The 144,179-nt window shown below is 34.1% G+C and overlaps 8 protein-coding genes, 1 long non-coding RNA gene and 1 other non-coding gene across 13 annotated transcripts; 5 read left to right on the forward strand and 5 right to left on the reverse strand.

Annotated features, from left to right (window-relative positions):
- The first annotated feature begins 18,323 nt into the window (after positions 1 to 18,323).
- Positions 18,324 to 22,543, forward strand: LOC126716828 (uncharacterized). 2 transcript variants are annotated; one of them, XM_050417824.1, is made up of 4 exons: positions 18,324 to 18,466; positions 19,110 to 20,492; positions 20,597 to 21,572; positions 22,113 to 22,543. In XM_050417824.1, the coding sequence occupies exons 2-4, from the start codon at positions 19,116 to 19,118 to the stop codon at positions 22,367 to 22,369; spliced, it is 2,610 nt and encodes an 869-aa protein (XP_050273781.1). In that variant the 5' UTR covers positions 18,324 to 18,466; positions 19,110 to 19,115; the 3' UTR covers positions 22,370 to 22,543. The 2 variants fall into 2 exon arrangements, with proteins under 2 accessions (XP_050273781.1, XP_050273782.1); XM_050417825.1 differs by lacking the exon at positions 22,113 to 22,543 and adding an exon at positions 21,958 to 22,106.
- Positions 22,544 to 24,758: 2,215 nt separating this feature from the next.
- Positions 24,759 to 33,022, reverse strand: LOC126716829 (protein DEHYDRATION-INDUCED 19 homolog 3-like). The gene is made up of 5 exons (XM_050417826.1): positions 32,654 to 33,022; positions 28,116 to 28,258; positions 27,155 to 27,234; positions 26,194 to 26,448; positions 24,759 to 25,107 (listed from the first exon to the last, which is right to left on the reverse strand). The coding sequence occupies exons 1-5, from the start codon at positions 32,727 to 32,729 to the stop codon at positions 24,999 to 25,001; spliced, it is 663 nt and encodes a 220-aa protein (XP_050273783.1). The 5' UTR covers positions 32,730 to 33,022; the 3' UTR covers positions 24,759 to 24,998.
- Positions 33,023 to 35,296: 2,274 nt separating this feature from the next.
- On the forward strand, positions 35,297 to 40,229 carry LOC126716830 (syntaxin-43-like). Its single transcript, XM_050417827.1, has 7 exons — positions 35,297 to 35,768; positions 38,073 to 38,349; positions 38,589 to 38,678; positions 38,958 to 39,035; positions 39,219 to 39,296; positions 39,414 to 39,560; positions 39,658 to 40,229. The coding sequence occupies exons 1-7, from the start codon at positions 35,563 to 35,565 to the stop codon at positions 39,763 to 39,765; spliced, it is 984 nt and encodes a 327-aa protein (XP_050273784.1). The 5' UTR covers positions 35,297 to 35,562; the 3' UTR covers positions 39,766 to 40,229.
- A 2,085-nt stretch (positions 40,230 to 42,314) lies between these two features.
- Positions 42,315 to 42,388, forward strand: TRNAT-AGU (transfer RNA threonine (anticodon AGU)). Its single transcript has one exon. It is a non-coding gene; the product is annotated as a tRNA-Thr (tRNA).
- A 618-nt stretch (positions 42,389 to 43,006) lies between these two features.
- On the reverse strand, positions 43,007 to 118,812 carry LOC126716832 (exonuclease DPD1, chloroplastic/mitochondrial). Of its 3 annotated transcripts, none has more exons than XM_050417830.1 (4): positions 118,772 to 118,812; positions 46,073 to 46,736; positions 43,595 to 43,800; positions 43,007 to 43,491 (listed from the first exon to the last, which is right to left on the reverse strand). In XM_050417830.1, exons 2-4 carry the CDS (start codon positions 46,657 to 46,659, stop codon positions 43,277 to 43,279), a joined length of 1,008 nt encoding a protein of 335 aa, XP_050273787.1. In that variant the 5' UTR covers positions 46,660 to 46,736; positions 118,772 to 118,812; the 3' UTR covers positions 43,007 to 43,276. The 3 variants fall into 3 exon arrangements, with proteins under 3 accessions (XP_050273787.1, XP_050273786.1, XP_050273785.1); XM_050417829.1 differs by lacking the exon at positions 118,772 to 118,812 and adding an exon at positions 97,895 to 97,977; XM_050417828.1 differs by lacking the exon at positions 118,772 to 118,812 and adding an exon at positions 48,150 to 48,316.
- LOC126716833 (uncharacterized) lies at positions 64,424 to 66,905 on the forward strand. Its single transcript, XR_007652299.1, has 2 exons — positions 64,424 to 64,711; positions 66,645 to 66,905. It is a non-coding gene; the product is annotated as an uncharacterized LOC126716833 (long non-coding RNA).
- Positions 76,684 to 77,268, reverse strand: LOC126719137 (uncharacterized). Its single transcript, XM_050421724.1, has 2 exons — positions 77,137 to 77,268; positions 76,684 to 77,082 (listed from the first exon to the last, which is right to left on the reverse strand). The coding sequence occupies exons 1-2, from the start codon at positions 77,266 to 77,268 to the stop codon at positions 76,684 to 76,686; spliced, it is 531 nt and encodes a 176-aa protein (XP_050277681.1).
- LOC126719138 (uncharacterized) lies at positions 77,356 to 78,096 on the reverse strand. The gene is made up of 2 exons (XM_050421725.1): positions 77,728 to 78,096; positions 77,356 to 77,589 (listed from the first exon to the last, which is right to left on the reverse strand). The coding sequence occupies exons 1-2, from the start codon at positions 78,094 to 78,096 to the stop codon at positions 77,356 to 77,358; spliced, it is 603 nt and encodes a 200-aa protein (XP_050277682.1).
- Positions 102,500 to 103,912, forward strand: LOC126719139 (uncharacterized). Its single transcript, XM_050421726.1, has one exon. It carries the CDS (start codon positions 102,500 to 102,502, stop codon positions 103,910 to 103,912), a length of 1,413 nt encoding a protein of 470 aa, XP_050277683.1.
- Positions 118,813 to 133,624: 14,812 nt separating the features above from the next.
- On the reverse strand, positions 133,625 to 134,887 carry LOC126719141 (uncharacterized). The gene is made up of 3 exons (XM_050421727.1): positions 134,359 to 134,887; positions 134,185 to 134,243; positions 133,625 to 133,873 (listed from the first exon to the last, which is right to left on the reverse strand). The coding sequence occupies exons 1-3, from the start codon at positions 134,885 to 134,887 to the stop codon at positions 133,625 to 133,627; spliced, it is 837 nt and encodes a 278-aa protein (XP_050277684.1).
- Between the last annotated feature and the right edge of the window lie 9,292 nt (positions 134,888 to 144,179).

Consider the following 144,179-nt stretch of genomic DNA (forward strand, 5'->3'; position numbering starts at 1 on the left):
GTTTATCTCATTTATACTTAACTCAAAAAAATAAAAAGTAGACGTAGCATTTGTTGTGAACATAGCATTTTTCTTAGGAGTATTTATAGTTACCAAGTGAAGTGATGAACATTACAAAAGGGTTGTTAAAGTCTATTAGAAATGATGTTCAAACTCAAGTTAAAGATTATAAGATGTCTCTTTTGTAATAATGGTTATATGATTCAATGGCATTTGACCCTTTACATGGGATTTAATTTGGGGAATGAAACCTCTCATGTTACACACTCACACACACAAAATGTCTTATTATTTGCAGCCTCATGGTTGCTTTCTTTTCTGGTGTTCTTACTTTTTATTCTGATTGAATATTTTTTTCATTTGCAATAAAAGTATCATATTTGTCCATAATAAAAAATTAAAAAAAAAGTCTAATATTTGCTGTCTTTTTTTTTTTTTTTTATCGAATAATCATTTCAACTTTAACAAAAAAAAATTTAAGAAAATTCTTGAAAGTGAGTGATAAAATTTTATGTTTTAGGATGGAGAAAATTTTTGCTTACTGAGAGTGGAGAAAGATTATTTGCACTATCAGTTAATGTCTTATTGGTTTTAAATATAATAATAGTATTGTGATTGTAGTTTATAAAAAATGAATGAAACAAGTTTGCGTGTCTCACATTTCAATACATATTTTGCTTGGAAGAAAAAAAATAAATAAAGAAGAAGATGAAAAGTCAATAAGATTTATAAAATTAAAAGGATAGAAACAAACAAGCCCTTAGGAATTAAGTTTCTTTATATTTTAAAGAAAACTAGGATAATGTCATTACTTGTTAGACTTCATGACAGTACACACATATTGATACTCAACACAAAAAGAAAAACATTATCTGATAAACAACTTTGAAGTTTTTGTTTTTTTTTTTAACTTATAAATATCTTTTAGAAATTATGTAAATTTAAATTTGAAAGTACTACAACTAATACAATCCACAAAGCTTTTAGATATAAAGTGACATTCCAAAATACACAATATCCTGTATAGGGTCAAACAACAAACAGCTCTCTCTCCTTGGACACTTGGACTGGACTCATCTCTACTGCATATAATTTGACACAGTATTATTTGAAAGATTTTTTCCCCTTTACTTTATGAAAAGAAAAAACAGATACTATATGCTAAGAAAGAGTATAGAGTATACCCTTTAGAATGTCCATCCTTAATCAAGTACTTTGTCTCTTATGAGTTAAGATTTCTCTTAAATTTGAGAAAAAATTAAATTTAATAGTTTGAGACAAAGTGCTTATTCCCACTGGTTAAGGAAGATACGCTTAGTTTTAATTTTTAAAGTTTGGGAGAACATTATAACTAATTATACCACAGTTAAGAGAAGGAAAGTGAAAATTAACCCTAAAAACAACTTACCAAACAATAAATCCCAAGTGCTAGCAGTTGTAAGACCGGACAAACTTAGCTTGCAAATATTGGATTTTCTGAGTGATTTTCCTATGCTGAGGTGAGTAATACCTCACAAAAATAATATAAACTTTTTCACGTAAGTACAAGTGATTTGATGCAAGGTTTCATTTTTTATTTAAAATGGATTGATGATGAAAATGGTCTTCTTTGGGATTTTTTAAGGTCTTAGGTAAATGTAACATACTTATTTACTGTAATGTGAGGTGAAACTCTCTGAAAAGGAATGTAAAATCATATACTGAATGATAAAATGCAGTTTGAAAAGTGGTAGCAAAAAATAAGAATTACCCAATCATGATACAATGTCGTACATTATATGACATCTAAATGTATGTTTTGCCCCATTGTAACATGCCCCATGCTTAGCAGGTTAAAAATTCTCTATGCTTTTTGCTTGAATGCAATACCATCCATCACTTTCCAAAATAAGAATGTTCAAGTGTAAAAGTTGCACGACCACCTTTCTGAATTAGAATGTATAAATGTCTATATCTTGAAGGACACAACTTTTCATTATTGCATCGACATGAAACCCTACAATGAACTATTCATCCAACAACAACAAAAACACCCTAGCCTACAATGAACTGATTTTTGATTGAGATGGGTCGTCTACAGCATGTGCGCATGACCTTGTTTATGATTATTTGTGTGCAAAAAGTAATTAAAGAAGCTCATCAATTTCTTGCTGTGACACACATGCAGTGTATATTGACACTCTTATGCCTTTTAATTTAGCCTCTAGAAATCGGGTTTTATTGTGATGGCAAATATCCTCCACCATAAACAACAGGTCATGGATTCAGGTATGAGAATCATCATTTCCACACACACCCAAAAAATAGAGGTAAGATTGCCTAGTAATCATCTATCTTAGACTCTCAAAAGAGTGTGAAATTTGCACACTAAGTATGACATTTTTTAGATAAGTTATAGTTAATTCAACTGGTAAAATAAATTGTTGTTAAATAAAGAACCTAAGTTCCAACCCTATTTACCTACACCAAAAAGAAATTTGTTAATATTTTGACATAATGATAAATAGTAATCGTCATGGAGCAAACAACGTATAATTTATATCTTATTGAGTCTATAATAATAATAAAGGCCTTTAGATATGTGCTTCAAATGTTATATAAACAAACTAATTATACAATCCACCTAGAACTCCTAAAAATTTGAGCAAATTAAGTTCAATGAATTAGAAAAAAAGAAGTAATTAATCATATATTATGAACTACATTGCTGTTTTCTATAATTTCAACGTAACATGTTTTAAGTTTGAATTTTTATTAACTATATCTTTATTTTGGTGCATGGAAAAAGTTCAAGTGTATAGTTTCAAGACAAGCACAGTTAGTTAAAGATTGAGACTTCCAGGTGAGGGGGTGTCCTTTTCCCACCAAATGACCAGTTACCAAGACCTAACCAAGTCAAATGAAGGTCTAACTGAACCAAATTTGGTTCTTTTCATTTACTTAACTCTTCTTAATTCTTTATCCAAAATTAAATAACTATCTTAATTCAGTTAAAACTCCCTACAAAGTCATGTCTAAGGGTTTGGTTTTGCACAAAAAGAAAGAGAAACATAGTCAATTCACTGGGTCCGTTCTAACACTTTCTGCAGACAATGATCTTAAATTAAATTCAATTGGTCCCCTTCCTAAGCCTAATTTAATTGGTCCCCTTCTAGGAATTTTATTGGTCCGCAAAAAGAGAAAGTAGTGTATGTTTATTTGATAGTGAGTGGAGAAGATCATTGATGACTCATTTCTTAAGAGCATATTGTAGCTGCCTAAGTCTTCTGGGCCAACGATATATGATGGATGATTAAAGGAAGGTACTTGTTTTCTCTCACATTTTGCTCTTTTGATGCAAAAGTTGTCCATCACTAGACACTGCATTACCCTGAATTCTCATGCATTTTACTTGGTCCAATGTTCTTTTGATAATCCCTACACTAACATGCCCTTGTGTTCTCATATTCTTGGTCCAGTAAGACCCTTTAATGATGCAAAAAATCTCCGTAAGTCAGTGGTCCAATTGAGTTTTGAAAGACCTACCAAAGAATAACACAATAAGCTTGACGTAATATTGTTGTTATGTCGGTCAAAACTCCTCCAATACTTAAGTTAGCATTCTTAATATTGGAATTTCAAATTGTAAAAAGTATTTTTGGTCGAACTATACCCATCACCCTTAATAATCTAAACGAAAGCACAAAAAATGCATTTGTTACAGAAAACTTTAATTTGTTCAAAATCTTTCCTTCTTTTTTTTTTTTCTTTCTAGGAGGGTATTTGGGGATTCTGAAAAATCAGAATGCTCAATAATTCCCCAAACAAAATCTGCATAACATTTCTGGCTTTATCATCTCAAATGATCTTCATAATGCACCCCTTGCATTCAAACGTTGCCATGAACTAGAAGTCCACACCTTCCTATTACTCAAAAAATAAAAATGTTCTTGACTACTATCTACCTTTAGTTTTGGACATGTTATCATCAAAAATTAAGATATTAAGGCCAACCATATTATAAGGTATACTTCTCAAAAAAGAAAAAATATAGTAAGGTATTGTAGTTCAGAAATAATACCAAAAATTATCATGGTTTAATAATGTTATTCCAATTAATTTAAATGCTAAAAATATATTACACAAATGATTACATTTCACTTATTTAGCCTATAGGTAGTGATTACAATTTTGGTTGGTGTCAATGCTATGGATTATTTATTCATTAATCTCTCAAATTTGACTCTAAAAATTGTTGGATTAGAGACGTTCAATTGAACCATGTGACTAAAGTCCATAGGTTGTCTTAATCTTCCAAGCCAAAAAGATAAAGCTATAAATTCTAACCCTTTATTGTACAAATGGCTTGTCAAATTATTATTCCCAATCCCCTTTAATGTCATATTAAATCAGACATGAAGTTTGGAGGAGAAAGAAAGAAAAGATCATGATATATAGTCCCATCATATATCAAGAGCTTAGTCCTAAAGCTTTGATGTTCTTTTAGGGGAAAAAGATTCTATTTTATGAAGTGAAAAACACTATCTTTATTCCAAACCTTCCTTATCAATATTCAATCCCCCTCCCTCCAATTATCATAACTAGGATGGTCCCCAAATATAATGCTACCAGCAGAAGAAGTTTGAGTGGCTATGCATATACATGGTGATATAACACTACTTCCAATTCATTGAATTGGACATCACGTGAAAGCTAAAGCCCTATCTTTGGGGGTGAAAAGGGAGTGGTTGAGTTGTTTCTAGAATAAAGGTGATTCCAGCCTTAAAAATATGCAGATTTAATACATGCAAGGTTTGGTGAACTCATAAGTATGAGAGAGAGAGAGAGAGAGAGTTATGATACAATTATGGGCTAGAAGCCTGCAATTAGTATATAGTTTTGGGAAATCTTGTGTTAGATTTGATGTGCTAAGACATAGCCTAGCAATGAGCATAAAGCAAACTATTCTTAAACCATTTTACTAAAGAATAGAATATGCTGTCTATATGAAGCAGCCTATGTTTGGAGGGGGCTTTTTCTTCTTTACACAATAAAATTCAAACCCACCCCATGAAGGTAAACTTGGTAATTTACCATCAGCATTGGAAGGGTTTATTGAATAAGACGAAACCCCGATGGGAAAACAATAATATTGAAACAAGCATACAACTAAGAAATGTAACTGTTAGAGCTCACAGTTCTTTTACAAAAGTTATGTGATCACATTCATCTACTCTACCAAGAGCTAAGCTAGCTTAGAGAAGTTATGCTTTAAGAAGAACACAAAAGTCAAAATAGCAAAGCATATTTAAGCTGCAGGACTTGTCTTTGAGATTGTATTGTTTTTCTGACAAATGGAGCATGGTTTATACAACATCATTTACATTATCACGTAGAGAATATGCTCACTCTTGAAACTAAAGGCAGTTCAAATCGAACCTTCATAAAAGATAAGATTTTCTTTTTTCTTTGGGTCTTGAAAGGTAGAGAGAATTAAGGTTGAAACAATTGTCTCTTGTCTGGTAACCATGGTCCTAATGGCAATGGACCTTCATCAGTGGACCAAAAAGAAAGAGAGACTATCCCTTTTGAAACACATTGTAATTCAAGCACGTTGAGTTTGTTTAGAAAGAGCTTCAATGAAAAATGACCTTACTTGCTTGGTTCTGATTTCTTCGGAGGAAAAACAGTGACTTTACAACAAGAACGTACTGTAAGGTTGATTGTCACTTTAGGGACATCCGACAAAGGTGGAACATTACTGTAGATTTCTGACTTTATATGTAAGGTTGTAAATTTCGTGGTCCAATCAACAACATCAATAATAACAACCAATACCTAATCCCAAAATTTTAGGATTGGTTATAAATCATCCATAAACTAATCATGGTGGGAAATATGTATGTATAATATTTATGGTACAACCAAGAGCATACAATATTCTTTGCTTGGAAAATCGAGTAGTTCCCAATAATATCTAAAATTCTAAGTGCTCCAAATAAGATACATATTCACTTTGATATAAATTTAACAATGCATTATTGTTTAAAGCTTAAAAGATTTTACTCAAACAAAAATATTTGTTGATATTATATATGGATTTGAAGTGGCATCTTACACCTAATTATTTCAAATCCATATTTTAATAAAACTCAAATTCTTCCATAACATTCATCAATAAAAGAAAGGGTGTAATTTCATTCCCTTTTTTTTATGGTATAATCGTTTAAACTAAAATTTAAAATCAGATCCTCCTCTTTGAATACCTATATTTCAACCAACCATTAGTTCATTTGCATTAATTTGTCACTTGAAATCTTTGGGTGCAAGATGGGATTTGCAACTCTCCAAATATCTTGACAGTAACTTTGAGGATTTCAAATGAACATATCAGCGGAGGAAAAGCAATACATGATAGAAGAAAATGAAAAGATATTTTTAACTAAATTTAACCAAAAACATTAGGAGTTGCTCACAATACTGAAAATAATTAACATTGGATATCTCAGTCTTAGTGTGATGACAAGTGTCTTCCATTAAAAGCAAAAGGATGCAGGTTTGAGTTTGAGACTCAGTTTCTCCAACAACAAAAAAAAATAAATAAATAAAATTGGGGGGTGGGGGGGGTAAGGTAGCCTATCAATCATCTTTCTTAAGCCTCATAAAAAATTTAGAATTTTGTGCACTTGATACAACTTCTTTTTCTTTTTTTTAAATCTCTTGCATATAGTTGTTTCTATCTTCATGCCAATATTACATAAGTGTAAAAAAACTGCAATAGAATTTACAATGATGATATGAACTTTCGGTGAGCTCTATGTCTCATTAGTCACCATGTGTTCATTGGTGCATATAAAATTAGGCAAATGTTAAGGTTGGACTAATGTGAATCCTACTTAATAAAAAAATTAAATAAATGAAAGAAAAAGACATAAAACTGGCTTTACAACTTATTTTAAATTTTTTTTTTCCTCCCTATAAAGTTGGCTCCACAGTCTATAAAGTTGCCAAAAAATAAAAAGACATAAAGTTACAAAAAGTGACAAAAAGCTGTTGTTAATGAGCACATTACGGTGTCTACTAATACAACCCATAAAATTATTCAATGACCTCAGTGTATTGTGCATTCAATTCCTCCAAAAGAATAGGCTTTCCTTGTGAATCTTGCATACAAGACCCACCCTTACCTAAGAGAGATGTATATTAAATTGTACGGAATAATTTTATTGGCGTACAAGAGTAGCAAATCATGAATGTCTCGCCATATTAGTGTATAAGAGTAGCATCAGCACAAGGCAAAGCCCAACCAGGTAGCAATGGGGCTCAGAGTTCAGAAATCAGATTTGTGCATAAGATTTACACATATTTGCATTGGTTACAAAATAGGCCCATTACCAAGTTACTCCAAGCCCACATATGAGAGAGTGAGCAGGATCTTTTTTTGTTTTTATAGTATTTTTCTTAAACTTAAAAGCTAGACTTAACAAAGTTTCAACCCAGCTAATAGGGGTTCATTGAGAAAGCCCAAAGCTTTTTCTTATTTATTATGGGCTTTGCTTCTAACTTCAATCATAATGGCAAAAATTGTCCATCACCAAAAATTAATTTCAAAGATCAGGAAAGTGATCTTATTATTACTTAGCTAGCTAATTCTTAGCAAGGCCTACCCCAATCCTATTATTATTTATTACCCTAATTGTTTGATGAAATTAATGTCCCCATCTTTAATTTATTCTTTTGGCTAAGCTAAAATAAAAGGAAGGCTAAGGTTTTAAATTTTAATATAGGAGAAATTATTGGGTGTGTTGGACCACGTCAGCCACATCCAATTGTGAGAATACCATTATTTTTTTTATTTTTTTATTTTTGAGAAAGAGAATACCATTAATTAGGCCGAGAATTTAGTGAAAAAAACATTGCTTTTAGCTTATGGAATTAGTTTATAATGACACCTAGTTATAATTGCAACAACATTGGAGCACTAGAAAAATCAATGCTTTTCACTTCCAATATTCATAAGATGAGATACAACAATAATTGGGCCTTAAAGTTGCTGGTTATTCTTTTATAAACCTTATTATGGAAGAATTTAATTGGTAGCTCATTTGAGAATTACAACTCATTGGATTTATTACCCTCCCTGACTCAAACTAATTTACTCTATGAAAAATGCTAAAGACACAAATTATTTTTCAAACTTTTGTACAATCTGCTAATAGGGTGAGTGATCAATAGTAAATAAAAATGTGATGTTAGAAGTGAGTCCATTTGCGAACACTATAATAGTATTGCTTGCAATAAGTGTCTCACAAAATGTGTTATCTTATCTCATACACACTATTTCTATTCTTTCTAACATGTAAGACTTACTAACGTGTGAGATCCACTAAAAATGTACACACTTGCATAGATTCCACTTGCATAAATTAAAATATCTATTACATGCAATGGGTACACTAAATTGGTTATTTGAGAGCATAAAACTCATGTATCAAGATATGACTCATAAAATATATATATCTCTCATAAAATATAAAATAATACTCTCTATATGAAAGAAGTGCTATGTTCACAACATTTTTACAATATTTTCACAATAAAACATGGGTGGTTAGTTGTTATTGGTTCAAATTTGAATTTAGCACTGAGATTACTTTTTTAACCCAACAATAATAACCAGTAACAACCTACCATTTAGGATTTATTATAAAAATGTTGTGGACATATCATTTCTTTAAAATTGAGCTCAAAATTTCTATCTACGCCAAAAAGAAACATATTAGAGTCTTAAAATAAAGAACAATAATTATTTAATAGATTCCATATATTTCAAATTCTATCCTATCTATAAAAAAAAAATAGTTTAATGTAATTTCCTTATTCCATTTTTTTAATATTTGAGAATCATTTTCTTATTCCAATTATGGAGATGATTTCCATTATAAACAAATGTCCCTATGGTATATTTCAGCAGAGAATTTTATTTTATTTATTAGTATTACCTTTGTTTGGGATGGAAATTTCGTAAATAGATATGGCTAACAAGATTTTAATTACTTTTTAACTCAATTATCAAATCCTTAAAATAAAAAAATAATTAAGAGGACAAAAGAAAAAAGCCTTTTTGTTAATTATTTATTTATTATGCAAATTTGTTAACTAAACAATACCTTAATGAGCGAGTCAATCACAAAGGAAAAGTGCAAAGCACATTGAAGTTTGAACTACCTCTGTGTCTTCATATAGCTAATAATGCATGGTGGTACTGGTAGCTGCCAATAAAATGTGAAGGAATCTGTAATAGCCTAAGAGCCAGGTCCCCCTTAATTAACCGTTTTCTTCTTCTTCTTCTTCTTCTAATTATTTGTGCCAACAACCTTACAACTCATCCTGAAATGTCATTTACTGGTATTTCAAACAAAAACATATTTACATGCGAAAGTATCACCAAACGCATGCATGTATTAATATTTTACTATAACTTAGTTCTAAATTAATATTAAAAGAATTGGATACTTATAACAAGTGTCTTAAGGGCATAGATTAAGATTAATAAATACTTAATTATGAATTGTAATGCATATTTTTTTCAAAAAATAAAATATACTTGTTAATGATTCATTCGCTTACAAGCATAAATTAAATGTGACTGTGTGAGTTTTTTTAAATTTATGTATACAATTTGACTTTATTTTTAAAAAATTGTATAAAAATATTATTTATTAAAATATTAAATAAATCTAACCACTACTCTTAATACATTCGTTGACTAAAAAAATCCTTCATATATATATATATATATATATGGTAATGCATAGGTACTATCAAATTCATAAAGATTTTACAACTCTGTAGTCATGTTCTCTAGATCTAATTCAACTTATTTAACTTAAAGTAAAAAATTTTAAGTTTTACTTTTTTCTAAATAAAACTGTACTTTTATTCAATTTATTTTTTATTTCCAATAAACCAATGAAAATAAACTCTCTCAAACTAACACTTTAAGCAAGTTATCAAAAAAATTAAGTCTAGCCAAAAGTTTATAATTATTTATAATAAAATAGATAATATTACATTCAAATCTAAGAAGGTTGTGTAAAATCCCCATACAACTTAGGTACCTTGGCATAAAAATAGGCTAAAATATTATTCTTCTTCCTAAATTTTGTATGAATTTTGTTTTTCATCCTAAGTTTCAAAAAGTTAATTTTTCATTTCTAAATTATTGAAAATATTTCACTTTTGCGCTTAATTTTTTTTTTAAATATCTTTTTTATCCACAAACTATTGAAGAAGAAAAAATGTGTTCATATATGCACCCATAACATATTGAAAATAACTCTTTACTAAGTTTAAGGATGAAAAATGAACTTTCAAAAGTTTAAAGACCAAAAATAAAATTTATGCAAAGAATAGAGATATATGAAAACAATATTCTAGCCCATAAAAATATGATAGGTAAGGGGGTACTAATTTCTTCTTCTAATTTTTAATGGACGACATTTGCACTAAAACTCTACCACAATTTCACCTCATCAATCATTATTGAGATTAAAGTGCGCACTAATATATACACTAAATAAAATCATATGTAGATTACAACCCCCCTCCCCCTCCTGGGCTCCCTCGTTCAATTTTTAAACTCTATAATGCAGTCCAATTCCCTTTTCTAATATTTGTGTGCCAAATCATCCACCATACTATCGGTTTATAAAATTTTCAAGGTATTTGATGATCAGTTAGTGGAATAGTTTGACCAAATTCTTTTTTTTTTAATTCCATATTCCCTTCTTAATACCACCAAAAAAAAAAAAATAGTTACATCCAAAGTCTCATGTGACCATTAATTAAGATTTTTTTTTTTTTTTCAAGTGACTGTATAGATTACACACTTTATCATATTTTATGCACAACCTCAAAGCCTGATTTTTTCTTTTTTTTTTATATAAATGTTTTTGGTACATGTATTACAACTTCTTTAAAAAAAATTAAAAATGAAGACACTTTATTGTAATTCCTAACACCCTCTCCATTCTTTACATTTCTTGAATTCCAAATGTTTTAATAATCAATGGTTAATACTTAATAGCCCTAAAATTAGGTGAAAATGTATATATGATAATTGATATATAATTAGAGTTGATAAAATTAAAAAAAAAAAAACAAAAGATAATTATCTTTAAAATCTAAAGTATATAAATAAATAAATAAGATGAGAATCGGAAGTTATGATTACTATGTAGCATTTAAAATCAAAATGTTGCATTTGAGTTTATATTAACCTTTCTTTTAAATTTCAATTTGTCTTTCAAGTTTCAACCATTTGTCAAGATACTTTTTTGCCATTAATTTGTTTCTTTTGTAAAATCAATTCGAAGTAAAATTGTAAAAAGGTGCTGAGTTCTTTGCTATTATGAATGAGAAAGCTCCCAAAGAACCAAGAACTTGTATAAAGGTCAAGTGGAAACAAACCTCCTTCTAGATGGTCAAAGCTAAATTATGATGGGAATGCTGCCTAGTTTGACAGGAGGAGGTGGGCTGATACAAAATGAGAATGGAGATTGGATTGCGGAGTATGCAACATCCTTAGGTGTAACCTCTAGAGTCATGTCTGAATTGTGGGTATTAAAGGATGGACTCATTCTAGCAACACAACTTAAAACTAACTCTCTATGTGCGGAACTAGATGCAGAGCTTATAGTTTGCTGCCGACGATCATTCTATGCTCAATGATTGAAGGATTTTGTTGAGAAACTTTCACATGTCAACAGTCCAATACATTTCCAAGGAAGAGAATTAGTGTGTTGATGCACTGGTTAAGTCCTATGTCAAACTTGTGGGTTTCAGTTAACTCAACTGATAAAATTTCTGATGGTTGAATAAGAGATCTGGGATTCAATCCCTACCTACATAAAAAAACTGATTGGTGTCTTGGTCTGATAATAAATGGCTATTATTAGAAGCGGACGCCATAGATTGAAATTCTCTCCAAAAAAAAAAAAAGTCCTATGCCAACCAATCTACTGACAATATTAATTTTGAGGACAAGACTTAGGTATAGTATTTAGGTGATTTTTTTTAGGTTCACCTTTTAAGATTTTGTCATGTGAATTTTTCTCATGGGATGGAAGTGTATTTTTTAGTTAAGTAACCACATGGCTGAATTTTAAAAAGGAAACCTAATGAACAACACTTAAGGTACTGTACCTAAATTTTGTCCTAATTTTAATATCTCACCGTTTGTGGTGGAGAATCTGCTAGCTTTTGACAAAAGTGAGTCTTTTTTTGTAATAGACTTATTTGCAATTAATATATTTACACTGTCGAATTACCCAAAAAATAATAATAATAATAAAGTACACAATAAGGGTATTCTTGAAAATAATGAAAAGTGGACATCAATCAATCAATCTCTCTCTCTCTCTCTCTCTCTCTCTCTCTCTCTCTCTCTCTCTCTCTCTCTCTCTCTCTCTCTCTCTCTCTCTCTCTCTCTCTCTCTCTTATATATATATATATATATATATTGTGGAAGGAGCGAATTAGCCTCCGCTTGCTGGCCTGCTTAGAATCACAATTAATTTTTATTATAGGCTTAATATGATCCGTGATGGGAGATTTGAATAAGAAACAGGCAATTCTATGTTAATCGAAAATATGCTTTTTATTTTATTTATGCATTCTTTTTGTTACATCTCTCACAAGTGTTTATCTCTACTTTTTTTTTTTTTTTTAGAATCCCCTTCTTTGTTTGTCTTCTTTTCTTTTTATACTCTTCCTTTTCTTTCTTCTTCATCCTTATCCTGTGCTTGGTTCTCCTTATTGGGTTTGGCTTACCTTCAGTACTTTTTTAACCGAACATATTCTTTTGTTTTAAATATACAATGGCAAGTGATAGTGGGTTTTAATCTCCATATTTTATTTAGTTAGTAAGTAATATGCAATCTCTCGTTAAAACAAAATGAGATTCATTTTTAAAAAGTACTGGAGGTAAGCCAAACTCCTCCTTATTTTCTTCTCCAACATGTAGTAGGTGCTGTCCTAGTATGGTTGGGTAGCCTTTTGTTCCATTAGACTCTTCTTTTCTTGAGGTTATGATGAACAAAAACTTTGAGGGGTTCTTGTTTTATTATGATGAGTTATCTGTTGCATTAAATGCAATTACGTCAGGTGAATTTCTATGGATTTATTAGGAAGATCCGAAGGACATCCTCGGATTCTATGCATACCTTGGTGGTATGCCTTCAGTAGCTCGGAACTTGAATTGGTGTGGATAGAGTAGTCAACAGGCTCACACCTCAAATGCTTCAAGTGGTCTACTCATGCTTGGACTAAGGTGATGGGTCTAGTTAGGTCAGATTCCGAGGTTCGAGGTCTTGGGGCACTTTTGATGACTTCTTGCTTCGCCTTTTACCTATTTTCCAGAGTATGTTTATCTGTAGTTGGGCCTCATATCTTGAAGAGGTACGTTCTGGGCCCATTCTGGTCGAAGGCCCAATGTTTGATTGGGTTTTAAGTGCTACTTCCCTACATACATACATACACACACACATATATATAAATATATATTTATTTATATATATATATATATATTTATAATTAAAGTATTTTAAAATGCTCATACTTTTAATTAATATTTTTAAGTTAGGCTCAATTTGAAATCATTCAAAATCATATAGAAATATTTAGTTTACTAAAATCTTTAATGAGTGTTTGTCTTGAGTAAAAAAATAGTGTAACCACTCAACGCAACTACAACTTCTATAAACCAACTTACATGATTTGGAAATTTTTTTATGCTTTTGACTTATTAGTAATTGCAAGTTTTGTTTTGTTTTTTCTTTTTCTTTTTTTAACGAAAATTAGTAATTGCAAGTTACCGATGCTTTATGATATGATGCAATGAACCTTAATAAATATTATCATACATGTAATTTATATGTAATTTTTCTATACTCAAAATAATTAATTTTAACATAAAGAAACTATGCACAGGAGTTCTCAATTAAAACATCAAAAACATATTGGAGACATATAACAAAAGGAATAGATCTAGCAAAATTACAACATAGAGCCCACTTTCAAGGGCTTGAGCTGCACTATTGGCTTCTCTTCTACTCCGGCAAAACAAACTTTGGACAATGTGGAAGAGATGTCTCTTATATCATGCACTAGGTTGTCAATAGCCTAGGGAGGTTGAGAAGTCCATATTTGTTGGCTTTCTTCAGTGAGAAATTTATATGTATTTATTTGCTTTTTAATGTATCTTTCCAAGACTTAATTATATTTGGGGTAGAAGTACTTAAGCCTCATCTGCTATTTGCAAAGTTACATTCAAAGTCATCTCGTAACCTTAAACAACCTCATGCGACCTGCTTTGCCTGCAAGTGACACATGGCAGAATGTCAAGATCAAAATGATTACTAGGCAAGTCGCGACCATCTTGCGACTAGCCAGGCCGCAACAAGGTCGTGAATTACATGATCATTGTACTCAACTCTCTGCGCATTTTCTAGCCATTGTGATTCTGCTAGCATGCACCCTCACAATTGTTATGCGTGGCTAAGCCTTCAGATAAGGCTCTTAACAAACCCTAGACCATAAGTTGAAAATCAAAAAGAGACCATTTTATGTATGAACAGAGAGAATTTTTGGTTTTGAGCAAAAATAACTATATCATCTCTTTTCCATCCCTTTCAATCCTTGATTGAGATATATATTGTATTCCTTCTTCTCACTCAACACACAACCCTTGTGAGTTGAATGAAGGTTCTTGGAAACTTAAGAAGCCATTTTCAAATTCCAATTTATTTTGGTGGTGTTTTCATTGGTGCTTTAATGGAGGTTCTCCAGTAAGCTAGAAGGAGAAAGGACTAGGTGAAGTCGGCTGCTAACTCGAGCTAGGAGGACTCAAGTACATATAGGCTTGTGGGCTTAGAGGATATATAGTGTTCTTATGTACTGCAACTATCTTGTCTAGTGGGAATTTTCGACAGGTGGTTAGGGAAGAGGTTTTTCTGCCGTAGATTTTGGGTTTTCCTCTTTCTAAATAATTCTTAGTGTTTAGCTTTAGATTGCATGCTCTTACCTTAATCATATTGCTTTATATTTGATATGCCTTATTTAGCCTAGCTCTTGGGTTATGGAAATTGGTTAATCACTTACACTTTGACTAATCTTATTAGTTTTGCTTAAAAGTGATTTAGCCTTTAAAAGCATGGTTTAAGGTTCTAAATATTTGCTAGGGTTCCTACAGCATTTTATATTTAGTATCATAGTCAAGTTCATGGGTTTGAGTCGGAAAGTGTCATTGTGAGGGAGTGATTATTATTGGGAGAGACCACAATTCGACTCCTTATAACTACTTTAAAAATTGGTCCCTAAGGCACAATATCGAATGCTATTAAAGATTTAAATATGTCTTATTTACCACCAATTGGTTTTGAGGTGGAGTGACACAGCTCACGGTCCAGTAAATATTTTGCATTTTTATCCGCTAAGCTAAGAACACACTCCAAGGAATCACTTTCCATAATAACATTTCTAAGTCCCTTCTTACATGCAACTTGAACACCCAATCTTATTGCTGAATCTTCAGCAACAACAGAGGAGCATCCATGTAATAACTCTGTCTCACCCCCACACAAAAAATCCATCACGAGCCACAATTGCAATGGCTACAATTTGAACAGTTACAGCAGTATCACAATTTACTTTGATAACATCTGGTTCGTGTTTACATCATTTTACGCTATACTTTGAGGTCTGAGACTGCACAATTTGACTTTTCCCACCGACTTTCCACAAAGCTTCTACAACCAAAGTAGTCATCAAATTAAAATCTCTAATTGGGATCTGTGGGGCATCATTTGTGTACGAGGCATATGCGTAATAAAAAAAAAAAAAAAAAAAAAAGGACTGAATTTCTATTTCAACGGTCCTGATTAACAGTTGAAAGTTGATGATGCTCTGCAGTGTGGTGTGCGGTAGTGTATACTATCATTCCTAAAGTCAAAAGTACGGTTCAACTGCCCTTCAACACTAAAACCCAAATAAACCTGCTCTTCAAGTTGGAAGGGTATTCCCGTAAAATCACCCAACAACAATAATTAGGACACATGCCTAACATGCATCATTCTATTCTCAGTTTGACAAATTGTTGCTTTGGTGATTTTGATTTTGTTATTTACCCAAAAAAAAATTTTAAAAATATTTTGTTGGGCCTCTTCAATTTTACTGTATTTCGTATCAGTGACAGTTTTGGAAATAATTGGTTTAGGTTTTTTGTTGTGAATTTTTTTGTTGAAAGTTTTATAAATAAAAGATAAAAGTTAAATAAAATAAATAGGTGATTTACGTAGAACTTGTAGATAGTAAAAAAAAAATGATAAAGTTTAGTTACAAAATTAGTTATAATGTAATACTACAACCTTATTCAATATCTTTTTATTAGAAATGAATTTTGACAAATCTATCATTTGATTATATATTCTTCTTATATACTTCATACTTGCAAAATTTCTAGAAAATTGAAGATTAATTGTTATATTATCAATAAATTGTTTAAATTTCAAGTTTTTGTAGTTGAAAATTATGCATAAAATATAATCTTATAAATCATATAGTAAATAATATTTGATTGACATAAAATCTGACATGTGTATTAATAGCGTAAAAAATATGCAATCCAACGTTAGATTTTCAAAATATGTAGTAATGTTAATGATATTGAGTAAAGTTATAGTCTTAAACTATAACTAATTTTGTAGCTAAATTTTATATAAAAAAAGTAAAAATTAAATTAAATAAATAAATAACTCACATAGAATCTACTAATAGTAAGAAAAATAAACAATAAAAATAAACAATAAGTGCAATCCAAACGATTACTTCATTAGGCGGATTGATTAAGGATTTTTTTAATTGAGTAACTTTATAACTATAGTGATATGCAATGACTCAAAAAGATTATGAAGGTAAATGGGGAACTAGAAGATCTCATACCACATGTTATCTTGTTTAGGATATTTTACGATTATTTTTTATTTCCTTTTATGGTCAAATCCTCAATTTAATAGTATTCTTTTGTTGAATTGTAATCAAAAGAAATTCTTCTCATTTTCTTTCTTTAATTTTTTATAGAATCAATTTTTAGGCTCTTACACTTTCTTGATTTTTTTAATCATTGTATAAGCACAATAACCGTAAAAGCCAAAAATAAGGATCCATTAACTTTCAATCTTTCATAGCAATAGTGGGCACCAATCATATCAGCAAATTACTATACTAGCTCAAATAATTAATCACGAAAATAAATGTCCTTTTCACTATTTGTTTTTGTTTTTCTACTAGGCCAAGTTGTGAGTTTCACATATTGCAAAAAACCATCATTACGACAATGGTCCAAACAACATAATTATGTACTCATTTTCTCGGTTTGAGTTTTCAACTTCTTTCTTTTACACACAATTTTTTCATAACCGTTCACATTGTGCACATAACAAAAAATAATATTAGTGATGGAATAAAACTTTTTTTTTATAGAGAGTTTCAACCCATGACATTTATTTCTAATGATAATTATTTATTATTAGACTAAAACACTAATCGATTTTTGATGTAGGTGGAAATTGAACTCTATATCTCTTATTTAACTATAAAAAATTTTACTAATTGAACTAACTAGAATAAAACTTAGTTACACATAAAAAGGAACACTCTCTTTACTTTTTTGACCAATTCTCACATGTAAAAAGAAAAAAATAATTGAAAACTTTTTTTACGATTTTTTATTTTTTCATAAAAATGGTATAAAAACTTTAAAAAAAATAAAAGTAATTAACTAATACTTAAAAGATATTTATTAACTGGAACCAAATTTTATTATTGTGATCTACTATTGCTTAAATCATAACATGTTACTTGTTACCTTAACATTATTTTTTTTTAATTTTTAAGTTTTAACTTACCAATACACAATAAAAATGACGTTAATGATAACTCTATATAAATTTGATGATTCCCTAATCACAATTTCCAACTTTAAACATCTCTCACTTGTTTTTTTTTTTTTATATATATAAAAATAGTAAAATGTTAAGAAATAGTACAAAGATAATATTGCCTTGGAAAAAGGAAAATAAAAGGACGAAAATATCCAAAAGGGTCAAATTCACCGTTCAACGGCCGTAAAGAATAAGGGCATTTTGGTAATCTAACCAGCCGAGCCTCCTCATCCAATGTTGTTGCCGAGTTGCGTAGGCCATAAGTGTCAACGTTATTACGACATAAAAAAATAAAACATATAGAATATTAATAATTACGAAAAAAAAAATTATTAATATTAATATTAATATTAATAATACTCTCTCTCTCTCTCTCTCTCTCTCTCTGTGTGTTTACATTTGAAAGCAAAAACATTTTCAGAATCCGTGTAAAAAAGAAAAACACTTTCATTGTTTCTGGTGCTTTTCTCTTCCTCCTCTCTCAGGTACCAAAACCCCTCTCTTTCTCTATCTGTGAAAATTTTACTTATGAATATTGTAAAAAAAATATGTATATATTTTTAGATGGGCACAATTTTTTTGTTTTTTGTTTTTTATGTTTTCTGAGTTTGTTTGAGATTTCATTGGAAGTTTTTTCAAAAAATAATGGTGGGTTTTTATTTTTAGATAAATTGGACTTGAAATAAAATGTTATCCAAAGGTAAATTTTTGGGTTTTTTTTTTTGGTTTTTGTTTTTTTTTGTTTTGGGTGTAAAATTTGAAGCAATTTGTAGAACAAATCTGGGATTTGAATTTTATTTTATGGCTGTTTTGGTTTTTGGGTTTTTGTTTTCTGTGCTGAAATAGATCGGTGATAAAGGAATTTTGGGTGAATGGTACTTTTTCCTGTATCAGATATAGCTATATATTAAATATATATTTTTTGGTTAGAGCATTTTGAGTTGTGGAGCTTAAGCTAGGAACACAAAAAAGGAGGTTAGAGAAAGAATCTTTAGGATTTTTGTTACTGTATATTTTATTGGATTGGATTGGATTCGATATCATTTGGTGAAACAAAGAATCTTACATATTTGTTTATGTGATTGAATTGGGGTTTTTGGAAATTTTGTTTTTCTGTTGGTTTTGTAGGAATAGATGGGCAGGGGAGGAAAGATGAGTAGCAAGAGGAATTTCAGGAGAAGGGTCAGGTCTGAAGATAAGGGTTCTGATGATTCAGATGAGGATTATGTGGTTTCCAATGAAGAAAACGTGGTCTCAGATGGTTCTGATGAGGATTATTGCTCTTCTTTAGATGGATGTGCTTCAGAAGAGAGTTTTGGTAAGTATATTGAAGAGGACGAGGAGGAGGAGGAAGAGGAGGGGGTGGTGAGGAAGGTTGTTAGATCAAAGGCTAGATCAAAAGTGCAAAAGGGTCGGTCGGGGCAGCAGAAAATTGTAGTGAAAACAAAGAGAAAGAGGAGAAGGGTTATGAGGGATGATGAAGAAGAGGATGAGGACGAGGATGAGGATGAGGATTATAAAGTTGATGATGATGATGATGGGGAGGAAGAGGAGGAGGAGGAGGTGGAGGTGGAGGTGGAGGACGAGGATGAGGTAGAGGAGCCAGATTACGAGGATGAGGAATTTACCCCTGATGAAGATGATTGTTCAGATGCGGAAGAGGAATTGATGCGTAGAAAGAAGAGAAATAATATGAAAGTGAGCAAGAGAGGCTTGCAGAAAAAGGGTCCTGTTAGAGGTAGGAAAAGGAGAAGGAACCCTAAGGTTCCAAAGAAGCCTTTGGGTAATAAAAGAAGAAAGAATGGTGGGTTTAGGAGGAAACTTCAATTTGATGATGATGATGATGATGACGACGACAATGACAACAATGATGATGATGATGATGATGAGTTTGTTAATAATAGACCGGTTGTGAGAGAGAGGAGCAAGAAAATATCAGGTCGAAGACGGAGGAGGTATGTTGTTTGTTTGGATTCAGATTTTGTGTCTTCTGGATCATCTGATTGTGAATATACCATTTCCGAGGAAGAGAAACATACTATCTCTGAAGAAGAGAAACATACTGTCTCTGAAGAAGAGAAACAGCCAGTGAGAGAAACCATGGAGTTTTCTAGAAGTTTGAGAACTAGTTTAAGGAGTTCATCTTTGCCAAGTGGAACTCAGGAGGTCGGGATTTTACATCAGCCAAGAAGACGTCTGGTAAGGAAGGGTAAGGAGAAGTTAGAGGAACCTTTGGTTAAGAAGGGTAAGGAGAAGGTGGAGGAAGTGAAAACTGAGGTGGTGAAGCAGGTTTGTGGAATTTGCCTGTCTGAAGAAGATAAAAGAAGATTTAGGGGAACGCTGGATTGCTGCTCTCATTATTTTTGTTTTGCTTGCATAATGGAGTGGTCAAAAGTGGAATCTCGTTGCCCTCTGTGCAAGCAGAGGTTCAAAACAATCATTAAGCCTGCAAGGTCAGCAGCAGGAATTGATTTGAGAGAAGTGGAGATTCCAGTGCCTGAGCGTGATCAGGTATCTTATTGCTTTCCTCTTACTGTTCTGTGCTTATTTATTTTGAATTTCTGGTTGCTTAATGCTTATTTTCTGGTTTGAATTGGGTTCATTGCTTTATACAGGTTTATCAACCCACTGAGGAAGAACTTAGGAGTTACCTTGATCCATATGAGAGTGTGATTTGTACAGAATGTCATGAAGGTGGGGATGATGGTCTCATGTTGCTGTGTGATATCTGTGATTCTCCCGCACACACCTATTGTGTTGGTCTTGGACAGGTGGTACCCGAAGGTAATTGGTATTGTAACGATTGTAGTAGACCCAGTGCTATGGTATCTTCAAGTTCCCAAGCACAAGATCATCTGCCTGATCAAAGGATTAGAAGCAACATGTCTAATAGACCCCCACCTCTTGTAAATAGTAGAGAAGGTTTAGACCTCAATTCAATGTCCTCACCAGGTACACCATTTCCCCAAGGATTTGGGAATCTTTCATCTCCTAGATTTCCTGTTGGAAGTTCTCCTGCAGCTTCTCCAGTAACTGGAGCAGGGGCACCAACTCTTTCAGGGAGACGCTGGATACATCGTCACATACAACAACTCATTTCCTCTAATAGAAATTCTATGGCTGGTAGAACTGATGGGATGTCAGCTGTCAATTCAAGTAGTGATTTTTTAAATTCTCTAAATAATCAAGGCAGGGATACAACAAGTCAACAAACAAGGACACACGACACAGAGATGCCATATCACATGTTCTTGGAGGATAGGTTACGCGACAATCCCTCTTCATCATCCCAAAGTAGGGATTTCTTTCCCTCAAGATTAAGCTTTGTGAGAAGGCAAGCAGCTCAGGACCAGACTATGACATCTACTGATAGGTCTTTAAATGGGACATTATGGCCTGAACAGTCAGGGATGAATACAATACCCGGTTATGAGCAACTCCATCCATACAACAGATCATCAAACTTTGGGTCTGATGGTAGTGCATCACCTTGTACAGTTAGAGAGGGGATTGAGTTTCACATGGCAAAGGAACAATTGCAATTAATGGTTAAAACCCATTTGAAGAGCTTGGCCCGAGATATCGATTTAGGTATGCAAAAATTTATTTTATTTTATCAACATCGCATGGCCCCTAGACATTGCAAGTGTTTAACACTATAGTTGTAGTGTCTAGGGAGAATCCTCAACTACGGCACTCAATTGGAACATAAAATCCTTGTTTAGGAAATACTAAAGCAACATATGCATTAGAAACATAAGAATAAGTTCTATAATTATTTTCTAATATATGATGCTGCCACTACTTTTGATGCATTCTATTTTGTTGAGTAATTTTTATAAATAATAAAATTTAAGTAAAAAGCACAAAAGGGGTGCAATCCTACTACATGGGAAGTATACAGAGGAAATGCCCAAACAAAGAAACAAAAATAAAGAAAAATACAAGAAAACTAATGAAAGCTCAATGTATTCAGGAACTCCAGACAGTCTGCAGTAGAAAAATTCTGGAAGTTCAGCTTAATCAAGTCTAGCTCTTTCTCCTTAGAGCAACAATTGTTTCTTGCTGAGTTGATTTCTTTTCTACCATGTCTGTGGAAAAGCTCAAACTGCACTTATTCTTTTGATTCAGGGAATACTTTCAAGGACATTGCAAGGAGTTCTACACACACCATATTAGCTGCATGTGGGCTTGAGCATACGAGGAGCGAGGTTTATTATTCCATTCCCCCACCATCAGTCTGTTCCCACATTGAATTAATGACAGGTGGACAGACAAGTCTGATGAAAGGTTGCTGCTCCTCTTGTTTCGATTCTTTTGTAGGGGACGTGGTGAAGAAGATCATGGACGCAAAAATGCCACCAACATGGTTGAGTCTAGGTCTTTAGGGATATTGATGCAGCAAGTATGTCTTGCTGCACATTTTTTGTTTAGGAGTTAGACAAGAAATTTGTGGTTAACTTGTTTATAGAGATTATTCACTGACATTGAACACACAACACTATTCTTACTCAATTATTTTTATAGCTAATATTCAAGAAGTCAAATTTTCTTCCTCTTAATGCATTGGTTGCTGCATTAAAAAATTTTCAGGGGAAAACCAAAATGGTTCTTAGTCACTGCTTGTACCTGTTTAGCACTGCTTAATGGTAATCTTGCAGATAATTTCACATGAAGGTGTCGTTGTTAATGGCTTAGTTTGGCATTTTTTTTGTTTGTTTGTTTATATATTGCTTTTTTAAAGATTACTTTTTTCAGTTACCTTGGTATTTTTGTTCAGCTTATTTTTTAAGCAAAATTTAAGAGTCAAACACTGAAATAAGCTATACCACACAAAACACTGTTTTCATATATGACAGTTGTTTCAGTTATTTTAATGTAAGACATAGTCGTTAACTGTTGCGGCCACCTTGTTTCATTACAGAATCTTTGGTCACTGAGTCAAAACCAAAAGTACCAGTATCTTGTTAGCTCTTTATTAAAATAATAATAATAATGATAATTACACATTTGGTCCTCAATTTTTACCCTTTGTTTCAAAATGGTCTTTTATCTTTTGAAATATTTTATTAGTCCTTGTACTTTTAAGTTTGTGTAAAAAAAAAAATCCAAATCATTAACTCTTGCTTTGAAACATATATAAAAGAAGTAAACAAAAATATTTAAATAACCAATCTGTCCTATCTTTTGCTTCTATCAAAATCCTTCAATTTTACTTAAAAATCTCAACTCAAAATCAAAATAAGAGTAACATAGTAGACCTTTTTGACACAAACCTAAAAGTATAATAAATTAAAATGAAACATCTTACTACTTTTCGGCCCTTCTTTTTCTTTTTCCCAAACTTTTGCCTCGGCTCAAGAGTTTTGACAAAGTCTAAAGACAATATATTTCAATAGTTGTTTTATATGAAAGTGACGTTGTGGAAATAGTTGTAAAAAAAAAGTTCTGAAATTTATTGTGTTTGTAAGTTGTAACATTGTTTTATTTGAAAAAATTATGTGTCCCAAATATTAATCATTATAATTTGGGTTAGGTTAATACCAGTTGTGGCACCAATGTCAACCAGTTGCAAAATAAAAGAAGTTAACTTACAAACACACTACCCCACCACAAGCCAAGTTGGATAACACAACAAGTTACAACTTTATTCTTTTTTCTTTCTTTTTGTTTTCTTTACTAACGTAGTTATCTAGAACAAGTTACAAGTTGCTAACACACTACAGCCACCACAAACACTGTAAAAATCATTTTTAACAACTTTATAGGTATCCACCAAGTCCTCCATTATGCAACCACTGACACGGTGACACCAACCCCACAGAAAAGTGCCTTCACTTTGCCGGGAGGATTCATCACTTGAATGGGATTGATCATGTGCGTCTCTCTCTCTCTATATATATATAATTATTGAAATGATAAGTTGTGATTGATGTACAATAAAAATAACGTCAGAGATAATCTTTTAAGAAAGTGATATTACACTAATCACAATCTTCTATCTTTGTATGTTGTAAAATTTGTTCTCTAGAATTAATGAAATATTTCATCCTAAGTAAAAACAACCAAATTCCAAACACTCAAATTTTTAGCTTCCCTCTTTTCTACTTTTTTAATGGGTACCTATTGGGATGGAATCAAAATTTCATCTATGAGGAGGCAAAGAATGAATTAAAAAGCTTTTAAAGTTTAAGAATAAATAACTTTCACATTAAAAATAATTTACAAATCAATAAGTCATATTAAAAATCACAATTCATAGACAATAAATTTAGTTAAAGAGGTGGCGGTTTTTTTTTTTTTTAAATGATAATTTGATAGTTGGAGTTAAGAGGTTTTTTTTTTTTTTTTTTTTGGGGGGGGGGGGGGGGGGAATATAAACCTGAATATCTGTGTTAGAAACACCAAGTTGAGCTTTTTAAGTTTATGGGAAACATTTGAGAAGATGTTGTACATAACAATTTTAACAAAACAAATTCCCATTCCAATCCCAATTTACTGGATGACTCAAAGATGAACTTCCAAGCAATATATACTTAATGCAAATGTCAGTTGCAACATTAATGCCATTCATGGGAACTAACTTTTTTTTTTCTTTTCAATTTATGACAATTAAAAGATGATATAAATAAAAGTATGTTGCCTAGAAACTGAGCCAAGAGTTTCCTTAAACTTAATTGGGAACAATGAGAATGCTGTTTATATCTACAAAATGATCAAGATGAACTTCCAAGAACATAATTAATGCAGATATCAGATGCAAATCAAGGCCAATCATAGGAAGAACTCAACTTTTTCTTTTTCAATTTATGACCAGAATTTGAAAGGTGATATAAAAGTATATTTCAGGCCTAGCAACTAAAGTTCACATGCAACATAAATTACACTCATTCCTACACCTTATTCCACACTCTGGGTTTTAATACATTGGCATATTCACTACAAACAAACCATATGTTGATGCAGAGCTGTTGGTTGTAACTTTGAATACCACTAAGCAGCCATTATGAACTTTCTTCATAAATTGTCATCAAGAATGGTGGACAACAACAGCCCATGAACAAACTCACATCTTTTTGCCTTCTCTTCCTGATCCTTGATAGAAAAGGGAGATGACTGAACATTTCTGTCACCAAAAAAATAAAATAAAATAATAAAAATCAGAAATGGCCAGAAAAATAATATGAAATTATATAAAACATGGTGAATTTGCCGAAGCAAGCGAAGAGTATGGTCACTTCGTAGTAACATGGCTTGTGTTTCTGCTAAACATTTTCACACTAGCATTTGGCTGTAAGCATTGAAATTAAGAGTATGGCATGGCACTTGAGATGATGTGTAAAATGGCATACAGTTTACAAATGCTTTTGGTGCATAAACCAATAGATCATATTTCTTCAGGGGTTAATTTGTCATGTTTGCTGCATATACTTATTGGTCATATCTTCCTGGATTAATTTGTCATGTGCTACAATCAAACATATATGGATGTGGCAAAATTCAGAATTTGCATTTTGCTACAGGCACATGCATGATTGCAAATCTGTGGGGATGTTGTGTTTCACTTTCTTTTTTTGATGAATGTTGGTTTTTTATTTTTATTTTTTGGGGGGGGTGGTGTTGTTTCACATTCAACAAGCTTTATTCTGGAGTGTCTAGCTTGGCCTAGAGTTATTAGGACAGGAGTTAAGCCAGCTGGGTAAGATAGGTGGTTTTAGGAATGCTTCAGTGTCTGGTGTTCTGGTGTTTTAAGAAAATGCATAGAACAGATGGGAAACCAGTTCAGCTTGACTAATTCGACTGCAAAGACTGCACAATCTTAATCAACCTCAAAACCGCACAAAGCAGTACACTACTTATCAGTTATGCAGTACAATACATATCAATTGCAAGTTTGAATGATATTTATAGATTAAAAAACACATAAATTACATGGAATATTCCCAAATCAGACATGAATATATAGAAATGATATTACGATTCCCTCAACCAAATATTCCATCACAATTTGTTATGAGACTTTAACATGCTTCAAAGGAAAATTGTGTGAAATACCCTTTCAACTAGAAGAAAAATCTCCACATGATATTGGCACACAATCAAAGACAATGGCTATATTGATAACACATCAACATTGACATGGATCCTAGCACACAATAAAAAATAACTTACTAAAATGGATTAAAAAAAGGTTGGAAATGCAATTACATACCGCTCTGACACTTTCTGCTCTGTTTTTTTCTTGACTGAGCTTGTTTCAGGTGAAAACTGAGGTTGAGCACTTACAAAATCATCAGCCATAGGCAAAATAAATGATGACAACAATGGATCTGGTGCTGCATTGGATGAAGAGACTATACAGGAAGACCCCCCAAAAAGGGACTGAAAGTTTCCTTCTCGCAGCTCTTTCCTCAATAAAGATAGTGTAGAATGTGCTCCACTTTTACGTGTTTTTCTCTTGCGTTGCATGTAAACAATTGTTAAGGAATCATTGTGTCAAACTCTTGTGATAATTATTTTATTAGTAATTACTCGTACTCACCAGTGAGTCTTGACTTCACAACCTCATCTTCAACCTTGTTCTTACAAGAAGAGGAGGTGCCACTTTATATAAAGAAAGCGGTTACCAAATAATTGGCAATGCACAAAGACTTAAATTTAAGTATATTGATGGACCCAAAGACCAAGAAAGTAGAAAAAATACATCTCAAGAAAAGTTAATTGACCTTCACACATGACTTACTAGTATGTGTTTCATTAGTCTCCTACTGGAAATTTTTTTTTTTTTTTTGGGCAGGGGTGGGGGGGGGGGGGGGGGGGTGAGTTAGTTAAAAGAAGAGTAACAAATGAGGGAATGCCGGGTAGACAAATGAATGAGTTAAACAAAAGGCAAGTAGTGGATGGATGAAAATCAATTCTTCTGATCTTTCCAGCACCTTCAGAGGAACCAACCCTTCAGAGAAAGTGCAGGAAAAGATAATTTGTCAATTTAAAACATTAGAGATCCATATAATTTTCATTCTCTCAGATGCCATAAAAGTTGTTACTTCAAAACACATGCAGAATGTTCGAGCAAGTTGACTTGGAATTCAACTCAAAAAAACTGAATTGAAAACGATACATGAAAAGATTGCAGACTACTTGTAATAGATAACAACTCAAAAGAAAAGGATATCTTAAATATGTTTCCATGTTGTAGGGTAATGTGCGCAACCATATCAACCCCCACCCTCATTGCACAAACTGGACATACCTGCAGAGAAACAATACCCATAATGAGCAATATTAAGGTCCAATAAGCACCCCCCCATTAGGGAAACTGGAAAATTACATTTTTTATCTATTATATGACAAACAAAAAGCCACTAAACCAAAGATTTAAACTTCCACAATCTTAAACTAGACAGGGTACTAATCAAACTTAAATTTTCAGCCCATCAGAGACACCCTAATCCACACTATCCTGATCATATCCAAAACCACTAGCGGGTTGAAAATCAAAGACCCACCATCATGTGCAAGTAAGTGGCTTTTCAAGAAGTCAAGCCCCACTTTCCTAAATAAACAAAGGTACGTACCATCATCAGCTGCAAAAGCCTATTGGTTGGTATGAATCAATATACCAAAAGTCAATGCAATTAAGGGTTACAATCTCTTACATCAACATTTTTTGTATGTATTAATAGATTAACATAGTTTAATAGGATACCAGCATTTCATCAACAATTTCATTTAATCGGTGAATAAATGAATTCTAATGCCACCCAGGGCAGTAAAAGTTGAAGCAGCAGCTACCTAATACCATAAGAGGAAATAAATAGGACCAGCTTAACTCTCTATTGGCTTAAATTCCAACTCCTTAATCAATAGCCATGCAGAAAAACTCCAATAGTTGGAAGTTAAGGCTTTGTAAATTAAGTTGAGCAAAACATTGCTTGATTAAAAACAAATTTATCATGCCATCCATTAGATGCCTAGTTTATAAGCATCAACTAGCTTTTTAATAAACATGTAAACACAATGAACGAGGCATTTTGGGGAAAAGAAAGAAAGAAGATATTTCAAGGTTTCAACATCTTCTTGCTTGTAAGTTGTAACATATGGAGATGGTTATTATTAGACAAGGAGCAATACCCCATTCTTTGCCTCTACAGGATGCTCTTCATCAATGTGGCAGCACAGTCCAACAATATCGAAATACTCTGAACAGAAAGGGCATGGAAACTCCTCCCTTATATCGTCATCACCATCAATTTCTTCAAATCCCATGAACATATCTGCATTGCAAAACTTTACTTCAGTAAGCGCCAAAAAATATCACATTGCATACACATCACAGAACAATTAAGACCTCCATTTTGAGAAAACCAAGTGAAACAATACTGAGGGAAAAAACCAAATAATTGGACTTTCAAAGTTCAATTCTCTTCTGCCTCATCATCATTCTTGCAACCAAATGGAGCTTATAATGAAAGGTTTTGTACATCTAGTCCAATGCAAGGAGTTTTCAATTTTTTTTTTTTTTTTTGATAAGAAAGATGCTTATTCAAAAAACTGCTGTATGCAAAGAAGCACAAAGCATATCAAACAATACAAAAAAAGAGAGAGAAGCAAAAACATAAAGGGAGAGAATCACTAGATGTGAGTCCCTAAGACCTAGACCAATCATAGAAGGAACCAACAAAGAGAGCAAGCGGCTGGTCATCAGATCCATCTAAATCCTCAAAAGTCCGCCGATTGCGTTCCTTCCAAATACACCACATCAAACAAAGCCAAACTAAGCAATATTTTCACTTTAGTTTCTTTCCCTTGTCTGCCTCTATAAGCAAAGAAACAAAACATATTTACACACACACAAAAAGGAAACTTCAAAGCCAAACAGTGGCATCAAGTTCAATGAAAACTTCATTCTATACTCTTAACTAATCTTAATTGATTGGTAAGCTACAATATGCATCCCATGTGTTTTTGAACCCACGGTATTACGCTCAACCCACACCTGTGAGAGGAGAATGAGCCATTTGAGCCAAGGCTCATTGGCCTAATTAACAAAAAGTTAAAACCAAAATTTTAAATCCTTATTTTTTTCCTTCATTTTCTTAGATATCAGTACACTTGACATTTTGTAAAAATGTTCAGGAAAATATTACAACAATTGCTTTAAAGAAATTACCAAATTTGAATTAAAAAAAAAATCCAAAAATCTTTCATAACTCTCTCAGCAGCAGCAAAGTACAATAAAAATCTTCAGGTCAAACATTACACCAACCTCTTAAAAGTAAATCTTCCATCCAAAATCGACACAACAAATAATTTAAGCTCCAACACTTAAGTCATCACCATTTACCTCATTTTTCAGCTACCAAACAAAGCCTTAAAAGGAAGAGTCATTCAAGCCATATAATCACATTAGTCTCTCTAAAAGTCCCGTTTATCAAATCAAAAAGAAGAAATATAAAAATTCTAAGTTCTAACATTATAGTGATTTCCCTAGTTTTCTCAGCTCCCAAACGACACACAAAAAGTGTTATGTAGGTGATAGAAAACATATTTTCTAATACTTGAGCTCTGACATTAAATTCACTAAAACTTTCCCTCATCTCTCAGCTACCAAACAAATCCACAAAAAAGGAAGTGTTATTCACACTATAAGCATATACCCACATTAAATTCATTACAAATTGACCTTTTCCCTTTCTCAAATCTAAATGACCAAAAACTTGAGCTCCAAAATTCCAATCACCAAAATCAGGCCATATAACCACATCAACATTACTAAAAGTAAAGCTTTTCCATTTCCCATATATAAATAACCAAGAACCCAGGCCCAAGCTCAAACATTACAATTTTCACTAGTTTTCAACAATCACCAAAAATTCCCCCATTTTCTCATCTAACAAACAAACTCACAAAAAGGAAGTGTAATTCAAGCTATACAACCACATCAACCTCACTAAAAGTAAACACTTTCCATTTCCCACATCAAAATAACCAAGAACCTAAGCTCTAACATTATAACCACCAAAAAGTTCCAATTTTCTAATTTACCAAACAAACCCACAAAAAGGAAGTATCATTCAGGCTATATAAACCCATCAACTTCAGTAAAGTAAACATTACCCATTTCCCACATCTAAACAAACAAAAACCTAAGTTCCAACATTCCAATCACCAAAAAATTTCCTCATTTTCCCAACTATCAAACAAATCCACAAAAAGGAAGTGTTATTCAGGCTATATAAGCACTTCAACCTCACTATAAGTAAGCCTTTTTCAATTTCACATATGTAAATAACCAAAAACCTAAGCTCCAACATCCAACCACCAAATTTTCACTTAATTTCACAGCTACCAAACAAACCCACAAAAAGGAAGTGTATTCAGTCTATATAAGGACATCAACCTAAATTAAAGTAAGCCTTCTCTATTTCCCACATGTAAATAACCAAAAACTATAGCTCTAAATTTACAATCACCAGAATTTTCCCTCATTATCTCAGCCTCCAAACAAATCAACAAAAATAAAGTGTTATTAAGGCTATAACACCACATCAACCTCACTAAAACTACGATTTCCCGTTTACTACATCTAAACAGTTCTAAAGTTTCCAATCACTGGCATTCTCCCTCGTTTTCTCATCTACCAAACAAACCCACAAAATGGAGTTTTTATTCTTGCTGCAAAACCACATCAACCTCACTAAAACTTTTAAAAAAAAGGTTCCCGTCTCCCACATCTAAAATACCAAAAACATAAGCTCCGACAGTCCAATAACCAGAAATTTCCCTAATTTTCTCATCTACCAAATAAAACCAAAAAAATGAGTGTTATTCTCATTCAGGCTATATAATCACATCAACCTTAATACAACTAAAATTTTCCCCTTTCCCACATCTAAATAACTAAAAACCTAAGCTCCAACAATCCAACCACCAAAAATTTACCTCATTTTCTTGGCTAACAAACAAACACATAAAAAGGAAGTGTGTCTTTTCAGGCCATATAACCACATCAACCTCACTAAAGTAAACTTTCCCATTTTCCTCATCTAAATAACCAAGAACCCTAGCTCCAACATTCCAATCCCCAAAATTCTCCGTAATCTTCTGAGTGGCCAAACAAACACACAAAAAGGAACTGTGATTCAGGCAATAGAACCACCTCAAAGGTAAACATTTTCCATTTTCCAAATCTAAATGCCAAGAACCCAAGCTCCAACACTCCAATCCCAAAAATTTCCCTGATTTTCTCAGCAGCCAAACAAACACACAAAAGGAAGTGCTATTCTAGATATATAACCACCGGAAACTCACTAAAAGTCAACTTTTTCTGTTTCCCACATCTAAATAATCAGAAACCAAGCTCCAAGTTTCCAATCACAGAATTCCTCCTATTTTTTTCTGCTACCAAACAAAAACACAATTAGAAAGTGCTATTCAGGCTATAGAACAACCTCAAACTCGCTAAAAGTAAATCTTTTCCATTTCCCACATCTAAAAAACCAAGAACCCATGCTCCAACATTCCAATCCCCGATATCTACCCTAATTTCCTCAGCTACCAAACAAACACACAAAAAGGAAGCTCTATTCAAGCTATATAACCACCTGAAACTCACTAAAAGTGAACCTTCTATTTCCCCCATCTAAATAAACAAGAACCCAGGCTCCAACACTCCAATCCTCAAAATTCTCCCTGATGTTTGCAGCTACCAAACAAACACACAAAAAGGAAATGTTATTCGGGCTCTAGGACAACCTCAAACTCGCTAAAAGTAAACCTTTACCATTTCCCAGATCTAAATAACCAACAACCCAAGCTCCAACATTTCAATCCTCAAAATTTTACCTAATTTCTCAGATACCAAACAAGCACACAAAAAGGAAGTGTCATTGAAGCTATATGACCACCTCAAACTCAATAAAAGTACACCTTCTCCATTTCCCACATCACAATAACGAAGAATGCAAGCTTAACATTTCAATTCCCAAAATTTCCCTAATTCTCTCAGCTATCAAAGAAACACACAAAAAGGAAGTGTTAGGCAATATAATTACATCAACCTCACCAAAACTAAAACTTTTCCATTTCCCACATCTAAATAACCAAGAACTCAACCTCCAACATACCAATCCCCACAATTTTCCCTAATTTTCTCAGCTACAAAACAAACACACAAAAAGGAAGTGTTATGCAAGCTATATAACCACCTCAAACTCACTAAAAATTAATTTTTTCCCATTTCCCATTTCACAATAACCAAGAACCCAAGCTCCAGCATTCCAATTCCCAAACTTTCTCAAATTTTCTCAGCTACCAAACAAGAACACAAAAGGCAAGTGTTATTTAAGCTATATAACCACGTCAAATTAACGAAATTTTAAACCTTTTCTGTTTCCCACATCACAATAACCAAAAGCCCGAGCTCTAACATTCCAATCCTCAAAATTGTACCTCATTTTCTCAGCTACCAAACAAAAACACATACAAAAAAAAGGTGTCATTTAAGCTATATAACCACATCAACCTCACAAAAACTTAACCTTTTCCATTACCCACATCACAAATAACCAAGAACCCAAGCTCCAAATCCCCATCACCGAAAATTTTTCCCCCATTTTCTCAGCTACCAAACAACCACACCCAAAAAAAAAGCTCAAAATCCAGCTCACCTGATCGCGATTGCAGAGCCGACTGGTACCTCTTCGAAGCCGAAGAAAGCCGAGCGCTCCACGAATCACCATCCATAGCTCAACCTCTTTCTCCTTTGTCTCTCTCAAAAAAGTCCCACCCCAAAAAACGCACCGCTTCACACACCACAGGTCCTCAACTATCTGAGCTCTGCAGCTATAATATCCTCTCTCTCTGTCTCTGCTTTTTGATTCACACCCAATTCGATTGAGATTAAGAGTTGTGCGAGAAAAGACACTGGGTAGGGTTCGAGCTCAGAGAGAGAGAGAGAGAGAGAGTGTGTGTGTGTATGTGTGTGTGTGAGAAAGAGAGAGATGAGTATGAAGGAAATTTCACCGAAAGAGAAATGGGAATTGAATTATCACTGTGGTTTTATATTTTTTTTTTCTTCCCAAAAAAATAAAATTTACTTTTTTTTTTTCTTTTTTCTTTTTGGGTTTTGTTGGATTATTGGGTGTGAGAAATGTGTGGTGAGCATGAGAAATGGACAACAAGGTATCTCATGAATTTCATAGTATTTACAACATCCCTTTTTATAGTATGTGAATTCCACGTAACTTGAGTTTTAATTATAAATGTCAGATTTATAAAATAATTATTGAACGATCGGACATGATCTTAGGGCGGAGACAATGACCATACACATGAGTTTTATTTCTTTTTTCTTCTCGTCGAAAAATGATTTGAGTGTGTTAGAAAGAGTGAATTTATCTAGATAGATTTGTAGTAGGTATCAAAGTACTAAGTCACATTTGGTATGGAATAATTTATTAGGATTCTTGAGAATATTGAAAGATTCCAATATTTAGTTGCAAATCACCCTTTTTGTGGGAATGTGGATTCCTTTCAAAAAAAAAAAAAAAAAAAGTGGGTATTCACATTCAAATGCAACAATAGAGTTACATTTTGTATAAACAAACAATTTTACCTATTCTCTCTTCCTTTAACCAATAAAAATAATATATATATATATATAATAAATTGACAATTTAAATAATCATTTTTGTATTATACATGTCATTTAAAAATGTTCTACTATGTTTTATTAAAAAAATTCATGATTTATAATTTATATTTTGTTTCTCGTAATTTATTTGGAAGAAGATTAAAAAAAAAACTTGAAGTTGTATTTACAAATCAAATGGTATTTTGGAAAAAAAAAATCTTATAAGATTCTTATAAATAAACAAAATCTAGACATCTCATATTTTTAGGATTTTTATTATATTTCAAATCAAATTAAATATAGAAATAATTACATTCTTAGACATTCAAATCTCCATGCATCATATTCCAAAGAATCTGGATGTTAAGAATAATGTGCATTCCCCTGTATCAAACACCACCTAAAAGTAATTATTGAAAATTTTGAGTAATATTTTATCCTCACATAATAATACTCTCCATTAGTGTGACATTATTTTCACATTAACTCATTACTATCATGGCTTTTATTATATATTAATAACATATCATTTTCTCATTAAAAAAAAAAAACATATCATTTTTTTAGATGTTATGTCCCCTTATTAATTGTGAACAAATTATAAATAAATAAAAACCAATGAAAATGAATGAAAATTAAGTAATATTTTTTGGGAATATCAATACAAGTAAATATAAATGAATCATTTATAATAACATTACTCTTTTACCCCTAATTTATACAAAATGTTGAGTTTGGTAGTGTTGTGTTTATTAAACTGTGTTAGTGTCAAATAGACCGACATCTAACATTGACGTGCTTTAAGTATAAGTTTATTGGATCTAAGCCCATCAAAAAAAAAAAGTTTATTGGATCTAAGTTGAACAAAAGTTAAAACATGTTTTAATTTGAAAACATGATTCATGAAACTAAGATTTTAAATTATTAATTTACAAATGTCACCATTTTAAATTATTAATTTACCATTTTATTCGTAACATAAGTCTCAAAAAAATCAAATGAATGATAGTATATAACACGATTATTTCAAAAAATCAATATACCATGACATTTCACCTATGTTTTAACTATTTTAAAACGTTTTATTCTAATTATAAAAAAAAAAAGGAAATTTAAAACATGACTCTAACTAAAATTGTATTTCGTTGTTTGCTCATTTATTATAATTTCATATTTAATTAATAATATAATATAAAAGTTTAACCATACTACCATATTTGTGCCATATGGATAAAATTATTATATTTTGTGTGGAATTATACAAATAATTAATTCATCAAATATGAAAATTTATTAGAAATTCAATTACTTAATTCTATAAAATATGTGGATTTCAATTAATTCAATTGGTAAAGTTTTTAATGTTTGAATAAGAAATCTGGAGTTCAATTTCCACCTACACCAAAAATCAAAGACCGATTAATATCATAGCCTGACAATAAAAAATTACCATTAAAAATAGATGTAGTAAATTGAAACTTCCTCATAAATTCCTATAAAATATAAATTGGAGCACTTATATGGGCACCTATAGGTGTAGCCTATAGTAGTAGACCCAACCAACCGTACCAAAAACTATTTAATATGGGACCCACCCAACAAATTAAATTAACTAAAACCACACCAAACCGTTATAACACTGGCTTTCTCTCCTTGGACCAATCAAAACCTCTTTCCTTGACACTATAATTGTCTCTCTCTCTCTTTAATAACACCACGGCTCTTTTTAACATTTCCAAGTCACCACCGCGCACGTGACCCCTCGATCACCGCTCACGTGACCCGTCTCTCGCTCTCTGTCTCTCTCTATTTTCTCTCTCGCTTTCTTTTGGCTTTTCTCGCTCGCTCGCTCGGCCATGAGCGAAGCTCAGATCTGAAGAGATTTCGGGTTTTTTTTTTTTTTTTTCCGGATCTGAATTTTGTGGTTTTTTATTTTCTTCTTCCATGGCGTCGAGGAACCGGACGGTGATTTTCAGGAAGTACAGGGATGCGTTGAAGACCGTTAGGGCTCCGACGAGTTCTTCGCCGGCGTCGATGAGCTACGGCGGCGGTCGCGGTAATGGTCCGGTGATTGAAATGGTCAACGCCTCGCTTCTTCATCCTAATCGGTCTTACACTCCTCTTAGCACTGAGGATCCCGGTAATTCAAGGTCTCTTTTTTCTTTTTTTTTTTCTCTCTGTGTTTGGTTGCTGAGAAAATGTTGGAAAAGTAAAGGAATTGAAGATTTTTTCAATCTTAATTAGTGTAATTGAGCTGAGTTAATTTCAATCTCAGTGTTTTCGTTGTTAGGAAATGATGATAAGAACGAAGATCTTGTACAGCTGAGACGAATAAGATTGCTAATTAGTGTGTAATTGAGCTGAGTTTATTAGTAGATTTGAAAGCTGGACAACATTGAATAATTTGATTTTGGTAGCTGATAAAATGTTGGAAAAGTAAAGGAATTGAAGATTTTCAATCTTAATTAGTGTAATTGGGCTGAGTTAATTTCAATCTCAGTGTTTTCGGTGTTAGGAGATGATAAGAACAAAGATCTTATGCAGCCGTGACGAATAAGATTGCTAATTAGTGTGTAATTGAGCTGAGTTTATTGGTAGATTTGAAAGGAAAGCTGGACAACATTGTATAATTTGGTTTTGGTTACTGATAGATTGTTGGGAAAGTAAAGGAATTGAAGATTTTCAATCTTAATTAGTGTAATGAGCTGAGTTGATTTCAATCTGCATGTTTTCATTGTTAGGAGATGATAAAAACGAAGATCTTATACAGCTGAGACGAATAAGATGGCTAATTAGTGTGTAATTGAGCTGAGTTTATTAGTAGATTTGAAAGCTGGACAATATTGTATATTTTGATTTTGGTTACTGATAGATTGTTAGGAAAGTAAAGGAATTGAAATTTTCAATCTTAATTAGTGTAATTGAGCTGATTTAATTCAAGCTCTCTGTCTATCTGTGTTTGGTTGCTGAGAAATGTCAGAAAAGTAAAGGAATTAAAGCTTTTAATATTAGTGTTTTCTTATTTTTGATATTTTAGGAAATGATAAAACAAAGATCTTATATAGCTGAGACGAATAACATTGCTAATTAGTGTAAATGAGAAATGATAAAACAAAGATCTTATATAGCTGAGACGAATAACATTGCTAATTAGTGTAAATGAGCTGAGTTTATTAGTAGATTTGAAAGCTTAAAAATTTACATGAAGATTTTTTTTTTCAAGATCTTGAATTTAAATTATATTATGATTTGGGTTTTTAGGGTGTATAAGCCTTGTTAGGAGTTCATAATTTTTGGATTGCTATAGGTGCTGTTATTCTATAAAATATGTGTGGGTAGTAGTCAAATTTTTTTTTTGGGGAATGATCAATTTCAACCATAGGAGAAAAGAAAAGAGGATAGGATTGCTAGCCTTGAAGCAAAAGAGTGATGCTAGGCATACTACAAATACTAATGTGTCAACTTTTAAATACAACATAAAAAAGTAACTAAATAATTCATTTAGTATGTTATTGATGTGGCACCAACCGAATTCATTGCTACGTTAGTTTGAAAGCTTTTTGTGTAAAATTGATACTAGATTTAGCATTTTTTTTATAAGTAATAGTCAATTTATTGAACGAGCCTACTTCAAGTATATGGAAAAATATACACAAAGTAGACTAAGAATTGCAAAATGTTATGTACAAGTGGACGATGATTCTCAAAACTTAGTAATGGAGTTACAATTAGTAAAACCCCACAACTAGGACCAATCAAACAACAATCTAGAAAAAAATTCTATCAAATATGTCCTGAAACTTTCCAAATTCTCATATGTACAACCTTACGCTCCCCCCATAGTGTCCACATCAAACATAAGGGAACTAGATTCCAAATATGAGAAGACTATGCTACAAGTGGGCCTGTCACCTGATTTTTAGTGTCGAAAGTCATGATGGTCTAACAATCTTAGTGTTGCTAGCATTTTTTAAGTTTACGAAGATGGGTTGATGGGGAGTAATATAATTTGGATTTTCCTTTGTTTGGCTTTTTCCCAATATAGCAGGGACATTACATTTTTATGTGGAGCTTGTGTGAGGTTTTTGGTAGATGAAGTAGGCACTTCCAGTGCATTAGGCTTGCCTCTCAATATTGTAGTGTTAGAGATATATCTGATTTATATTGCAATTGGAGTGTAAAAATGTGAAGTGAAATACCAGTGGCAGTTTAAGCCAGGAGAGATGGTTTATCTGGAGGTTGGTGTGAGACCAAAGGGCATTTGTGGGACATCTAAAGGCTAAATTAATGTGAATATATAATATAGTAGAAGGCAACTATAGATTTCTGTTGAGTTTTTCTTTTTCTGTTGGATTTTTTTCTTAACGTTTTTAGTACTACACATTTTCCTTAGTTTGGCACCCAATCATGTAACAAATATTAGTGGGGAAGTCATATGTTTTTTTTGGCTGCAGTAAGGGTGCACTTACTGTGGGTCTACCTCCAGCTTGGGTGGATGTATCTGAAGAAATATCAGCAAATGTACAGCGTGCACGGACTAGAATGGCTGAGTTAGCCAAGGCTCATGGAAAGGCTTTAATGCCTTCGTTTGGAGATGGTAAAGAAGATCAACATTTGATTGAGTCTCTTACGCAAGAGATAACTGCTCTGATAAAGAGATCAGAGAAGAAACTACAGAGACTTTCTGCTGCTGGACCTTCTGAGGATTCAAATGTTAGAAAGAATGTGCAGGTATGACTTGCAGCAAGATGTGTTACTTATCATTGCTAGCACAGCTATGTTGATTGTCTCTGATATTTTGATTTTTGCGCAAGAGGTTGTCAATTATTTTGTTTCTGGACTCTGTTATAAACCATCATCCTGCATATGGCATATGCAACCAATATAAACGTATACATATCAACTTCTATCCTCTCAAATGGGTGGCTATTCTGGTGAACTATGCTTATGTTTGCACTTTTCTGTTGCAGCGCTCTCTTGCCACTGACCTTCAGAACCTTTCAATGGAGCTTCGCAAGAAACAGTCAACTTATTTAAAGCGCCTCAGGCAGCAAAAAGAGGTGCAGACCAAACTTTCCTCTTAAAGGGAAAAATTACTAGACAATTGTGACTTTGCAATTACAAAGTCACACAATTCAGTGCCTCCTCCTTTGGCACTTGGAAGCATGCTTTGTCATGCATGGTTCCAATATATGGAATAAAACTACAGCCCTTGATGCTGCTACTTTTCTTTTAGAATATTTGGAACGGATCTCTTTTGTTCATAACCACAAGAATACTGAATAACTTATAAAGCATATATTCTCAAAAAGTTCATCGGTTATTATTTTGTGTTGCAGGGTCAAGATGGGGTTGATTTAGAGATGAATCTAAATGGAAGTAGATCTATAACGGAAGATGAGGATTTGGACAACATTGTATGTGTTTCTTTTTAATCTTCTCCTGTACATTTGGTTAAATTAATCACAAGAAGTATTAAATCAAGTGATCTTTTTACTCCAAATTCTTTGTACTCTATGTGATTTGCTCTGAAAATTTAGCTTACTGTTGTGCCTGAACCTTACCTTAGATGACACTAATATAGTATAATAATATGTTAGGTGTTTAGTGAACATCAAATGACCAAGCTCAAAAAAAGTGAGGCATTCACTGCCGAAAGAGAAAGAGAGATCCAACAGGCAAGTAGAATTTCTTTGTGCACCATTATCAAAATAGCTTTACACTAACCTTCTGCAATTTTATTATTTTTAATTAAAACTAATTTTTTTTCCTTTTTTCTATATATGCTTGTGTAGGTTGTGGAATCTGTAAATGAGCTTGCTCAGATTATGAAGGATTTATCAGTTCTAGTGATAGACCAGGGCACCATTGTTGATCGAATAGACCACAACATTCAGACTGTTGCAACCACTGTGGAGGAGGGGCTAAAGCAGCTGCAGAAGGTCCTTTCTTCCTTCCTCTTTTTTTTTTTTTTTTTTTTTTTTTTTCTTAGCCTCTGGGTTATATAGCAATGCTATGTTGGGTGCTTTGGGTTTGCAGGCAGACAGGACACAGAAACAAGGGGGAATGGTGATGTGCGCTACAGCTCTCATAATCATGTGCTTTGTCATGTTGGTTCTGCTAATCCTAAAGGAGATATTCTTGTAATCTTTGGGCACTTTTATCTCCAGATTTTGCTTACATTCTTATTGTTGTGACCCTCCCCTGAGACTTTTAACGCGCGAAGAAAGGGTGGTGTGCTGTGCGCACGAGAAGATCATGGGAGATTCAAACAACCCCAATATACTTGATAAAGAGACTGTATCTATTTGTTTCTTTTCATTTTCCTGATTTTTGGGGAGGGGAAAAGAAGGGAAAAGGGGTGGGAGGGTTCATAGGGGACATGCCCAGGAAATGTATAGAGCTGCTATTGTATTTTGTTCCATTGGCAAGGGTATTTTCAATGGGACATGTAATTGATTTTTCTGATCTCCTGGGGGGTTGTGGCTTAGTTCCTCCTTGGAGTTCGACTTAGAGGGTGATGAGGCTGTTTTATTTGTTTCTATTAATTTTTTCTCATGCAATAAAGATGAATACATCCAAAAATTAATGCATCAGGTTTTGGTATGAAACTATTTCTTTGTGGAGATGCATGGCAATTCCAAGCATGTGCCTATGTGTAAACATATAGTACAGTGAGCAGGGGTGGCTTGGTGTATTTGGGGCTTAAAGCGAAAATTTGGGGTGTGCAGAAAACCCACCGACCCGCCAAACCCGATCCGACCCAACTTGACGGGTTGGGTCAGTTTTTAAGGCTTGGTGAGTTGGGTTGGGTTACACAATTTTTTTTTTTTTTTTTTAGTGGGTCGGGTTGGGTTTGGGTCATAAAATTACAAACTCGCCAAATCTGACCAAACTCACTCATATTTAATATATATTTAAAATATATTATATATTTAATAATATTTTTTTAAAATCAGTTGTAGGGCACTTTTATATATATAAATATATTATATATTTAATAATTTAAAAAAAAATAGCTGTAGAGCAGCATTTCCTCGATTCCTTATACTAATACTAATTTAATATATATAAAAAATATATTATACAATTAATAATTTTTTTAAAATAACCAGTTCTTCCTATCCTATATAAAAGCCAATTAGTTCACATAAATCCTAATAAATTACTATTGTTGTTTAGTCATTAATGTTGTTTGCCTTTAAGGAGTTACATTGATATTAATCTTTAGATTTTTTTAATATATTAATATTTATATTTTTTTCTACTCAATTTAATAATAATAATAATAATAATAATAAAAATTTGTTAAACCTATGAGTTCAACCCGACCCAACCCAACCCATGTGGGTTGGGTTGGGTTGGGTTGAATTTTTTTTGACCTACCATGGTGGATTGAGTCAAAAAATCCCCTCAACCTGACTCATGCACACTCCTAGCGAAAACTGATTATCTTTTTTTAAATGTAAAATTACTACTAATTAACATAAACCACATTTTTTTTTTTTGAAAGTTTATAGACACAAAAAATTTGATAAAACTTTTCAAACCTGTTGATGTTGTAAATTGATAGCAGTAAGTAAAAGAGTGTTGTTAATGATGGACCTAGATAAGAACTAGTAAAAATTTGCCAACTCAAATATTGTGAATTTTTTTGTGTATTGCTTTTTTTTTTAGAAGTGTTACATTCACCATATTTTTCACAATAAATCCTAGGTGTTAGGTTGTTACTGGTTCTAATTTGAACTTAAAACTAAAATATTTTTTTGCCGTCAATAACATCTTGCTACTTAGAATTTGTTGTAAAAGTGTTGTGAAAAATGTTGTGGGCGTAACATTTCTCTCTCTTTTTTGTTTGTATTTCATTTGATAAAAAATATTATTTTATTTGTTGGCTAATATTTGGGCTTAATTATTACTATTACATTGATAGAAATAACCCTATTGGTTAAAATTTGGAGGCCTTTTTTTTACTTGGGGCCTTAGGCGACCACATCAATTGCTTTTACCATTGAGCCAACACTGACAGTGACACAATAAATTTCACAATTTAATGAGGTGATATATTGTGATCGGTGTACAATAAAAATGGTGTTAGTTGTGGATCCATGTGAAAGTGATGTTTCACTAATTAAAATTTGTCACATCAATAAATTGTAAACAAAGTTGTGAGATTTGAAATTACAATAAGGATTGAGATTTATAAGTTTTGTATCCCCATTTTGTTTTCATCGGTACAATCTTTCTTTCTTTCACTTCCCTTCTTTTGTCTCTCATTTTAATTAAAAATTAGCAAAAACTATGACACGCTTTCACTTTTTCTTTTTTTTTCCTTTTTTTTTTGGGACAAAAGTAAAAGTTTAGAAAATGAAAATATCCACCAATTCACAATTCCCTTTTGTCTGGATAATAGAGAAAGATTTATGTTTCGGAACTTTAGTTTAAATGACTTGAATAGAGTATGAAAATATAATTTTGTTTCCACTATATTGAAATTTCAAAAAAAGTACACTTGTATTGTACTAACAAATATTATATATATATATATATATATATATACACACACATACAGGCAGTTTTAAATGACTTCCATTTGTTATCAAAGAATGATATGGTGGAAAGTTTCAAATGAGATCTTCTCAAAAGCCGAAATATTCTATCTAATATATTGTTTTGGAAACTGTACAAAGCAGTCAGCTTTCGTAGCTCAGTTGGTTAGAGCACCCGTTTAGTAAGCGGGAGGTCTTGAGTTCGACTCTCAACGAAAGCAAACCTTCCACTCTTTTTCGTGCATATCCATTTCTTTGCTCGGTTCCTTTTTAAGTGGGTCAAATTCGAAGTTTTCTAGTTGAAGAATGACTTTGATTAGGCCTTGTACATTCCATCTTTTATGTGTCACAGATTCAAAGTTAAAGATGTTTCAAATTCAAAGTTTTTCTTGTTCAAGAATGACTTTTATTAAGCCTACATTCCATTTTGCTGCTTGGGCACCATTCAAAGTATTCCAGCAAGAATGACTTTTTGAGTAGGCCTACGTTGCATTTTGCTGTTTGGGGTACCATTTCTACTACAGAGATAATCATGTGGAAAATAAATATGTATCCAGATATCCCATCAATACAGGTTTACCAATCAACTGTAAAAAGCTCCAAGGTTAAACTCAGTCTGTCTAGCATTGGTTCAAACAACCTACATGAAAACTCCTAACAAAACCCATGCACCAAAATTACTTGGGACATCATTCCTACCATTTTGTGTTATCCATAAGTTATTCAAGCCATTCTCTTATTCAAGTAAAGCTGAATCACTTCGTTCTTTTAGCAAACATACTTAAAGTGAAAGAAGAAAGCAATAAAAGTTTGAACCCCAAAACCTTAACTTTTAAGACTGAATAAATAATGACATTTTTATTGTAATGAATGAGTTAAAATTACAACAATAAAGTTTCTTTCTTTGAATTACAAAAACTAATAACCCAATAATTGGTTGTATACTTGTATGCCACCCCAAGCATGGTCACCAACATCAATGAATTTCAAATTCTTCAACCTGCTTAAATGAATTCTATTCTCTTGCAGGCCTTACCCCATATCATTGGACCAATCAGTTATTGGTTATAGTAAAATGGTTAATACTGAAGCAAATTCATGGCTGGAAACTAGCGCAAACTCTTCTTCTTGGATTTGGGTGAATCTGAGGGAAGGAACGACTTCATTATAAGATCAGAGATTGACCATTTCAGCACAAAAGTCAGCCTTGGAAGAATGATAGACAGTAAGTCTACATCTGCCATGGCCCTATGAGCTTTACCGGTTAATGGAATTTCAAAGCTTTGACGAAGGGCTTGCAATGAAATTGAAGTACTTTTTTCACCTGTAAATAAAATCAATACAAATTCCTTTGTCAAGTGTCAACACACATAAAAAAAAAATGTTTGTGTTTGCACTGAGAGAGAGAGAGAGAGAGAGAGATTGACCTTTAGATTTCATCATCTCACGTGCCAGAGTAAGCGTATCCACAAACAACCAATTTGAAGGAAACTCAGCTTTACAACGAGTAAATTCACTACGCAAAAAAGGCACGTCGAAACTGCGAGCATTATGAGCGGCCAACACTACATATCCCCCAGGTTTCTGACGGCTTCTTACAAACTGCAGTAAGATTGGTATCAGGTCCTCCATCCTACATTTAATTCACAAAACCAAAGTTAACTTGATTGTAATCAAGTCTGAACTTTACTGAACAACAATAAGTAAAATATGGGCACTAATAAGTTTAATGATACTCAATAACCTATCTAAATAAACAAGCAGTTTTCCAACCCTCATTAGCAACACACTACAGCCAGCGAACAGAGCCTGTCCTCAGGGTATCTCACATCATACTTAGGCCCAAAGTCCAAGCACTTCGCTTAACTGAAGCAAAGCTTGTTTACCTTTCAGATCAGGTGCTTTTTGAAGAGGCATAAATCATGCCTATATTGCTAAATTTAATATATTAGTAGTTAAATTAAGAACTTGATCTTAAAGGAAATGACATGAACCATTAAAAAATAAAAAAACTTATCAAAAGACACGAACAAGGATAATTTACTATTCTTGTGTTTTTTGGTCTTAGCCTATAGGATACATTTTGATTAAACCTTATGCTTCATTCAAAGATATTAAATTTATGTATAAAAATGTTATATTTCAACTTTATATGACTAGATTATTATCACTTAGTCTATATATAAATTGCACAATTCATTTAAGGTAATAGGCAAAACATATTCCTGTTTTAATTTTATTAAACATTTTATGTTTTAGTTTACTATCAAGAGCACTTGTGCTTTGCGTCTGAGCATCAAAGGGCTATGCGGTGCTTGATGCTTTTATTATCAGTGCACAAGAGATTACAAACTTGAGAGACCTAAATGACAAGTTACCTACCCAATGAAATAGAAAACAAAAGCCAATGAGCTAATGGCATCTCCTTTCTTTATAGAAACAAGGTGAAGGATGAAATCATGGGTTCAAGACTGAGCGAATGTGTATGTAACTTACCAATGAAAAAATAGCAATAAAATGCAAAGATTCAATCAACCATTGAAATCAACTTCAGATTAAGTCATCCACAGTTACTTAACCATTTAAAACTATAAGCAAGATCATTTCCTAAAATTGTGGTAGGTTAAGTAAATCACACATGCACTCATGAGTATTGAACTTATAACCTCATCATTTGGGCCAGAGCTTTTATTGGCTAAATAATTGCAGAACCATTTCTATTGTTATGGGTGTTCCTCAGCTGTTTAATGTCAGTTGTGATCTTCTTTTCTAACAAATAACAGGATCCATAGTTCCAGGACTTAACAAGTTGAAACATTTATTGGCTAAACTAGAGAACAAAGCTTGACGGACATTTAAAGAAGTAAAATTCCTTGGAATTAGCCAAAAATTGGAGTAGAGCATAATACCCAATATACAAAAACCTTATTATAAATAGCATAAATCCTCTTTAAAGCTTTCACTTTATCTAGATAGACAATTTGAGTTAGACTATATTTTCAGAATCAAAACATTTCCTCACTACATGCATGACTTTTTGACCTTCTTCATCATAATTCCATATTATTAAGTTACTTCAACAATGAATGTGCTCAATTCAGATTCCAGGCATTTCCATCATCCTATAGCTCTTCATATCCTTAAGTGCACCATAACATGTCCATGTCCAACAGACCAATTTACGAATCATCCAATGTTATCATTGTGTCATAGATCTTCCTTTACAATAATCAGAATGTGCTGATCATACAAACTATAAATTATGTCTAGTGAAGTCACAGCTTTACTACTATCAGAAGCATTATGCAGGAACTTGTGATAAAAAACAATTTGTTTGTGGGTCTTGGTCCTAACCATGAGTTCTTACCCTAATCATTTTTGAAAACAGAAATTTTCAGATAGGCATAAGATTATTTTAGACTTTGGAGTTTGAAGTACTTTCTATGTTTCCACTTTTACTTACCACCTTAGAATTTGGTATCAATTGATTACTCCAGGCATATATATGCTACTTCTGTATGCTTTCTAGACATGCAAATACAAACGCACACATGATCCAAGGTTCCTTCAAAAACGTGAAAGCAAAGGTCCAGGCATATATATGCTACTTGTGTCATAAAATTATTTTTTATAACATATACTGAGAAAATGAAAAGAAAACAAGAAACTTTGGAGTCATTTTATGACTAAAGAATTGAATAGCACATAATAAATTATATTCCATAATCACATCAATAAATGGTCCCAGGCACAGACAAGTGTAGAAGAGTTATTACAAAATTTGAATTAATTGCCCATATATATGACACAAAATAGAAGCTGTAACTTTTTATTTATTTATTTATTATTATTATTTTTAACTTCTTTAATGGGACTGCATATCAAACAATTAAAATATAGAATACCTTGGAACATCAGGTTTGTTGACCATACGGGTTGTAATGCCATGAACATGTGAATTTGGAACAAAGCGTTGAGGGTTTACTAGCGTCTGGAAAGTACTGTTTTCACCACCCTCAAGATCTCTAAGTGCAATCTCAATGATACGTTCATTCTCTCTGCTAAAACCAGTTGTCTCGATGTCAAAAACAATAACTGTCACAAGGCTAGCCAGTTCCTTATTCTCAGCAATCTTTTGTCGAATATCACAGTATTCAATATTTTGGAATTGACTAATTTCTGTCTTATTTACACTAAATGTATCACTTTTTGAAACCACTCCATCTAAAATTTCATGCCCAATGTTGCCTGGTTTGCTTTGCTGGGTGATTTTATTTCTTCCCTCTGCGTTTGTAAATACAGGTCTTTGAGTCCATTTCCTATTGTAACTTCTCTCAAGCCCATAGGTATTAGAACCAAGTAGCCTAAAGCTAGAACTTTTTTTGTCAGTCCTACTCAAACTGTGGAAGCTTTCCCTCCAAAAAGTAGCTAAGGTGGGGATTCCGCATCTAGGAACATGCAAGATGGAAAAGCACATGGAACCTGTCCTCATCTTAACTCCAAAACTATAGAAGAGCAAGGTTCCTTTACAGTTGTAGATTCCACATAACACAATCAATCAGCTTTGACCTGGGGAAGAAAAAAAATTGATAAGAGAAATATTGGATGGAGAAAAAAAAGTTATCACAATGAATCAACTGCAAATTATCTACCACCTCAAGCATCAGTGCTGCATAATGAAATATTGCAGTTCACTAAACACGAACAATGTATATTAATGATAAACTATGAAATTCAAATTTAAGGGTCCAGCAGATCACTTGATTTTAGCATTCTTCCCAAAAAAAAAAATTCCAAATCTTCATTAAAGTAGAAGAGCCCAACAATGTGACATACATCATCCAATATACAAAGCCAATCAAGCTCTAAGATGCATACTATAAGCCAATTAACAATGTGTCTGTCACCAGACCAAACCACCTTTCAAACCCAAGAAAAACCAGAATAAAAGGCTTCCAATCAGACAAACCAAGGGTACCTCCAAAAAATGTACATAACTCTATAGTGGAGAAGTCACTAAGAAAGTCCTCACAAATTTCATTCACAATCATAAATTAATTCCACTTCTACCCTACCTTAATATAAAAACATAACTTAATGCTTATTCCAGTAGCAAAAGCCTAAAAAAGTGGACTCAATACCAGGGGTGGGGGAATACCATCAATGAAATTTTAAACTTTATCCCCAATAACATACCAACCCCTTATCAGCAACATTTTCAAACCAACCTTAGTCACATAATGTGATTCAGAATCATCCAAAAGTGGAGGTAATCCATGCCTTAATCTTCTTAAGAACAATGAAAAACTCAGAATTACAACAAAATAAAATGCCCCATTTGATCAAATAAATCAAACTCATTGACCTGCATACAAATGGTATATAAAGTGATCAACTTTTATAGAACTAACTAAAATATAGACCAAAAAAAAACCCAGGACCTGAACTAAAAAATCCCAAGCATCCAAATTGCAATCACAAAAAAGAAAACAAAATAATATTATTGTTGAAAAAATTTAAAACTTTATCCCAAAAAAATACCAACCCATTATCAGCAACATTTTCAAATCCATCCTAGTCACAAAATGTGACCCAGAATCATCCAAACTAAAAGCCGCCCATGCTTAATTTTCTTAGGCACAATGAAATCCTCAAAATTACAACAAAATGAAACACCCCATTTGATCAAATAACTCATACTCATTAACCCACATATAATTGGCACATAAAGTGATCAACTTTGATAGAACTAACTAAATTTTTTAAAGAAAACCCAGTACTCTTTTCTGACACAGACAAACAGAAAAAAAGAATTTCTGCTAAAACAGTATTAGAAGCTGAGTTCAGTTTGATTTGGTTTCATTTCATAGAGCATAAAAAGACACAAAAATCAGTTCCAAGTTCATATTTTCTTTTTCTTTTTCTCAGTTCATTTTCTAAGTAACCAATAAGAGAGAGAGAGAGAGAGAGAGAGAGACATGCCTGGTAACTGTTAAGATTGAAACCCAAAAAACAAGCGGATTTGTATGAGATTTGAAATGTGATATTTTAGAGTGAAAAAGAGAGTTTCTTTCGGATGGCGTATGGAGAAGCGAGTTTTTGTGAAAGAAGCAACTGTGACTGTAAGAAAGCAATGTTGAGGAAAACCGTAAAATAAAATAAAATAATTTTAGTATTTTTCGAGTTTCAACTTCCAACCTAAACTTTCGGATCCATGAATGATGCCCCATCCGGGTTCAACTCCTCTCAGGATTTTTTTTTTTTTTTTTTTTTTTTTTTTTTTTTTTGGTAAACAAAAAATGGGTAGAGGGGGGCGACCAGTGTGGCTTCCCTACTTGGGCGTAACCATAGTAGCACCCTACCCGCTCCCGGGCGAGACCCCATACTCCCGGTCTGTGAGAAACTCACTTATTATTCTTTTGGACCGTTTGGGATGGAGAGGGGATATAAGGAGCACCAACACACAGCTAATTGTTGAGGCTCAAACCCAAGTCCTGAGACTTGCCGGCTCGGTATCTTACCAACTAGGCTACTCGAATGTTGTACCTTACATTTTTTGATACTCTGTCCAATTCTCATGCCATATCCGCAAAGTCTATAAGAAGTGGGTCCCAGAAAAGTGTAGTTCTCACTTTTTATCCTATTTATTTGGTTAATAAATCACTAATCCATGTGATGCACATGCAAATTATGTCACAACAGTGATTTGATCATGTCATGAATTAATTAGGATAATTTTGATAGACTCCAAAGTTGGTGATTTTAACCTATTCTTAGTTTAGATTTTTAATGGTATCTCTAGTGTCTTTTGTGACTATAATTTTTTTTTTAAAATAAATAAATAAGAAATAATTTCAGTTCATGATAATTATTCTTTTTCATCAAGTTAATATATCAATTAATTTTTTGTATATCAAATCAATTTTTTATTAGTTGAGCTATTTGAAATCCCGTTCATGGCTATTATACTTGATATATAGTTATTTTTCAATATGATAGGAATTAAAGACAATTTTAACAAATTGTTGCTATATGTGATCACCAAGTTGCCTTGCTAAAATAACAAAAACAAAAGTTTCTTGTAATGGAGCTTTATCTCAAATTTTATTTTATAGTATTAGAGCACTCGCATCAGCTTATATAATAGAAAAAATACCACATTTTATCCGACTTAAGCCCAAAATTCACCCACATTAGATTATGCAAAGTTATGTAAAAATACATGGTTGTTACAGTACCCATGTAAATTTACACTAACACTACGCATTTTGCATTTAGTTTTTTTATTTTTTGTTTATGTATCTTGAAGACAATAGGAAAAAGAAAAAGAAAAAAAAGAATGGTGATTGTTATGTGAGAAGAAAGAGAAATGATTAAAAAATGATTTTTTTATTATTATTATAATGAAATGTAATATAAAATAGATAATTTGACTAGGGTGTTTTGAAAAGTGAGTACATAAAATAGAAAAAAAGTATGTTCTTATATTAAAATAAACCAAAATTTTTGCACAAACTGATATAATAATCTTACTCTTAATATCAGATAATACTCTTGCTCTTAGTATTAGATAATGGAGTTCATAAGTATAGAGCTTGAAAAACATATTATTTTTTCAAGGAATCAATAAAGCATAGTAGACCACATGAAAGATCACATGAAGATCAAGAGAAAGAAAATCTGATTGTCTAGTGGTTTCAATTTAATTCTTTGCATGCTGGGAATATTCTTGACCTTCCCAAATAAAAATTACATTAATTGACTAATTGCATGATATTTCAACTGTCACATGTCTGAGTACTATATATAATTTGAGCAAATCCTTGTAATTATGTTCATTGGGCACAATGTCAATTGTTTCTTGCTCAAAAGAATTACTATTACAATAAGAATGATTACAATGCAATCCAAATGATGATGGTTACTTGTTTGTTAGGCCACCATAATATATTATCTTGAAATTAACAACACCATTAATTACGTAGATCTCTTTGGCTTTGGCACCAATTTTGGTATTGCACTAGCTAGTTGATAAAGTCAATAGTATGCTAGAACGTGAAGTTTTGCATATGCTCTACAAAGGGAAGCATTAGCATCTTGTGACTTTGATTATGCCTTGCTTGAGATAGTTGGGCACATAGGATCATAAGACAAATGCACTACAAGTAATATTTACCAAACTGCCAAGAAAGGAAGAAAATTATGCATGGTGTTTTTTTTTTTTTTTTTTTTGTTGTTGAAGGAAACAGTTTTTCTTTCTTTCATTCCCTACTCCGTTGTTTCCCCCACAATCACATTCACAATACAAGAACAATATGGGTTACTATCGAAAAATTCTATAGTCACAATTTTTTTAGGGGAATAATTATAAAAGTTTTCACAACCTTTTCTCAAAACTTGTTAATGTGGTAAGTTATTATCAGAACATTATTTTTTTTTTTCTCATTAACTCACTATTAACATCATTTTTATGATACATCAATCACAAAAAACAACATCAATAATTATAAATTAAAAAAAATTATAAAATTTGTTTGGATTTTTTGATTTATCACATGTCAAACCCCTTCAATATAGAAGTTAGAAAGGGAGTTAAGTGCATATATAGAAATTAAGCCTTACATTGGCCATCATTGTTTAACCTTGAGAGCGAGAAACTATATGGGAGGAGTAGAGTGGGCTGAAAAACTATATGTGAGCCATCACTAATTTGAAACACCTTATTACAAATGTCCACGAACCCAAACTTTGACCACCCTTTCTATAGTTGGGTGCCATGAAAGTTCAATATCAAGGACACATCATTTTTGGCTAGGAATGGCCTACAACTCTTATAAGTTAAAAACTCTTTCAATCTCCCTAAGCAAGATAAGGAAAATTTAGCAGTAGGCCCACATGAAATTTCCAAAGTACAATTTTAAGAAAATTCCACCTCAAAATTCATCATACGCAAGAGATAGAATTTTATGTGTGTATAACCTAGTTTTTTTTTTTTTTTTTAAATTTATTTTTATGAACAAAAAAAAGGGCTCATATGGCATAGTATCATTGCCCTGGCCCACTTAAACCCAAATTCTATCGCATGGGACCACTGAAACTGCTTGGGGCTATCCATGTGGGCACAACATTTTAAACTGAAGCGCCATGACTCGAACCACAACCCTCAGACTTGCAAGGGTGATGGTTTTAGGGACTGTCCCTACCATCAAGCTACCACCCTTCGGTGGTATAACCTAGTTAGAGATACATAACAAAATCTCATAAATAAATGAAAAAATAACATTTTAGTATGGACATGTTTAGAAAAAAATAAAAATAGAAAAAGGAAATGGTAGTAAGAAGTCATGACATGGATAAGTAAGATTAAAAAATATAAAAGATTAGATAAAAGAAAAAGAAAATTATATTACTTTAAGTTGTTGGCAAGCAAGAATATATTTCTTGCTTACTTGTGTTTTTGTTCTTTATTGTTTCCTTTTCTCTTGAGTTGGAGAACGAATTTTTTTTTTTTGATACCATAGGATACACTATATATAGTAGAAGTCATTAATGAGTTCTTCATGACCTTGGTTCTAACAATATTGAAATTGAGGGTAACTTGGAGGCTTCTCTAGGTGTGTTCTGAAGCCAAGATTGAATTCTTCTTACTGTATGTATTAATAGTTGCTTTTGCAAATTTGTTCATATATATGTGTGTTTTTCTATTATTATTCATAAATGGTAAGTTGCTATGCTTGCTTAAAATTTGTCATATAGATATTAAATGTAGTAAATTTCTATTGTACTTGGATTAACACTACATTTTTGTATCCTCAAACTATAGGCACATAAATTGAAAGTTATCATTCTAAAAGGCTTTGCTCTTTCTTTTTTGTATCCTCAAACTATAGTCACTACTAAATTTTTTGTTGGAAGTTTTTTTTGAATGTCACTGTTATTTTGAGTTATAGTGACTGGTCTGACTTAATTGAAAAGTTGCATAATAGAGAACTAACCATATTAAACATGAAAGCAAATTTAGCTGCATGCCCAACTTGATACATAGAATAATAAAAAAACTTGGATTTGGGTTAAATAGTTTTTGATGAATGGTAAGAAATGACATAAATAGAACAAAGTAAAAAAAAAAAAAAAAAACCTTTTTAAGTCTGAAGAATTGGGGGAATTTAAAGAAATGGTTGGAACTTTTCTTGTTAAAGTATTCTTGTAAGGACACAATTTGTAGCGACCCCAAAATGATATTGGGTTCGTAGGTTTAAGGGGCCCAAACAATATCAGTAGAGCGTGGGCTTGAAAGGTTAGGCCTGGGTCACCGAACAACGGTTAGCCATGGTTTCTATGGAAATTTACATGAAGGTGAACCTGACGTGTCTAACAAGACCTTCTGATGCGACATGAGTGGTTCTGGTCTTTAGACCTCGTTCGAGGAGCTTAGTGTTATTATTCTCCTTTTTTAAGACTTCATGGTCTGGGAGACCCCCCCCCCCCTCTTCAATTGGTTCTTTTTCCCCTTTTATACTAACATTTACCCTCCTTCCAGTGTCCACGTGTAAGCTCCACTTTCTGGGGTCGAGACTTGTCCTATCAGCCCATACTTAGAGTGGTTAGGGGTGGTTGTAAAAGTTGAATAGCATGGTGAAGAGCATGGACCTATCAGACGCAGAGTTCTTTGTTGCAGTATTGGCAGCTTTTTCACTTGGCCTGTTCCTGCACTGAGCTCGTCCTTTCCTTTAGGAGCTCTATGGGGTGCCGAGCATAAGATCGTCCTCAGCCATATCCTTAGGCCTTTTTTGGACTTTCATTATGCGTCCTCGGCAATAGTTCTCCTCGGCTCAGGCCTTGAGCCCTAATGTAAAGTGGGCCGGGGCCACAAATTCTCTGGCCCCATAATTCTTATTATTTATTCTTAACTTTTTAGGTGCATTTCCTTTAAATAAAAAAACAAGATACAATTTTAAAAATTACTCTCTGACTCAATACTTCTTTTAAGTTTAACATTGCCTTCCACTTTTGAGATTGCAAAAAAAAAAAAAAAACAAAAACAAAAAAGCAATAATAAAATCTTTAACTAGAGGAAGTTACAGATTGTATTGTCTTTATCTTTACAAGAGATGAAGAAATCATCTATCATAGCAGTTTTTTGCCGCAACCATAAAAATATTTCGTCCCCACCAAAGCCTCTTAAACAGTCAAGCCCAAATCCAATTTTCATTCCAATCCAAACTTCTTTAGTTTCTTTTATTAGACACAAAAAATCAAACACCTCATGTGCAAATTAAATGCTGCTCTCACTCACGCCCAAATTCTGCACACACTCCTCCTTCATAAACGTTTGATCCCACCCAAAACAAGAAGCCTTCAATCTTTTCTTAAATTGAAAAAATCGGTGTTTCACACGCCTATTTCTCTTTCTTTGTTTCTTTTCATCTATATAAATTTGGATTCAGCTTATTAGCCCTGTTGTATTGACTCACGTTTTTATTTTTCTCTAAACAAATTGGATGTTATTTTGTTTGTGACTCTGTGCATGTCATACAAGAAGATGGAGCAACAACAGCAACTTCTACATTTTTGTGATTCAAAGCATCCCTTGGTCTACCATCCAGACTACAAAGGTGGAGCTACTTGTTGTGGGTGCCAAGAATCAGTTTATGGTCCTAGCTACTATTGTAGAGAATGTGAATGGTTGCCATACATACATCATAAATCATGTGCGGATGTACCGTTTGGGTTGGGCACCATCCTTTGCACCCATTACATCCTTTTATTCTTTTTGATGAAAAAACTGGTTATCTTTAGAAAGAAAACACCAGATGCCAAGTCTGTAATGAATCACGTAAGGAATACAATCATTGTTACCATTGCGACTTCAACCTTCACATGAAATGTGCTGTTTTGGAACTTGAAGCTGAATTCCATGATCACCCATTGACTCCCTTTTGGAGGTGGATCACGTTCACTTGCGACATTTGCGGCAAAGAAGGCAAGGGTGCTCCCAATATGTGTGTCCCATGTGGTTTTTGTATTCATAGAAGATGCGCTTCTTTCCCGCGCAGAGTCAAAGTTGTACGTCACAAACACCCCCTCCACCTCACCCATTCTTCTTTTGAACTCCGTGAATCCAACTCTCGATTTTGTCTACTCTGTGTTCAAAAGGTGGACACACGCTACGGGCTTTACTATTGCTCCAAATGCAATTTTGTTGCCTACCTCAATTGTGCTATAGATTGGAGAAACAGGGAGGACATAAATTTGCTGGAACTTAAAGATGAGGAGAACAAAGATGCAAAGCTCGATTAATCTGTTGAGTCAGCAGCAGCTTACAAAGTCAAAAATATCAAAGTGGGGGAGGACGAAACTGGAATAGCCACAGAAATTAAACACTTCAGTCATGAGCATGACTAAAATCTCATTGATGAGGAGGTTCACAATAATGAAAAATGCAACGGATGTGTAAGAGCCATTTTCCCTCCTTTTTATAGTTGTGCCAATTGTAATTTCTTTCTTCATAAATCTTGTGCTAATTTAACAATGAAAAAGCAACACCATCTTCATCAACACCTACTCACCGTCCAAAATTATTGGCATTGGTGTACTGCTTGTGACCAGTCAACAAGTGGCTTCGTCTATTTTTGTGGGGCATGCTTTTTTAAACTTGATGTTCAATGTAGTTTGGTCCTAGAAATCCTTAGCCATGAAGGTCATAAGCATCGCCTTATCCTCTCCTCTACAAGCTTTGAACAGAGTTGCAGTAGTTGTGGTGATAGAAGAAATCTAGTATTTTGTTGTACCACTTGTGAATTTGCACTCGACTTTAAATGTGCGACACTACTACAAACCACAATGTACAAACAACATGAGCACCCCTTCATTCTTAGTTATATAGCTGAAGATGACTCCAGTGAATATTACTGTGATATTTGTGAAAAAGAACGAAATCTAAACCATTAGTTCTACTACTATGCAGATTGCACATATCCTGCACATCCCAAATGTATTCTCGAGAAAAATCCATATTGGAAGTAAGGAGGTGCTTAAACATTTGATTGTTACCGACACCCCTTACTTTTATTGAGGAAACTAAAGATCACTCTCCATGTCACAAATGTAGTCTTCCTTGCAAAGAGTTGCTCTATCAATGAGCCCCATGTAAATTTCTATATCCACTTTTATTTTGTATAGAAATGACAAATGTGGTTTTAATTCTAATTTTTACATTTTTCTTTTGGATTGAGCATTAATTTTTTTATTGTTCCAAGTGATTCTTTGATTTGGAGCAATCTGTTGTAGCAGCATAGAAGAGATTACTTGGTTTTAGGAGCTGTACTTGTAAATTGAACCCTTCTGTTGCAAGGGCAACATATTAGGATCAACAATTATTTATTAGTGGCACTATTTCTCCTTAAGATATATGTGTTGTAACTTGTTGCCATGTTATATCTAGTATGTTATGTTTGGTATTCCTTAGCATGTATGGCTTGATATGATACTGATATTTGGGTCTTGTTAATGAGATGCTGGGCAATATTACACATTGCATATCTTAATTAACTTCCATTTCAGTCTTTATATTTTAGATCTCTCCTTTTAGAAAGCTTGTGATATTTGAGGTTTTTTTCATTATCTGAGTTGGGAAAGTTGTATCAGTTAGGTTTGATCCATGTCAAAACTGGTGTGGTTACCTTTAGTTTTATATTTTATATGCACTACTGATCCAATCAGTTCAGAAGCATATCTACTTATTAGGTACCATCCTTCATTTGTGACCACTTTGATGTATGTAGTGTATAGGTAGTTACCATGTACAGTTGCACAAATCCACATGCATTTTCACTTCTATAAACATTAACCATGAAAGCATGATCCCTATTCTATACAATTCATTGTAGACATACATTGCATTTGAATACCTTCTTAAGCAGATATCTGATTTTAAGTAGTATGACTAATGCTTCCCCATTAGCCTATTGTAGAAAGGAAAAATGTGGTTCTAATTTTAATATTTATATTTTCCTTTTGGGTTGAGCCTTAGTTTTTTTATTGTTTAATCTAGTGTGCTATTAGGGTTGTCCACTAGTTTAGTTCACCCATGGAAGCTGTGTCGCTAACCTCATTAGTGAAATTAATAAACAATCTTCAAATTCAACAACCTGATATGAGTTTCTCTCTCTTTCTCACTCGCCCTCTATTTTTGATTTATGATTTCCTTTGTTTTTGTTTTTTGGTGGAATTGAGATGGTTTGTGGCTAATTTGCTTTGGGTGGGTGCATTTGGGTGTTTTGAACAACATTTTAGCAGGTTGTGGGTGAATAAGTCATTGGGAGTTGAAACATTCCCTTGTTGCTGATGATGTGACCATTGTGGGTCTGTTGGTGGTGTTTCAATTTGAGGTGTATCCTACCAATTTGACAAAAAGTCTTATAGACCTCAAGTCTCAAGTTGCAGCAATAATATACAACTAAGTAAAACTGATAACTATAAAAATTCCTTCTTTTTTTCTTTTTGGTAAATTTACCTATTGTTTTGTTGCAATCATAATTATTAGTTATACCTAACTTACAAATTCTTTGAAGGTATATGAAATTTCCTAAAAGTATTTGTTAGTAAAAATGTGAGGCTGGACTTTTCTTCTAAAGACGTCTACTATTTTGCTTAAATAATGCCTAATATACCAAAAATAGCAACTTTCATGCATCCTAAGTTTGGAGAAATCCTCTTATATGGAGGTGCAGTTGTGGCCATCAAAAAAGCTCCTAGAATGAAGAAAATAAGTTTCAAAGACGTGAGATGGAAAGTTATGTTTAGTGATATGACATACTGTTTAATCTATCATTGTCTCTATATGGTATTTTTATAACTAGACATAACTAGTAGAATTCATTTGAGATTTTACATTGTGTTTACTCATGATGAAAACATGGAAGCCCACTAGTTGAAAAACATTTAGTAATTTATCATTGCTTTAATTTTTGCAATTGGTGATAGCATGCTATTGTGTAATCTTTTAGTTTTCCATTATATATCTGACTAGTGAGCTACCAAGGTGCCAACACTGAATGGATTCATTTTATAAACCCACTATGTTGCAACAATCCAAATTGAAATTAGAAATTGCTTCAATCAATGATTCCAGTTTTTCAAGTTTGATGTTTATGGATCACAATGATGGGTCATGGTCATACACTGTCCATTATTTGGTTATAAATGTTGGCACTTCTAAGAAGGTGGGTTTGTCTTTGATTGAAAAGTCAAAGATAAACGAGTTAGATGAACGATGGAAGTAGTAGGGGAAACAATATGATCATTATCACTTGAAGTGGAATGCTTTGAAGAGAGAATAGAAAAAGGACATATTGGATCTGAGTAATGGGGTTTATCAGAATAAGAATAATGGAGAACGAGAGCTATTCCTGTCTTAAGTGTTTCTGCTTGGTAGGTTCCTTTCAGTTTGGATGCTATAATAGCTTAGATACTTCAAGGTCAGTTTTGTGGGAAAGAGTGGTAAAGATGGGTCGTAGTTTGATGGAAACCTTAAAGATAGAGGAGTTGGATAACAATACAAGAAAAAACAATGTTAAAAAATTCTTACTTGTCAATGAGTTATAGCTAAATTTTAGTAGCAGCCTGGTAGGTAGATGTTCTTCTTGATGCTCCCATAATGAGGCATTCTTCGACAGCTCACTTATCATTTGGTTCCTCATGGACTTGCCTATGGATTTGATCACCAATTGCAGACCACAACATTTCCTAGCAATTGCTTTTGTAAAAATAGTAACATATTCTGGCTCAAACTATATCTTCTGCATTTTGCACAAACAAGTTCCATGCCTTTTCTTCATTCAAAAAATCTGCCATGACATCTTGATTTAGAGGTATGTTCCTTTTTGGTTTAAATGGTCTGTTGGCTATCAAAGATGATTTTCTTGAGCTTATTTGTTTTGTTTTGTTTTTGTTTTTGTTTTTTTTGGTACAAACGTGAACTTATTAGTATTGATTTGCTTAGTATGAGGTAAACATTTCAAATTGAATGAAGTGGATATATATTTTTTTCGTTATTATTAAGTGTTTTTGAAAGTGATACTATAGTTATTTGACATATATAGTCCTTGAAATTTGATGCTATTGGCTAATATTAGCACAAGAATGCTGTTACACACTTTGTTGTTCGCCTGATTTCACACTTGACCTTTAGACCTTCATTTCAATTTAATCCTTGAAATTCAGAACCACTATGATTTTTTCCTGTGTTACTCGAAGTTTGTAATTGAGGAGGGTTTAAGATCCTCTCATGTTAGTTTATTTTTAATTACTTAGTATTTAGACTATGTCACAATCAAAGCACACATGCTATAAGATGCTACACTTAATTTATTTTTGGACCCTATCTTCCTCCCTTTTGTTTGCTTCCCAATTACTGTATTTACTTGAACTTCTTCAGGTAATGGCTTGGCTTCCTATGCCATGTCATCTTGTAGGTCACTATTCTAGACATTAGTAGACACATACTTATCATTAGTCATGACAATTGACATTTTTGGATTGAGTGTTAGTTTGATCTGAATTTTACACTTCAGTGAAATATATACGTAATAAATGCCTTTTTTAGCCTGCTCAGGGTTGTCCTTTATTTAAATTTTGGGCCATTATTTATAGTCTTTGAGAGATGGGATAGAGTTTAAATTATTTTTTAGGAAATATTTTTTCTTTTATTTATTTATTTATAATTTTTGGGGGGTTTTCTCTTTTTGTAGTTAAATAACTTAAATCTCTATGTTGTGCTTTTATTTCTTCACTTTCTTGCTTATACACAATCAATACAAGCTCAAATTTTAATGCCATTGACTTATTAGGCATAGAGAAATTGTTACAAAAGACAACGAGAACATATTCTTATAATAGATATGGAGTATTTTCTTTTTCTTAGAAGATCAAATGCCAAATGGCTACAAAGGTCTATATCTTGGTTTAAATCAACTAGTTACTACAATGTGGGGAAGGGATCTTGCACACCTGGACCTGGTGTTTGATGAAATGATTGTCTGCTTTGGCTCAACTTTGAAAACACTTAATTTTACTCCATTTAAAAGTTATTTTGTTTATTGTTTAGAATGACAAAAAATATGACGGGTGAATGAGAATCCTTTTTATAGTTGTGCAAAGTGTAGCTTCTTCATACATCTTGCGTTAAATTTACCTTGAAAAAAGCAACCCCCACTTACTCACCTCCCAAAGACACACTATACATGACTGATTGTATAACTGCAATCTGCCTGCAAAGGATAAGTATTGAAATGTCCAAGCATTTGTTCTTCTTGTTATTTTCTTTAAGGGCCTGCAATCATAATAGCTTAGCTTACTAGGGACTAGAGGCATAGCCAGATATCTAACTAGGAGACTACCCTCCTTAAAGTGAAGAGCATCCAAAATCTAGTTCTTTTGACCAACGGACACACTTGCATAAAGTACTTTACTTTTAGAGCATTAATTTCCAAGCCAAAAATCACTTTGAAGTCTTCCAAACACTTTTCACTTAAGTGGATTGGGAGTAGCTCAGCTCTTGTGAAAATCATTCAGTCATCTGCAAAACAAAGAATAATAAGCTGCATATTTTCATATCTGGGATGGAATTCAAAGTTCTTGTGACCAAGCATCCTCTTTTTTAGCATCTAGGTTAGGAACTCCATTGCTAGCACAAGAAAATAAGGGGATAATAGATCTCCTTGTCTCAACCCCTTAGCTCCTCATAAGTAACCAGCTAGTCCTCCATTTATAGCCACAGAGTACTTAGGAGTGGTAATACACTCCCTCACCCAAATTACATATCTGAAGACACTAAAAAACACAAACCACCATTCCATTGAATCATAAGCTTTCCTAATGTCCACCTTGATGGTACACTTGACTTGGCCTTTTTCTCTATCGTAGTTCTTAATAATTTTATGAGCTAATAGTAGAGTTTCAGCTATATTCCTACCAGGTACAAAGGCAATTTGGTTGGGGGCTAGGGGCTAATAATATCATTCAAGCATGCTCTAAGTCTAGTAGCCAAGATCTTTGTGATTCACTTATAAATGATAATGTAACAAGAAATTGGCCTGCAAACCCCCCATGCTTAAAGGATTGATTACTTTAGGGACAAGAGTAACAATTGTTGCATTCACCTCATCAAGTAGCTTACTTGAATTGAAGAATGATTAGTTCGCATGGACATTTGACTGAATAACAGGCCAAACCTTTTTGAAAAAACAAGTTGTGAACCCATCAAGGCCAGGTGCAATCTCACCATACAAAGAAAGCATCTCCATACTTGAGACTACCCTATCAAATTTTCTGTCTGATCTGCTGCACTTTGGAAGTCTAAAACCTGTTGAAAGTTTCCCATATTTATTGAGACAGATACCACTTAGAGGTTTCTAACAGATTTTGATAATAGTATCCCCATAGCTAATTGTTTTATCTGTTGAGGATCTATTATCCTATTCCCAAAGCATCCTTCAGAAAAAGTTTTTAGTATTGTTATCCTCTAACAGCTTGATGAAAGAATGTAGTATTGTTATCCTCTAAATTGAGCCAACTATTTCTAGATTTTTGTTTCATAAGAGCCTCCTTTGCTGCTATTCTTAGACAATTATACTCATGCAAGCATTCCATTTATAATATTTAAAACCTTGCTGTGTGAAGAGACTGCTTCAAATCTTGTTTGAAGAATGTCTTTGTTACATTACACTTCTAAAATTTCAAGGTAAAAAACATTTTCGGTGACTTACCTGTGTACTTATGTTCAAAAAACCATGCTTTTGTTTATTTTTTGCTGGATTAATTTTTAAGCATTCCAGTACTGTCCAATTGTGTTATTAAATTTTTTTTTTTTAAATGATGCAATATGTTATGCCTATATCGATCATCTAACTTTGTCCTCTTTTTTCCCTACCCAATTCTTATGTTCACATTTGTTTCAGTCTCCTGATGACTAAAATTTCCATACCTAGCATTATTTGCCATCATGAGACAGAGTGCTTGGCCTCTCTTGAGGTTCTCTACTTGCCTCTCGTCGTTTTTAAATGGCTTATATTCATTTTTCATTATATTTACTAGGTTTTGTCATAGGTTGATGTCCTTTCCTTCTTTCTTTAGCCATCTATCTAGGTTCTCATTTCTAAGTCCTTTATTACATATAAATGCAATGCAAGATCTTTGGAGGAAGTTTCCAGTTCCTTGGGCCCTATTACCAAGGCATAATACCTTGCAGTTTAGCTTGACAAGAGACACTACAAAAGAACTTGGAATTGGAAAGTAAATAGTTGCTGAATAACTATAAGTGCGGTAGTAATGAGTTCCTACATGTCTATACTCTTTTGTATTTTGAGTATGTGAATCCTATTTAGAGTTGGTCTCTTACCCCATCTTTTTCCTATGTACTTGCAGTTTTGAAATTATGTATATCTTGTAGGCTTAGTATAGCAATCCCAAACACACCAAGCCTAAAAGCTTTTTAAAATGGATCATGGTTTAGTCAATGCCTATAAGTCATTTTCTTTTTCTTTATTAAATTAAGGAATAACAATAGAAACAAATGAAGAATTTTGAATCTGTAATGATTATGTAGGGAAGAAAGCCCATGGAGAGAAAGGGGGAGGGGGTGGGGGTGGGGGTGGTGTTTCCAAAATATACTTGATAGGGACACATGTCATCTTCCTTCATATTTGGAGTTGAAGCCTAAGGCTCCAAATATCTTTCAAACCAAACTTTTTTCTTTTAATACTGAATAACAGTAAGCATGATTGTTACAAGAAAGACTATTAATGAAATGATGGGATTTGCAAAATATTATTATGGAAAAAATTATGTAGTACTTTTGCAAAATTTACCTAAATTTAACTTGAACATAGTCTCCATCAAATATTCATCCATTTTTATATCAATGGCCTTACTTGAAAATGCGACAACAACAACGACAAAGCCTTAGTTTCAAAATTTTGAGGTCAGTTATTGATCTTCAATACATTAGCTACAGTTGGTTACATTTATTTTTTTCCTCCATTCTATTCTATCTAAAGTTATACTTTCTGTTACTTGTTTAATTGACATATCCCTTTTTTATTACTTCTACTAAACCAGACATATAACTGTCTATGGGTGCCTAAAACATATTTTTGGTGAATACTGCCAGTGTGATAATTCTTTGATGGATTTTTTTTATTTTTTTATGGCGGCTCTGCATTTGATAGAAAAAGAGGAATTGTAAGAACAAGTGTAAGGGCATCTTGGTAAAAAAAATTTGATTAATGCACTGGATGAACTGCTGAAGCTATGTTTAGAGATTAGATGTGAGCATGGATGGAAATACAGACATGAAATATATAGAGGATTCATCAAATGTAGAAACTCTAAGCATTTTCCATTTCTTAGATCCTTATTTGAGTGGATTTCAACTTCAGGACAGTTTTCTATGTCTAATTTACTTGAGATGCTTTATCTTTGTATTATCGTGAATAGTTGTTGGTGTATCTCGTGTACTTACCTTGTACATGGGTTGTGCCCTTGCTCTTTAATGAATCATTTACTTATAAGAAAAAGATTGGAATGGGAAAATCACTTGATGCCAGAACTTTTAAGTTGCTATGCTTGCTTAAAATTTGTCATATAGATATTAAATGTAGTAAATGTTATTGCACTTGGATTAATACCATATTTTTGTGAGCTATTACCAAAAAATAGTTTGGTTTATGTTACTATATTCTTGGACCCATGCTTTTATTTAATATCTATTTATAAGTTAATCACATGCAAAATTTCAAAATAATAAGTTACCATTTACCGTTAAAATCTATAAGGTTAGCCATTTAGCATATTTAAAATCTATAAGAGTTCTTTATAGATTTGTGAGTTTTTAATGCCTCACCTTGATATTCAAAAAGACTAATAGACCACCTTAATATTTGTTAAGTATGATAGTTGTAGCAAATAAAATTATTCCAACTATGTGTTTAGCATACTATTATCATGAAAAAAAGGTATTGTGCAATATAACTTTTGTAAAAGTTATTTATGATCTAATTTGAATCTAAACTTCAAAAGTTATAATGGGAGAAGGGGAATTTGAACCGTAAATGTCATGAACATATTAAAGGGGCCAACCAGTAACGCTACAAAACTCTTTGCTACCAAATAATCAAAAAAAGAAAAGAGAAAAAGTAATAACTATCGTTTGCAAACATTATTAAATCTTTTTATATTCCTATTTATTACACATGGGGAAGAGAGGATTTAAACCTAATTTCTCTTAATGAAGAACATCTAATAATACCCCTAAGTTACAAAACTTTGACAAAATATTAACAAATATAAAGATTAAAAGAGTGATAGATTGAGCATTCAAAAAAAAAAAAAAAAAAAGTAAAGAGAATGATTGAAAGACAAAAAGAGACACAAACATAGCCTTTATTCAATTAAGAATATACAAATACAATTATTACTAAATTTACTTGAAATGATAAAATTGAAAGTTATTATTCTTAAAGGCTTTGCTCTTTTCTTTTTATTTTTAGTATCTTCAAACTATAGTCACTACTAAATTTGTTGTTGGAAGTTTTGTTTGAATGCCATTGTTGTTTCAAGTTGAGTGACTGACTTGACTTAAGTAAAAAGTTGCATAATAGAGAACTAACCATATCAAATATGAAAGCAAACTTAGTTGCACTCCCAACTTGATATATAGAACAATAAAAAATTTAGATTTGGGTTAAATACTTTTTAATGAATGGTAAGAATTGGCATAAGCGGAACAAAGTAAAAAAATAAAAAATAAAAAACTTTTTTAGTCTCATGAATTGGGGGAAGAATTAAAGACATGGTTGAAACTTTTGTTGTTAAAATTTTCTTATTATTTATTCTTAACATTTTAGGTTCATTTCCTCAAAATAAAAAAATTCATATTTAAAAAAAAAATTAAAAAATTAGTCTCTATCTCCAGAGTTTTAAGTTTAGCATTGCCTTTCACTTTGGGATTGCCAAAAAAAAAAAAAAAAATAATAATAATACCTTTAACTAGAGGAAGTTACAGATTGTATTGTCTGTATCTTTACCTGAGATGATTTCAACATCTTTCATAACAGTAGTTTTTTGACAAAACCAAAAAATTATTCATCTCCACCTGGGCCACAGTCCTGCCTCTTAAACAATCAGGCCCAAATCCAATTTTCATTTAAAATCCACTGCTTGACTTGCTTCTTAGACACAAAATCAAACACCTCACTCACGCCCAAATTCTGTACACACACGTCCTTCTTAAACGTTTGTTCCCACCCAATGTGTGTCCCGAGCGGCGCGGTAGGGACACACACGTTGACTCACGTTTCCAAGTTTGCTTAATAGCTTGGGCTTGTTTTTGAGCCCATGAAAGAAATTGAGTCCATATTCCATTATATAAGCTAAGCAGCAATTTAGGTTAAAGTGTCTTTTAATTTTTGTTGAGAGAAAGGAAGCGGCGGCAGCCTATGATGTGGAGAAATGCGTATTTTCCAACTTGTTGTCTCCCCTTTTGTGTAAGGGTTTCATTTCATGTTCCTACTTGTTCTGTTAATACTACTTGTTCAACTTCTGCTATTGCTAGTAGTTATAAAGTCGAAAACCCGGATCAGTTCATGAATTATGTGAGAATTCGATACAAAGAGTTTGATCATGGGTTAGTTCCGTTTGATAAACTGCTTCATATGAACATTTTGTCTGCAATTATAGATTTCATTAGTTTATATTTTGCAATTGTACCAATGAAGTATTATTCGACCCTGATTACTTTGTATAAGGATTTGAATCTAAAATGTTCTCCTCAACTTGTCTTTTTCAAATGTGTAGATTAATTGCTTCTGTCATTTGAAATAGATTAGTCTTAAATTTTGGTTAGACTGTTGATGATATGCTTTGGTTTGCAATATTATCATTGACAGTTTATGTAAGGATAGATTCAAAAAAGTAAAAAGACTTGGATTTTGAATCCAAGAAAATGATTTGGAAGCCAAGAATAACAACTATTGGATTATGTCTTTTCTTGAAAAAAGATTTGGAAGCCAAGAAAAAAAAATTGGAATCAAGCTGACAAAAAGAAGAATGAGAATGGATGGATCTGCATAGAAGAAATTATGAAAAAAGATTTGGAAGCCAAGAAAAAAAAATTGGAATCAAGCTGACAAAAAGAAGAATGAGAATGGATGGATCTGCATAGAAGAAATTATGATGCTAGTTGATGATAATTGTTTGTAAAATTGTAATAAAAATATTTAGTTTGATCTATAAAAGTGTAATCTCTTATTTTTCAAGTTTCATGATGTGTTTAACAATGGATGTTCTCTTATTTTTCAAGTTTCATGATGTGTTTAACAATGGATGTGTTCTGTATGTGTTAAAAATACTTAGTATTAATTTATCAAAAAAAAATTACTTAGTATTAAAAAAAAAAAAAAAACGTTTCACTCACACAAATACATAGATGTAAGAGCATCTCTAAGATCCTCTTTATTTTTTCACCCAAATTTGAAAAATAAATCAACTTTTTTATTTTAACTATTTTCTTTTTTATACACATCCTCCAATGGCGTCTCTATTAATTCTTTACTTTATTAAGAAATTTTATTCTTATTATTATCATTTTTCTTTCAAAATCGTTTACTTATTATTATTCCTGCTAGTGGCTGAGAAACCTAGACCAAAATGGTTAAAATTCTCCCCCCACACCTTATATTCTTTAGGCGACTGGTTCAATCTACAACTGTATCCACATTCATATCCATTACAAAATTCTGTGTCTTACATGTAGCGTGTATCTTCAAATGGCACCTTAAACATAGCGTGTCTGCCTTGCATGTGTCTTCAACTATGCTCTCCACTGCTTTATATCATAGCGCTCAAAGGTAGTACAATAGTAGCTATCAGCCTATCATTATGATGGTATTCACATTAACAAGGACAAACGAAATGCAGCAAACTTGAGTGTCAAATGCTACTTTCATGAAAGCAATACTCCATGTAGTCTCAAATTTCTCTGGTTATTGGATATGGAACATACCCACTCTTCCAAAAATTCAGCTTTTTGTTTGGAAATGCTTGCGGTGGGGGTTTAGTCAGAGATGGTAAAGGGAATTGTGCTCAAGGGTTATTCTAGAGCCATAGTACACACCATGCATAGTTACTGAGCTATGGGGAATGGGGTTTAAGAGATGGGCTAATCCATTGCTCTCATATGCACTTAGACGTAGGAAGCACGTACACTTCATTTAGGGTGTTATACCAGTGTCGTATCTATCATTTTAGGTTATAATTTTTCAAAAATTGCTTATATCACCATATTGTACTCGTGTCCGTGTCTGTGGCTCCTAGCTTTGAGGCTATAGAAATTGAGCTGGACGCACATGCAATTGTTTGTCTATTAAACAGTACCTCTGAATCCCTTGGTGAATTTGCTTCCATTGTTGGTGATTGCAGAGACTTAATTAGGAGCATCCAATAAATGTGCCGATGGTCTGGACATGAGAGGAGTTAGAGAGGAAAAGGATTTTGTGACTTAACGATTCTCCTCTGTTATTGCTTTATTTGGACAAACTTGGCATGTATTATGATAGGCACTATGTGTCTAATGTTCAGACTGTTTACTTCTTAATGTTATATCGTTTATAACCACAAAAAAAGAAAAAAAGAAAAAGGAATATATCAACACCATTGATCATGTAGATCTCTTTTGGCACCGATCTTTGTACTGCACTAGCTAGTTAATAAAGTCAGTGGTGTAGCTGTAAGGACTAATGTGAAGTTTTGCATATCCCCTACAAAGGAAGCATCACATGTGATTATGCCTTGCTTGAGATAATAGGGCCCGTAGGATCATGGAACTAATGCCACTACAAGTAAAGTTTTACCAAACTGCCTAGAAAGCAAGAATATTATTATGCATTATGTTATGAGAAAACACTATTTTAGTCCTTATATTTTAGGATCATGGTTAATTTGATCCATATATTTTGGTAACAATCAATTCGATCTTTGCTATTTTCAACTTAAAATTAATTTAGTCTTTACCATTAACTACTAACGAAAAAATGTTTACATGGCAAACGATGTGCATAGTTGACACACGTGGTTGATAAAATAATATTTAATTGCAATTAAAAATACCATGTCATAAATTTTAAAAATAAAAATAAGCCACATCGGACAAATAAAATAAAACATTTGAAATGGTGAATTTTATATATAAAAAAAAAAAAATCCAACTTTTCTTTCACTTTCTTGGCAACCAAACACAACCTAAAAACACACAAGTCAAACCAAACAATTATCCATCACAGGTAAAAGATCCTACTAGACAGATCACATTAACTTCAAATCAAAATAAACCCCACCGTGAACCCAATTAACGTAATACCACCATCACAAATCAACCTAAGGAGGTGCTTCAGAGATGAACTCGCAGTCCCAGTCTCCAAATCTAAAACATCAACCATGGTAAACACATTGCAACCTGCCTACTCAGGACAATTATCATCAAACACTAAGCACCCAAGCATCCCACGGTCCCACAGCACAACCACATCAATTTTCTTTTGGATGATGTAGCTTCCTCTTGTCCAGGTTACAGATTGGGCTTTTGCCTGAATTCAAATTCATCACCTGGATTGAAATGTGTTTCTAGCGTGGACTTTCGATGGGCTGTGAGTTTGGTATGAGCTGGGTTGTGTGGTTTGTGATTTGGTGAACGAGGTAGCGGGACAAATTTACTTTTTCTTCTTCGGTTATTTGGTGAACGAGGTGTGGGTTTGTGATTTTGTGTTTTTAGGTTGTGTTTGGCTGCTAAGAAAGTGCAAAAAAAGCTAGAATTATTTTTTTAATTCAAACTTTCAAAAAAAAAAAAAATTATTGGTCTAACATGGATTTTTTTTTTTTTTTTTTTTTAATTTTAGACATGGCATTTTTAATAGCAATTAAATTTTTTTAATCATTTTATTAGCTGTGCTGATTGTGCACACCGTTAGTGAGTTAATAGTAAAGACCAAATTGACTACAACCCCAAAATGTAGGGACTAAAATAGAGTTTTTGCCTTTTTTTTTTTTTTTTTTTAAGGAAACTGATTTTCTTTCTTTCATTCCTCACGTTGTTGTCCCCCTCAATCACAACACAAAGACAGTGTGGGTAACTTACTAATAGGGGTGTGTAGCCAACCCGCCAACCTGCTAAAACCGACTTGACCCAACCCAACCCGCTGGGTTGGGTTGGTTTTTAGGCCTTGGTGGGTTGGGTTAGGTTACAAAAAAAAATTTCAATAGCGGGTTGGGTTGGGTTTGGGTCATAAAATTTCAAACTCGCCAAACCCAACCCGACCCACCCATATATTTAATATATATATATAATATTATATAATTAATAAACTTTTTAAAATAACCAACTCTTCCTATCCTATATAAAAGTCAATTAGTTCACACAAACCCTAGTAAATTACTATTGCTGTTTAGTCATTAGTGTTGTTTGCTTTTAAGGAGGTACATTGATATTAATCTTTGAGTTTTTTTTAATATATTAATATTTATTTTTTTTCTACTCAATTTAATAATAAAAATTAAAAAAATTTGTCCAACCCATGGGTTCAACTTGGCCCAACCCGACTCATGTGGGTTGGGTTGGACTTATGTGATGGGTTGAATTTTTTTTTTTACCCACCATGGTGGGTTGGGTCAAAAAATCCCCTCAACCCAACCTAACCCGACCCATGCACACCCCTACTTACTAATACTGTTGAAGCAATCTTACTTTTATCCCTTTATTTTCTCTCTCTCTCTCTCTCTTTTTTTTTTTTAGGTCATAAAGCAGAAAACTTATCAACTTTGTTGAGTGACCCTAAAAAAAAAAAAAAAAAAAAAGCTCTGCCACTACTCGTTCCTCCCCCCCCCCCCCCTTTCTTGTAGTATTTAAATGGTATCAACTATCAATAATTGTTCAAGTTTTATTGATGTTCATCCTATAGGGGTAAGTCATACCATTTTTCCCCAAGCACACATTTGAAATTGAGCAATACTAGAGAAAAAAACTTTTTGAAATTTGTTAAATTGTCAATTATTGGAGTAAATATCACTTTCAAACGAATTCATCGCTAACACTACTTCTATTATGCACTAATCTTATAAAAATTCAAGTCAACAATCATAAAAATTTGTGTCACCAAATGTATTGTTTGAAATTTGGTTCTAAGTGCCAAAGCCCTTCGTTTAGAAATTTGAAGGGAGTTGGTTTCAAAAGAAAAAGAAAATTGAAAAGGAATTTGTGATTAAAGGGCTTGCACAGCTATTGAGTCATATATGGGCTATAGCTATGACTGTTCAGCCTAAAGACCAAGAAAAAGTAAACTGAAACTTGGTGAGCTGGCCCAAGTATCAGAGTGGCTGTGTCACCCAATATGTGTAATATCTTAACACAAATGTCCACAAATCCAAACTCCAACCACCCTTTATATAGTTAATCCTGATAAGTATGTGGTTGCGTAATCAGCATTTGAGCCAAGCCTAAACTATAGGCCTAAAACTTCAATGTCCAGAAGCTTAGGCACAGGATTTCAGCCCTCTTAATAAGTTAAAACTATTTTAGACTCCTCCAAGCAAAATTTGGAAAACTTTGCAAAAGGCCCATTGACTCTTTATCTCATATTCCCTTTACCTTAGTCCACCTTGTACTGAAGGCCCAACAATGCCCATTCTGGCCCACGTCTAACTCCTCCAACTCAGAATTGATGGTTATCCCTACTCTCCTCACGAAGCGCATGTGCTCAACTGTCCATTCTCCTTGTAGAAAACTCACATAGCATTGAGGCTTTACTAAGTACTTATTCTCGGCAATCTTTTATGGAATATCACAGTTTTCAATATTTTGGAATGGACTAATCTGTGTCTTATTTACACTAAATGTATCACTCTTTGAAACCACTCCATCTAAAATTTCATGCCCAATGTTGCTCGGCTTGCTTTGTTGGGTGGTTTTATTTCTTCCCTCTGCGTTTGTAAATACAGGTCTTCGAGTCCATTTCCTATTGTAACCTCTCTCAAACCCATAGATATATATTAGAACCAAGAAGTCTAAAGCTACAACTGTTTTTGTCAGTCCTACTCAAACTGTGGAATCGTTCCCTCGAAATAGTAGCTAAGGTGGGGATTCTGCATCTAGAAACTTGCAAGATGGAAAAGCGCATGGAACCTGTCCTCATCTTAACTCCAAAACTATAGAAGAGCAAGGGTCCTATACAGTTGTAGATCCCACATAACACAATCAATCAGCTTTGACCTAAGGAGGAAAAAAATTGATAAGAGAAAGATAGGAGGGAGAAAAAAAAGGTTATCATAATGAACCAATTGCAAATTATCTTCCACCTCAAGCGTTAGCGTTGCATAATGAAATATTGTAGTTCACTCAACGCAAACAATGTATATTAATGATAAACTATGAAATTCAAATTTTGGAGTCCAGCAGATCACTTGGTTTTTTTAGTATTCTCTGCAAAAAAATTCCGAATCTTCATTAAAGTAGAAGAGCCCAACAACAATGTATATTAATGATAAACTTTATCCCCAACAACATACCAACCCCTTATCAGCAACATTTTCAAACCATCTTAGGCACATAATGTGATTTAGAATCATCCAAAAGTGGAGGTAATCCATGCCTTAATCTTCTTAAGTACAATGAACTACCCTATTTGATCGAATAAATCAAACTCATTAACCTACATACAATTGGCATATAAAGTGATCAACTTTAATAGAATTAGCTAAAATATAGAAAAAGAAAACCCAGTACCTGAACTAAAAATTCCCAAGCATGCAAATTGTGATCACAAAAATGAAAAGAAAAGAATATTATTGTTAAAATTTAAAACTTTATCCCAAAAAAAATACCATGTCAATATCAACAACATTTTCAAATCAATCCTAGTCAGACCCAGAATCATCCAAACTAAAAGCCACCCATGCTTAATTTTCTTAGGTACAATGAAATCACAAGGACAGAACCAGGATTTGAACCTGGGAGGGCCAAAGCTTTAAAAAAAAAAAAACATATATATATATATATATATTTATATATATGTGAAAATAAAAAGTTTTGGAGAGAAATTTTGTAGTTCTAAAAAAATGTTTCATAATTTCCATATTTTGTAGTTCTATTGTACCAAAAATTAGTCAAATAAAAAAGCAAACAAATAAATATGCCCTTACAAGCCACAACAATATTAATGTTAAATTGTTAATAATGTGTTAGATACACTAACTAAAAAAAGGGGCAAAAAAAAAAAAAAAAAAAAAAAGATTACAATGAGTCAGTTGTGACTAAGGGAGCTATATCACCAGGTACACAATTATGCCAGACTTGAAACTCACAACCAGACTTAGAAGATCTGGCTAAAAAATGAGCAACTAAATTGCCTAGACGTTTCACATGAGAAAAACTACCAAATAAAAAAATCACCAGCTAGGTCAAAAAAATGGGAACTGCTTCTTATTCTTTGTAGGTCCGTTTAAAAATTAGTGTGGTTGTATCCATAAATGTCAAACGCTTCTATTTCTCTAGTGAACAATTTATGTCAACACAGATTTTTTGTGTTATGTTAGCCTGTTGTAATAGGGCTAATTTAGACATTTCCATTTTATTAATTTTTACAAGATGCTTTCTCATTTTTCCAATTTCCTCTTTATTTAATCTTTGGGCACTACTAGAAGGTAAAAGAGTAGGGTGTTCCCGTGTTTGCCTTATTATGACCTTTAGTGTGTGTCATGATTAAGTGCCTCCAATTATTTTTTCTTAATTAAAAAGTCCACTAGAGAGGAGGTTTATAAACTGAGAGAAATAGAAGAGATTGCAGATTGTTCACTAGACTAAGAGTGTTTTAAGGGTTAGACAATTTGTGGTTTTGTGTTTAGTTGGCAAAGAAAATATGGGATTTTTTTTCTTTCTTTCTATTTTTGTTATTTGACATCACAATTTTTTTTTTAATTAATTTTTATGGAACAAAGTAAAGTTTAGCTCCAATTCAGCTTAAAACTATTTTCTCCAATTTCTTATGTGGCAATTTAAAAGACTATTCATATATATTATTTAAATAAGCCACATGCCTTATTAGAAAAGTTTGTGACTAAAGCTGCACATACCTGGTCTATTTTATGAGTTTATCATCATATAGTGGGTTGCAAGATGATGACTCTATATCAATTTAGAGTTAAACTTCTTTCTTGTAATATTCAAGAAAATATTGCGTCCCACTTGAGCTTCTCTTTTTTTGTTTATTATTACTCCTTTGCTTGTTTATTTTATTATTATCATTATTATTTTAACAAATAAATTCAAACCACTTTCTCTCGTTGATGATTGCAATTATTGAATTATTTGACATCACAATTTATTTATTTTGTTCTAGGGACAATTCAAGAAAATATTTCGCCCAAATAGAGTTCCTTTGTTTTATTTATTTGTTTTTTTTTATGAATAAAAAATGGGTAGAGAGGGGCGATCTGAGTTGACGTCTTCTACAATGACCATAGAGACACTTTACTTGCTGGGCTCGGGCCTATGAGAGCAAACGATCTAAATGAGCCATAGCTCTTTGTTTATTTATTATTATGATTGTTATTTAAAGAAAAACAAAAGTTAGAAACATGTTGCCATGGCCCTATGAGCTATACCGGTTAATAAAATTTCAAAGCTTTGATGAAGGGCTTGCAATGAAATTGAAGTACTTTTTTCACCTGTGAATAAAATCAATACAAATTATTCGTGTCAAGTCTCAACACACATAAAAAAAATAAAAAAATAATTGTTTGTGTGTGCACTGAGAGAGAGAGAGAGAGAGATAGACCTTTGGATTTCATCATCTCACGTGCCAGAGAAAGCGTATCCACAAACAACTAATTTGAAGGAAACTCAGCTTTACAACGAGTAAATTCACTACGCAAAAAAGGCACATCGAAACTGCGAGCATTATGAGCGGCCAACACTACATATCCCCCAGGTTTCTGACGGCTTCTTACAAACTGCAGTAAGATTGGTATCAGGTCCTCCATCCTACATTTAATTCACAAAACCAAAGTTAACTTGATTGTAATCAAGTCTGAACTTTACTGAACAACAATAAGTAAAATATGGGCACTAATAAGTTTAATGATACTTAATAACCTATCTAAATAAACAAGCAGTTTTCCAACCCTCATTAGCAACACACTACAACCAGGGAACAGAGCCTGTCCTCAGTGTATCTCACATCATGCTTAGGCCCAAAGTCCAAGCGCTTCGCTTAACTGAAGCAAAGCTTGTTTACATTTTGGATAAGATGATTTTTTGGAGAGACATAAATCATGCCTATATTGCTAAATATAATATATTAGTAGTTAAATTAAGAACTTGACCTTGAAGGAAATGACATGAACCATAAGTTTGTGTTGGTAGTACGCCAGTTGAACCATTGCCCTTTCCCTTCTTTCTTCGATAAGGTCTAAACTTTTTTCTAGCAGCTTATTGTTGCTGCTCGGACAGAATGAGCTGGTTTTTAGCGTTGGAAAGCTCGTTTCTAGAGGAATAACAGTCTCGGCCCCGTAAGTCATCGAAAAGGGGGTCTCTTTAATACATCCATAGGACATGCGCAGTTCTTCCACCCATCTTCCCTTCGCGTCATCTAACCTCTTCTTAAGTCCGTTCACTATAACCTTGTTAACAGCCTCAGCTTGCCCATTCCCCTGGGGGTAGGCTGGGGTGAAATATCTATTTGTAATTCCCAATTCGCAACATACCTCCTGAAGGCCTTACTATCGAATTGAAGACCATTGTCCGAGATGAGGGTGTGAGGGACCCCGAACCAGGTAACAATGTTTTTCCAGACGAACTTTTTGACATCCACATCTCTGATATTTGCTAAAGGTTCAGCTTCAACTCATTTAGTGAAGTAATCAGTGCCGACAAGCAGATACCTTTTGTTCCCTACTGCCTTAGGAAAGGGCCCGACAATATCCAAGCCCCACTAAGCGAATGGCCAAAGGCTGGACAGTGGACTGAGGATCCCTCCTAGTTGATGTATATTTGGCGTAAATCTTTGACACTGGTCACACTTCTTCATGTATTCGTGTGCTTCTTTCTGCATGTTTGGCTACCAGTATCCTTGGATAATGGCCCTATGAGATAAGGATCTGCCTCTTGTGTGGCTTCCACAAATCCTTTCGTGTAATTCCTTTAGGATTAGTTCTGAGGCCTCAGGGTGTACGCAGAGTTAGTATGGTCTAGAAAAGAAGCGTTTATATAGCTTCTGGTCCTCGGATAGCCAGAACCGAGAAGCGTTTCTCCATTTCTTGTCAACTTTGGTCTTCTCCTCGAGCAAGATGTCTTCCTTCAGAAACAGTATTAGAGGGTCCATCCAGCTAGGTCCCACTCTGACATGGTGGACATGGATCACTTCTCTCTTCCTCACTGAGGGTTTGTACAAATCTTCCATAAGGATGACCCGGAGCAAACTTTGAGCCGAGGAGATGGCAAGCGTGGCCAAGGAGTCGGCATATGTGTTTCCACTTCCAGGGATGTGCAGTAAGCTAAAAGAATCGAAGCGTGATTGTAGGAATTTAGCTTGGTCTAAGTAGTCTTGTATTCTTTTATCTCTTACTTCTAACTCCCCATTTACTTTGCCAATGATCAGTCTTAAGTCCGAAAACATGTTTACTACTTTTCCGCCTAGTTTCTAAGCCATGGACATTTCCTCCAGGAGGGCTTCATATTCAGCCTCATTATTCGTGGTCGAGAAGTCTAGTCTTAGTGATTTTTTGATGGTAATTCTTTCAGGGGAAATCAGAACTAGCTCCATTCCGGAGCCCCTTTGGTTTGTTGTGCCATCAACATATATTTTCCAGCATGTGGGCCCTTGTAGAGAGATTACACCAACTGATTTTTCATCCATGCCTTGCACCCTTGCTTCTTCTTTTAGCGAGGGTTCAGCAAATTTAGCCACCAGGTCTATGAGGACTTGGCCCTTGACGGAGGTACGAGGCATGTACTTGATGTCAAAAGCCCCTAGAATCGTGCCCCATTTAGCAACTCTCCCTGTATAATCAGCACTATGAAGTATGGACCTAAGCGGAAGTTGGGTTAGAATGATAACTGTGCGTGCCTAGAAGTAATGGGGAAGCTTTTGTGTAGCTTGAACCACTGCTAGGATGGCCTTTTTCTAGTGGTAGGTAGCGAATCTCAGCTTCATGCAATGATTTGCTCACATAATAGACTAGTCATTGTATGCCGTTGTCCATTCGAATTAGCATTACGCTTATTGCATGAGGGGCCACAATGATGTAGGCGAACAAGTCTTCAACGGCCTTGGGACTGGACATGATTGGTGGCCGAGATAGATATTCTATAAGTTGTTGGAAGGCTAAAGCACATTCTTCGGTCCATTCAAATCTCTTCCATTTATTCAATAAGAGGAAGAAAGTTCTACACTTGTCTGCCAATCGAGAAATAAAATGGTTTAAGGTAGCAATCATGCTGGTAAGCTTTTGGACCTCCTTGGGATTCTAAGGTGGTTGCAAGCTGTTTACGGCCCTGATTTGATTAGGACTGACCTCGATCCCCCTATGGGTCACCATATAGCCCAAGAATTTTCCTGATCCTACCCCAAATGAACATTTGGATGCGTTGAGACGCAGTTTGTGTCTCCTTAGAATTTCAAAAATGTCCCCAAGGTTTCTCACTTGCTCGGACACCACTTTACTCTTTACCACCATGTCATCTATATAGACTTCAATGCTCTTGTCCAGTTACGGCTTAAACATTCTGGTCATCATCCTCTGGTAGGTGGACCCTGCATTTTTCAAACCAAAAGGCATCACCTTGTAATAGTAGTTTCCAATAGGAGTAACAAAAGTTGTCTTTTCTTGGTCGTCTGCGGCTAGTGGTATTTGATGATATCCTTGAAAGGCATCCAAGAAACTCATCCAAAAAGCTCATCCGAGGATAGCTCGCGGTTGCATCTACCAACTGATCTATCCGAGGCATAGGGAACGGATCTTTTGGGCAGGCTTTATTCAAATCCGTGAAGTCTACACAAACTCACCATTTTTCGCTCTTCTTCTTTACCATTACAGTATTGGCCAACCACTCGGGATAAAAAACTTCCTTGATAGCCCCTGCTTTTTTAAGCTTCATCACCTTGTCCTTAACAGCGTTGGCATGCTTCTTCGATAGGTGCCGGGGTGGTTGCTTCTTAGGAGTAACGGATGGATTAACGTTTAGTTGGTGGCAGATGAAGCTCAGATCAACCTCTGGGGCCTCGTAGGCGTCCCACGCAAACATGTCCACGTTTTCTCTAAGAAACCCAATCAGTTCTTCTTTCTCTTGGGGAGGTAGTTCTGAGCCGACTTGAAAGAAATTTTCTGGATTAACGCCAATAGCTACCTTTTGTAGATCTTTGCATTTTGCCTCCTCGGTTGACTCATTACCGGGCAATGCCAGGGTGGCTGATTGCTATAAGCCCCTTCCAATAGAGGCTGAGGGCTCAGCACTGGGTTGACGTGAGATGGCAGCCACCATGCACTGTTTAGCCATGGTCTGATTCCTCACAATCTCTTTAATCTGGCCCTCCAATAGGTACTTCACCTTCTGATGCAGGGTATAGGAGACAGCCCTTAGAGTATGAAGCCGAGGTCTAGCCACAATAGCTATGTAGGGTGAATAAGCGTCAACTACAATGAAATCCACCTCCACTACGTCCGAACCGGTTTGTATGGGTAGTTTGATCTGGCCTTTTGGAGTAACGATTTTTCCCTTGAAACTTACCAGAAGGGAATCGTACGCCGTTAGGTCCTTGGATTTCAAGTTCAACCCCTTGTATAGGTCGAGGTACATTACTTCCACAGCACTACCCTGATCCACCAACACTCTCTTCACATCATATCCTCAAATCCTGAGTGTAACTACCAGAGCATCGTCATGGGGTTGGATGGTTCCGATCTTATCCTCGTCCGAGAATCCCAGCGCTGGTGAGGCTTCCTTCTTGGCCTTTTTGGACTCCTGATTGTCATCCTCGATGGAAAGCCGAGTCACAGACATTACTCTGGAAGGACAAAAGCCGGTCCTTCCCCGAGCAGCAAGAATAACATTTACCGTGCCAATAGGAGGTCTTAAGGAGGTGTCTCTCTAGGCCTCAGGATTCGCTTGTGCTTGTTGACCACGAAGATGATGTAGGAGGTGCCTTAATTTTCCTTCTCGGACTAGCTGGTCCAAGTGGTTCCTCAAGTTCCTGCAGTCCTTGGTGGTGTGCCCCGGTTCTTGGTGGTATTGGCAATACAAGTTTTGGTTGCGCTTCATGGGGTCTCCTGCCATCTTATTTGGCCATTTGAAAAACGGCTTGTTCTTGATCTTCTCCAAAACCTGATGTACCGAATCTCGGAACACAGCGTTAACTGCCTACACGTTGGAAGATCCGGATTGCCCTGCAAAGTCTCTCCTCAGTTGGTTGTTGTTGTTAAATTGGTCCAACCTGAAGTCCCTCCTCTCCTGAAGGACAACCTTCGCTTTAATTTTTCCCAACTGCTGGTCTTCTTCAACCCTTTTATACTTGTCGATCTGGTCCATGAGTTGGCGCAGGTTGGTGACAAGCTTTCCTGTTAGGGATTTTCTTAAACCATGCTTAGTTGGGAGGTCGCTCTTGAAAGTGCTGATGGTGACGTCGTCATAGTTACCCTCTATCTCATTATACATCTCCCAATACCTGTTCGAGTAGGCTTTCAGGGTCTCCCCTTCTCGCATGGACAAAGACAGCAGAGAATCCAAGGGCCGAGAAACCCTACTACTTGTGATGAAGCAAAAGCCAAAGGCCTGGGTCAGCTGCTTAAAGGAACCTACGGAATTTGACCTGAGGCCATCAAACCATCTCATCGCTATCGATCCCAAGCTGGACGGAAATACTTTGCACATCAAAGCCTCGTCTTTGGAATGGACGACCATCCTCTGGTTAAACGAGCTTACGTGCTCTACAGGATTCGTTCAACCATTGTACATAGTGAAAATGGGTTGATGGAATCACCGAGGAAGTTTAGTCCCTTCTATCTTGTGTGTGAAGGGTGACTTGGAGATTCAATCTAGGGCCTTGCTTATGGCATTGTTCATAAGGCCTTTACGGGATGAACTTTTGTGGCTGCGTTTATGGTGGTGCTCTTCCTCGTAAGAAAAGGTCTCACTTGGTGGAGTTCTTGACCTTTGCTTATAATTGTCGTCCCCTTCGTCACTAGTATCTGAACTAGAGGGGGAGTGCCTCCGTTGCGCACGACGTAGTTTCTTTTTTAAGTTTTCAATCTCCTACTGTAGGGGTTTGTTATCATCCTACTTTTGGGATACATGACTTCTCACCCTAGAATGGCTTTTGCTTGTATGGGTAGTACGTATACTACCCTCTCGATGTTTGTCCTGGTCTCTTTCCCATTCAAGGTTAAGAAAGTTGTCCTACCATTGAGAACCTGCAGGCTCTGTTTGGTGTGGACCTACTTGGTGCGGACTTGATCCCACCATGTTTAGCCGTTGCACTCGTTGAGGCACAAGTTCTTTCCACAAATGGCGTCAATTATAGGGTCATAATTTGAGACCCAAGCCCAAAGTGTATGGGGTCTTGGTCCAAGGAGCCCAATATAATGAATTTGTAGAGAATGAGTCGAAGAACTAAGGCCTAATGAGTTGTACAATGGCAAGTGCTAAATTAAATGTCAATCAAGCACAAATAAAAAATATTGATGTCAATGGACTTTCAGTCTGAGGAGGCCAATATTATATATGTTGATCACAATTGGATATTAAGACAATTTAGATTGCTACAATGTTCTCTCTCTTCTTTTTTCGATCCTCATCTCATGGAGGGTCTCTCACATTATATAGCCCCTTTCGGGCCATTTTTATCCTACACTTGTTGATCATCTGAGTCCCTACTTGAGTGTCCGTCCCATCAGACACCCCTCTTCGGCCTTCTATGAGTTGTGGTAGTCAAGACAACACTATTCAGAGGTCTCTCCACATAAATGCGGCCAGGAAAGTAGCTGCAATGCATTTAATGCGGTGGCTGCAGTTTTTCCTTAGATATTTTGTGTTTCCTTCTTTCCTGTATGTTTATGAGGCACATTCCTATCGCTAGAGTCTTTTGGAGAGGTCCTCTAATTGCTAGAGTACACATTTGAGCTACATTCATCGCATCCAAGGAGGTATTCCTCCTCAGATCACCTTCCATGTATTCCCTACTTATGAGACTTTAACTGGGGATCCCTTAACAACCATTTGCCTCTCCTCGAACTTGTTAATTGTCCCGAGTGAACCCAAAACCCAATATATGATCTTAGGTCTTTACCCCTACAGGCATGTAGGATGAATAATTACCATGAGTTTTGGAAATAAATATTATGAATGTTGTGATGTAAAATAAATAGTGAACATGAGTTTATAATATGATATGAAATAAATAAATGTCATGGGTCTAAGATAAATAATTATAACTTTCCATAAGCTTTTATAAGATGATTGCCATAGGTTTTGAGAATAGATAATTCATAAATTCCATGAGCTTGTAATATTATAGTAATAGGTTTAAGAATTTAAAGTATTGTTCATAATTGGACTTTTAAGTGAAATAATTATAATATAGTATTTTGCCAAGTATTAATAACCTTGGGCTTTTGATAAAATAGTGCCAAGTAGTTAACTTGGGTTTTTAATAGTGCTAATGTAAGTTGGACTTTTGATATTGCCAATGAGAATTGGAATTTGATATTGCCAATGAGAATTGGGTTTTAAATATTGCCAGCAAAAACTGGGTTTTGATATTGCCAATGAAAATTGGGCTTTGATGTTGCCAATGAAAATTGGGTTTTAAATATTGCCAGCGAGAACTGGGTTTTGATATTGTTAATGAGAATTGGGTTTTGATGTTGCTAATGAAAATTGAGTTTTGATGTTGCCAATGAGAATTGGGCTTTGATATTGCCAATGTGAATTGGGTTTTGAATAAATAAATTGTCATGAGTTTAAACCATGGCTTTGATTATGGATTTGAATTCCATTGATAAAATGGTTTTGCCATGGATTTAAATCATGGACTTTGATCATGGACTTTGATTATGGATTTGAATTCTATTGATAAAATTGTTTTGCCATGGACTTGAATCATGAACTTTTCCAATATTGCCATGCATAAGTATTCCTGAGCTTCAAATAGAATATGATGTGTGTATTGGGTTCATAGGGTCGGTTTTGGACTTAGCTAAATAATGATAATAAAATTGAATAAAATGAGTTTTTGGGATTTTTGTGATAGTTTATATCATGACCCAAATTTTTTTTTTTTTGAGAAACAAATACACACACACACAAGGGAGAGGTATGTTGACACCCTATTTTGCAACCCACATTTAACTTCACATAGAGGCTAAAAGGGTAATTTTTACTTTGGAAATATGCATCTTGATTCTGGTCATTAGATTCTTAATCTCATTTCACCAAAATGATCTTGATGTTGTAACAATCAAATTGACTGGTCATGAGCCCTAATCGGACCATTAGATTGAAAGTTATCATCAAATCAAGTTTTCATCAAATCAAGTTTTAATGGCTAAGATGCACTATCACAAATTGAGTCCAACTATATGTGATTAAGAACAATTGATTTCAATTGGTTATAAGTATAATCAATTTGAGATCGATGATGTGTCATAATTTGATTGGTTAGGACTACATTTTATGGTAGGATTGCACACATCTAATTAACTAGATAGTTAAACATTAATTATTCAATGAGTAATTTGTGAAATTATCTTTTAATTAGAGTAAATTTGGAACTAATTAAGTCTGAAATGGGAGTGACTGGAGCCATTTAATGTTAACTGGGAGCTAATTTGGGATCTATTAATGTTAACTGTACTGAAACCATTTTCTAACAAATGACCTTTGCTACAATTTCATCAATATTTCTCATAATATTTTGAATCTGTGAATGACGTTAATTTTTCCAGAAACTAGACATCTGGGGCTTCAATTTGAGCACAAGAATGAGACAATTCCGATTAGAATTGAGTCAGATATGATTTTTTGAAGTTGGTTCTACAGGCTGTTACAGCAGCTACAGGAAAACCGAACTTTGCTTGCTCCTCACTCTCATCAATCTCCACATTTAATACACCAGATTTCCCCAAAGGCTAAAATGAGGTCTAGGTTCATGATTCTTTGTCAACCCTCATTAAATGACATTCCATTCATATTTCCTCCACTACTACTATATAAACCCCCCTTTCCTTCATTTTAGAGCACACAAAAAACCTCCTCTCTTCCCCTCTCTTGAGTTCTAGTAAAGTTGAGTAGTCTTGTCATATCTTGGTCTTCCTGAAACTCAAGGTATTGAGTGAGACTCACTCTTCCTCTCCTAACTTTTCTTTTCCTCCACCTTTAGGAGCCCTACCAAGAGTCTCCTCCTCCACTATATGGATCTTGCATAAAGATATAATCCCCTTCCCTAACTGTTTGTTTATGTTACCATGATGAGAATTTAAGATTAAAGCATGGTAATTCCCTCGAATATGTTTGAATGTTCTTAATTGTTCTTATGTGTTCTTCACATGTTCTTGGTTGTTCATCACATGTTCATACATATCACTAGAATTAATCTTAAATCCACATAAAAAATATGAAAAATATGTTTGTTTAATAATTCTTTCAAATCCTTGAATCTAAGTTTTCACCATCCACACACATTCACTAGAATTTAGTTTTCCATTCAAATGAAATGCTTAATAAATTAAATTAGGGTTTATCACATACACACACTTTAAGTTTAACATTCAAATTGCTTGATAACATATTGGATGATGTGATATGAATGTTGGCCACTGTAGTCTAGAAGACCGGTTTCACCAGCAAGGTGGGTGCCTAACACCTTCCCATCTTGTAACATAACTTCCGAACTTAGATCAAGGTTTGAGACCAATGTTTATCCTTATAATTTTCAATTTTTAGATTGTAACTAGGAAATAAAGTTATGTAATTTATCTTAGATTGTATCTAGGACCAAAACCATGTAATTTTCCTATGATCAATGTAAATTCAATTTCAAATTAATAAAATGAGGAATTTTTCAATTATGGTTTTCTTATTTTTCCAATAATTAATAAGTGGCGACTCCATTGTAAAACCCTTAATTTAAAGGGAAAAATATAACTAGTCAAACTTCCATTTTGAGATGCAATAACACGACTCCACCCATTCACGTGAGTTTAGCCCAACATCCTATAAAAGGGGGCCAGGGGTGCGGTCTCTCATAGTGGCGATTCCGCTGGGAATATTGAGGGCTAAGCTTCAATTAGATTATGGTGACCAACCATTTCATTGTTTGTTTATTACTTTTTTGTATATAATATGTCTAATATGTCATTATTTTGCATGTCATGTATCATTTACTTGAATGAAATTTATTTTATTTGTGTGCTGGCCCAGAAGTCCGGTAGTATTAGCCGTGGATTGTGGTCTTCCTGAGACTCACATACCTAGCGGTGAACCTACCATCCACCGCGACAAGGATCATCATGGTTATGCCATGGTGGTTCATAAGGAAAAACTGTACCATTCGAACCAACGCGGCGCTCCTGGCGTCACAAGTTGGGAGGTATGACGTCCTAGCTTATGGGGACCTTTAATCTACCTTCTACCCATGTTGTAATGACCAATAGAAACTACCTTTAGGTCGGTCCAAGTAAATTGCATTGCATTATGTATGTGTGGCCATTGTTTGAACCATGATGACTCAAGTCCAATGCTTGAGCCCATCATAACTGTTTGAACCTTATATGTTGTGAATGAACTCAAACCCTAAAACTTATGATTGAACTCTACTTGAAATGGAAGCCCAATTTGTTTCTTGAATGAGTCTAAGCCCAACACTTGAGCCCATTAAAGGTGTATACACATGATCAACATCAAAGGCCAAAAGCTCATAAGATGCATGTCTTCCAAGTGTAAGCCCAAGCCATTTCAAGCAAATACCCAAGATCATAATCAAGGTTCAAGCCTTCCAAGTGCAAGCCCAAGCCATTTTATCATAATCAAGGTTCAAGCATAACAAGTCTCAAGCATTTAAATGGACCAAGAAGAAGCAAGTGGCCCAACATTGCCTCACTCCACATTTGGTTTGCAACATCATGGTTAAGCTTAAAGTTTGTTTGTTTATTCCATGTTTCTATGTTTCTTTAAATTCTAAAATCCATGTGGGATTTGATGTACTTTGTTCATGTATATATATATATATATTTTTTTTTTTTAAATCCAAAAAAAAAAAAAAAATTAAGATTCCCAAATCTTTCCCAAAAAAAGAGAAAAATTTTCAAATAGTCTTTGGACTAGGGACATTGGGCCCTTGAGTCATTTAAAAAAAAAAAAAAAAATTCTTTGAACTATGGGAATTGGACTTCCTAGTGACTTTTTCAAAAAGGCCCATTTTTTTTTCTTTCAAAGATTTCAAGATTCTTTAAAGTCTTCTTTTCAAAATGGTACATGAGGATCCCTTGGACAAAACATTTTCTAAATCTTGATATTTAAAGGATTGAGCAATCAACTTGTACCAAGGAATGATTAATTTCATTTGATCCATGTAAAGACTTTTGCTACTAGACTTAGAATATAAGAAGAAATGGTCTTAAAAGGCAATAAAAAAGAATCCATCCATCAAAAAAAAATCCCAAGAATCCATGCCCTTGATCCAATTTTCAAAAGTCTTTTGTTTCACATCATTAGAGCAATCATACTTTTTCTTTTAAGATGAATTTATTAAAAGAGCTTGAATCATTGTGCCTATAAGCAAGCATTATTAATGATAGAAGACCATCTTTGGTTAAATCAAATTATTTCCCATTACCTAGAATGTTCATCATCCATTGCTAGCCCATTTGAGCCTTTAAATACTAAGCCTCTTTTTTGCATAAACCCACTAAAATCTAAACCAAGGGTGGGAAAATTCAAAGTGTGCATGCTTAAATCTCATGTTAAGGAGGAGTCGACCTTGTAGCTTTGAAGCTGATTGATAAAGCTCTCCTGGAAAACATGAAAGACAAGTATAGAATTCATTAAGCTAAAGATAAGAGATCATCGAAGAAAAATGAGCTTTCACTCAATCATGGAAATAGAAATGAAATTCCATCAATATGAGAGAAAACAAAATGTGCATTGAGTTTGAAGAACCTAAAATTCATCATTCCAAGAGGAATACAAGGTTCATCCAAAAGAAAGTTCATCAAAAAAAGGAAAAGATTCATCAAGCACAGAAAGGTGCAAGTGCATTGAGGCAAGAAAGAAGTCTAGAGAGGGCATCAAAATGACTGAAAATCTTTAAGCTGAGAAATACAAGGAGGGAAAAAGGTCCCCAAAAGTTCATTCAATCAAGAGATTAAAGACCCAAAAAAGCAAAAGAAGACCGCTAGGCTGAAAACCCAAAAGGGCAGTCTAGGCAAAAGCTAGGGCAAAAAAAAAAAAAAGCCCCGCTGGGCTGAAAACCCAAAAGGGCGGTCTAGGCAAAAGTTAGGGCCAAAGAAAAGAAGAAGAAGAAAAGAAAAAAAATTGGAAGATCCTACCAAGTTGGAAACTTGAGGATGCAACCTAAAAAGAGAATAGTTTTACAAGATGAAAGTCTAGAGGTATGATTCAAGAGGAATGAGCATAAAAACAATTGTTGATACAAGTGAGTAGATGACAAAGAAGAAATGGGAAAATTCCTCCAATACTTGATTTTTGAGTAATACATACTTGGGGGAAACATTATAGGGAATTTTGAGCCTTTTATATCTTTCATTTCATAACCCAAATCCGACCTACATTACAACCCATGAATAAGACCTCCTTGAAGTCTTGCTAATTGTAGGCGCATCTTAAACTCTAATAATATTTTCTCTTGAATTAAAAAGGAAAAATGCTTAAAATTGTCAAACCCCATAGGATGACATGTCCGAGAAAAAATTTCTCAAAATCTCAAATCCTCAAAATGACTCAAAAGAACTTCCAAACTTGGAGCACTCTCCTTGTTTGCACCTAACAATGTGATTCATAAATATTATCACATTTCATTTCTTGATTGCCTTTGGAGACTTAATCTGACAATGTTCAAAAGGATGAAGCAAATTTGAGTACATGAGTTTAATGATCTTGATCCTTCCTAATCAAAGAGATTTGTTTGATTCTTAAATACTTTGATTTGCTAAAATGATTGTACAGAGGATCACCTATTGTTCATTAAAAAAAAAAATCATTCTTTTTCAAAATCCAGTTCTCTTGAACTACGTCTTGACCTGATCCTCTATGACAGAGGTACGTAGGCAGCCTTGCAGAGGCTTGGTCCCATTCAACCAAACAACCTTGGAGAACAAAGTCAAAACAATGTGACAAAATTGTTTGGGTGCATGTTAGGTTAAGCCCATTTGTTTGCATTAAGCATGTTTAGACTTGGTGCGTTAGCCTATTTATATTGTGTGCAAGTTTTCACAATAATTGGTTTCTAACAAGCTAGAGAAAGAAAGCTTTTTTGTAGGAACCAAGGATGGCGGACCATAATCTTCTTTCATGGTCACAACATCAAATGAATTCAACTTCAATCTAAGCATGGAATATGCCCCAAACTAGGGGCATTGGGTAAGTATTTCCAATTCATTTCGATGAATAAATCCATTGCTAATTGAAATTATCTTTTTGTAGGAATTGAGCAAGGACTTATCCAGCAATCCGCATCAACTTCCAGCCAAAGTTATTCTCATTCAGAGGATAGGTTTTTCAAAAAAAAAAAAAAAAAATCATCATGAATAAATCTTCATCACTTTTACTACATCTTCATCTTCTTCACCTTTTGATAATGAACAAATGTTCATATTTCAAAAAAATAAATAAATAAATTCTTTCAAAATCTTTCAAAATAAAAAATAAAAATAAAAAAGAAGAAGGAAATTTTTCAAAAAGCCTTTGGACTAAGGGCATTGGACTTGTACTTCTTAGGTTACCATAAAAAAAAAAAAATTAAAAAAAAAATCTTCATTAAATTCTTATTCAGGAACAGAAAGCTATGATCTTCTTCCATATTCTCCAGTGGTGCAAGATCAAGTCAATTTCCACCCTCAGCATTTATTGAAGCATGAGATATGTCCCAAACTAGGGGCCTTGGCCAGGTATGTCAAATTTTCAATGAATAATTCTGTTACTAACTGGAAATATTTATTTTGGAGGTACTAGGGTAAAAGGCCTACACACATCGGTATAAATAATGCCCTCCAATTCCATCGGACCTTTGGGAAGCGCGTCCAAAATTCAATTCAATGGACCTCTGGAAAGTACATCCAAAATTCAGTTTCAATGGACCTCTGGGAAACACGTCCAAATTTCAAATCCATTGGACCTCTGGGAAGCATGTCCAAAATCCAATTGCATCGGACCTCTGGGAAGCACGTCCAAAATTCAAATCCTTGGATCTCTGGGAAGCATGTCCAAGCTTCAAACCATCGAATCTCTGGGAAGCACGTCCAAAATCCAATTCCATCGGACCTCTGGGAAGCACATCCAAGATTCCAATCCATCGGACCTCTGGGAAGCACGTCCAAAATTCAAATCCTTGGACCTGTGGGAAGCACGTCCAAATTTCAAACCATCAGACCTCTGGGAAGCATGTCCAAAATTCAATCCTTGGACCTCTAGGAAGCACGTCCAAGATTCCAATCCATCGAACTTCTGGGAAGCACATCCAAACTTCAATCCATCGGACCTCTGGGAAGCATGTCTAAATTCAAATCTATCGAACCTTTGGGAAGCACGTCCAAAATTCAATCCTTGGACCTCTGGGAAGCACATCCAAGATTCCAATCCATCGGACATCTAGGAAGCACGTCCAAATTTCAAACCATCAGAACTCTAGGAAGCATGTCCAAAATTCAATCCTTGGACCTCTAGGAAGCACGTCCAAGATTCCAATCTATCGGACCTTTAGGAAGCACGTCCAAACTTCAATCCATCGAACCTCTAGGAAGCATGTCCAAATTCAAATCCATCAGACCTCTGAGAAGCACGTCCAAATTCAAATCCATCGGACCTCTGGGAAGCACGCCCAAATTTAAAATCCATCAGACCTCTGGTAAGCACATCTAAAATCAAACCATTGGACCTCTAGGAAGCACATCCAAATTTCAAATCCATGAACCTCTGGGAAGCATGTCTAAAACTTTAAACCATCGGACCTCTGGGAAGCACGTCCAAATTCAATTTCAATAGACCTCTGGGAAGCACGTCCAAAATCAAACCATCGGACCTCTAGGAAGCACGTCCAAATTTCAAATCCATTGGACCTCTGGGAAGCCTGTCCAAATTTAAAATCCATCGGATCTCTGCGAAGCACGTCCAAAATCAAACCATCGAACCTTTGGGAAGCACGTCCAAATTTCAAATCCATGGACCTCTGGGAAGCATGTCCAAAACTTCAAACTATCGGACCTTTGGGAAGCACGTCCAAAATTCAATTTCAATGGACTTCTGGGAAGCATGTACAAATTCAATTTCAATGGACCTCTAGGAAGCACGTCCAAAATCAAACCATCAGACCTCTGGGAAGCACGTCCAAATTTCAAATCCATTAGACCTCTAGGAAGCATGTCCAAATTTTGAATCCATTGGACCTCTAGGAAGCACATCCAAATTTCAAATCCACGGACCTCTAGGAAGCACGTCCAAAACTTCAAATCCATCAGACCACTAGTAAGCATGTCTTGTACTCATTTTTTTGCCCCAAAAAGAAAAAAAAGGCTACATGCATGAACTACATTTAAACCTAATCCTCCCACTAAGAGGTACGCAGGCAATCTCCCTCGAGATTCGATCCACATTTTGATCCTGAACATGACTGTCTGCATTTTTATCTACATGCATCATACATTAACCACGGTTAAATACTGATTACAAAGTTAGGTGTCTCTTTCATACATTGACATTCGCTTTTCAAGCTCTGCCAATGAAGGCATTCTGTTGACACCTTATTTTGCAACCGGCATTTAACCTCACATAGAGGGTAAAAGGGTAATTTTCACATTGGAAATATGCATCTTAATTCTAGTCATTAGATTCTTAATCTCATTCTAGTCATTAGGTCCTGTTCAAGGTTAAGAAAGTTGTCCTGTCGTTGAGAATCTGTAGGCTTTGTTTGGTGTGGACTTGCTTGGTGCGGACCTAATCTCACCATGTTTAGCCATTGCACTCGCTGAGGCACAAGTTCTTCCCATAGACGGCGTCAATTGTAGGGTCACAATTTGAGGCCCAAGCCCAAAGTGTATGGGGTCTTGGTCCAAGGGGCCTAATACAATGAATTTGTAGAGAATGGGTCGAAGAACTAAGACCTAATGAGTTGTACAACGGCAAGTGTTGAATTAAATGTCAATTAAGCACAAATAAGAGATAATGATGTCAATGGACTTTTAGTCCGAGGAGGTTAATATTGTATATATTGATCACAGTTGGATATTAAGACAATTTAGATTGCTACAGTGTTTTCTCTCTTCTTTTTCTGATCCTCATCTCATGGAAGGTCTCTCACATTATATAGCCCATTTCGGGTCATCTTGATCCTACACTTGTTGATCATTTGAGTCCCTACTTGAGTGCTCATCCCATTAGACACCCCCCTTCAGCCTTCTGTGAGTTATGATATCCAAGGCAACACTATTTAAAGGTCTTCTCCACATAAATGTGGCCAGGAAAGTAGCTGCAATGCATTTAATGTGGTGGCTGCAGCTTTTCCTTATATATTTTATGTTTCCCTCTTCCCCGTATGTTTATGAGGCATATTCCTATCGCTAGAGTCTTTTGGAGGGGCCTTTTAATTGCTGAAGTACACATTTGAGCTACATTCATCGCATTCGAGGAGGTATTCCTCCTTGGATCACCTTCCATGTATTCCCTGCTTATGAGACTTTAACTGGGGATCCCTTAACAACCATTTGCCTCTCTTCGGACTTGTTAATTGTCTCGGGTGAAGCCCAAAGCCCAATATATGATTTTGGGCCTTTACCCCTACAGGCATGTAGAATGAATAATTACCATGAGTTTTGGAAATAAATATTATGAATGTTGTGATGTGAGATAGATAGTGAACATGAGTTTATAATATGATATGAAATAAATAAATGTCATGGGTCTAAGATAAATAATCATAACTTTCCATAGGCTTTTATAAGATAATTGCCATAGGTTTTGAGAGTAAATAATTCATAAATTCCATGAGCTTGTAATATTATAGTAATAGGTTTAAGAATTTAATGTATAGTTCATAATTGGACTTTTAAGTGAAATAATTATAATATAGTATTTTGCCAAGTATTAATAACCTTGAACTTTTGATAAAATAGTGCCAAGTAGTTAGTTTGGACTTTTAATAGTGCTAACGTAAGTTGAGTTTTTGATATTGCTAATGAGAATTGAACTTTGATATTGCCAATGAGAATTGGGTTTTAAATATTGCAAGCAAGAACTGGGCTTTGATATTACCAATGAAATTGGGCTTTGATGTTGCCAATGAAAATTGGGCTTTAATTTTGCCAATGAAAATTGGGCTTTTAAATATTGCTAGCGAGAACTGGGTTTTGATATTGTCAATGAGAATTGGGTTTTGATGTTGTCAATAAAAATTGGGTTTTGATGTTGCCAATGAGAATTGGGCTTTGATATTGTCAATGTGAATTGGGTTTTGAATAAATAAATTATCATGGGTTTAAACCATGGACTTTGATTATGGATTTGAATTCCATTGATAAAATTATTTTGCCATGGACTTGAATCATGGACTTTTCCAATATTGCCAAGCATAAGTCTAGGGTCTCTATTTTGGAGCCTAAGCCCAAATTTTATGGAGTTAATGAGCCCAATACAATGAATTTGTAGAGAATTGATTGGAAACTTGGACCTTAGCGGATCAGATGAACAACCAACAAGTCTGGGTGATAAAAGAAGAAAGATGACATAGATTTACTAGGAGGAGACGTCCTTAGATGTTATCTGAGGTGACTCATTCTTCCTCTCCCCTTCACCCCCCCTTATACCAGTCCTTCCCCCCTCTTTTATACTATCTTCCTCCCATTTCCATCGTCCACGTGTAGATTTAGGTTGATAGTGATGATACTTGTCCTATCAGCCCCTTCCTAAAGTTGTTGGGAGTGGTTGTAAAGGCTGAAAAGTAGGGTTCAGTCAGTTGCAGAGCACTTAATGTAATAGTAGCAGCTTTCTCTTAGATATTTTCAGGCCTTTCTTTGTCCTTTTTCTTCTTAATACTTATCCTCTTCCTTGGAATGGTCCGGAGTGTCGCTCTTAATGACAGACCATCCCCTTTATCCTCGGCCTTGCCTAGCCAAAGAGGAATTCTTCTTTGGGTTGGGCCCCCTGGCCCAACATATACATTGATACGGGCTCCCTAATTTGTCACCTCCACATTAGCCCTTCAGGATTCTTCTTTTCTTCTCCCTGGGAGAAAAGGAGGATCTCGATATAATAAAAGCCCCTTCACGCCCCTTTTTACACCATTTCTGACTGCAAGATATTTTTTAGTTTACCCAAGTCACATTCTTGATGTTTCAATACATGAGGCGCGCCTTCATTAAGGTCTTCACGAAGTGACGCAGATCCAACGGTTAAAGACTTTTTTGGAAACTAAGCGGGATTCATTTCACTCATAACTCTCTTTTGAAACTTGGGCAAATTAATTTCCACCAAATTTCGCCTTTTATATAAGATACCTTTGGGGGAACCATTCTACCTCATTCACAAATCCTTGACTTCTGTGGGAACCTCAAGTTCTTATTCCCTTAGGCATTCCCAGGGACCCCACCATGATGGTAATCAAGGTCTAGGGAATGAGGTGGCTAAGGATAAAGGTGAGGGCAAGGAAAACAAGCCCTCCTCGAAAATCAAGGATGTTGCCAAGATTCAGGATAGCGCAGTTAAGGCAAGGGAAGCAGAGGCCAAAGACGTTCCTTCCTCTCAACCAAGCAAGAAAGAAATCCCTCCTCATTTAGTCAAGACCCAAAGTAGGTGTAGATCGCATCAGATTTTTGGTGTGACAAAGTTTGAGTCCCACCCATTTCTCAGCCTTGATAGCAGAACATCCTGTAACTAGGAGAAGAAGGGTCCATTAAGCGTTCCCACCTTTTCTTCTTTCTCATTGCCGATACCATCCATGCTTCCTCTTCTTTCTCATCGCCGGTACCATTCATACTAGGTCGATTGCTGCTAGAACAAGATTGTAGATCTAGCATCTCCGTTACTTCTTCCTTCTCATCGCCGGTACCACCCATACTGGCTCGATTGTTGCTAGAACAAGATTGTGAACCTACCATTCCTATGAGCTTTTTTTTTTTTTTTTAGTTAGCTTTTGAAACAGGCTCGCCTAAGCCATTTTGTATATGATGTACTTTCCGTTTATTTAATAAAAAGAGAACTGTATTTTTACTTTATGAGTCTTTCCTTTTTTGTAATAATCATCTCATGAATGGGTGTGTTGGTATTTTTCCTTCAAACAGGGCTTAGAATTGGTGCTGTTGATGGTAATGAAAAGTTGTCACCCTGACTTTATCAAAACTGACAGTGGCACTTGACTGCTAACTTTAAATAAGTTAACTATGTAGGACTAATCAGGAAAATAATCGTGTGCTCTATACTGCGAACAGTGCAACCATCAAAGAATGTGGAATTTAAAGTAAGTGATCCGAGGGGGCCATTGTGTACTAAGGTTCTGTTCAACATTTATGATGATGTTATAGTGTTAATTCCTCTAAGCCTGTGGTTCGAGGGGCTATCCAGGACTTAGGTTCTGTTTAAGCACTTGAGAAGTAGTTAATTTCCCCTAAGCTTATGGTCCAAGGGGCCATCCAGGACTTAGGTTTTGTTTAAGCACTTTAGAAGTAGTTAATTTCCCTTAAGCCCGTGGTCCGAGGGGCCATTTAGGACTTAGGTTCTATTTAAGCACTTGAAAAGTAGTTAATTTCCCCTAAGCCTATGGTCTGGGGGGCCATCCAGAACTTTTCTATTTAAGCACTTTAGAGATGTCATAGTTAGCACCACTTCGGATCATCTTTTGATTTGTAGTGCTATCAACATGCGCCGTTCTGGGCAAAGGATTCCATGCAGCGAGACCATTCCAACTAATTTTTCATCTACGTGTTGTGCCTCTGTCATTTCGACTAGCGAAGGTTTAGCAATATTGGCCATCTAGTCCGTGAGAACCTCCCCCATGACATGGGCATGAGAAATATATTTGATACTAAAAGCCCTCAATATAGTTCCGTACGGAGCAATCTTCTGCATGACATGCATCACAGCCAAAATGGTCCACTCCACCAATGGTCGATATATCCCTATATTGCCTCGGTAGGTTAAGCGTTCAACTCGCTTAGAACGAGGTTCCCACAGACGGCGCCAATTGTTAGGTCTCTATTTTGGAGCCCAAGCTCGAATTGTATGGAGTCTTGGTTTAATGAGCCCAATACAATAAATTTGTAGAGAATGGGTTGGGAACTTAGACCTTAGCGGATCATACGAACAACCAACAGGTCTGGGTGATAAAGGAAGAAAGATGACATAGATTTACTAGGAAGAGACGTCCTCGGATGTTATCCGAGGTGACTCATTCTTCCTCCCCCCCTCACCCCCCCTTATACCAGTCCTTCCCCCTCTTTTATACTATCTTCCTCCCATTTCCACCGTCCACGTGTAGATTTAGGTTGATAGTGATGATACTTGTCCCATCAGCCCCTTCCCAAAGTCATTGGGAGTGGTTGTAAATTGTCCCATCAGCCCCTTCCCAAAGTCATTGGGAGTGGTTGTAAAGGCTAAAAAGTAGGGTTCAGTCAGTTGCAGAGCACTTAATGTAATAGTAGCAGCTTTCTTTTAGATATTTTCAGGCCTCCCTTTGTCCTTTTCCTTCTTAATACTTATCATCTTCCATGGAATGGTCTGGAGTGTCACTCTTAATGACAAACCGTCCCCTTTGTCCTCGGCCTTGCTTGGCCGAGGAGGAGTTCTTCTTTGAATTGGGCCCCTAGCCCAACATATACATTGATATGAGCTCCCTGGTTTGTCACCCCTACAATAAGTATTTCTGGGCTTTAAATAGAATAGGATGTGTGTATTGGGTTCATAGGGCCGGTTTTGGGCTTAGCTAAATAATGATAATAAAATTGGATAAAATATGAGTTTTTGGGATTTTTGTGATAATTTATATCATAACCCAATTTTTTTTTTTTTTTTTTAGAAACAAATACACACACACAAGAGAGATGTAAAGGGGTTTAGATAATGAGATATGAAATATTTGTGATTAACATAATAATAAAACAAAAAATATTTGGGAAAACCCAATAACTTATTAGTGGTATTTCAAAATAAATAGGTAGTACTCAAATAAAATTAGGTGTAAAAAAAAAAGTATCATAATAACGGTTTCAACTAATTTATATATATATATATATATATATATTATTTATTTACCCAATCCTGATAGAAGGATAGTGATAAATAAACAACAATATTAGGCACTCACAACTTTGATAATTGAAATGAGTACAATCTAAATTCCTTAATGATGGTCTATCGGAGGGCAAGTTTGGTAACAATAGCCATGGTAATTCAAGTTCCAATAGTGTATGGACTATGAAGGAGTGAAAAGTTTAAAAAAAAAAAAAAAAAAAAAAACACTTAGATAGTCTAATTCAAATATCTCCCTTCTCATTTTTTACTTTATTGGGGAGGGGTGGGGGAATTATATAAAACAACACAGAGCTTCTATTATATTTCAATTTAGGTTATATGATTTTTGATACGTAAAGTCCCAAATTTATAAAATCGATTTAATTTGAAACTTTTATCTATCTCTAATATGTTATTTTTTACATTAACAAAATAGATAGAAGCAAGATATCATTAATTAAACTTGTATTTTTCATTTGTTCATAGATCCATTTGGTAAGCATAAATAAAGATTAAAGAGAGGCATCTTTATTTAGAGATAAAAATTCAATAAAGAGTAAGAAATTTTTTTTTTTGAGAAGAAATATAAGAGTAAGAAAGTGAATGCCAAAAAATTGACAATAGTTTGCTATTTTTCAATATTTGTTATAGAGAAATGTATATCCTCAACATTTTCATAACAAATTATAAGTGGTGGGTTGTTATATATTGATTGTTATGGGGGGACAAAAAAGTAATTTAAGTTGTAGATTCAAATTAAAATCAATAACAACTTACAACCTATAATTTGTTGTAAAAATATTGTAAACGTAACAATCCTATTTTTTTTTTTTTTTTGAGGGACTATTTGTTTTACGTCAAAATATCATAAATGAATAACAAAAATAAAAAAATAAAAAATAAAAAAAATATTGAAAATTGAAAACTGAAACGGTTTCCTAAGTTTGGACCTCTAATTGACAAAAATCAAATCCCTAAGGCTTCCTATGTAATTTCCAACTTTTTTTAATATTATTCTTCTCCTCAAAAGCCATCGCATCACAGTTCCCGCCACTTTTTACCTTCCTTCCTATCAGAGAACAAAGAAATGAAAAGCTTCACGGGTATCACCATTCACAGTCAATTGTTTTATTAAACTTTTCTCTCTCAGCGCTTTAAAAAAAACGGAAAAAAGCAACGGAAAACAAAGCAAAACAAAACAAAAAGAGAGAGAGCATAAATCCCAACAAATGTGTTTACTTTAATTCGTTTCTTCCATCCGGAGAAATCCTTTGCCCCACTCTTCTCCCAAAATATCTCTCTTAAATACACCAATATGATCAGCACACCGAGCTTCACATTACAACTCTCTCTCTCACCATTTTTTTTCTCTCAACTCGAGGAAGAAGAAGAAGATCGAAATTGGAGAAAAGAACAAATTGATTGGATTGAGAGATGGCGAGTATGGTGGATCTCCAAAACAACGATGAGAAAGTCATCGACAGCGAGCTCGTCCCCTCCTCCCTAGCGCCTATCATCCCTATTCTCCGCGTCGCCAATGAGATCCAGCCCCAAAATCCCAGAGTCGCTTATCTCTGTAACTAACCGCCATTCCTTCCTTCTTTCTTTGCCTTTAATTTCTTCAAAATATTATTATGAATTTTTTGTTTCTTTGTTTGTTCGTTCAATTAGGCCGCTTCCATGCGTATGAGAGGGCGCATTACATGGATACAAATTCAAGTGGACCCGGTGTTCTCCAGTTCAAGAGATATCTCTTGGACAGACTTGAAATGGTAATTCTCTATAATTCTATCTACTACTACAGACATATAAAATTGAATTCTCATCTTAGCCTCCATTCTGTGATACCTTTTTAAATTTAATAATAGCGACAGGATGTTCATAATAGTTAATTGTCAGTTACTTTTTTAGCCGCGTTGTTGTTATTGCATAATTGTCCATATCTCACTTATTGCATATAGTTTATAATGTAAGAAGTTGGAACTCTTTGTGTTTGTTTTGTTCATGCCTTAAGCTAGCTTGAATGCCAAATCTGATGTGATTTACACCGTTAACTTTTATGAAAAAGGTTAAGTGTGCAATTTTTAAGATGAAAATTGACTTCAATTGAAATTTGAAAAATAATTTTAGCCTTGTCACAACTTTTAAAAGATTAAACTTTATGACTGTGAAGACTAAAACTCCATATTTTATTTCACAGGTTCTAAATGTGAATGAAAATTATTTTTAATCTTTCAAAATCTCCTTTGCAGGAAGAAGATGAAACAACGTGTATCCTTGCAAACAACGATCCAAAAGAAATTCAGTTGTTTTACCAGAAATTCTATGAGGAAAATATCATAGACGACGTATATAAAAAAAAACCGTGAGCCTTGATTTTGAAGTTTGAACTGTTAACATGCCTAAATTTTTGTTAAGCACATTATTCAAATATTAGTATTATTATTTTTTATAATTTTATTTTTTCAACTGATGAAGGGAGGAGATGGCTAAGATTTTTCAGATTGCATTAGTATTGTATGAGGCGCTGAAGACATTTGTATCTCCTATAAAAACTGATGAAAAGGTTTTGTTTTTACTAATTTTGGTTTCCTGACAGGAATTCTTTTAGTACCCATTTGGTGTGGAAAATACTGAAAATATTGATTTTGTCATCACAGACAGAAAGATATGCCAAAGATGTCGACAAGAAGAAGGAACAGTATGAACACTATAACATTCTTCCACTGTATGCAGCTGGGGTTAAACCACCAATCATGGAATTTCCGGAGGTAATTAAAATTCAGCTTATGTAATCTTGGTTATTTTTGTGTTCATTAGACTAGTTCTAACTAATCCGGTATTATTGGGGATAAACCTTAAATGAATTGTGCAATTTGTACAAAGTTTGTCAGTTCAAATTTACAAAAGTTATTTCAATTTCTTAAAATTTTAATAAGTAAATTTGATAACAATTATGAAAATAGACTAAATGATAATAATCTAGTCATATAAAGTTTAAATATAACTTTTTTATACGTAATTTTAATATCTTTGAATTAAGCATAAGGTTTAATCAAAATGTATCCTATAGGCTTAGACCAAAAAACAAAAGAATAGTAAATTATCCTTGTTCGTGTCTTTTGATAAGTTTTTATTGTTATTATGGTTCATGTCATTTACTTCAAGATCAAGTTCTTAATTTAACTACTAATATATTATATTTAGCAATATAGGCATGATTTATGCCTCTCCAAAAAATCACCTGATCCAAAATGTAAACAAGCTTTGCTTCAGATAAGCGAAGCCCTTGGACTTTGTATGGGTTGCAAAAGCCTAAAAAAGTGGACTCAATACCAGGGGTGGGGGAATACCATCAATGAAATTTTAAACTTTATCCCCAATAACATACCAACCCCTTATCAGCAACATTCTCAAACCAACCTTAGTCACATAATGTGATTCAGAATCATCCAAAAGTGGAGGTAATCCATGCCTTAATCTTCTTAAGAACAATGAAAAACTCAAAATTACAACAAAATAAAAAGCCCCATTTGATCAAATAAATCAAACTCATTGACCTGCATACAATTGGCATATAAAGTGATCAACTTTTATAGAACTAACTAAACTATAGACCAAAAAAAAAAAAAAAAAAAAACCCAGCACCTGAACTAAAAAATCCCAGGCATGCAAATTGTAATCACAAAAAAGAAAACAAAATAATATTATTGTTAAAAATTTTTAAAACTTTATCCCAAAAAAATACCAACCCATTATCAGCAACGTTTTCAAATCAATCTAGTCACAAAATGTGACCCAGAATCATCCAAACTAAAAGCCGCCCATGCTTAATTTTCTTAGGCACAATGAAATCCTCAAAATTACAACAAAATGAAACACCCCATTTGATCAAATAACTCATACTCATTAACCCACATATAATTGGCACATAAAGTGATCAACTTTGATAGAACTAACTAAAATTTTTAAAGAAAACCCAGTACTCTTTTCTGACACAGACAAACAGAAAAAAAAAAAAAAAGAATTTCTGCTAAAACAGTATTAGAAGCTGAGTTCAGTCTGATTTGGTTTCATTTCATAGAGCATAAAAAGACACAAAAATCAGTTCCAAGTTCATATTTTCTTTTTCTTTTTCTCACAGCATTTTCTAAGAAACCAATAAGAGAGAGAGAGAAAGAGATGCCTGGTAACTGTTAAGATTGAAACCCAAAAAACAAGCGGATTTGTATGAGATTTGAAATGTGATATTTTATAGTGAGAAAGAGAGTTTATCTCGGATGGCTTATGGAGATGAGAGTTTTTGTGAAAGAAGCAACTGTGACTGTAAGAAAGCAATGTTGAGGAAAACCATTAAAAATAATAATAATAATAATAATAATTTTAATATTTTTCGAGTTTCAACTTCCAACCTAAACTTTCGCATCCATGAATGATGCCCCATTTGGGTTCAACTCCTCTTAGGTTTTGTACCTTACAATTTTTTTTTTTTTTTTTTTTTTTTTACGAAGACGGTTACGTCCACAATATTTTTACGATATTTTCACAACAAATTATAGGGGGTTAGTTGTTATTTCAAATTAACCACAATATTTTTATAATATTTTCACAACAAATTATAGGTGGTTAGTTGTTATTGGTTCAAATTTAAATCTATCACTGAGATTACTTTTTTGTCTTAACAATAACAACCAGTAACAACCTGTCACCTATGATTTGTTGTAAAAATGTTATGGCATAGCATTTCTCTTTTTTTATACTTTGTCCAATTCTCATGCCATATCAACAAAGTCTATATGAAGTGGGTCCCAGAAAAGTGTAGTTCTTACTTCTTATCATATTAAGCTGGTTAATAAATCACTAATCCATGTGATGCACATGCAAATTATGTCATAAAAGTGATTTGATCATGTCATGAATTAATTAGGATAACTTTGATAGACTCCATAGTTGGTGATTTTAACCTATTCTTAGTTTAGATTTTTAATGGTATCTCTAGTGTCTTTTGTGGCTATAATTTTTTTTAAAAAATAAATAAGAAATTATTTCAGTTCATGGTGATTATTCTTTTTCATCAAGTTAAGATATCAATTAATTTTTTGTGTAACAAATCAAATTTTTATTAGTTGAGCTATTTGGAATCTCGTTCATGGCTATTATACTTGATATATAGCTATTTTTCAATATGATAGGAATTAAAGACAATTTTAACAAAATTGCTGCTATATGTGATCACGAAGTTGCCTTGCTAAAGTAACAAAAACAAAAGTTTCTTGTAATGGAGCTTTATCTCAAATTTTATTTTGTAGTATTAAAGAAAAAGTATGTTTTTATATTAAAATAGATAAAAATTTTTGCACAAACTGATGTGAATAACCTTACTCTTAGTATCAGATAATACTCTTGCTCTTAGTATTAGATAATGGAGTTCATAAGTATAAAGCTTGAAAAACATATTATTTTCTGAAGGAATCAATAAAGCATAGCAGACCGCATGTAAGATCACAAGAAGATCAAGACAAAGAAAATCTGATTAGTGGTTTCAATTTAATTCTTTAAATGCTGGGAATATTCTTGACCTTCCCAAATAAAAATTACATTAATTAACTAATTGCATGATATTTCAACTATCACATGTCTGAGTACTATATATAAGAATGATTACATTAATTACATTACTATTACAATAAGAATGATTACAATGCAATTCAAATGATGATGGTTACTTGTTTATTAGGCCACCATAATACATTGTCTTGAAATTAACAACACCATTAATTACGTAAATCTCTTTGGCTTTGGCACCAATTTTGGTACTGCACTAGCTTGTTGATAAAGTCAATAGTATGCTATAAGGTGAAGTTTTGCATATGCTCTACAAAGGGAAGCATTAGCATCTTGTGACTTTGATTATGCCTTGCTTGAGATAGTTGGGCACATAGGATCATAAGACAAATGCACTACAAGTAATGTTTACCAAACTGCCAAGAAAGGAAGAAAATTATGCATGGTGTTTTTTTTTTTTTTTTTGAAGGAAACAATTTTTCTTTCTTTCATTCCCTACTCTGTTGTTTCCCCCACAATCACATTCACAATACAAGAACAATATGGATTACTATTGAAAAATTCTATAGTCACAATTTTTTTAGGAGAATAATTATAAAAGTTTTCACAACCTTTTCTCAAAACTTGTTAATGTGGTAAGTTATTATCAGAACATTATTTTTTTTTCTCAAAAACTCACTATTAACATCATTTTTATGATACATCAATCACAAAAAACAACATCAATAATTATAAATTTAAAAAAATTATAAAATTTGTTTGGATCTTTTGATTTATCACATGTCAAACCCCTTCAAAATAAAAAGTTAGAAAGGAAGTTAAGTGCATATATAGACATTGAGCCTTACATTGGCCATCACTGTTTGACCACCCTTTCTATGGATGGGTGCCTTGAAAGTTCAATATCAAGAAGGGCACATGATTTTTGGCTAAAAATGACCCACAACTCTTATAAGTTAAAAACTCTTTCAATCTCCCTAAAGTAAGATAAGGAAAATTTAGCAGTAGGCTGACATGAAATTTCCAAAGTACAATTTTATGAAAATTTCACCTCAAAATTCATCATACACAAGAGATAGAACTTTATGTGTGTATAACCAAGTTTTTTATTTATTTTATTTTATTTTTATTTTTATGAAAAAAAAAAGGGCTCATATGGCTCGGTATCATTGCCCTGACTCACCACTGTGGCATCCGCTTCACCTGGCACCTTCCACACCTCAGCGTAGCTCCCATCGCGAGCCAACACGCCGTTAGATGATCTTAAATCGATGATCGGCGCCTTGCCATGTGTCTCGCCATCTTCCTTTTCATCTTCGCAGAGATTCGCTATGAGCTGTATCTGACTCGTCGTGAGCGACTCGAGTCTCTGCTTCCACTCGCCACTGTTTGTGTATGATCTCAGGTAGGACAAAATCGTGGAAACGAACCTGATCGAAATCTCTAAAGCTTGCAAGGCCGGTTTGAGCACAGACTCGTTTTTCCAACCTGGGAAATCCTTGGAGCTCCACAACTTTCGGAGCTCTGGTAAGCGAAGATAGTTCTCGTAAGCTGAACAAGAAGTATCGGAAGCAGCCGATATTTCAGCGGCACGATAGGTAAATGGAACCAAAACTTGGAGCTTGTTAGAGAATTTTGGAGATTTGTGAGGCATGTCGGGCGAGACGATCTTTGCTTTCCAATCTAAATCAACCATTTTCTTTGAAAGTGAGAAATGAAATGAGAGGAAAAGGAAATATATAAGTCAGTAATTTTGGAATTTGTTTTTTGAAGGACCAAGAGACTCACAAAGGGTATTTATAGCAGGGTGAGAGAGCTACTTAAACATTTTAGCATGGACATGTTTAGAAAAAATAAAAAATAGAAAAAGGAAATGGTAGTAAGAAGTCTGACATGGATAAGTAAGATTAAAAAATATAAAAGATTAGATAAAAGAAAAAGAAAATTATACTACTTTAAGTTGTTGGCAAGCAAGAATATATTTCTTGCTTGCTTGTGTTTTTGTTCTTTCTTGTTTCCTTTTCTCTTGAGTTGGAGAACTTTTTTTTTTTTTTTTGATACCATAAGATACACTATATATAGTAGAAGTCATTAATGAGTTCTTCATGACCTTGGTTCTAACAATATTGAAATTGAGGGTAACTTGGAGGCTTCTCTAGGTGTGTTCTGAAGCCAAGATTGAATTCTTCTTGCTATAAGTATTAATAGTTGCTTTTGCAAATTTGTTCATATATACGTGTGCTTTTCTATTATTATTCATAAATGGTAAGTTGCTATGCTTGCTTAAAATTTGTCATATAGATATTAAATGTAGTAAATTTCTATTGCATTTGGATTAATACTATATTTTTGTATCCTCAAACTATAGTCACTAGTAAATTTTTTGTTGGAAGTTTTGTTTGAATGGCACTGTTGTTTTGAGTTATAGTGATTGACCTGACTTAATTGAAAAATTGCATAATAGAGAACTAACCATATCAAATATGAAAGCAAATTTAGCTGCACTCCCAACTTGATATGTAGAACAATAAAAAACTTGGATTTGGGTTAAATAGTTTTTGATGAATGGTAAGAATTGACATTAAAAAAAAAAAAAAATTTAAGTCTGAAGAATTGGGGGAATTTAAAGAAATGGTTAGAACTTTTGTTGTTAAAATATTCTTATTATTTATTCTTAACTTTTTAGTGCATTTCCTTTAAATAAAAAATCATATTTAACTAAAGAAAAAAAAAAAGCAATAATAAAATCTTTAACTAGAGGAAGTTACAGATTGTATTGTTTTTATCTTTGCAAGAGATGAAGAAATCATCTATCATAACAGTTTTTTGCCGTAACCATAAAAATATTTCATCCCCACCTAGGCCTCTTAAACAATCAGGCCCAAATCCAATTTTCATTCAATCCGAACTTCTTTACTTTCTTTTATTAGACACAAAAAATCAAACACTCATGTGCAAATTAAATGCTGCTCTCACTCACGCCCAAATTCTGTACACACTCCTCCTTCGTAAACGTTTGATCCCACCCAAAACAAGAAGCCTTCAATCTTTTCTTAAATTAAAGAAATCGGTGTTTCACACGCCTATTTCTCTGTCTTTGTTTCTTTTCATCTATATAGATTTGGATTCAACTTACTAGCCTTGTTGTATTGACTCACGTTTTTATTTTTCTCTAAACAAATTGGATGTTATTTTGTTTGTGACTCTGTGCATGTGATACAAGAAGATGGAGCAACAACAGCGACTTCTACATTTCTGCGATTCAAAGCATCCCTTGGTCTACCTTCCAGACAACAGAGGTGGAGCTACTTGTCATGGGTGCCAAGAATCAATTTATTGTCCTAGCTACGGGTGTCCAAGAGATGGATGCCCTTGGTACTATCATCATAAATCGTGCGCAGAAGTACCTCTTGGGTTGCACCATCCCTTGCACCCATTACATCCTCTTATTCTTTTTGACGAAAAAACTGGTTATCTTGAGAAAGAAAACAGCAGATGCCAAGTTTGTAATGAATCTCGTAAGGAATACACTTATCGTTGTTATCGTTGTGACTTCAACCTTCACATCAAATGTGTTGTTGCCCAACTTGAAGTTGAATTCCACAATCACCCATTGACTCCCTTTGGCAAGTCAATCACATTCACTTGCGACATTTGCAGCAAAGAAGGCAAGGGTGTGCCCAATTTGTGTGCCACATGCTGTTTCTGGATTCATAGAAGTTGCGCTTCTTTCCCACGCAGACTCAAGGTTGTATGTCACAGACACCCCCTCCACCTCACCCATTCTTCTCTTGAACTCCATGATTCCGACCCCCGATTTTGTCAACTCTGTGTTCAAAAGGTGGACACATGCTACGGGCTTTACTATTGCTCCAAATGCGATTTCGTTGCCCACCTCAATTGTGCTATAAACAAGAGAAACAGGGAGGACATAAATTTACTGGAACTTAAAGATGAGGAGAACGAAGATGCAAAGCTCGATCAATCTGTTGAGTCAGCAGCAACTTACAAAGTCAAAAATAGCAAAGTGGTTGAGGACGGAACTGAAATACCCGCAAAAATTGAACACTTCAGTCATAAGCATGACTTAAAGCTCACTGATGAGGAGGTTTACAATAACGAAAAATGCGACGGGTGCATAAGAGCCATTTGCCCTCCTTTTTACAGTTGTGCTAAGTGTAGCTTCTTTCTTCATAAATCTTGTGCTAATTTACTAATGAAAAAGCAACACCCGCTTCATCAACACCCACTCACCCTCCAAGAGTCGTTTTTTTTTTTGTGTTTTGCCTGTGTCCAGAGAACAAATGGCTTCGTCTACAGTTTTAAGTCATGCTGGTTTGAACTTGATGTTCAATGCAGTTTGGTCCCAGAAATCCTTACCCACGAAGGTCATAAGCACCAACTCATCCTCTCATACATAGACTTTGAACAGAGTTGCAGTAGTTGTGGTGATAGAAGATATCAAGTATTTCGTTGTATCGCTTGTGAATTTGCACTCGACTTTAAATGTGCAAAACTACCACAAACCACAAGATACAAACAACATGAGCATCCCTTCACTCTCAGTTATGCAGCTGAAGATGACTCTGGTGAATATTATTGTGATATTTGTGAAGAAGAACGAAACCCAAGCCATTGATTTTACTACTGTGCAGATTGCACTTATCCTGCACATCCCAAATGTATTCTCGGGGAATATCCAAATAAGAAGTAAGGAAGCTCTTAAACATTTGATTGTCACTGACACCCCCTTTCTTTAATTAAGGAAACTAAAGATCACCATCCATGTCACAAATGTAGTCTTCCTTGCAAAGAGTTGATCTATCAATGGCCCCATGTAATTTCTATATCCACAATTACTGTTTATAGAAAGGACAAATGTGGTTTTAATTCTAATTTTTACATTTTCCTTTTGGGCTGAGCATCAATTTTTTATTGCTTAATTGAATGTGTTATTATGGCTATAAAAAATGGGTCTCCTTCACCTTTTATAACATTATGTTGAGATTGTTAGTGTGAATATCTGTTTTTTTTTTTTTTCCAAACAAGTCATCTTTCCATTTTATTCTTGACATTATTTATAATGTTAGCTTTGTTTAAAAAATAAAACTGAGACCTCAGAGTCTTATTTTGAACTGAATTTAAATTTACTGCAATATATCATCAAACCTAGAATTTTATTGATTGATCATATATTTTTGCAATCAACTTGTAGTTAAAATATGCAACTCTCTAGGAGTGAAAATTCTGAATTAAACCAATAGTCATTCATTCATGCATTCTAAACTTCCAAATTAGATTTGATCCTCTGTAACTTTATGTTTTATTTTACTCATGATTCTATGAATAGTATTTCCTTATTTGCTCCTATATTTTATCTTTTAACATATAGTATATATCTTGAAGCTGCTCCTATGATATTTCTTTCTCATGTTTTATTGATAGAGTTCATAGTTTGACTAAGTATTGTTAACGTTCCAAGTGATGGTTTGATTTGGAGCAATCTGTTGTTACAGCATAGAAGAGATTATTTGGTTTTAGGAGCTGTACTTGTAAATTGAACTATTTATTGGTGGCACCGGCTTTTCTCCTCAAGATATATGTATTGTGACGTGTTGCCATCTAGTATATCTCCTCAAGATATATGTGTTTGGTAATCCTCAGCATATATGGCCTGATATGGTACTGAAATTGGGGTCTGGTTAATGAGATGCTAGGCAATGTTAGAGCTTGTTTGGAAACCCACAAAACTGAGTGATATCATCCCTGTTTTCATAACTCATGATCCAAAACTGGTGGGGCGCACGGAAGAGCAGTTGTTTGGATGCCGTGACTCATGTTCCGTGACTCACTTTTCATGATTCTATGACTCAAAAAAATGAGTGATAGTGAGGGAAAGTGAAAACTCATTTCAGCTGTTTTCAAAACTAATATTCCATTACTCAGTGGCAAGTTCGTAATATTGCTGAGATTGTGGGCCCCAAAAGCCAGGCATTGTCACATCCCACATGTCACTTTTTTTTTTCTCTCTCTTCTTCTTTATCTTTTCTTCTTTGTGTTCTTCTTTAGAGCAAAAAGCTCATAGTTCCCGACCACTCACACGCATAGCTTTCTTTTTGCTTTCTTCCGATTCAGCGTTTTTTCCGTTCTTTCTTTTTTATTCTTATCCCACCGGTCACTCACACGCCGACCCACGCTAACCCAAGCCGAGAGATCATCGGTGTCGATCTTCGACCACACACCGAAAAGCTCCATCACGCGCTCGTTCTCCTCATCGCTGCTATCATACTCATTCTTCGATCTGGCTGGAGCGTCGAAATCAGCCTCCACAGCAATGTTCTGGCCAGAGCGTTGAAATCGGTATCCACAACAACGATCTTCTCAACATCCATAGCAATGATTTGATCTGGAAGCTCGTTCTTCGATTTGGAAGCTCTGTTGTTGGCATCGGGAACAGCTCTGTTGGAAGCTCATTTTTGATCTGGAAGCTCTTTTTTTTATTTTTTATTTTGTGGTGTATCATAAATAAGTATGAATGGAGTTTTGAATTTGGGGTGATGAGCTGCTTTGGGTGGTGTTAAATTGTTGAGAGTTTTTGTTGTTTGTACTTATTTGGTTAAACTGTGAATGGAATTTTTGTGTTAAACTGTAATTGTGGTGGTGGCAAAATGAAATGTGCAGTGAAGAAAATGGTGGGAGATGAGGGTTTGGCGGGTAAGCTAACAACAGTCTCTAACCATTGCTTAGGTATGGGTCCCACAAAAAGAAAAAAAATTTGAGTAATGAAAAGTTGAAAATATGTGCCAAATGGGTGGAATCAAGAAATTGAGGTATTTTGAGTGATGAGTTATGGGTGATGAAAACTGAGTGATGAGTGATGAGTGACCATTTTTTTTAAAACCAAAAAAGCCCTTACACACTGCCACTCTTAATTAATTGCCATTTCAGTCAATATATTTCAGATCTGTCCTTTTAGAAAGCTTGTGATATTTGAGGATTTTTTTTCTTTATCTGAGTTGGGAAAGTTGTATCAGTTAAGTTTGAGTTTTATAAACTCATCTTAAAGGAACTCCAATTTTAGATGCACTATTGATCCAATGAGTTCAGAAGCATATCTACTTGTTACTTGTTAGGTACCTTTTCTCATTTGTAACCACTTTGATTTCTGTAGCCTGGAGGTAGTTGTCATGCACAGTTACACAAATCCACATGCATATTTACTTCTATAAACATTAACTGTGAAAGCATGAACCCTATTCTATAAAATTTATTGTAGACATATGATTTTAAGTAGTATGACCAATGCTTTCCCTTTGGCCTATTATAGAAAAGAAAAATATGTTTTAATTTTAATTTTTATATTTTCCTTTTTGGTTGAGCCTTAGTTTTTTATTGTTAAATCTAATATGTTATTAGGGCTATCCACTAGTTTAGTTCACTAATGGAAGTTGTGTCACTGACCTCATTAGTGAAATTAATAAACAATCTTCAAATTCAGCCACTAGAGATAAGTTTCTCTCTCCCTCTATTTTTGTTTTCTGATTTCCTTAGTTTTTGTTTTTGGTGGAATTGTGATGGTTTGTGGCTGATCTGCTTTGGGTGGGTGTGTTTGGGTGTTTTGAACAACATATGTGTGGGTTGTGGGTGAATGAATGATTTGGGGTTGGAACACTCACCTGCTGCTGAAGATATGACCATTGTGGGGCTGTTAGTGGTGTTTCAATTTGAGGTGCATCCTACCAGTTCGAAAAAAGGTCTTATAGACCTCAAGTCCCAAGTTGCATCAATAACATAAAACCAAGTAAGGTTGATGACTTTAAAAATTCCTTCTCTTCTTTTTTATGTTTTGCTAAATTTACCCATTATTTTGTTGCAATCATAATTATTAGTTATACCTACCTTACAAATTCTCTGAAGTTATATGGAATTCCTTAGAAGTAATTCTTAGTGAAAATGTGAGGCTGGACTTTTCTTCTAAAAGACAACTACTACTTTGCTTAAATAATACCCAGTAAACCAAAATTATCAACTTTTGAAGTCCTAGGCATGGAGAAATCCTCTTAAATGGAGGAGCGGTTGTGGTCATCAAAATAGCTTCTGAAATGAAGAAGATAAGTTTCAAAAGCATGTGAAATGGGAAGTTATGTATAGTGATATAATGTACTTTTTCCTTCATCCATAATTTTGTCTATATAGTATTTTTATAACTAGACATAACAAGTAGAATTCATCTAATATTTTACTTTGTGTTTACTCATGATGAAAAGCCCACTAGTTGAAAACATTTTGTAATTTAGCATTGATTTTTGCAAATGATGCTAGCATACTATTATGTAATCTTTTAGTTTTCCTTTATATATATTTGACTAGTGAGCTCCCAAGGCGCCAACATTGAAATTGATATAGTAGAGCAGCTCATGTTAGCATTGTATAAACGTGTTATGTTGCAACAATCCAGATTGAAATTAGAGAGTGCTTCAATCAATAATTCTAGTTTTTCAAGTTTGATATTTGTGGAAAACAATGATGGGTCATAGTCACACACTGTCCCTTATCTGGCTACGAATGTTGGCACTTTGAAGATGGTGGATCTGTCTTTGATTGAAAAGTCTAAGATAGAGGAGTTAGATGAACAAAGAAAGATGCAGGGGAAAAAAATATGATCATTATCACTTGACGTGGAATACTTTGAAGCAAGAAAAGAAAAACGTTATACTAGATCTGAGTAATGGGGTTGATTAGAATAAGAATAATGGAGAACAAGAGCTATTCTTGTCTTAAGTATTTTTGCTTGGCAGAGTCCTTTAAGTTTGGATGTCATAATAGCTTAGATAATTCAAGGCCAGCTTTGTGGGAAAGAGTGGTGAAGATGGGTAGTGGTTTGATGGAGACCTTAAAGATAGAGGAGTTGGGTACCAATACAAGGAAAAAAAATGTTGAAACATTCTTACTTGCCAATGAGTTATAGCTAAATTTTAGTGGCAGCCTAGTAGGTAGATGTTCTTCTTGATGCTCCCATAATAAGGCATTCTTCCACAACCCACTTATCGTTTGGCTCCTCATGGACTTGCCCATTGACTTGATCGCCAATTGCAAGCCACAACATTTCCTAGCAATTGATCTTGTAAAAATAGTAACATATTCTGGCTCAAACTATATCTTTTGCATTCTGCACAAACAAGTTCCATGCCTTTTCTTCATTCAGAAAATCTTCCATGACATCTTGATTTAGAGGTATGTTCCTTTTTGGTTTAAATGGTCTGTTTTCTATCAAAGATGAAGTTCTTGAGCTTATTTGTTTTTTTTTTTTGGTACGGAACTTGAGCTTATTAGTATTGATTTGCTTAGTATGAGGTAAACATTTCAAATTTAATGCAGTGGATATATATATATATATATATATATACATATTCGTTATTATTAAGTGTTTTTGAAAGTGATACTATAGTTTTTTGACACATATAGTACTTGAAATTTTATGCTATTGGCTAATATTAGCACAAGAATGTTGTTACACACTTTGTAGTACCCCTGATTTCACACTCAACCATTAGACCTTCATTTCAATTTAATCCTTGAAATTCAGAACCGTTATGGTTTTTTCCTGTGTTACTCGAAGTTTGTAATTGAGGCGGGTTGAAGGGCCTCTCATGTTAGTTTATTTTAATGACTTGGTATTTAGACTATGTCATAATCAAAGTACACATGCTATAAGATGCTACACTTGAATTTATTTTTGGACCCTATCTTCCTCCCTTTTGTTTGCTTCCCAATTGCTGTATTTTATTAAACTTCTTCAGGTAATGGCTTCCTATGCCATGTCATCTTGTAGGTCACTATTTTGGACATTAGTGGATGTAGACTTATCATTAGCCATAGCAATTGTAATTTTTGGACTAAGTGTTAGTTTGGTTTGAATTTGAGGCTTGAGTGAAATATATACATAATAGATGCCTTTTTTAGCCTGCTCGGGGAAGTCCTTTATTTTATTTTTGAGCCATTATTTATACTATATAGTCTTTGAGAGATGGGATAGAGATTAACCTTTTTTAGGAAATATTTTTTTCTTTTATTTATTTGTTTTTAATTTTTGGGTTTTTCACTTTTTGTAGTTAAATAACTTAAATCTCTTTGTTGTGCTTTTATTTCTTCATTTTCTTGCATATACACAAACAATACAAGCTCAACTTTTAACGCCATTGACTTAGAGCAATCGTTACAAAAGATAATGAGAACATATTCTTATAATAAATATGGAGTGTTTTCTTTTTCTTAGAAGATCAAATGCCAAATCTATATATTACTAAAACCTGAAGCATAGCGTTTAATGCTGCTGCTCTCATGTTGCACCACATCGGCTACCACGTCATTTTAAAAAAAAAAAAATTGCTTCAATTTTAAAATGGTTTTTACAATTTTCAGCCCTATAAATCCCAGCCCTATAAATGCAACCCACTACTTATTTATTTACTTCCACTATCACTCTATAATAAATTTGTATAATTAATCCAGCCTACCTCTTATTTATTTAGTTCCACTATCAAACCCAACCCAAAGCCTTTTCAGTTCACCTTAAAGGAAAAAAGAAAAAAAAAGTGACCAAATAGAAACGTGGAAGCCTTTTTTTGTGTGAGCATTTTCAGCTTAAAGGAAGAAAGAAAAAAAAAAAAAAAAAGTGGAAGCCTTCAGGGTTTTGCGTGACCAAATAGAAACGTGAGGAGACAGAGAGTTTGAAGATTGTAACGTGGAGGGAAGCTTAAAGGGAGGGAAAAAAAAAAAAAAAAAAACGTGGAAGCCTTCTTGCGTGAGAAAACAGAGAGTTTGAAAGCTACCCACCTTCTTGCTCTACCCTCCCACCTTCCTGCTCTACCGTTTTGCAGTAACGGCTGCCTATCTGATTTCCTTCCTTCCTTTATTCCTTTCCACACAGTGTATAAATATTGACAGAAGTTGCCTGCTTTGGTTGAGGTATCTCTACATCTCAATTCTTTTTTTTTTTTTTGGTGCAAAACTTTTGCTCTATTTATATTAATATGAGACCCTTTTTTTTTCGTTTGTTTATGTTTGTGTTTATATTAGACGAGCATCCTTGGCATGCCATTGATGTGTTTGTGAGATTGCATGAATGTCGTTTCAATAGTGCTATAATTTTACAGCCCAAAAAACTATTTTATTTTACCTTGGTTTATTTGGAAATATCTCAGTTCTCATTTTTTTAATGTGTTGTGGCTTATTGGAAGAATGTAAGACTCTGAAGTAGTGAAGTATAAAGTGTTGGTGGCACGTCTCAAATCACCTTCCAACGTATTTCAACATGTAAAACTCCATTTCTTAAATTGATCAGATTGTACTTCTCATTAATGCGTAGTTTTAGAATCAAAGCAAATTGTTTTTGGTTTTTCAATTTTTGCAGTAAGATTTCTACATAATTCTACATAATATTACTGCATAATCTTTGGCAGCCAAAAAAACTATTTTATTTTACCATTGTATACTACATCATTTAGATTGATATCCACTTCCCACAATTGATATTAGATCATACTTCAATTTCACGATTGTGTAACATGGATTGGGTTTTAGAATCAAAGCAAATTGTTTTTGGTGTATCAATTTTTGCAGAAAGTTTTCTGCATAATTCCGCATAATTTTACTGCATAATCCTTGGCATGTCATCGATGTGTTCATGAGATTATCTGAGTATCGTTTCAAAAATAGAAGGAGCTGTTTATGTTGCTCATAATTGCTACCAAAGGCCAATCTTCAAAACATGGTTATATACATAATACTTTTCGAAGGTTGATAGGAACTCTTTTTATTATTAGTTTTTTTTAAAGATGATTATAGAGTAATCTAATGTTTAATTTTATTTATTTATTTCCTTATGAATGATAAATAGGAAGTTACTAAGTTGTGTAACATAAAAAATAAACAAATAAATGAATGCAGTTGCATCATGTGTTCGATTGAGAAGATAGAGCCCGGTCCCAAATCATATGATTTAATTCCACATCCTCCTCTTATGTATTTTAATAAAATTAGGGGCACATCATCCTTATCATGTATACTTATCAAAAAAAAAGTTGAGGTTTTTATATGTTTTTCAGGTTTAATTTTTGTTTCACTTTTAAATATATTAGTGGACATATTGGAGAGTGGATTATGGTTTGGGGTTGTACGCAATGAGGCCAGTTCTACTTGCCAATGAAAGCCAGAAAGAATCAAAGTCATCAACAAAAAATCATAACGTGGTAATTCTAAATGGGTTTGATGTCCTTAATTTTGTCATCATTGTCAATGTTTTTGGTGACTGTTTTGGTTGTTTGTTGTGAAAAAAAAAAATGTTTTCATATAATTTGGTTTTTGTTTTATTTTTTGATGTCCTTAATCCAACAGTTATATATATATATATATATATATATTTTTTTTTTTTTTTTATATATGGATGACCAAATTTGTGATTTTTAGAGACTTTTCAGGGTTTTGCATGTTGGATTATCTTCTCACAATTTTAATTGAGCATCTATTTGGGTGTTGAGGAAAAAAAAAATGAAGCAAAAGTAAATGGAACCACAATCAATTGTGAAGGTGCTTTTTAGATACATTTGTGAATTATGAATTTTGCTTTGTTAATTTGCCAATTGTGGATTACGTTGTAGGTTTTGGTAAGTATTCTTTTTAGAGAGATTTAACAAAGCAATGAACTATAGCTTTGTTTTTTTTTTTTTTTTTTTTTCTTCTAATAAACGTATTTTTTATGTTATTTCTACTAAGATGTTTCTATGGTATTCTATTCTATTTCACTTGTGTTGGTTATTTCAATCTAATATATTTGGGAACTCTCATACCATCATTCATATGGGAAGAAAACTGTAATAACTTCTCTCGTTGCAGATGCTTTCATATTTTTTTTTTCCATGTTTGTAGTTGTACATCATTAAGCAAGGGTTACAAATGATTCTCTATTCATTGTTTATTTTTTTTCCTTTTTTTTTTTTTTTGTTGGTAGTAAGCTTAATTTAATTACCTGCATTTGAAGTTTTTTTCCTTCTTTGTCCTTTCTTTTTTTTTTTTTTGCTCCAAAAGAATATACTACTATATATGTAGTATGTTTGTTGGAGAAGTTCAATATTATGTTATGCTTGGTTAAATGAGATTTTTACTTTTTTTTTTTTTTTGGGTTTCAATTTTTATAATTTTTAGCTGTAAGTTCCTCAAGGCTCAAGTTTCTTAGGGATTTTGTGCACGATAAATCTCTCTCTTCCCCTTAAATTTGCTTATTTTATAGAGTTTACCCAAAAAGTTTTTTTTTTTTTTTTAAGTGAAAGACTTTCGATTTTGTTAATTTTTAAATTTTGAGCAAGTTATTAGGGTTTTAGTACATAAATTTTGCAGTTAGAATATTATTTCAAATTCGGAGAATTTTAGGGAGTGTAATAGTGTGAAAATTTTATAAACTTTTACTGTCCAAGAAGCCAACTTGAGTCTAACAAGAAAGCCATGAACAACTTAAATCCAACATGAAGGCCATGAACATCCAGGCAGCCTATTGGCATGTTTTTGTTTCCATTCTTTTCCTTCCCTTGATATAGCTTTGCTGTTTGATTTGTTAGTTAAAATTGAAAAAACAAAATTTTCTTATTCTAGATGAAATTGTTTATGGGTTTTTATTTTATGTATAGTTTTCAATGTAACTAACATCAATTCAATACACAAACATGAAGGTGGAAATGAGAGTTCTTGATGCTCTTTTTTTAAAGCCCTCTCTGATCTATTAATTTTCGTTGCTTACTGTTTCAATGTTAAGGATTCAATGACAAACTTATTTTGTATTTGTACTATTGTTTTACTTGTGGGGAAAATTTGATGAGTTTTCTATGTTTGTGATTTGTAGTTCGTATTGATTTGCTGGATGTGAATGGTGATGTGGGGGGACTTAGACGAAGATGATGAGCTACTTGTCTTCTATCTCAAGGTTTCTGTTTTTCCTTTATAATAAGTTGTAAATGTGTAGTAGTTTCTTTGAAATCTAATCTAGATTCTATTTATAGTCATAGGTTCAACATAACATATTCAAAGAAACTCCTATTAATTATTTTTTTTCCTAAGTTATTGAATCAAACATGCATCCAAAATCTGTTTTAAATGGAAATAATTCAACTGATGATTATTCACCCTTTTTTTTTCTAGACTAGAGACGAATGTTTACATTGAATTGTGTACCTAATGGTGCACTCCCACACATAGATAGCATGGAAGAAAACCATAAACTGGAGTTCTATGGAGTTCTTTAGAACTTGCCTCAAGTTATGATTAGGAGTTCTATGATGATTGTATGTAACTTATTATAGAACATGGTGGAAAAATTGAATCTAAAGGAAAGACGAAACATATTGGTTGAGAGTAAGTGTCACAAATGTCTCAAAGCCTATTAGCGCATGTGGACAAGTTTGGGGTTTGATGGTGCCATAGAAGTTTCAGTGAAAGTCTTCTCTCAGTTGCTAAGCTGTTATGTATGTAAATTAGGCTACTTATTGAAAAAGAAAATTGTAAAGTAGGCCAGATATTGAAAGTTCTTACTGAATGCTATAGTTACTAAAAGTTATGTTTAGCTACTAAACTATTTGAGATGTTCCTTAAAATTTTGGGATATAAGTTAATAAGAAACATCTTTTATATTATGCTTTCAGATACAATTTTTATTCAACTTTGATGTTGGTTTTTATTCCCTTTTAGATTTTATAGAGAAGTAGGAACACAAAATTTGTATTTTTAATTTTGTGTGTTTTGTGTATGCATATCCACACTCCCACACAGAATATATACACTATCAACTTTTATAGTTGCATGGCTAGATAGTTTAGCAAATACCTGTTAGTCTTAAATGGGGTTTTGCATTTTAATAAAATCTAATGAATTCAAAGTGGAAATTTGTTAAATAGCACCGATTGTGTTTTCAACCAATTAAATTGATAAGAGAAAGATTGGAGGGAGAAAAAAAAGTTATCGCAATGAACCAACCGCAAATTATCTACCACCTCAAGCATCCGTGCTGCATAATGAAATATTGCAATTCACTCAACACGAAAAATGTATATTAATGATAAACTATGAAATTCAAATTTAAGGGTCCAGCAAATCACTTGATTTTTTTTAGATATTCTCCCCAAAAGAAGTCCAGATCTTCATTAAAGTAGAAGAGCCCAACAACAATGTATATTAATGATAAACTTTATCCCCAATAACATACCAACCCCTTATCAGCAACATTTTCAAACCATCTTAGTCACATAATGTGATTCAAAATCATCAAAAAGTGGAGGTAATCCATGCCTTAATCTTCTTAAGTACAATGAAATACTCAAAATTACAACAAAATAAAATACCCCATTTGATTAAATTAACCAAACTCATTAACCTGCATACAATTGGCATATAAAGTGATCAACTTTAATAGAACTAGCTAAAATATAGAAAAAGAAAACCCAATACCTGATCTAAAAAATCCCAAGCACGCAAATTGTAATCACAAAAAAGAAAAGAAAAGAATATTATTATTAAAATTTAAAACTTTATCCCAAAAAACTACCATGCCAATATTAGCAACATTTTCAAATCAATCCTAGTCACAAAATGTGACCCAGAATCATCCAAACTAAAAGCCATTCATGCTTAATTTTCTTAAGTACAATGAAATCACAGGGACGGAACTTGGATTTGAACCAAAGGAGGCCAAAGCTTAAAACAAAACCAAAATTATGAAAATAAAAAGTTTTGGAGAGAAATTTTGTAGTCCTAAAAAATGTTTCATTATTTCCATATTTCGTAGTTCTATTATACCAAAAATTAGTCAAAAAAAAAAAAAAACGAAACAAAACAAAACAAATATGCCCTTAAAAGCCATAACAATATTAATGTTAAATTGTTAATCATGTGTTACATACACCAACTAAAAAAAAGGGACTTCTCAACCAAAAAAAAAAAAAAAACTCAAAGAATGGAACACAATTACACAGCTAAGCCCACGACATGACAACAATGTTTTCACTTTGTTGGCTAAAGCCATGACTTAAATAGTTAATTAATGCTATTTGATTATTGACCATTGGCCGCACAAAGACCTAAATCACAAGGTTAGAGTCTTACCACACAAAGTTGGTCCATACTATATCCAAGAAAAAGGGGAAAGGTGGGATTATGGCTATTAAATTGGATTTGGAAAAAGCTTATGACCATTTGGAGTGGGGCTTTATCCGAGATACTCTGAAGCTTTTCAAATTCCCTGACCGGTTTGTTTCTCTAATCGTGAGCTGTGTTTCAACTACCTTTGTCTCTGTCCTTTTTAATAGAGGGACCCTTGATTCTTTCCAACCCTCAAGAGGGATCCAGCAAGGCAATCCGCTTTCTACATACCTTTTTATCTTGTGTATGGAAGTTCTTGGGGCACTAATCGCAGAGAAATGCCAAGCCAATCTTGGGAATCCGATTAGAGCGTCTCAGGGTGGCCCCTCCTTATCGCATCTTTTCTTTGCCGATGACCTTATGCTTTTTGCTAAAGCTGACCGCAAGAACTGTATTGCCATAAAGGAGGTGTTAGAGTCCTTTTGTGATTTGTCTGGTCAAAAAATCAGCAGGGATAAGTCTCGGGTATTTTTCTCCCCTAATTTGGATTCTGACTCTAGAGAGGAGATGTGTGGTATCCTGGGGTTTCAATCCACTCAGTCTTTGGGCAAATACTTGGGGTTTCCTATTAAACATACAGGTTCCCCTCAGGATTTCGGATTCATTATTAATTGTGTTCAGAACAAGTTGGCGGGATGGAAGGCCAACCTTTTGTCTTTTGCAGGAAAAGTTATTCTTACCCGATCAGTGACATCCACCATCCCCAATTATGTAATGCAGTGTAATGTTCTCCCTGCAAAAATTCTTCAAGGGGTTGATAGACTTAGTCGTAATTTCCTTTGGGGTTCGTCTGAAAATAAGAAAAAAGTGCACTTTATTAGTTGGGATAAGATAACTAAACCAAGAGAAAAGGATGGTCTAGGCATTCATGCAGCTAAGCCCAAAAACACCACACTTCTTGCCAAACTCAATTGGAGATTTGATTCGGAGAAATCCTCCCTTTGGGCTCATGTATTGTCTCATAAGTATCGCCCCTAGAGAAGGTGTGCTCGCTCCCCTCTTAAGAACACCTCATGCTCTCCTTGTTGGGTAGCTTTACGAAAGGGAAAAGCCACTTTTTATAAGGGCACAAAATGGATAGCGGGTCACACCAGTGGTTTATCCTTTTGGGAAGATAAGTGGCTGAACAGGGAATCCCTTAGAAGTCTCATATCTGGCCCTCTTAACAAAGGTGAGGAAAATATGAAGCTTGTGGATGTTGGAAGTTTTTTTGGCTGGAATTTGGAGCGTATCTCTTTCTCCTTCCCTAAGCAAATTGTGTTGGAAATGAAGGCAACTCCATTCCCCCTCCTTAACCGTGGAGTCAACCGTATCTGTTGGCAATCCTCCCCTAGTGGTGAATTTTATTTTAAAGATGCTTATAGTCTTGTGTTAGAGAAGGCGCATGGCTGGAGCTCTCCTCTGTTTAAAGGAGGTTGGGTTTGGAAAGTTAGATCTATTCCGAAGGTGCTGTTTTTTCTTTGGAAGTTCTGCCATTTGGGCATCCCTGTCCGAGCCAACCTTTGTGATAAAGGCATGCAATTAGATCCGGTCTGCCCTGTGTGTAAGACCGATACTGAGTCCATTAAGAATGCTTTGAGGGACTGCCCAGCGGTTCAGAGTTTTTGGAACTCCTTTTCTCCTCCAATCCACCCTTCTCTTTTCTATGGAATTAACATTATTGATTGGCTGCGTCTGAATTGCCAAAGCTCGCGTAAATGTGGGGTTTCTGAGATTGATTGGGGTATTATCTTCCCTATGGTTGTGTGGTCTATTTGGCTTCGCCGAAACAACATGCTTTTGAAAGGTTAGGCAATCACATCTATTTACTAAGTCAGACCTTTGAAAGCCACGGTGGTGGCCTATCTGAGCCTTAATGGGAAGCATGTGTCAAAATGAGTCAAAATTCAGGTAAAATGGACTCCCCCTCCTCTCCATTGGTTCAAGCTGAACTCTGATGGGTCTTCATTGGGTAACCCGGGGCTGGCTGGGGGAGGAGGAATCATTAGAGACAGTGCTGGAAACTGGGTGAAAGGGTATGCTCGGGCTATTGGGGTCACTACAAGTGTGGCAGCAGAATTATGGGCCTTAAGGGAGGGAATTCGCTTGTGTATTGCTCTCAAGCTGCCTGCTGTGGAAATAGAGATGGATGCGCAAGTCGTGGCTGATCCAGTATCTAGTAACAGCAGCAGGTTAAATTACACTAATGTTTTTGTGTCTGACTGCAAAGAAGGCCTCAAGAAAATCCCTTTGGTCCGGATCAAGCATTGTTTTAGAGAGGCCAACAAATGCGCCGATGCTTTAACAAGACATGGAGCTTTACTTCCACAGAACTTTATTATCTTTTTAAGTCATAAAAGTATAAAAGTATAAAACCAAAACCGAAAAAAGTCACAAATACAACACAAACTACGGTCCACACCATAGTCCACAAAAAAACGCAGAGAGCAGAGGCAGAGCAATAGGGCAGAGACAAAAAAAAAAAAAAAAGAACTTCAGAGAGGAGAGAAATTTCTCAGATTCACCATACCTTAGCCGATTCAACTCGTGTGTGAGTGTGAAGAGCAGCAGCAGCAGATGGCAGTGATGGAGGTGTTGAGGTTGAGTGGAGGAAGAATGAGGTTAGGCAGAGCTGAGAAACGGAGCTTGAGAGAGAAAAGGTATGGGTAAAAATTTTGTTGCTTTGTGTGTTATTTTTGTTTAGTCCATATTTATTTTTTATTTTGTAGTAAATTTTAGTTTGTCCAAAGGTTATTGATGTTCTTTTTTAGACAATTTAATTCATTTAAACCAAAGGATTTTCCTATTGTTCTTGAGTTAAAGTGGCATGGATTAGATTTTTTTTTTTTTTTTTTCTTGTGGGTCAATATCTAAATATTTTAGAGAGGAAGAAGAGCCAAAAATATATATATATATTTAAGGGCAAATCTTAATTTTTCAGATTATATATGTATACCTTTTTTTTTTTAATTGGGGGGCCATTAGGACCCCTGCCCTACTGTAGGTCCGTCATTTGAAATCCTCAAAATTACAACAAAATGAAACACCCCATTTGATAAAATAACTCATACTCATTAACTTACATATAATTGGCACATAAAGTGATCAACTTTGATAGAACTAACTAAAAATTTTAAAGAAAACCCAGTATTCTTTTCTGACACTGAAAAAGCGAATTTTTGCTAAAACAGTATTGCTGAGTCCAGTTTGATTTGGTTTCATTTCATCGAGCATAAACGGAAACAAAAGTCAGTTCCAAATTCATATTATCTTTTTCTTTTTCTTTTTCTCACTTCATTTTCTAAGAAACCAATAAGAGAGAGAGAGAGAGACATGCCTGGTAACTGTTAAGATTGAAACCCAAAAAACAAGTGGATTTGCATGAGATTTTTTTTATATTTTTTTTATACAAGATAGAATTCTACTCTAGCTTAATCTAAGTGTATGAAGCTCCCTCTTAGAGACTTGAACCCCGACCCTTGCCCCCACACCCCACAAGCATTTATACTTGTATGAGATTTGAAATGTGATATTTTATATTGAAAAAGAGAGAAAGAGAGCTTGTTTCGAATGGCTTATGGAGATGAGAGTTTTTGCAAAAGAAGCAACTGTGATTGTAAGAAAGCAATGTTGAGGAAAACCATTAAAAAATATGAATAATAATAATAATTTTATTATTTTTCGAGTTTCAACTTCCAACCTAAAGTTTCGGATCCATGAATGATGCCCCATCCGGGCTCAACTCCTCTCAGGTTTTGTACCTTACATTTCTCATGTTCTGTCCAATTTTCCATGCCAAATCAGCAATGTCTATATGAGCTGGGTCCCAGAAAAGTGTAGTTCTTACTTCTCATCATATTTATTTGGCTAATAAATCACTCCATGTGATGCATGGGCAAATTATGTCATAAAAGTGATTTGATCATGTCATGAATTATTTAGGTCAATTTTAATAGACTCAAAAGTTGGTGATTTTAACCTATTCTTAGTTTAGATTTTTAACGGTATCTCTAGTGCCTTTTGTGGCTATAATTTTTTCAAAAAATAAATAAGAAATAATTTCAATTCATGGTGATTATTCTTTATCGTCAAGTTAAGATATCAATTAATGTTTTGTGTATCAAATCAAATTTTTATTAGTTGAGCTATTTGGAATCCCGTTCATAGCTATTATACTTGATATATATAGTTATTTTTCAATATGATAGGAATTAAAGACAATTTTAACAAAATTGCTGCTATATGTGATCACGAAGTTGCCTTGCTAAAATAACAAAAACAAAAGTTTCTTGTAATGTAACTTTATCTCAAATTTTATTTTGTAGTATTAGAGCACTTGCATTAGTACTTGTATAATAGAAAAAATACCACATTTTATCCAACTTAAGCCCAAAATTCACCCACACCAGGTAATGTTAAGTTATGTAAAAATACATAGTTGCTACAATAATCATGTAAATTTATACTAATACTACTCATTTTGCATTTATTTTTTTTTTCTTTCTTTATATATCTGTAGGATAACAAAAGAGAATGGATGGTGATTGTTATGTATGAAGAAAAAGAAAAAATTTTAAAAAAAATTAAGAAAAATTTTACATTATAATGAAATATAGTGTAAAATAGATAATTTGATGTATAGTGTTTTGAAAAGTGAATATGTAAGATAAAAAAAAAAATTGTTCTTATATTAAAATAAACAATTTTTTTTACACAAACTGATGTGAATACTCTTACTTTTAGTATTAGATAATGGAGTTCATAATTATAGAGTTCAATAATCATATTTGTTCCGAAGGAATCAATAAAGCATAGCAGACCGCATGTAAGATCACAAGAAGACCAAGATACTTATTGATCAAAAAATCTGATTTGTCTAGTGGTTTCAATTTAATTCTTTGCATGCTAGGAATATTCTTGACCTTAATTCCCATAAAAAAAAAATACATTAATTGACTAGCAAGGCGTTATCTAAGGCCCAAATTGCATGATATTTCAACTATCACATGTCTGAGTATTGTATATAATCTGATAAAATCTTTGTAATTATGTTCATTGAGCTTAAGGTCGATTATTTCTTGCTCAAAAAGAATTACTATTACAATAAGAATGATTACAATGCAATGAAAATGATGATGTTTACTTTTTTATTATATTAGGCCACCATAATATATAGTCTTGAATATAACAACCCCGATCTTGGTACTGCACTAGTTGGTTGATAAAATGATGATGATGGTTGCTTGTTTATTAGGCCACCATAATATATTGTCTTGAAATTATCAACACCATTAATTATGTAGATCTCTTTGGCTTTGGCACCAATCTTGATAAAGTCAATAATATTAGTAGAGATGAAACATGAAGTTCTGCATTTGCTCTACAAAGGAAGCATCACGTGTGATTATGCCTTGCTTGAGATAGTAGGGCACGTAGAGGGTCATGGAACTAATGACACTACAAGCAATGTTTACCAAACTGCCTAGAAAGCAAGAAACTTATGCATTAAGTTTTTTGGTTTTTTTTTTTTTTTTTTATAAGAGGAAACAGTTTTTCTTTCTTTCATTCCCTACTCTGTTGTTTCCCCCACAATCACAATACAAGAATAGTATGGGTTACTATTGAAGCAATAAATCTACAGAAATTTTTTCATATATGTAGCATTAGCATTACTCTTAATGAAGTAATCTTGCAAGATGCTTTATCCCTTTTTCTTTTTCAGGCCACAAAGGATAAATCTTATTTTTATTCTCCTTTTTTATTATTTAAATTTTCTCAATGATTATTAAATTTTATCGATGTTCATCCTGCACAAAGTTATAGGGTTGGATTTGTTGGGCTCTTTTTATTCTTTGCTGTAAAGTTGTTATTTACAACTATGTGTTTTGTTAGCTTATATTCCATGCCAAATTTGATTGTAATTTTATGCAGTCTTTTGTATTCTGTATTTATTGTGGGATTTGATTGTAAGGGTTGTGTAATAGAGAGAGAGTGTGTGAAGACTCAAGCAATTGAACACTGAAGAGTTTTCGCGGGTAGCTCGCAACTAAGCATCCCGTGAAGTGACTCATGTGACTTGCACATGCTGGAATGCGAAGAGTTAGGTCAGGATGGAGACAGCTGTGTTTCGCGAGTATCTCGCGGGTAAAGCCTTCTCGCAAGACACCTGTAAGACATTCTGTTTTGCCATACTGTTCATTCTGATACACACTTTCTATGCCTACACTATTTATACCCACATTATCCACAAATGTTGAGGAGTGCTTCTGAGAGAAAACCCTAGTCAAACACCTTGAAAGTTAGAGATTGTTATACCCACAATCCTCTACACATTTGCTTGTGGAATTTCCTCAATTCCTACCTCTCCATTTCCATATCATTGAGAGGTTGATAGCCCAAACACTTTCCACACCCTTTCAGAGTGTCAAGTGAAGTTTTGGTGCTACTGGGAAGCATTGGAAGAAGTCAAGGATGGCAGATGCAACATGGAGCTTGTTGCGGGATCCGAAGAGCTAGACAAGACACGGTTCCGAGAAGCCTTGTTGGAGTAGGAGTTTGGAGGACTTAGGTACATCAGGTAGATTAGGCTTGGAGGGTCTCTTGCTAACCCATGTATCCCAACTGATTGTCTAATGGATCAATTTCCGTTTGGAGGGTGGCGGAGAGGTTTTTCACCGAGTTCTTCGGTTTCCTCTTCGATAACACATCGGCGTGTTATCTTGTGTTTGCATCTTTCTTCCCTACTCTTTTACATTCCATTTTACTGCTGTGTTGCTTTGATTATGGATTAGAGTAGCTTGTTTGTTTATCCACTTGCATTTACACTATTCTGCACTTAGTATTAAGTTAGTGTAAAATCAATCAAGCCGTAACTTTAATTTGGGGGTCAAAACAGCTCTTGCATTTTTAACACATTTTCGAGCATTCAATTGGAGCAATCATTATTATGGAGAGAGTGGTCAATCTAGAAACCCTTTAGGACACCTTCATCCCTGAGGTGTTCAAAGAAAGGACTTAGACCAAGCTGTTGAACCCAGTTGGGGTTGTGTACTCGGAGATCATCAAAGAATTTTTCTCCAATGCTAGTGTTGAGGGAGATAATATAAACTGCTAAGTAAGGCAAAAAGTTTATCATCACTAAGGACAACATTCAGGAGTTCTTAGAAGTTCGTCCTCCCTCACAGCCAAGTACAATGCAATATGAGGATCGTTTGGGAGCTACTGACAAGATGGTGAAGACACTTGGTGGTACTTCTAAGAAAACCTCCATGAATACAATCCCATTTGCACCAGAGATGAGGACATTGGCATATGTGATGATCCATAACTTGTACCCGGTCACCAACCTCACTATACTGTCAGCTCCAAGGACAAGATTTTTGTTCGATCTGTTTACTCATAAGGAGATTGATATCTGTGGTCACATCTTCCATATATTGAAGAAGAGCATTGAAAAGCAAAATTCAAGAACAATTATGCCTTTTCCCTCACTGATTATGGGACTAATTGCTAAGACAAAGCTGAAACTTCCGAGTGGTCTCACTGTGGTTTAGAGGGACTATCTCATTGGTGCACACACAGTCACTAGGAGCACAGCTCACATCAAGGTCTCCAAAACAGGTGTGCATACCATACCACAGGATCGATTGAGGACGAGGGTGGAGATACAGAGGAGGAGATTGATAGATTCACTTTTGCTCCAGAGTCTTCAGCTCAGCCATCATCTTCAGCACCAGCACGTGGTTTAGACAGACTTGATCGCTTACTAGCTAAAATGGACCAGTTGTCTACAGTGCTTGACTCCCATGTGCAACACACCGTGACACAGTTTGCATACGTCTAGGGACAAATCACTGCATTGTCTTCGCAGATCGACGACTTATCCATGGCACGGGGATCAAATTCAGAGTCTGATCAGTTCTAGCCTCTTTGGCCATTCTAGTCAAAAAGGGGGAGAAAATTTTGAGGGGGAGCTTGCACATTTGAGGGGGAGCAAAGCATAGACATAGCTTAGGCATAGAATCTTTGATTCATATAGGCGGTTTAGCTTTATTTATGTTTTGGTTTAAACTGTTTTAGCCTTTATAACTGTTGTAGCCTTTATAACTGTTGTTTACAGTTTTTATTACTTTTTGTTTAAAGCTTTAATACTCTATTTTTAATTTTAGTTTATATTCAGTATTTGTGTTTATCTCTATGCTTTGTAGCATTATTTTGTACTTTTAAGATATTGCTAATATGTCTTAAGTACCTCACTCTTGTACCATAGTAGGATCTTGTATCCTAGATGCAAATACTTAGTGTATTTTGCATTGGTTAAGTGTTGGACATGCAATTGAACCTTGGAATTGTTCTTAATTGCATTGCGTGTCCGGATAAGCATTTACTTGCTAAATGTTCATTGTAGTTATTCTGTAATGACTGTTATTGTATGATCAAGATATGCTTACATGTTTTATAGTGTTTACAAACTTGATCGCACTTTACTTGCTCTTGTACGTACCTTGTGTTCAACTTGTCATAAGCTTAATGAAAGTTTTGTTTGTGTGCAAGTGTTTCAGGTTACAGGTATATACGTGCAAGTGCTTCACAGCTTCTAGATTAGGTGTGAGTGAGTTTTGCTATTGTTCCCAAACTCACGTTTAAGTCTAGAGTCAGTTTTATCGGTTTTGTCACGGAATAGCCAAAGAGGGAGATTGTAAAGTTTTTATTTACAACTATGTGTTTTGTTGGCTTATATTTCATGCCAAATTTGATTGTAATTTTATTCAATCTTTTGTATCCTATATTTATTGTGGGATTTGATTGTAGGGGTTGTGTGATAGAGAGAGAGAGAAAGTGTGTGTGAAGACTCAAGCAATTAAAGACTGAAAAGTTTTCGCAGGTAGCTCGCAACTAAGCATCCCGCGAAGTGACTCATGTAACGCAAGTATCTTGCGGGTAAGGCTTTCCCGTGAGACATTCTGTTTTGCCAAACTGTCTATTTTGATACACACTTTCTGTGCCTACACTATTTATACCAACATTACCCACAAATGTTGAGGAGTGGTTCTGAGAGAAAACCCTAGCCAAACATCTTGAAAGTTAGAGATTGTTATACCCACAATCCTCTACATATTTACTTGTGAAATTTCCTCAACTCCTACCTCTCCATTTCCATATCATTGAGAGATTGATAACCTAAACACTTTCCACACCCTTTCAGAGTGTCAAGTGAAGTTTTGGTGCTGCAGTGAAGGATTGGAAGAAGCCAAGGATGGCAGATGCAACATGGAGCTTGTTGCGAGATCCGAAGAGCTAGACAAGACACGGTTCCGAGAAGCCTTGTTGGAGTAGGAGCATGGAGGGCTTAGGTACATCGAGTAGATTAGGTTTGGAGGGTCTCTTGCTAACCCATGTATCCCAACTAATTGTCTAGTGGATCAATTTCCGCTTGGAGGGCGGCGGAGAGGTTTTTCACCGAGTTCTTCGGTTTCCTCTTCAATAACACATCGGTGTGTTATCTTGTATTTGCTTCTTTCTTCCCTACTCTTTTACATTCCATTTTATTGCTGTGTTGCTTTGATTATGGATTAGAGTAGCTTGTTTGTTTATCCACTCGCATTTACACTATTCCGAACTTAGTATTAAGTTAATGTAAAATCAATCGAGCCATAACTTTAATTTGGGGGTCAAAACAGCTCTTGTGTTTTCAACACATTTTTGAGCATTCATTTGCTAAAAAACCTGATTGATATCAATTTTATCATTCTCTTTTAATTGATTCTAGTGCACATTTGAAATTGAAAAATTCTATGGTCACAATTTTTGTGAGGGAATAGTTATAAAAGTTTTCACAACCTTTTCCCAAAACTTGTTAAGGTGGTAAGTTATTGTTGGAACAATATCATTTTCTCATTAACTCATTGTTAACATCATTTTTATGATACATCAATCACAACAAACAACATCAATAATTATATATATTTTTTAAATTGCAAAATTTGTTTGGATCTTTTGATTTATCACATGCCAAACCCCTTCAAAATAAGAAGTTAGAAAGGTAGTGCGTACATAGAAATTGAGTTTTACATTGGCCATCACTGTTTAGCCTAGAAAGTGAGAAACTATATGGGAGGAGTAAAGTGGGTTGAAAAACTATATGTGAGCCATCACTAATTTGAAACACCTTATCACAAATATCCACAGGCCCAAACTTTGACCACCTTTTCTATAGTTGGGTGCTTAGTATGCTTGAAAGTTCAATATCAAGAAGGGCACATGATTTTTAGCTAGGAATGACCTACAACTCTTATAAGTTAAAAACTCTTTAGCCTCCTAGACATGAGGATAAACTGCTTAGCCCGTCAGGGGTGAAAAGCCCCTAGATTATTCGGTAACTGGTTCTAGCGGGTGGGGTCAGTTGCCCGTAGGAGTTTGATTAACAATGAGGATTGTTGTACAGTATGCTCTGCGACATGCAACTAATCTGAGTGAAGTTCTCCTATGTCATCCAAAAAAAAAAAAAAAATTTAAAAACTCTGTCAATCTCCCTAAAAGCAAGATGAAGACAATTTAGCAGTAGGTCCACATGAAAATTTCAAAGTACAATTTTAAGAAAATTCCACCTCAAAATTCATCATGCACAAGAGATAGAACTTTATGTGTGTATAACCTAGTTTTTTTTTTTTTTTTTTTTTTTTTTTTAATAATGAACAAAAAAGGGTCTCATAGTGCGGTATCATTGCCCTGGCCCACTTAAATCTGAATTATGTGGCATGTGACCACCGAAGCTGCTTGGGGCTATCCATGTAGGCACATCATTTTAACAAAAGCTCATAAATAAATGAGAAAATAACATTTTAGCATGGACATGTTTAGAAAAAATAAAAATAGAAAAAGGAAATGGTAGTAAGAAGTCATGACATGGATAAGTAAGATTAAAAAAATATAACATATTAGATAAAAGAGAAAGAAAAGTATATAGGCAAGCAAGAATATATTTCTTGCTTGCTTGTGTTTTTGTTCTTTCTTTTTTTCCTTTTCTTTTGAGTTGGAGAAGGAATTTATTTTTTGATACAATAGGATACAACATATATAGTAGAGGTCATTAATGAGTTCTTCATGACCTTAGTTCTAACAATATTGAAATTGAGGCTAACTTGGAGGCTTTCCTAGGTGTGTTTTGAAGCCAAAATTGAATTCTTCTTGCTGTAAGTATTAACAGTTGCTTTTGCAAATTTGTTCATATATACGCATGTTTTTCTATTATTATTCATAAACAGTAAGTTGCTATGCTTGCTTAAAATTTGTCATATAGATATTAAATATAGTAAATTTTTATTGCACTTGGATTAATACTATATTTTTGTGAGACATTACCATTAAATAGTTTCGTTTATGTTACTATATTCTTGGATCCATGCTTTTATTTAATATCTATTTATAAGTTAATCACATGCAAAATTTCAAAATAATAAGTTGCCATTTACCGTTAAATCAATATGGTTAGCCGTTTAGTATATTTAAAAAACCAAAAAAAAATACACCACCGCTCACCTTTGGTGCGGTGGTCACTCCACAAGTATAAATGCTTATAGGGTGTGGGGGGCAAGGGTCGAGGTTCAAGTCTCCAGGAGGGAGCTTCACAATTTTATCTTGTATAAAAAAAAAAAAAAAACCAAAAAAACAAAACCATAAGAGTTCTTTATAGATTTGTGAGTTTTTAATGCCTAATCACCTTGATATTCAAAAAGAATAATAGACCACCTTAATATTTAGTAAGGATGATAGTTGTAGCAAAAAAAATTATTCCAACTATGGGTTTAGCCAACTATTAATACTTTTTAATGAATGGTAAGAATTGACATAAGCAGAACAAAGTAAATAAAAAAATTAAAAATTAAAAAAAAAAAAAAAAGAACTTTTAAAGTAGATTGGGGGAAGAATTAAAGACATGGTTGGAACTTTTATTGTTAAAATATTCTTATTATTTATTCTTAACTTTTTTTAGGGGCATTTTCTTTAAATAAAAAAAATCATATTTAAATAAAGAAATAAAAAAGGAAATACAATTTTAAAAAATCAGTCTCCCCTGGGTCACGTCCATGCCTCTTAAACAATGAGGCCCAAATCCAGTTTTCATCCAAAATCCAAATTTCTTTACTTACTTCTCAGACACAAAATCAAACACCTCACGTGCAACTGCAAGTGCTGCTGCTCTCACTCATGCCCAGATTCTGTACACACTCCTCCTTCGTAAACGTTTGATCCCACCCAAAAGAAGCCATCAATCTTTTCTTAAATTGAAAAAAATCGGTGTTTCACATCAAAATCGAGCAATAAAAAAAAAAATGCTACAAAACTGAAAAGGCAGCAATTCTGAATTCTCACGCATATTTCTCTTTCTTTGTTTCTTTTCATCTATATATGATATATAGATTTGGATTCAGCTTACCAGCCTTATTGTATTGAGTCATGCTTTTATTTTTCTCTAAACAAATTGGATGTTATTTTGTTTGTGACTCTGTGCATGTCATACAAGAAGACAGAGCAACAACAGCAACTTCTACATTTTTGTGATTCAAAGCATCCCTTGGTCTTCATTCCAGACTACAGAGGTGGAGGTACTTTGTCGTGGGTGCCGAGAATCAATTTATGGTCCTAGCTGCTATTGTCCAAGAGGTACCCCTTGGGTTGCACCATCCCTTGCACCCATTACATCCTATATATATATATATATATATATATATTTCTGATTTCCTTTGTTTTTGTTTTTTCGGTGGATTTGTTTTGGTTTATGGCTGATCTTCTTTGGGTGGTTGTGTTTGGGTGTCTTGAACAACATTTGAGTGGGTTGTGAGTGAATGAGTGATTGGGAGTGGCCGTTGTGGGGCTGTGGGTGGTATTTCAGTTTGAGGTGTATCCTACCAGTTTGACAAAAGGTCTTATAAAGCTCATAATAATTTATTTTTTTTTTTGCTGTACATGTATATTATTTTGTTGCAATCATAATTATTAGTTATACCTAACTTACAAATTCTTTGAAAGTATATGGAATTTCTTAGAAGTAATTGTTAGTAAAAATGCGAGGCTGGACTTTTCTTCTAACAGACGTTGACTATTTTTCTTAATTAATACCCAATATACCAAAAATAGCAACTTTCATCCATTCCAAGTAGAGAGAAATGCTCTTAAATGGAGACGCAGTTGTGGTCGTCAAAATAGCTCCTGAAATGAAGAAGATAAGTTTCAAAGACTTGTGAAATGGAAAGTTATGTATAGTGATATAGTGATATGATGCATTGTTTCATCCATTCATTGTGTCTATATAGTATTTTTATAACTAGACATAACAAGTGGAATTTAACTGAGATTTTACATTGTGTTTACTCATGATGAAACTAAGAAGCCCACCAGTTGAAAAACATTTTGTAATTCAGCATTGTTTTAATTTTTGCAAATGATGATAGCATGCTATTGTGTAATCTTTTAGTTTTCAATTATATATCTGATTAGTGGGCTCCCAAGGTGCCAAAGCTGATTAAAATTGAAATGCTAGTGCAGCTCATGGATTCATTTTATAAACTCATTATGTTGCAACAATCCAGGCTGGAATTAGATAGTGCTTCAAACAACAAATCCAGTTTTTCAAGTTTGATGTTTGTGGATAACAATGATGGGTCATAGTCATACACTGATTATTATCTAGTTATGTATGTTGGCACTTTTAAGAAGGTGGGTTTGTCTTTGATTGAAAAGTCCATCACAGAGGAGTTAAGAGGAACAATGGAAGAAGTAGGGGAAACTGTATGAACATTATCGCTTGAAGTGGAATACTTTGAAGAGAGAACAAAAAAAGCTTATACTGGATCTAAGTAATGCAGTTGATCAACACAAAAATAATAGAACGGGAACTATACATGTCTTAAGTATTTCTTCTTGGCAGAGTCCTTCAAGTTTGGATGCTATAATAGCTTAGATACTTGAAGGCCAGCTTTGCGGAGAGAGTGGTGAAGATGGGTAGTGATTTGATAAAAACCTTAGAGATAGAGGAGTTGGATAAAAATACAAGAAAAAAACAAATGTTAAAGAATCTTACTTGCCAATGACTTATAGCTCAATTTTAGTGGTAGGTAGATGTCCTTCATGATGCTCCCATAATGAGGCACAAGACCCTGCAGTTGGCTTAGCGCATTCATCCACCGCTCACGCTCACTTATCATTTTGTTCCTCAAGGACATACCCATGGACTTGATCACCAATAGCAGACCACAACATTTCCTAGCAATTGCTCTTGTAACAATAGTAATATATTCTAGCTCAAACTCTATCTCCTGCATTCTATACAAACGAGTTCCAAGCCTCTTCTTAATTCAGAAATACTTCAATGACATTTGGATTCATTTGCCTACACACTTCATTTGCTTACAGTTGGCGTGACCATTATCTTGTGGAATCCCCACATTGTCAAAATCAATCTTGTTGGGACAGAATTTCACAATGGTAGTGTATAAACTGAATGGCATGGTCCTCTAATGCCAGTAGAAACCAAGGGCATGAGATCAGAAATCATAACAATGTCAGCCCAAAAGGAAGGACTTGGCATGAGATCATAAATAATAGAGACAACTTAAGAATGGAGGCTCAACTCAAGTTTTAAATACTAACAAAGAAAGGCAAGAAAATGGAGAATCATTTTGAAGATGATGGTGGTGAACTTGATTACAGGTATGTTCCTTTTTTGCTTTAAGTGGTTTGTGGGGCATCCAAAATGAAGTTACTGAGCTTACTAGTATTGATTGGCTTGGTATCTAGTAGAAATGTCAAATTGAATGAAGTGAATATATTATTACGTTGTTAGTAAGCACTTTTTTTAGACCCTTTTTTCCTCCATTTTGTGAAAATAGTTTGCAGACTATTATGTGGGTCATTTAATTCTCAAGGCGTGATATCCAATATGGCCATTTAATTGAGATGACCCATTGGACACAAGGTGTTTGAGGAAATGCCCTTCGTTGGGCTCTTTAGTGGTGGGTGATAGCTTATTTTGTTAGCTTGTCAAAGTATTCACAAATAAAGGATCAATTTGATGGAAGTATTTTGATGGTAACCTTTTTCTACGCTAATACTTGAATTAGGTTGAGATTATATGGATTTTGCTTTTTCGACTTAATATTACATTAGAAGAGGGCGCATGCTAAATTGTGTTGAGATTGACACCGTAAGACGTTTATACGTCCGTTAGCTATGGAAATTGAGATATGAAATTGGAGCATGTGAGAGATGATTCTTTGGTTCTCCAAGGGGATCTCACAAAGTGAGCATTTACATTGGGAATTGTACTTTTTCATTGATATAAAATGGCAGTTGTTTGATTAGCTAGAATTTAGATTGCCTCCTGCTGAAAGAAGTTCTTATTTGCTAATAATAACTACAGAATCGCATCTTGGTGTATTGGTTAGGACTTGTACTCTTTTGAATGGTGCAACGTGGGATTTTTTTGGGACTATTCTAAATATGTTAGCAATCCTTTCTCCTATCAAACTTAAGAATTGATGAATTATTCATACAAATTCTTGCTTAACGGTTGTCTGTCTTTTCAAGTCAAGTGTCTTTAATGTTTGATGTGAGTAACAAGATTAAAGCAAGGTCAATGCTTCGTTGGACCTAAATATATTCTAAGCTCTCTTGGTTTTTCAAACTTGGTATAGTAGATTATATGCAATTTTTAAAGGGCATCTGCATCATGAAGCTTGAATTACAATCAAAATCTGCGGCTAGCAGTAATTTCATGTATGCAGCAGCTGGGCAGAAAATGCAGCTGCAGCATTGAATATTCTTCAAGGCAGTAGCTAATGAAAGTTGCAGCTAAATTAGGTGATGTTTTTAGTTTCATGTCAGTGTTTTCATTGTAGTTTTGTTGTTTGTAATAATTAGTGCACATGCATGTATTAGGTGATCTATTAATTACTTAGGAAAAAACTAAGAATGTGCTAGTTACAATTGTAACTAATTGTATTACAGAAGTTAATTACAGCAGTAACCACTTAGCAAGGCTTGTCTGCTTGTGGGGCTAGTAGTATAAATAGCAGTAATTCCAACATAGGATAATTTTTTTTCTAAATAACAATAAATATTAAAAAATTTAGCTAATTGTAACGTTTCAAAACAATGTTGAAAACTAGCATCTCGAGTGTCTAAAAATCGAGTTCCAAGATAAAACTCAAGTTTTTAAGTCTCGATTTGTAAGCAGATGGGTCCGATGTAGTAAAAAATCCACGTGGAAATCAAGTTTTAAAGACTTGATTTATATAAATTGCATAAAAACGCTGCTATAGGGTTTTAAAACGTTACTATAGGGCTTAAAAACACCACTATAGGGCTCTCAGAACCTGGTATGGGGTGATCACACTTATAAAAAAAATTTGCAGGAAAACGCCGTTATAGGGCTTTAAAACATCACTATAGGACTTAAAAACGCCACTATAGGGGAATTTTTTTTGCATGGAACTCGAGTCTTAAAGACTTGAGATCTATGTGACATTTTCAGTCCAAATCGTCCAGCCAAACACTGGCAAAGTGAGTCTTTGGGACTCGGGTTTTAATATGGATCTCGAGTTTCTAAAACTCGAGATGCTATTTTCCTTAAAACTTTGAAACGTTGCCTAACTTACTACATACTTGCCCATCACACTGCTACTCTGCCCATTCCCTCCAACATAGGATTTTGCTGGGATTGTTCTAAACATGTTTGCAATCCTCTCTCCTAAACTTAAGAATTGATGAATTATAGATACAAATACTTGCTTAATGGTTGTCTGTCTTTTACCAGTCAAGTGTCTTTAATGTTTCTTGTGAGTGATAAGATTAAACCAAGGTCAATGCTTCTTTGGTCCTAAACATATTCTAAGCTCTTTTGGATTTTCAAACTTGGTACAATAGATTATATGCAAATTACAAAAGGCATCATGCCCCCATGATGGTTGGTTCTTATCATTTATTCACAGAAGAAGAACAAAAGGCGAAACTATTGAATGGCCAATACAACTTTCTTTGGTTTTTTTTATTAAAAAAAAAAAAGAAAAAAATTAATGAGAGATTTTTTCCATGTTGAGTGGGTGATTTTCTCTAAAGCAATAATAGGGAAACACTAATGGAGAAAGGTGGTTTAATATCTCTCTATAATTGGATGCTATGTAAAACATATATAATATCAAGGTGCTTGCTTCCTTCTATCCAGACTTTTCACCTATATTTTATGTGCCAGGAGATGGCAAAGGAAGCAAACCTTCTTAATGACAACCACTTCAAGCCAAATATTATACAATACAAAATCTCAGTGAGGAGGCCAACACAGTGCCTATGTCTATCGCATGCCTGATTTTATATATAAAGAATAAATCATATCAATCTATTTATATATGTATGTGCAGGGAAATAGCTATTCAGTCTTATATGTGCTATGGCTATGAATGTTTAGCCCATAGAGAGAAATATGGAAGGATAAATTTGACTGAAACTTGGTGAGCTAGCCCAAGTATTTGAGTGGTTGAGCCACCCCTAATTTGTAATATCTTAAAGCAAATGTCCACAGGCCCAAAATCCAACCACCCTTTATATAGTAATACAATATGCTCAGTATGTGGTTGTGTACCCAGCGTCCCAGCCAAGCCTGAACTAGGCTTGAAAGTTCAATATCCAAAAGCATGGGCGCTAGATCTCTGGCTAGGAATGGGTTACACCTTATAAGTTAAAACTCTTTTAGACTCCTCTAAGGAAAATGTGGAAACTTTAAAGTAGGCCCATTGTCTTTCAAGTCCATTAGTCTTTCACTCAACCACCATTCTAAATACTTTGGAAGAGTGACACTTATCTCATATTCCCTTCACTCTTCTTTTTTTTGGGTAGAAAATATCATTCTTATTAATACCGTTTCGGTTTGTCCAGTGGAATGGAATATTTCAGTATCGGCCGATTTCGGCATACCATTTTAGGGTGTTTCGGGGTTCTTAAAAAATAATTTATATATATTCTTATAGAACATAAAATTGTCAATTCTAATAAATAAATAACTAAATATCAAATAATACAAATCATTTAGTCTTAACTCTTAAGTCTTAAACATCAATAACTTGAAATATAACATCAATTTAACATCACACAATAAGAAGATTACAAGACAATAACTAAATATCAAATAATACAAGATTTATTCCTCCTCATCATCATTCATGAGAGAAGGATCAAATTCATCATCAAAAGAACTCCCACAAGAACTACCAGCACCCATTGGAAGATTTGTCAACCCAGGTTCATTGTTGTTGTCATCATCATTATCGTCATCAACATCAATAGTTTCAAGTTCAGCATCCTCTTCCACATTCACTAGGGTTGTTGGTTCATTAAGACAATCCCAATTTATGTCATCTGGATTAAGAAGTGCAGGTTCTTCAGCCACCTAATCTCCCATCAAGTCAATGTTATCCAAGCTTATAGGATCCAATGCATACTTATTCCTTTGAATGTTCCTACCAATGAGAATATTAAACATTAGTAACATTTTATAAATTATAATTATTTGAAAGTACATTTCATTTACATATGAGTAACAATGATAAATTTACCTTTCTTGAAACCTTAAATTATAATGGACAAAGACCAAATCATTTACTCGTTTATGTTCTAATCTATTTCTCTTCTTTGAGTGAACATATTCAAATGTGCTCCAATTCTCTCACAACCAGTTGCATCACAACATTGACTTAGCACACGAATGGCAAATGATTGTAAATCTGGAACTCCAAGTCCAAATTGCTCCCACCATGAAACTACAATAACAAATAAAAATGTAAAATAAGCATTGCCCATGTAATCTTACAATAACAACTATAAAGGATAAATAGACATATTGAAAGGAAATACTATTAAATTATTAATGTTTACCTGGATTTAGTCTCTCTGGTTGGCGAATTGCTAGTGACGTGCCAAAGTCACCAATTGACTTTTTGTACTCATCAAGTTGTGAACTTATTTTGTCTTGAATGTTAGGATCGGGAATCAACCTCATTAGAGTGCTTAGCAACCCTCTTTGAACTTCATTTTGCCTTTTAAATGAAGGCCTAAAGTAAATTGCAGGCTTAAGAAAGCAACCTGCTGCATGCAAAGGACTATGAAGTTGTTTGTCCCATCTAGCATCAATAACTCTAATATAATTTCCATACAAAGAAACTTTGTTCTTCAACCTTTTTTTTATTTCCTTTTTTGCTTTGTCCATTGCTTCATACAAGTACCACATAGCAGGTTTCTCATCCCCATTAACAAGATGAAGCACTCTAACTAAAGGCTCACTAACTTTCACTATGTTCTTGCATTGAAACCAAAACGAATAATCTTCCAAAACAATTTTATTTATCTCCTTCCCAACAGCAATCTTAGCATGGGGGCATGAAAGCCATTTACCACAAGTGAACATTTGTCTAAGCTCTTTTTTGAACCTTAGCATGCTCTGTAGACTTAAGAAGTTAGTGGCAAACCTTGTAATTGCAGGACGACATAACTCTCTTCCATTTGTAAAATCTTGCCTCATCAAGTCTAAAACAACTCCATGGTTGTAAATGAACTTGTTATCTTTTTTTCCTTCTTAATTGCTTCATCAATAAGAGGGAACCACCTAGGATTAGCAATATTCTCCAACATCAAGTCTATGCAATGAGCTGCACAAGGAGACCAAAATAAAGTACCATACTTCTACTGTAATTTTTTTCTAGTTTTTTATAGGCAGAAGCATTATCTGTAATCAATTGCACAACATATTCCACACCAATTTCTTGAACAACAGAATCAACTATGTTGAACAATGTTTCAACATCCTTTGTAAGGCTTGAAGTGTCAATAGATTTCAAGAACATGGCACCCCTTGGACAATACACCAAAAAATTCATTATTGGTTGTTGTTTTTGATTTGTCCACCCATCAGACATTACTGAACAGCCATATACTTTCCAATCATTTTTTATATCTAACAAAAAAATCATTAACTTCATGCACAACATTTTTCAAAAGGGGTCTCCTCAACTCATAAAAAGAAGGCCCCTTAAATCCTAGCCCAATAGCAGCAATGGAATCTATCATAGGTTGATAATAGGGTGACTGAGATGCATAAAAGGGTACATTAGAATGATACCACCATCTTGCCACATTCATTTTTGCATTATCAATCATTGCTTTTGTAGCTAAAGCACTTCTTATAGAGGGTTGAGCACCGGGGGTTGTTCTAGGAGCAAAATAACTCTTAATTTTCTTTTTTCCTCTTATTTGACCCATATCAGTGTCAACATCCTTTCCCCTAGATTTTCGTTTACCTAATGTTTGAGGCGGACTCTTTTGAGTCTTTTCAACAACCCTAACCTCATCCTCCTCCTCCTCCTCCTCCTCCTCCTCATCAACATCAAATGGATCACCATATGGGTTCCCAATTTCTGATTGAATCCTCTTTTTAGTTTGTTTAGATTTTTTCAAGTCTTCAATCATTTGTTTCATTTGAAACCTAATATCAGATGAAACAACTTTACATGATTCAACTTGACCCCTAATCCCAGCAAGATGATAATTAAGTCTAGTAATACCACCCCCTTTAATCAACTTATTACAATGCAAATATATAGTGTTATTTTTTGCATTAGGCACTGCACGGGCATGAGCCCTTGCGGGATCCTCTGATCTTGCAGGGGCAGAGGCCACAGAAGCAGAAGAAGTACCAGCTGAACTATGATGAGTACGATGATCAACCATAGTTTACTGTTCAATGAACTGAAATGAAATTCAATCAAATGCTGTAGCTAAAATTTAATTTAATTTGCATGAAGTGAATGAACAAACAAATCACATATCTTAAATTCTTAACTCTTACGTCTTAATCGTAACTCCTAAGTTCTTAACCATAAAACAAATCATAAGAAAAAAAAATTATGACAATCCAAGAAATGAACAAACAAAAGCTTAAGTTCTTAACACTTAATCACATATCTTAAGTTCGTAACACTTAATCTTAACAAATCATAAGAAAAAAAATTATGATTTGGCTGAAGCTTCAATCCGAGAGAGTGAGAGTAGAGAAAGAATACCTGATTTGATTGAAGCTTCAATCTGAAAGAGTGAGAGAGTTAGAGATAGAGGTAGTCACGAGAAAGTGAGAGATTGATGAGTAAAGGAGCAGAGAGCACAGCACAGCACAACACAGAGAGCAAAGAACGACGACAATGAGTGAGAAAGAGATTGAAAGTGAAGGAATCCAAGAATAGAAGAGGAATATAGGATTAGGCTTTTTAGTAAAGTCCAAAACAGCGTCGTTAGAGTCTTTGGACCTTTACTTTTTTTTTTTTAATAAGTAATAACAGGCCAAATCATGTACCGGCAGAAATTGACATCTCGGCCGAAATTGGTCGGAATTGACCGAAATGGCCCGAAATTTAACCCGAGGTGGAACGTGGGGTATTCTGTTACCGGTTTGCATACCGGTACGAAAAATTCCGATCATTCCGGCCGGAACGGAACGGAATCAATAACAATGGAAAATATTCCCTTCACCTTAGTAGCTAAATCAAACGGTTAAAAATAAAACTCAGGAGACAAAAGTAACTCCTTTAGGAATGAGTATACATTACTAAAATATATATATATATATATAAATATATATATATATATATATTTTTTGTTATATTGTAGCTCCATAGATTGTCTAGACTCTAGAGGTAAATAAATAAAGTTCTCCAAAATAGATTGGTTCCAAATTTATTTGATTCAAGAGGTTTGAGTTCCTAATACTCTGAAAGAGTGACTCTTATCTCATATTCCCTTTACCTTAGTAGCTAGCACCCTAAATCAAATTGATTAAATACCTCAAGAGACAAAAGCTACTCCTTTTTAATCATAGTGGCAAATATGAAAAATAATTAAACCATGTGAGAGATGAGTATAGACTATAAACTACTAAAAAAATAAAAGAATTTTATGTTATATTGCATCTCCATAGATTGTCTAAAGGTAAACCAAAATAGATGGGTTCCAAATTTATTTGATTTAAAAGTTTTGACTTCTCAATATTTTTTATCAAACAAGGCTAATTTCACATTTTGTGATATCACCTAATTTAATAAAATCATCTACAATTTCAGAAGTGGGTCTAAAATCATCATTCTTGCACAGTTAAATTATTGTTTTGTTCCCCTTGGGACTTATCCATGGCCATAATCATCACTGGCAAACCACATCATATCTGTGCATTTGCTCTTTGCAAAAATAGTAATTTCTTTGGACTCAAACTATGGATGAGTTTGGTATCAGCTTTAAATTTTTAGCTTTTATGTACACCTTTTTAAAATCTCACTTTTTTCTTTTTCTTTTTTGCATTTTCTCACTTTTTCAATTTTTTTTAGGGTACAAGTATACTTTAGTACACTTTCAGCAAAAAAAAATTAGCAAAAAACTAAATAAGTTATTTCCAAACCTGCATTCAACATAACTAAGTTCCAAGCCTCTTTATTCAGAACCTGTGCAGAGACAATTGGCATTATTTATAGTGTTTAAGCAATGGGGAGAGGTTGAGGAACCAATTGGCATTCATTTGGAGCACTGGCTATAGTATATTATTATACTACAAGCTTTTGGGCATGGTCTTTGAGTGATGCATTTGTACAAATTTTGAATTTTATTCTGCCTCCTTATTGTAATTTCCTTTTGGTCATATTCAAATCAATTTTTCTTCCTTTTGAGTTACACTCTTCCTTTTTCTCAGACATGCAAATGAAGGTAGTTTTTGATTCTCTTGTGAAGTCCATTAATAGTATTTTAATATAGTAGGTACCAATCTTTGCCTTTGGCACCAATCTTTGGTACTTTGATAAAGTAAATAATATTAGTATAGTTGTAACGTGAAGTATTGCATAGACTCTACAAAGGAAAGGAAGCATCACGTGTGATTACTGATTAAAATTGTATTTTTTTAAACAACATCAATAATTTTTTTTTTTAAATTGTAAAATTTGTTTGGATCTTTGGATTTATCATATGCCAAACCCCTTCAAAAAAAGAATTTAGAAAAGAAGTTAAGTGCGTATACAAAAATTGAGCATTGCATTGGCCATCACTGTTTAGCCTAGAGAGTGAGAAACTATATGGGAGGAGTAAAGTGGGCCAAAAAACTATATGTGAGCCATCACTAATTTGAAATACCTTATTACAAATGTCCACGGGCCCAAACTTTGACCACCCTTTCTATAGTTGGGTGCTTAGTACACTTGAAAGTTCAATGTGCTCGGTGTAATTTCAACATGCATAGATATTGTTTATAGAAATGGACAAACATGGTTTTAATTTCTATTTTATACTTGATCTGTCCACAGGATTTCTAGTATGAGAAATTCGTCAAATGAAATTGCAGTATTTCCTTTTAATGCTCTTTCTTGACATCATTTCTCAGACAGGACATAAATACTTTGAACCAAGTCATGGTTGTTCGCATCTAGTTGTACCATGCCTTGTGCTCATCTGTTAGGAACAAGAAGCTTATAGATAATAGGAATTTTGCAATTTATAATGTTTATGCTGGAACTAAAAGGCAAACCACAAGTATTTCTAATCCGCTATGTATGTCTATTTTTTTCTCTCTTTTCTGTTTCTACGCAATTCAGACTGCATTCAATTTTCTTGAGCTCATAATAAATTATCAATGTCCTCTTCTTGTGCATTTGGTGAGTGCCCATTGTTTTAAATAGGGAAAGTGCAATTAGGTGCAAAACATGAATGCAAAGATTCAACAACATTCCAGGTTATTACATATTTACATGTTTATCAACATCTTTTATGTCATTAATTGTAGTATTTTTATTATTATTACTGTTATTGTTATTTCTATGAAAGCTCGGTTATGCATGATTAATAGGTGCCCTTCCTCTTGTCTTGTATGGTGAGGTTCTTTTCTTTTTCCTTTTCTCAACATCAATTTTACACGTTGTCCCAGTAAGAATATTGGCCTAGTATCTTAATTTGAAGGCATACCATGTACTTTGTAAATTTTGATGTTAAGAACATGGTTATTTGGGGAGAAGTGATCGTTAATAACATTACTAATTAACTTATCTAGTCTAATTAAATGCACTCCAAGGTAATCTTTAAAACCTTGCTAGGTGAAGAGACTACTTCTTGTTTAATAAGTTTAGGGTTTAGTTTAGAAAATGTTAGTCGGGCCTTTCCTACCTTCAAGAATGTCATTGCAATACTGGGGAAAAACACTTGTTGACTTACCTATGTAATTGTGTTCAAAACCATGCTTTTGGTTCTTTGCCCTGAATTAATTTTTAAGCATTCTAGTACTGTCCAATTGTGTTATTATTAATTTTTTTAAATGATGCTATGTGGATATGCCTATTCTAATCATCTAACTCTCTCCCCTTTTTCCCTACCCAGTTCTTATGTTATTTTTGTTTCAGTCTCCTAATGACTATGCAATTACCATAACCAGCATTATTCGCCACCATGAGACAGAGTACTCGGCATCTCTTGAGATTCTCTATATCCCTCTTGTTGTTGTTCGATGACTTATATTCATTTTTCAATAGTCCTTTACCAATAGTTATAATTGACAACAATTCTATTCAAGTTTCCAAGATATCACTTTCAACGTACTATTTCCTCCCCCACAAATTTAAAGTTAGGTTAGGTTCTTGTTTCTTAGGACCTCTTCTTTAGCACATAGGCTTCTGCATTCTGCACAAATGAGTTCCAAGCCTCTTCATTCAGAAAAGCAGTCCTAACATTGTCATTTGTCATCATTTGTCCGCACACTTACATAGATTTTGTTGTTAGTAGAATCTTACAGCTAGCTTGGTCATCATCATATGAAATACCCATGGTATTGAAATCAATTTTGCAGGGATAGAACCTGCAAGAATTCACAGTGACAGAGACTAAACTGAATGGAATGGTCCTTGGATGATAGTGGAAACTAAGGGCTTTGTAAATAATAACAACAGCTTAAAAACAGTGACTCGGCTTGAGGTCGTAAACAATAGAGATCTTTAGAATAAATGCTCAACTCTAGTTTGTTAAGAGTAACAAAGAAGGCTTGAAAATGGAGAATCATTTTGAAATGAAAGTGGTGAGCTTGACTAGATTTAGAGGTATCTTCCTTTGTGTTTAAATGGCCTGTTGGATATCAAAGATGAAGTTCTTGAGCTTATTTGTATTTGTATTTTTTTTTTTTTTTTTTTTTGTGGGGGTACTAAACTTGAGCTTATTAGCATTGATTGGCATAGTATTAGGTAAAAATTTCAAATTGAATGAAGTGGGTATATGAATTTTAGTTATTACCTTTCAAAAGTAATACTATAGTTATTTGACACATATGTCATATTGTACTTGAAATTTATGCTATTGGCTAATATTAGCACAAAAATGCCATTACACACTTTGTTGTACACTTGGTTTCACTCTCGACTTTTAGACCTTAATTGCAAATTAATCCTTGAAATTCATAATCGCTACGATTTTTTCCTGTGTTACTCAAAGTCTTTAACAAAGGCAGGTTGAAGAGCCTCTCATGTTAGTTTATTTTGTAATGACTTGGGTATTTAGACTATGTCCTAATCAAAGCACACATGCTATAAGATGCTATACGTAATAAAAGTCTGCTCAGGTTAGTTATAGACTTATAGTCATTAAGAGATGGGGAGAGGTTAAGGAACCAATTGGCATTCATTTGGGGCACTGGCTATATTATATAATTATTCTTTCATTCTCCAGCGAGGTTTTCAACATCTTATTCTCTGGCTCCTTCATTCTTACACTCTTATGTTTTTTAGGAAATATTATTTATTTTAATTTTAGGGGAGAGGGGGGGGGGGTATTCACTTTTTGTAGTTAAATCTCTATGTTGTGTTTTTATTTCTTCACTTTCTTGCTTTTACACAATCTATACAAGCTCAAATTTTAATGCCATTTCTATAACTTAGGTATAGAGCAATCTTTACAAAAGATAAAGAGAACATATTCTTATACTAAGTATGGAGTGTTTTCATTTTTGTAGAAGATCAAATACCACATTGCTTTAAAGGTCTGTATTGTGGTTTAAATCAACCAGTTACTCCAATGTAGTGGAGGGATCCTGCTCACTGGTGTTTTATGAAATGACTGTCTGGTTTGGCACAATCTTGTTACACTTAAGATTGTACTCCATTTAAAAGTTATTTTGTTTAGAATAACAAAAAATGCGATAGGTGAATGAGAGTCTTATAGTTGTGCAAAGTGTAGCTTCTTCATAAATTTTTTGTGTTAAATTACCTTTAAAAAAAAGGACACCCACTCACTCACTTCCTAGAGACGCACCATACAAGACTAATTGTAATAACTGCAATCTTCTTGCAAAGAATAATTATTAAAATGTCCAAGCCTTTATTCTTCTTGTTATTGTTTTTGTCTAAAAAGCACGGGTGCATTTCAGGATTCGGGTGCGGGTGCGGGACTCGGCAATTTTTGAAAAAATAGGGTGAGGGTGAAGCGGGGTGCGACAATTAAAAAATTATTAAAAATATACATATTTATATTTTCTATATATTTTTACTATAAAAATAGTCTTAAAAAATACATTACTATGGCCTTGTAATCTAAATATGTCAAAAACAAGCGATAATATAAAAAGTTAAATATTTTTATTCAAAATTGTAATCTATACTCTTTAAGAGGGAATTGTCAAGTATCGAATTAGAAATAAAATTATCAATAATTTTCCTTTTTATATATTAAAAAAATTAGACAAAGTATATTTGTATAAGTTTTAATAATAGTTTATTATATTTACATATCATATAATAGATTAATTAATTTAATGACTAATAACTAAGTAAGAAAAATCACACCTGGGGTCCCAAGTGTAGGACTTGTAGCAAACTGTAATCTAAATTGAAGTGAAGGTTGGGGAGTATAACTTTTCTTTAGAATACAACTTGAAGTGCAACCCACCACGTGTAGGACTTAAAGCAGATTGTAAAGAAAATCTTATTTGAACAAATATACCACTAGCGGACTGAACGAAGAAGTAAAGAAAAGAAGAAAAGGATTTGGGGCTTTTTAACTTGATTGTTGAACTGGATGCATTGAGTGTAGTTTATGTGTTATCTAGTGACAAGCCAAATCTGTTAATGGAACCTTTACTGTCTGATTGCAGGAGCCTCTACAGAGCAATCCCTAACAAACGGATACAGCATGTGTATCGGGAAGTCAATCAATGTGTAGACGCACTACCTAGATTGGGATCAAGTGTTGTTTCCTCTTTTGTTGTTTTTGTTGAACCACCGCCTGTGGTGGTCAGTTTGTTAGCCCTTGATGAGGCTGGCAATTTTTGTAACAGACTTGTTAGCAGTTAATTAAAGTTTCTAACCATTCTCACCAAAATAAAAATAAAAAGCAAAGCAGATCAGCAAAGAGAGAGAGAGAGAGAGAGGATGAAGAAGAAACCCACTGTGACTGTGGTGGTGCTTTAATTTTTTGCCCAAAAAGAATCCAAGATGCAGATCAGCAGAGCTTGGTGGTGCCATCTGTGATTGTGCTCTAACGATTTCGGCCGTTTTGGTAAGTTGAGATTGAAACGGTGCGTTTTGCACCTTTTTTTTTAATTTCGGCTTGAATCGGCCGGTTCAGTGCTGGTACCGGTGTGTTTCGGTGGTTTTGCATGAATCAGCCTGAGTCGGCGCGAGTTGGTAAACGAAAAAAAAAAAAAAAAATGGACGCGGCACCGACTCGCAGGCAGTAGCATTGCTCGCGCGTTGGGCTGCGTCGGACGTAGGTGCAGTGACCGTTTTGCCGCGTCCGTGCATCCCAGGTTTTTGTTAGGGGCCTACAATCATGATAGCCCAGCTTACCAGGCTAGAGGCACAACCAAATATCTAACTGGGAGACCACGTTCCTTTATGTGAAGAGCATCCAAAATATGGCTCTTTAAGACAAGCAGATGCACCTGCATAAATTACTTTAATCTCCAAGCCATAAATCACTTTAAAGTCTTCCAAACACTTTTTGCTAAGTGGACTAGGAGTAGCTTAGCTCTTGTGAAAATCATTAAGTCGTCTGCAAAAACAAATTTAATAAGATGCATATTTTCACATCTGGGATGGAATTTAAAGTTCTTGCAACCAAGAATCTTATTTTTTAGTATCTGAGTTAGGAACTCCATTGCTAGCACAAGCAAAGAAGCTAATGGATCCCCTTGTCTCAACCCCTTAGCTCCTCATAAGTAACCACCAATCCATTGAATCGTAAGCTTTCCTAATGCCCACCTTTAAAACCTTTTTGTGTGAAGAGACTACTTCAAATCTTGTTTGAAGATCATCTTTGTTACATAACACTTCTAAAATTTCAAGGTAAAAAACATTTTCTGTGACTTACCTATGTACTTGTGTTCAAAAAACCATGCTTTCATTTATTTGTTGCTGGATTAACTTTTAAGCATTCAAGTACTGTCCAATTGTGTTATTATTATTATTATTATTTTTAAATGATGCAATATGTTATGCCTATACCAATCATCTAACTTTGTCCTCTTTTTTCCCTACCCAATTCTTATGTTCATATTTGTTTCAGTCTCCTGATGACTGAATTTCAATACCCAACATTATTTGCCACCATGAGATAGAGTGCTTGGCCTCTCTTGAGGTTCTCTACTTGCTTCTCATCGTTGTTAAGTGGATTATATTCATTTTTCATTATATTTACTA

The sequence above is a fragment of the Quercus robur genome, chromosome 3 (genome assembly GCF_932294415.1).
Source record: "Quercus robur chromosome 3, dhQueRobu3.1, whole genome shotgun sequence".
Lineage (NCBI taxonomy): Eukaryota > Viridiplantae > Streptophyta > Magnoliopsida > Fagales > Fagaceae > Quercus > Quercus robur.

What these genes read in the sequence shown, in the direction of transcription:
- LOC126716828 (XM_050417824.1), top strand. Translation starts at nt 19,116, where the DNA reads ATGGGCAGGGGAGGAAAGATGAGTAGCAAGAGGAATTTCAGGAGAAGG. An exon ending in CAGTGCCTGAGCGTGATCAG is followed by an intron (nt 20,493 to 20,596) that starts GTATCTTATTGC and finishes TGCTTTATACAG; the next exon opens with GTTTATCAACCCACTGAGGA. An exon ending in GGCCCGAGATATCGATTTAG is followed by an intron (nt 21,573 to 22,112) that starts GTATGCAAAAAT and finishes CTTTTGATTCAG; the next exon opens with GGAATACTTTCAAGGACATT.
- LOC126716829 (XM_050417826.1), bottom strand. Translation starts at nt 32,729, where the DNA reads ATGGATGGTGATTCGTGGAGCGCTCGGCTTTCTTCGGCTTCGAAGAGG. An exon ending in GGCTCTGCAATCGCGATCAG is followed by an intron (nt 28,259 to 32,653) that starts GTGAGCTGGATT and finishes TTTGCAATGCAG; the next exon opens with ATATGTTCATGGGATTTGAA. An exon ending in GAGCAGAAAGTGTCAGAGCG is followed by an intron (nt 25,108 to 26,193) that starts GTATGTAATTGC and finishes TTTTGGTGACAG; the next exon opens with AAATGTTCAGTCATCTCCCT.
- LOC126719137 (XM_050421724.1), bottom strand. Translation starts at nt 77,268, where the DNA reads ATGTCTGTGACTCGGCTTTCCATCGAGGATGACAATCAGGAGTCCAAA. An exon ending in AACCCCATGACGATGCTCTG is followed by an intron (nt 77,083 to 77,136) that starts GTAGTTACACTC and finishes TTGGTGGATCAG; the next exon opens with GGTAGTGCTGTGGAAGTAAT.
- LOC126719138 (XM_050421725.1), bottom strand. Translation starts at nt 78,096, where the DNA reads ATGAGATGGTTTGATGGCCTCAGGTCAAATTCCGTAGGTTCCTTTAAG. An exon ending in TGGGAAAAATTAAAGCGAAG is followed by an intron (nt 77,590 to 77,727) that starts GTTGTCCTTCAG and finishes TCGGTACATCAG; the next exon opens with GTTTTGGAGAAGATCAAGAA.
- LOC126716830 (XM_050417827.1), top strand. Translation starts at nt 35,563, where the DNA reads ATGGCGTCGAGGAACCGGACGGTGATTTTCAGGAAGTACAGGGATGCG. An exon ending in GCCTCAGGCAGCAAAAAGAG is followed by an intron (nt 38,679 to 38,957) that starts GTGCAGACCAAA and finishes TTTGTGTTGCAG; the next exon opens with GGTCAAGATGGGGTTGATTT. An exon ending in GGCTAAAGCAGCTGCAGAAG is followed by an intron (nt 39,561 to 39,657) that starts GTCCTTTCTTCC and finishes TTGGGTTTGCAG; the next exon opens with GCAGACAGGACACAGAAACA.
- LOC126716832 (XM_050417830.1), bottom strand. Translation starts at nt 46,659, where the DNA reads ATGAGGACAGGTTCCATGTGCTTTTCCATCTTGCATGTTCCTAGATGC. An exon ending in AACAAACCTGATGTTCCAAG is followed by an intron (nt 43,801 to 46,072) that starts GTATTCTATATT and finishes AATTAAATGTAG; the next exon opens with GATGGAGGACCTGATACCAA. An exon ending in TGAGATGATGAAATCTAAAG is followed by an intron (nt 43,492 to 43,594) that starts GTCAATCTCTCT and finishes TTTTATTTACAG; the next exon opens with GTGAAAAAAGTACTTCAATT.
- LOC126719139 (XM_050421726.1), top strand. Translation starts at nt 102,500, where the DNA reads ATGGAGCAACAACAGCGACTTCTACATTTCTGCGATTCAAAGCATCCC.
- LOC126719141 (XM_050421727.1), bottom strand. Translation starts at nt 134,887, where the DNA reads ATGTTCACTTGTGGTAAATGGCTTTCATGCCCCCATGCTAAGATTGCT. An exon ending in ACCAGAGAGACTAAATCCAG is followed by an intron (nt 134,244 to 134,358) that starts GTAAACATTAAT and finishes TTGTTATTGTAG; the next exon opens with TTTCATGGTGGGAGCAATTT. An exon ending in TACAATCATTTGCCATTCGT is followed by an intron (nt 133,874 to 134,184) that starts GTGCTAAGTCAA and finishes ATGGGAGATTAG; the next exon opens with GTGGCTGAAGAACCTGCACT.